Below are 140,347 nucleotides of genomic sequence, written 5' to 3'. Positions count from 1 at the left end.
AACTTCTAGAGATAAAAGTTACAATGTTTGAGCCCTAACCAGTGTGGCTCAGTTGGTTGGGCATCATGCCAACAAAGGGAAAGGTCACTGGTTCAATTCCTGGCTAGGGCACATGCCTGGGTTGCTGGTTCCATCCCCAGATGGGGTACGTCAGAGAGGCAACCGACTGATGTTTCTCTCTCTCACTCTCTCCCTCCCTTTTCTTCTCTCTAAAAATATAAATAAATACAATTTGTATTAAAAAGTTACAATGTTCGAGATAAAAAATATACTGGATGGAATTAATGGCGGTTTTGACATTGTAGAAGAAAAGATTTGTGAACTTGAAGACAGAGCAATAGAACCATCTGAAATAAAGCACTGAAAAAGCGCCGGAAACAAATGAAAAGAGCATCATTGAGCCACAGAATAACTTAACGCAGCCTAATCTCTGTGTGTTTGAAGTCCCTGAAGGAGAGAAGAGACAAAGGAACAGAAGGAAATTTGAAAAAGATTTCCAAATCTGATGAAATGCATTGTTGTGAGATTCTAACATAAGTAGAAACAAAATATACGACAACAATAGTGCAAGGACTAGAAAGGGCTAAGTGAAATTATACTTTGTAAAGTAGAGTAATATCATCTGAAGGCAGACTGTAGCAAGTTAGAGATGCGTACTATGAATGCTAAAGTAACTACTAAAATAGCACAATACATTGTTGTAACAAGGGGAGGAACAGAAACCAGATAGCCGTACTTAAACCCAATCATACTAATAGTCACATTAAATGTAAACGGTCCAACTACCCCAACAAAGAAGCAGAGATCTTAGTTTGAATCGAAAAGCAAGGCACAGCTCTATGCTGCCCCTAAGAAACTCACTTTAAATGTTAGGACCCAGATTAAAAGCAAAAAGGTGGAAAAAGATATACAGACATAGTTCATTTTATTGTGCTTTGCAGATAATGCAGGGGTTTTTTGTTTTGTTTTTTTACGAGTTGAAGATTTGTGGCAACCCTGCACGGAGCAGGCCTATCGGTGACAGCGGCTCATCTCATGCCTCCGTATCTGCTCCTGGTGAAGATGCTGTGAAAGCTGTTGAAATGGCCCCAGAGGATTTAGAATATGACATCAACCGAGTTGACAAAGCATCAGCGGGGTTTGAGGGGACCTGAGATTTCCACTTTCGAAAGAAGTTCTACTGTAGGCAAAACGCTATTGAACAGCACCACGTACCACAGAGAAATTATTCATGAAAGGAGGAATCAGTTCATAACGCAAACTTCATTGTCTTATTTTAAGAAGCTGCTATAGGCACCTGGCCTTGAGCATCCCCCACCCTGATCAGTCGGTAGCCATCCACATCAGGCCAGACCCTCCACCAGCAGAAGGATCACAGCTCGCTGAAGGCTCAGATGGTGATTAGCACTTTTTAGCAATAAGCTATTTTAAAGAAAGGTATGTACATTTTAAAAGACATACTCGTGTTACACACTTAATAGACTACAGTATAGTGTAAACCTACTTTTATATACACTGGGCAACCCAAATATTCATGTGGTTCATTTTATTGCGCTAGTCACTTTATTGCAGTGGTCAGGAACTAAACCACAATGTTTCCGAGACATGCTTGTGCCATGTTATAGCCAAGCAAAATAAAGTAGGTTTCAGAGTAAGGAATACTACCTGGGATAAGGTGAGTTATTTCGTAACACTGAAGGGGTCAGTTCATCAGGAGGACATAGCCATCCTAAACATTTCTGCACTTAACAACGTTGCTTTGAAATACATTTTTATGGGATGAGTGGTGTTAGGCCTAACACCACTTGTTAGGCCTAACACCATGTTGGAGGCCTAACCTCTAACCCTCTGACACCCTGATCTTAAACTTCTAGACTCCAGAACTACGTGGAAGTAAATAGCTGTAGTTTAAGCTATCCAGTCTATGCTCCTCTGTTTATGCAGCCCGAGCGAACTAATACATTCATGAAGCAAAAACTGCTAGAACTGCAAACAGAAATAGATGAATCTAGAATTATAGCAGGCGATTCCAACAAACTTTAATCAAAACTTGACAGAAAAAAAGGAAACACACATCGGTAAGAACATAGAGGATTTGAACAATATAATCAACTAACTTGACATAATAGGCACTTATATAATACTTCATCCAACATCAGCAGAATGTACACTCTTTTCAGCTTATATAGAACATTTACCAAGTTAGAGCATAGTCTGGGTTATGTAACAAGTGTTAATACATTTAAATGGGCCCTGGCTGGTGTGGGTCAGTGGAGACTGAGCACCAGCCTGTGAACCAAAGGATCGCTGGTTCAATTCCCAGTCAGGGCACATGCCTGGGTTGTGGGCCAGGTCCTCAGTGGGGGGGGTGTGAGAGGTAACCACACATTGGTGTTTCTCTCCCTCTCTCCCTTCTCCTCTCTCTAAAACCAACTAAATAATATCTTTAAAAATAAATTTCAATGGATTTGATTTCTATAAAGCATATTTTTGACAATAATAGGACAATAAAAGTCAATAACAGGAAGATCTCTGGAAAATCTTCAAAATCCGGATGCGGTTTCTAAATCTTAGTTAGAAACAAAGTAACATGTTTTTAAACAACCCATGGGATAAAAAATACATCACCAGGCAAGTTGAAAACAATTTTTAAAAACATTTAATTTATTTATTTTTTAGCGAGAGGGGAAGGGAAGGAGAAAGAGAGGGAGAGAAACATCCATCCATGTGTGGTTGCCTCCCATGTGTCCCCCACTGGGGACCTGGCCTGCAGCCCAGGCGTGTGCCCTGACTGGGAATTGAACCGACATGAAAACTATTTTAAATGGAATTAAAAGGATGATACAACATATTAACATGTGTAGGATTCTGCTAAAGTAGTATGGAGAGGGAAATTTACAGCACTAAATGCCTACATTAAACAAGAAAAAAAGACATTGATTAAAGGGCTCAGTTTCTTAAGAAACTAGAAAAAGGGGGAATTAAACCAAAGTAACCAGAAGAAAGGAAATAATAAAGATGAGAGCAAAGTTCAGTGAAATAGAGAAAAATATACAGGAAATTAATGAAACTAGAAGCTAGTGCATTGAGACAATCAGTAAAACCAAGAAACTTCTTTCCAGACTGATGGGGTGGGGGGGAAGAGAGAAGTCACAAATTATCAACACTAGGAATGATAGAGGTGACATCAGTAAGTCTAAATATACTACAGATTCTAAATATATCAAAAGAGTAATAAAGGAATAGAATGAGCAACTTTATGCCAATAACTTTAATAATTTCGATGAAATGGACTAATTTCTTGAAACATACAAACTACCAATGTTCACTCAAGAAGAAATAGATAACCTGAACAGTCCTATTGATATTAAATAAATTGAATTTGTAGTTTAAAACCTTTCCACAAAGAAAAGCCCAGGTTCAGATGGCTTTACTGAGAGATTCTTCCAAACATGTAAGGAAGACATAATATCAATTCTACACAGAAATTTTCATAAAATTGAAGAGGAGGAAATACTTGCAGATTCATCCTATGAAGCCATCAATGTTAATTAGACATTGTGGTCAAAAGGATAACACGCCCCAGGGATGGAATCAATGTAATTCTTCATATTAACAGACTGAGGAAGAAAAGCCACGTAGTATCTTAATAGAACAGAAAGACATTTTCACAAAGCCAATGCACTAAGAACAGCAGGGCGCTTCCTCAACTCAATAAAAGGCACTTATGAAAAAGCTACACTTCACAACCTGGGTTGTGAGCCAGGTCCCCAGTAGGAGGCGTGTGAGAAACAATCACACATTGATCTTTCTCTCCCTCCTTTTCTCCTTCCCTTCCCCCTCTCTAAAAATTCACAAATAAAATCTTAAAAAGAAATGTCGTACAAAGAGATTTGTACACAAATGTTCATTGCTGCTTTATTTATAATAGCTCAAACTAGAAATAACCCAAATGTTCCAAATCAACAGGTAAATGGATAAATACAATGCTGTACTACTTAGCAACAAAAGAATGAATAAACTATTTATATATGCGACAACATGGCTGAATCCCAAAATAATTTTGCTTAGTGAATGAAGACAGACTTAAAAAGAGGACGTATCATAGGATTCCACTCATATAAAACTCTAGAAAAGTAGTTTGTAGAGACAGCAGATCAGGGGCTTCCAGGGGACGGGGTGTGGGAGGAGGGAGGGAGGGAGGGAGGGAGAGTGGGAGAAATTAGAGTCTCAGAGAAACTCTTGGGGGCGATGTTCATTATCTCGATTGTGGTGATGATTACGCAGGTGTATCCACATGTCAAAAATTATCAAAAGTGTTCCTTTCAACATGTGCAGTTTTTTGTATGCCAATTCTACCTCAGTAAAGCTGTTAGGGAAAAACATCTCAGAAGGAAAGAGTGAGAAACAAGAGATAATAGTGAACAAAAAAAACCCCCGGCAAATGGGTTGGTGAATCTAGATAAGTGGTGGTTATTCACAGTGGTAATAATAATAATTACGGGATGGATGGAAAACATCTGACTTTGTACTGACTGGTGGAAAGGAGGTGAGGGTTTCACTCAACTCTAGATGTTAAATGTGCGTTGTGTATTCTTAATTTCCTTCACCTCGGCTTCCCGGTCAGCCTCAGTGATGGGCCAGTCAGCACAAAGATGTTCTCTGGGAGCTGTGACTTCTAGCTCAGAGATGGGGAGACTGAGTTGGACAAAACTGTTCTCACAACGAATCAGCACCAGCACCATCTGTGGAAACGTAACATGGCACTGTTTAAAAGCGACCTCCTGACCTTTAGGTCCCCCTGATTATGAAAAAAGGGCAGTGAGGGAAGAGCCCTGGCTTTGGGTCTGGAGGCCCGGGTTCCGGGGCCGGCTTCAGCCTTGGCTCAATGCACAACCTCAGCCGTGTTCCTCGCCCTCTCTGAGCCACCACCTCATCCGTCACCGCTGCCTCGTTAGACCAGCAGGCCCTCCCATCTCTGACAGCCCAGGGCTCGCTCCCAGGACCCAACAACTTCACTGTGGGCTAGCACAGCGGTTTCCAACTGGCACGCTGCAAGAATTTTTTAAACATGCAACACCTAACTATTTAGTCAGGGGCACTGACCTCTTTTCCCTTAGAGTGTCAAATAAAAAAAGACAACAGCAAAGACAACAATAGCTGTCTGGTGTGAATGAATCAAAATCAGACCTATATTTTTGTCAGATCAGCAAAAAAAAGTCTCTTTTTGTGTGTTGCAGAATTTTAGTAATTAGTTTATATGTGCTGTGGGATTAAAAAGGTTGAAAATCGCTGGGCTAGCAGATCCAACCTCGGTTCTCTGCACCCCCCCAAAGTCCCAGCCTGCTAGCATGACCTCCAGCGGGGTCACCCCGTAATCCCCACCACTGAGATCCACCGCTTGGGGAAACAAGACCTTCTGATTGCTTTCTTTCTTTCAAATGAAAATAGCATTATTGTTTTCATTATAAACATAGTATGAGCTCATTGCTGAAAACGTAAACCATAAGAGAAGTGTAAAAGAAAAAGTAAAATTCAAGTGCCATTCTATCATACAAAGGTCTTCACTGTTAAGATTTTGGCTACAGTCTTCCAGACAACACCCTACGCTCTTACACACATGCATACACACACACACACACGCCAACCCCTCACACACAACTTGTGCAAAGGAAATTGTAGTATTTTAACTGTGTCCCAGGCCAAGTTTTTTACTCAATGACATGTCATGGACATCTATGTAAAAATACATACCTTGTTATTTAAAGACAGTTTTATCGCATACTCACAAACTCACCATTGACACAACAGTATAAATGTAGTTGACGTGAACACTGGGCAGCCCTGACCACTGCTTTATTTTTTAATGGCCCCTATTTTCCCCTGTGGATAAATGAACCGTAAACACCGCTGCAGTGGACATCTCAAAACATACATCCTAGCCCTGGCTGGTGTAGCTCAGTGGATTGAGCGTGGGCCTGTGAACCAGACAATCACAGTTCGATTCCCAGTCAGGGCACGTGCCTGGGTTGCAGGCCAGTTCCCAGGAGGGGCCAGTTCCCAGCGGGGGATGCACAAAAGGCAACCATACATTGATGTCTCTCTCCCTCCCTCCTTCCCCTCTAAAGATAAATAAATAAATAAAATAAAAAAAAAACATACATCCTTTCACATTTCTAGGACAGCATTCCAGATGTGGAGTTTTGGGGTCAAGAATGTGAACGTTAACATGTTTTACAGATACTGCTTACTCTCCTCCAAAAAAGTCAGTACCAAACTTCACTTCTACCAACAATCTGAGGGCCTATTCTCAACACCGTTTCAAACAGAAAGCAGGGCCAATTTCTAATCTAATAGGTAAACATGTTATTGTCATTTCTTTGGTTGTTAGCGAGGTTGATCATCGGCTTATTGAGACGTTCTCTTTCATGACATGGCCTGTTTATATCCTTTGTTTATTTTCATGTTGGGTATGTTTGCTAGTGTCTTATTGCTTTTTAAGAGCTCTTTGTATATTAGGGATATAACCTCAGACCACCAGGTTTCTCAGGGTCTCTGGAGTTGGGCACCTGGTCCTCTGGACATCAGATTCCCAGGAGACTAGAGCAGTTCTGCCTCTGGTCAGTGGAGGGCAGCAGTGGGCAAGATTCGCTTTCAGGTACCACACTCAGACCCACTAGGCTCGGGACACACACACACACACCCATACACCTCCCACAAAGACCCGTACAGAGAGTTTCTCAGGGACCAGTTGCTTCCCCCCTCTTAGGGCTTCCCAGCACTGATTATTTCCTCATCGTCTCTAGAAAAATCTGTGAACAGTGAAGAGAACCAAGCTCTAAAGTCAGTCTGGATTTCAAAATCCAACTCTGTTACCTCCCAGCTACTGGCCGGCTGTACCCTTCATGACCGCCCTACCTCTCGGTTTTCTCGTCTGTAAAATGGGCCCGGTGAAACCCACCTTCACAGGGCGTGGTGAAGGGAAAGGGAACTGAGGAGGGTCCTAGACTGGCATGGTAGGTGCTCAGTGATCGTGAGCCCTGGACTGGGCACCCCTGGCACTGCCCACCCCCCACCACATGTGCTCACCTGTGAACAGAGAGAAGTACTGGCTCCCGCCATCACAGCTAGCTCGGCTCCTCTCCAGCCTGCCCTGTGTTTGATCAGTTCTGGGTCTAAGCAAGACCCTTTTGGGCAGGAGAGAGGGAGGGAGCTGATGAAGACCCACACCGGGGTGTGGGGAAAGACTTCTGGGCAGGAGGGACCAAGGACAGAGATGTAAAAAAGGCCAGTATCTGGTGACTAATGGGATGCACTGGACAGAGGGGTGGGGGGTTCTCAGGTGTTCTAGCTGAAGGACTGCCCGGACCACCAGGGAGGTGCAGTTTGGCCATGGAGGAGACAAGTTCTGTTTGCACTGAGCTGAGTTTGAGGGACATTTGGACCCTCCCAGCAGTGGGAAATCATGGTCCCAGCCTGCTCTCTCCCCTCCTCCCCTTTGCCAGCCCTGCAGTGCCTGGGTCCATCACTGTTCAGGGGTCAGAGCTGCTATAGACCTAATTCAGGCCAGGAGAGAGGGTTCCTTTCACTTCCTTGAATCTTTCTTGTTTCCTCTTCAATCTGCTCCCTTGCTCCCCAGCACCCCCTAGGTCCCAGGTCTGGAGAGAGGGACATGGGGAAGACCATTTCCCCCACACTAGGCCCCATTCTGTTCCTTTATACCAGGAGCAGGGCAGAGTACAAGGGGCCCCTGGCTTGGGAGGGGAAACCAGAAGAATGGGTTTCTGATAGGCATGAGGATGGCTTGGGAGCCAGATGGATCATTAGAGTGTGAGTAGGCAGAGAGGGCAAGGAGCAGGAAAGGGAGAGGGCTGGGCCAGGGCTCCAGGCTGTGGGCTTTGGAGGAAGGCGAGGCGGGCAGATAAAAGGGGTAAGGTCCTGGGATTCCACAATGTGTGTGTGTGTGTGCGGGGGTGGGGTGGGGTGGGGTGGGGTGCCTCTGAGTTTCCTTCAATCTCTAGCCTGGTTCCAGGGCGAAGGCAGGATTACAGATTTTTATTCCTTTGTTTGTAGTAATGATGAGGGCAATAATAGGTCTATATAGACTGCTTACTGTATGCCAGGCCTCCTGCTAAACCCTTTACAAGCATCACTTCATCTAAACCTCGCTTATGTTATCATGGATCTCTGTTTCATAGATGAGGTCACAAAAGTTCAGAGGTTAAGCCACTTGCCCCAGGTCACACTGAGAAGTCAGGGAGTCAGAGCAGAGCCTTCTGTTTGCCTCCAGAACCTAAGGACCCCCCCTCTTCGTTCTCCCTGCCCGCCACACCTGTGGTTGGACTGTGTCCTGCGCCCAGTAAGATAGGTGGTTTCCCCCAGGGGTCCCAGGCACACAGAGTCCTTGGAGCTGGAATCAAGATGAAGATGCGCAGAGGATGACAGGGGCATTCATTCATTCTCCATCAGGTTCCCCCGGCCACAGTTCCCCTGACACCAAAGGATTCTAAGCAGTTTTTCAAATAAAGATTTTATTTATTTATTTTCGGAGAGAGGGGAAGGGAGGGAGAAACCGAGGAAGAGAAACATTGATGTTCGAGAGAAGTATAGTTCCGTTGCCTCTCACACACAGCCTGCAATCTACGCATGTGCCCTGACTAGGAATCGAACCGGCAACCTTTCAGTTCGCAGGCTGGCACTCAATCCACTGAGCCACAGCAGCTGAGGCTAAGTACTCCTGTTTTAAACAAATTGTGGGCTTCATTCATTCAGGAAAGGAATGAAGCTGGTTCTTGCTCAGTGGGGAAATGCTGGGGCCCCACCAGATTGGCAGGGCCAGGGTCATTTGAGGGAGGGTGCCGGGGGCTGTTTAGAGTTCATTAAAGCTGTGCCGTTCTGTGATTCTGTAAGAAGGAACAGAGGGTGCTTGTATATGGGGTGGGGTGCTGGCTGTCAGCCCCTGCTGTGTGGAGGGGGAAGGCCTGGCGCTCCCCTCCTGTCCAGCCCCAGGTAGGCCCATGGGTGGTGGGCGTGGCTTCTGGAATCTTATCAGTCCCTCAGGAATGTATGTATCTTTAGCAAACCCCATTGCAGGCAGAGGAGTGGGGTACAGGCCGGGGCCCGTCCTGGCTGTGGGTGCGGACCCTGCAGAGGGCCCCACCAGGCAGGCTTGGGCCCAGGCCAGGCTTGGGGTGGGGCCCGGCCAAGGAAACTACACAATGATCCAAGGAGCTGCCCCAAGCTGCTTTCCTCTCCTCTGCCAGGCTCCACTCCTGCTTTACGCCTCCCCACCCATTTCTCCCAGAGCAAACCCAGCCTTTGGGATGGCCTCATTTATCAAAGCATAGCGTACCTGAACCACACCAGGCATTTCTCTTCAAGGTCTTATTGAACCCTCACAACGTATTTCTAATCACTAATTTCTAGATGAGGGAAAATAAATCTCTAGAGATTCAGCGACTTGTCCAAGGCCGCACAGCCACTAAATGTCAGAGCCTGGTAGAATCTAGGTGTCTGACTCCAAAGCCAATCGACTTCATTTCACTAAGCTAGGGGTTCAGAGGGAATGAGATCTGTCCAGTGTGTTCCTAGAAGGACAAACAGACAATCGCACACGGCATGCGACATGGGGCAGTAGGAGGCTGTGATGAGAGCACTGGCCGTGGGAGGGCTGCCTTTTCTCTTGCTGTAAATACTTTCCTTGGAGGGGAGGGCAGCCATCCGAATGCTCAAGTCCTCTCTCCCCGCCCCACATCTAATCCAGGGGTAAGCGCTGCCAATCCCGCCTCCGAAAGGTACCTCAGACCGGCCTTTCTTGATTCGCACTGCCACCCTGGTCCAGGCCATCATCATCTCTCACCCCATCGCTCTACGTCAATTCTTGCTCCCCCCAATACATATTTCCTCACAGAGAAGACAGAGTAATCTTTGAAAACCATCAGAGATCATGTCACTTCCTTGCATAAAAGTTTTCAGTAATTTCCCACTGCACTTGGAATGAAACCTACACTCTGTGCCACGGTTTCTAATATCCGACTCTCAACTATTTGTAATGTTGGTCTGTCTTCTTTCTTTCTTTTTAAAAAGATTTTATTTATTTACTTTTAGGGAGGGGAGGGGAGGGAGACAAATACCAATGTGTGGCTGCCTCTTGAGCGCCCCCTACCGGGGACCTGGCCTGCAACCCAGGTGTGTGCCTTGAATGGGAATCCAACCAGCGACCCTTTGGTTCACAGGCCGGCCCTCAATCCACTGAACCACACCAGCCAGGAAAGCCTGTATTCCGGGCTCATTTCTACCTCAGGGCACTTGCACTTACCGGAAGAATCTACATCTTCACATGGATGCTTGCTTCTCATCATTCGGGTTGGGTCTCAGGAGTTACCTCTCGCAGGGTCTTCCCTGAGCACCCCGACTAAAGCAGCATCCACTTGTCACTCCCACCCCATATTACTCTCTGTTCTGTCACTCTGTTCGTCTCTTTCATAGTGCCTTTCACAGTTTGCAATTTTGAGTGAGTCAGAATTAGGCTCGCCATCATAAACACTAAAGAAAAGCCAGCTTTGGGTCAGTTCAATCCCTGGTTGCATTAGGATGATCTGCCCGTACTACCTGTCAGAAGGCAAAGTACATCCTTTCTTAAGGAAGAGCACACAAGCCCGAGCTTCAACTTATCTCTACGTTTTTCACACACGATGCTAAAATTTAATAAAAAGTTACTAAACATACAAAAAGACATGAATTGACCCAAAAAATCAAAAGAAAAAGTACATCGCAAACAGAGACCCATGGGAGACCCAGCTGTTGGCATTACCAGGCTTTTCAATACAGTCATTCATACGCTCAACATACTAAAGAAAAGACAGAGAATTTCAACAGAACTGGGAACTATTAAATTATTAAAAATAAATTCTATAATTGAAAAATATGAAAATTGAAGTTAGAACTCAGTAGGTGAGTTTACAGCAGATGAGATGTAGCTGAACAGAAAATTAGTGGACTGGACACAGGCCAAAAGAAAACACCCAGACCAAAGTAAGAAAAAATTAAAGGACAAAAAAAAATACAGAAGAGAATGTATGAGACACAGTGAAATGTCTAAATTACGTGTAATTGAGTCTCAGAATGAGAGGAAAGCGAAAATAGGGCAGATGCAACATCCAAAGAGTTGATGGTTGAGAATTTCTAAAACCAACGCCATTGTCGTAGGAAATACGAAGCATTATGAAGCGGAGACAGAATGAATGCAAAGAAAACCGAATTCGGACACAGGGTAGCAAAAGCTTCTGAGAACCAGAGACAGAGAAACTATTAAAAGCATCCAGAGAAAAAAAGGCATATTATCGTCGATGAATAAGTAATGGGTGTGGCAGTGGACTCCTGCGCAGGCCCCACAGAAGCCAGAACACAGGGGCATGAATCTCAAATCGCTGGAAGAAAACGCTGCCGATCTCGAATGCTCCGTCTGGTAACACTTTCACCTCATCTTCTTCTCTCCCACTCACTCGTCTTGTTCCAGTCACGTCGTCGTCTTTGTCATTCCGTGTGCGTTTCAGGTCTTTCCGCACTGGCTGGGTCTTCTACCCGATCCAGTCTTCTTGTAGGTGTTCACACCCGTTGTTCTCATCCCTGTCAGTCTTGTCTCAAATGTTACCATCTCAGCAAAGTCCACCCTGAGCACCTTGTTTAAAACTGTAATCCAGCCCTGGCTGGTGTAGCTCAGTGGATTGAGCGCGGGCCTGCGAACCAGAGGATCGCAGTTCGATTCCCAGTCAGGGCACATGCCTGGGTTGCAGGCTGGTTCCCTGCAGGCCCACTCCCAGCAGGGGACGCACGAAAAGCAACCATACATGGTGTTTCTCTCCCTCTCTCCTTACCCTCTAAAGATAAATAAATAAATAAAATCTTAAAAAAAAATATTTAAAAAAAAAACAAACTGTAATCCCCTTACTCCCGATTCCTCTTCTCCGTACAATTATTATCTGTACATTATTATCAGCTGTAAATTTTCTCTGTACATTATTATCAACTGCTGGCAATTATACATTTTATTGATTATTTTTTGTTTCCCTTGATGTAAACATAAGCTGATAAATGTAACTGACTGATTTAAGATATACGTATTTAAAATAATTTCAGCTGTTTTTTAACAGGAAGGTTACAAGGGTATTTAGTATGCCAGGGTATCATACTTCTTTATCTTTGTTTTGATTTTTTCCCTGAGTAATTTATTGTAGGACCAACCTAGTCCTCTCGGGAAGTACATGGGAGAGAGAGGAGCCAATGTGTGTTTAAGTATGGAGGTTTTCGATTGTGTTTTACAGGAGACCCAACTGAGGTGGCTTCAGGAATAAGGGGATTTGTCATCTCACATAGGAAGTCATCCCGAGGCAAGGCTTCCCCAGCGTTAGCTCAATGCCGACATCAATTTGCTTTCCATTTTCACATTTCATCACACTTAGCTGTGCAGTTTCACAAGAAGACATGAAAATATCTTGCTAAAGCGGAATGTTTTCTTCTTTCGGGGCCAAGAAACTCATTTTCTGCAGTACACCCAGAGGCTCTCCTTCCTACCTCGTCGACCAGGCCTCTATCACTGTGCCGTTCCAAAGCCCTATGCAGGGAAGGACAGCAGATTCTTGCGACTGGTTCATAGTGATCATGATTCGTGTGCTGTGGTGGGAGGGGCCCAGACCCAGACTGCTTGATGCCTGACCCAAGTCAAGGTTCTGTTACTAAGAAAAGGCATGCTCTTGGGCGGGCAGTACTCAGCATCTCTTACACAGTGTTTCTCAGCTTTTCTTTTTAAAAGTCACTTACATTCTTGAGCTCACTGATCCTCATCTGTCCACAGGTATTTTACATCCTATTTTGCAGATGAAGCTCAGACACGTTGGGTGACTTGCTGAAGGTCAAAGAGCTAAGATCCTGTTTGGGATCCACCATCCTTGGGTATCCTGTCTATGGATCAGTGGTGGTTTAAAAAATCAGCCAGGAAAGCTGTACATGAATGTTCATAGCAATATTATGCATGAGAGTCAAAAGGTAGAGACAAGCCAAACAGCCCTCAACTAATAATGGGAAAACAAAATATGGCATATTCACACAATGAAATATTATGAGCCATATGAAGAAATGAAGTTCTGATTCATGCTTTAACTGGATGAACTTTGAAAACACTATTCTAAGTGAAAGAAGTCAGTCACAGAAGACCACATACATGATTCTAGTTGTATAAAATGTCCAGAAAAAGCAAGTCCACAGAAATGAGGAGTGGATTAGTGGTCGCCAGGGGCTGGGTGGAGGGGGTGGGGATATTGGGGACAGTAGTAACTGTAGGGTATAGGAGTTTTGTGGGGGAGTGCTTTAAATGTTCTAAAATTTATTGTGGTAGTAGGTTGTATGATTCTTTGTCTAGAACCACTGAATTATCTGCTTTAAATGGATCAGTTGTATGATATGTGCATTATATTTTAATAAAGTATCACTAAATATGGCTGCAAATTATTTTAAAAGTCCTCCTGTGGAAAGGTGGTATCTATGTCCGCTTTCATTGACGTAAGTGGGCTTGAGATTGCTTTGCCCAACAGAGTATAATGGAAGTGACACGTTACTTCTGGGACTGTGTCTTTTAGTAGCTTCTGTCCGGCTCTCTCTAGATGCTGGTTCTTGGGCCGTTCTCCCTCCGAACCCAACTGCCATGCTGCGAGGAGCCCAAATCACACGGAGAGGCCACGAATAACCCCTCCAGGGTTAATCCCAGTGGAGCCCAGTCTCCAGCCATCCCAAGGCCTGGAGCCAGATATGGGAGTGGAGAGCCCTTCCTATGGGTCCAGTCCCCAGCCACTGGAGTGTCCCCAGAGGACACCTCAGACATCACGGAGCAGAGGAGATGAACCATTCCCTTGGTGCCCTGTCCAAATTTCTGATCCCAGAATCTATTAGCTTAATAACAATGTTTTTACATACTACCAGTTGGGGTGGTTTGTTACACAGCAACAGATAACCAGGGAGCCGTCCTCTCTCTCCTGGCTTTTAGTTCTTCTCTCTATCTTCTGCCCATCTTGACACCTTCCCAGGTTCTCTCAAAAGCCCCTCCTCCAGGTTCCCCAGAGGTGCAAATGGTGCTCAGAACTGGGAGGGCAAAGGTCTTTCTCCCCCCCTCACCCTGTTCTTCTCTGGGGGTGTTTCCCTCACATTATACAAGGTTGGTCCGGAAAAAGTCCAACCATTGTTAATATAACAAGAACAATTTGCATGACATCGATAAAACCTCGGAAGCCAAGGATAGTGGATGGAAATGTGCATGGGTGAACAATGGTGAATTCACTGTACTAGTCAGTGGGAGCAGTCGATGCTGTTGAGTGAGCTTGTATACTGTGTGGCCACCCCATTCAAAATGACTGAGTGAGTAGAGCAATAGATATGCATCAAATTTCACATTAAGCTTGAATATTTCTCCATGGGAACCATTCGGATGATTCAGAAGTCTTTCGGGGACCATGCAATGGGTGCAGAACAGAGGACAGTGTGGCACAAATGCTTCAAAGGGGGTCAAGAACCTGTTGAAATTGATCCACATCTGGAAGACCCGTGACAAGCAGAACACCTGAGAATGTTGAACGTGTACGGGCTGCAATCAGCAATGATCAGCGACTGACGATGTGAGAACCAGGAGCTGACCTGGGAATTCCAAAAACGACTAGCTTTTCCCCAAACTAAAATCACCGTTGAAAGGGAAGAGATTTCAGACCGTCGAGGAGATTCAGGAAAATATGACGGAGCAGCCGATGGCAATTCCAACACATGACTGTGCAGAGTGTTTTGAACAGTTGAAGAGACACTGGGAGAACTGCGTGAGGTCCCAAGGTGAAGGGGACTGAAGCATCATTGTCCTATGTCCAATGTTCCTTGTACCTTCTTGGATAAATGCCTCTATTTTTCATAGTACACGGATGGATACTTTCTGGACAGACTTGTGTATAGTTGAGTAGCTTACCTGCAGGTTCAAATTTAATCCGTGTTTTAATCCGTGGAACACCTGCTTACACGGCCAGCGTCATCTGTCTCCTGGATTGTTGAAAGGGGAGAGGGCTCGGGTTTGTATAGATTTGCATCTCTTTTCCATAAATTCACTGGGACCTCAGTTACCCTCTGTCTCTGTCTGTTCCCCAGATCTCTTCCCCTGACCTTGGGAACCGATGGCCTGCCAGGCCCCTCCCTGTCCCTCTGTGATGTCCCGCAGCACGTCAAACACAGTGCGTCCATAAGCAAACCCATCGTCTTCCCTTCAAACCCACTCTTCCCTCTCTGCTGAAGGAAAAGCATCCTTCACAGCCCAGGCCTGAACCCCAGGCCTCGCCCTGTGGACTCGCCCTGCCTTTTCTGCACTCATTCCTGGACCTTCTCATCCAGTACACGGGCTGTAAATATCATCCGTACCTTGACGACTCCAGAATCTTTTCAATTACAGTGGACATTCCAATGTTATTTTATATTAGTTTCAAGTGTCAGCACAGCGGTTAGACAACAATTATATAATTTACAAAGTGACCCCCCAATGATTCCTGTACCCACCTGGTACCACACATAGTTCTTGTAGTATTGCTAACTGTATTCCCCTTGCTGTATTTTACATCCCTGTGACTATTTTGTTACTACTGATTCTTACTTCTTAATCCCTTTACTTTTTCACCCATCCCCCCAACCCCCTGTCACCTGGTAACCCTCAGTTTGTTCTCTGTGTCAGTGAGATGACTCTTAAATTTTTGTCTCCAACCCAGACCTCTCCTGTGAACTTCTTTCCAGTAAGTTGAACCATGAACTTGATGTCTCCACATGGGTGTCTAAAATGGATCTCAAACTTAATGTATCCAGCCCCAACTCCTGGTTTCCCTTCCACAAGTGTGGCTCTTGGTGAGTCTTCCCTTTCCCAGGAAATGCCAGACTCTTGGTGAGTCTTCCCTTTCCCAGGAAATTCCGTTCTCCCAGTTGTACAAGCCACACATTTGGGACTTCCCCTTGACTCCTTTTGATGCTGGGTCTATTCAAAGTACATTCAGAACCCAGCACTGCTCAGTGTGACTCTACCACGCTGGAAACCATTGCCATCGCTCTCTTGGATTGTTGGAAAGATGTCCTAACTGGTCCTCGGCTTCCAGTTTTGCCTATGTCTATTTGCTACACAGTGGCCTCAGTGATCCTCTTAAATGAAGGCCAAGCCCTGGCTGGTGTGGCTCAGTGGGTTGAGTGCTGGCCTGCAAACCGAAAATTCACCAGTTCAGTTCTTAGTCAGGGCACATGCCTGGGTGGTCGACCAGATCCCCAGCTGGGGGCGTGTGAGAGGAAGCCAATGGATGTTTCTCTCACATATGCATGTGTCTCTCCCTCTCTTTCTCCCTCCCTTCTCCCTCTAAAAAATAAAATTTAAAAAAATCTTTAAAATGAGGGTCAAGCCTGTCCCTCTTCTGCTTGAAACCCTTGCTGGCTTCCCATCTCCCTCAGAATAAGAGTCCGAGTACGGCAATGGCCGGCATGACTTGGCACTGTGCCCCTTGCCTCTCTAATTCTATCTCCTAAGGCTGTGTCCCCCCACCCCCGCTCCAGCCACCCTGGCTTCCTTGCTTGTTCACAAACACCCAAGATGTTTTTGTCACAAAGCCTTGGGGATTGCTCTTCCCTGTGCAAGAAATGGTTTTCTTCAAGATACACGCAGGGCTTCTTCTCCCCTTTCCTTCCGTCTCTGCTCAAACGTTTCTCGTGGAGAGCCCTCCGGATGCCGCCCTCCACTGGACGGCTGGCACTCTCTGTCCCCCTCACTTGACTTTGCTTTTCTCCATAACATGAACACCCAACTCTTCATGCATCAACTTGTTTATTGTCTCCCAGGTGAGTGGAAGCTCCATGAACTTGAGGATCTGCCTGTCTGGTGCAAGCCTAGCTCCCAGAACAGCTTCTAGAACATAGGAGGTGCTGTGATAGTCATCTGTGGAATGAAGAAATGGATCCCAACAGATCCCTCCCTCCGGTCCAATCAGTCACAAGTCATTTCTATTTTTACTTGTCCCTACTGCCTCCGTCACAGCCCTGAGTCAGCGCCCTGGCTCAGACCCCACCATCTCCCTCCTAGACTCGAGCAGTGGCCTGTTCCCAGTGTCCCTCCCTCTGCTCCTCATCTGTGGAGGCTCTTGCCACAGACATTGAAAACATCAATTTTGTTTGTTTTCCCCAGTATAGAAGTAATGCATGTTGCTAATGAAAAAGGGAAAAACACAGATCAGTGGTTAAAAAGGGTGTGAACTCTACCCATACTCCTGCCGTTTAGATGGAGATAAGCACTATTTACATTTTGAAGTGTTTTCCTGCCAGCTTTTCCCCCTGTGCACAAGCTGTTACGGTCATTGCATATAGATGTGCTACTGACTCTCCAGATTAATGCTCTCCTCTGAGAGAGAAGCCTATCATCGTAGCAGCTAATGTTTCAATTTACTGTGTAACTTAACACACATCATTGGACTTCTCTGGGCCTTTGTTTCCTCACCTGCAATACGGGGATGCTATTAATATCTGCCTGGCCAGCAGGCTGTAGGACTCAATCTGGAAGGTGAACGTGGTAAGTGCTCACAGTGTCAGAGGTCACTGTAATTGTTGCTGTTTCTGAGCGCTTACCCTGAACCAGGCACCATTCCCAACGCGCTCACGTCCTGGCCACCACCCTGCGAAGTAGGCGAGGTTAGAACTAAACACTGTAACCTAAACAGGCTTTAGCGGTTTCACGAAGGGAAGGGAAAGCAGCGCTAGCAGCGGCTCTCTGCAGCTCGCAGGAGTCCGATGCCCCCATCCTCTGAAGGATACAAAACATCAAAGACAGTAGCTGGTGTTCCCCCAAACACTTCACATCCGTTGGGCCCGGTGCTGAGCGTTTGCATGCGCAGGCATTCCTCCCACGGTGCCAGTTTTCATAACCTGAACTGTGCATAGCTTGATGGATCAATTAGGGAACACAATTTGCATCCTGCCGCTCGCTGATTGGTTAGACAGCACTGCAAGCTGGAAGCAGCCGGAAGCGGAGGCTGGGCTGCGGTGTGGCTGCTGGCTGGGTCTTGCTTTGTTTATCCTAACAATGGTTGCTTCTCGAGTTGTGTTACTGGTGGTGCTGGAGATGATAGAAATGGGCAGGCCCGCAGTCCCGAGGAAAATCTGGGTGTAATCAAACTCCAGGAATGCTCAGGGATGTTTGACATTCGTAGCTGTACACATACTGCTCTGACAAACACCTTTATTATCAAAACATCAGCAAGAAAAATGAGTTTACAATTGGGACACTGAACGTCTCTAAATGCAGCCCTGTTTTCACATTTGTTTTTATGATTAATTTCAAAACAACAACACACAATAATAACCTTTGTTAACCTTTATTGAGCTTACTGTGCGTAGGAGCTTTTGATACGCACGATCTATTTTCATCTTTACAGCAACTCTATTTGTTCCTGGCTCCATTTTATAGATGTGGAAACTGAGGCACAGAGCGCTGAGGCAGCTGCTGAGCGTTGCAGCGCTAGGAGGCAGAGCTGGGCTTCAAACGTCGACTGTCCGGCTGGAGCCAGAAGCCTTGAGAGCACTGTGGTGCGCTGCTGCGCTGCGGGTAGTGTGCCGTGTCCCAGTTCTTGCGTGACGGTCAGATGGGCCACTTTATCTCCTTTAGTTTTCCTGCTAATCCCAGAGACGCTTACCACGATTTTTACTGTTTCCCAAAGCAGACAGAAATGCCAAGCAAATTGCTTTTGAAAAGTCACGTAGGCAGCAAATGACTGAGTCTGGACTCAAAATGCCAAATGCCAAATCCAAAGGCCTTGACCTCCCTGCCTGGGTGAAGTCCCCATGCTATTTCCCCTTATAGCATCAGGTGCCCACCAGTCCACAACTGACCCCGGTTGTCATTTGACACATACCTTTGTGGTTATTGATTTTCTCCCCAACTATCAGGTAAGCTCTATGAGGTCAGGGTCCATGTTGGGTTTTGCTCATTGTTTGTCCCCCACAAAAGTGCCTGATTAATATTTGTGGATCGAATGAGTAAAGGATGGATTCTGTCAGAGAAACCGAGCTAGACCCAGGAGGCACAGGGGACATACTCCAGCTTCCTCAACCCCTTTAAGGTGATTCTCAAGTCTCTGGGCTTTGGGCTCAGCCATTCCTGACCTCCAGGGTCATAGAATGATCTCAGCCCCTGAGGCCACCAGCAGGTAGGAATAGAATTGCCTTTATTGTCTGAGCTTGAATTCAGGTCCTTGGAGTCACAGATAATGCTAATGGCCTAGACAAGTCCATTCCCCCTTCTTCCTTGCTGGGAAGACTTGTTTCATTTGGGCCCTGTCCCTTGGAGCCCGGCAATCAGGGGACAGGCCCATCCTCGGCCCTGGGACATGAATCATGATTGGCCTAAGCTAGTCATGGTAATTATATCCCCTTTGCCAGTATTGGTTTAGTGAAAGGTTTTTTTGTTTGTTTTGTTTTTAGATTTTATTTATTTTTTTTAGAGAGGGAGGGACAGAGAACAAGAGGGAGAGAAGTATCAGTGTGCAAGAGAAACATCCATGGGCTGCCTCAGGCACACTCCCCAACTGGGGACCTGGCATGTGCCCTGACTGGGAATCAAACCAGTGGTCCCTCAGTTCACAGGCTGGTGCTCGACCCACTGAGCCACACCAGCCAGGGCTTAGTGAAAGCTTCGTGATCCAATCCTGGTCAACAAGACCTGAGGGAAATCTGATGAAGAGTCTTCCAATTAAGGTTTTCTTCTTTTCAAGATGTATAAGAGGAAATGCCTTCTCCACTGAATATTGTTGAGTGCGTGGATGATGGCAGGCCCTGCTGCATCCATCTTGTGACCATGAGGTGAGCCATTGCCAACATGGGAAGAAAGCTGATGCCTCTCTGAAGACATCACTGAGCCACTGAATTTCCAAATTCTAGAACATATTGCCTCTGTTTGTAAGAAAATGAACTCCTTATGGCTTAAGCCACATTCAGTTGGAGTTTCTGTACCCTGTTGCTCTAAGCCTCTTGCTCGGCACACAGGGAGCCTCTGGCTCCCATAGCATTTGCCTAGCTGTTCCTCTGACTCTCCGCACTTTGGTTTCTCATTTTTTTGAAAGGGTGCTGGAAACTAACATTTGTGAGCTTCCTACTACAAGTGCATTGTCTCATTTCTTCCACTAAATAACGACAGGCATGTAAAGTAGGTTCTTTTTCTCCTAATTTACTGATAAGGAAACTGAAGTGCAGTTGGGTCAAGTAAAGAGACTTGTCCAGGGCCCCACATCTAGGCTCCCCCATGTCCACGGGATAAAACCCAAACTTCTAACCATGGCATTCAGTGCCCTTGGGTACCCTTGGTTCCTTCCACCTTCTTCAGCTTCAAGTCTCCCTCCTCAACACTCCCCACCGCACTCCAAGCTCTAGCCAGACAAAAACTTCCTTTAGTTCCCCTGCTCTGCCCTTTGTACGTGTTGCTCCCCCTGGCTGGGGCAGTCCATTTCCTCTCTGCCTGACTCTTTGCTCTCTGAAGCTTTTCCTCGCCACTCAAGCTGGCTTTGGCCCGCCCTTTCTCTGCATATCCGCAATGCCCAGGACCTCCCTCACCTGTCACCTCTTGCCTTTTAGTATGGAGTCCTGCCGGTGAGGTTCTGCAGGTTTAACAGGGAGCGTGGTGCAGGGATCAAAACCATGGTCCTGGCTCCAGACTTGGAGCGTCAGCGTCACCACCTCCCAGCTACGTGGCTACGGTGCACCCTTTCCTCTCTCTGTGCCCCAATTTCACTCCCCGTAAGATTGGGGCATCGAATAGCTTCTACCTTGCATGACTGTTGTGAGGGTTAAACGATCTCATTCAGGAAAAGCTCTTAGAGCGGTGCTTGGCACGTAGCAAATACTCAATTAATCTTGTCTATTTTTATTATCTCCGAAGTCGAAGCCCTCAGCATCTGCATTCGGCGAGTGTTTGTTAGACGGACTAACGGTGCAGCTGTGGTGGTTAATTTTGTGTTAACTTGACTGGGCCACCAGATGCCCAGATGACTAGTTAAACATTATTTCTGGGTGTGTCTGCAGGCCCTGCTGGGAAGAGAGGAGTAGATGAGGGTTTTAATCGTTGGGCTCAGTAAAGCACACTCGCCAGTCCAATGTGAGCATCACCTAGTCCTCAGAGGACGTGAATGGAGCCAAAGGGCGGATGCGGGGTGAATTCGCTCGGTGCCTGAACGCTTGAGCTAGAACTTCAGTCTCCAGCACTCAGACTGGGACAGACACCACCGGCTCTCCTGGATCTTGGATCTTTGGGCGTGGACTAGGATGACCCCATCAGCTTTCCTGGGTCTCCGGCAGATCGTGGAACGCATCAGCCCCCCCGAATCCCATAGAGAGTCTAATCGCTAGCTTATCTTTTATCTCATCTTGTCTTATCTTATGTAGTGGCTATGGGAGAACCCTGACTTATCCAGCAGTGGGACTCTGGTTCCCCACCACACAACCCCTCGGGTACTGAGGTGGCCTGAGGTTCAACATTGTTAAGGCTCTTGAATCAGACACACTTGGGCTCAAATCCTAGCTGTGTGACCTCATCCAAGTTACCTCCCCTCCTGTGCCCCCATTCGTCATCTGTACACCGAGGAAACCAGTCCCTACCAGGAAAGACTGTTGTGTCTACAAGAGATTCGTCTGGCACAGAGCCCAGCGTATAGCAGGGACTCAGATACCTTACGTTTCCTTATCCCCACCCCATGTCGTAATTTTTGCCAAGGGCCACATCTCAAGAAAGGATGTTAGAAAATTGGCTTCAGTCCACTTAAAATCTCAAAGGATAAAGTCGTGTTTGTGATTTAAAGACCCGCTCCCTACACTGTGCTGTCCAGGTCCCCCTCCACCCCCCCACTCCAGGGCCTTTGAACTTACCGGGCTTTGGCAGGAAATGGATTCCCCACAGCAGAGAAATCGGAAAGAGCAGACCCTCCCTGCTGCTTCCTACTGAGTGAAGGGACACAGGAGGAGCATTGAGGAGTGGAGGGGGCCCTGGGCCAGCACTGCTGCCTGGATACTGGTCCTGACTTGCCCACTGGCTCCCTGTCGGACCTTGACCAGGCCCTGTGCCTCTCAGGGCGCCATTGGCCCCATCTGTCCAATGGGGTTGGGCTCTGTGACCTCTGAGGTCCTTCTGGAGCAGGCATTCTGGGATGCAGGAAGTGGGACCCCTGGGCTGCCAGGAAGATCAAAGGGTAGCTTCCCAGAGGAGGCCTTGCAGCTGCCTGCCCTCCGGAGCAGCTCCGGGCTTCCTGCTCTGCACGGAGCCTCCTGTGCAGCTCTGGGAACAGTGGAGCCCCAGCCAAGGTCAGATGCTGGGCCTCCTCGTACCACCCCCTCCCCGCCCTAGTCCTGAGTCATAGGTTTGAGATACTTGACTCCGTTTTCCTCTGTTAGCCACCTGGGATGGAGGCCACCTGGGATGAAAGAGCACCATGCTGTGTATTCTTCAAGTTTAATTCACAGGAAATGACTATGCCTTAGGACACTGGGAAACTTCCCACTTGGCCCTTCCAAGGACCTCCCAGGATTCTGCATGGTTAATTGACTCTGTCTGAACTCATCATACAGCCTTTGCAGCTGGTGACACCTGCTTTGCCCGACCTCCCAACCTCTGGTTCTGTCTGCTTGGTCTCTCCTTGCTCTGCTCAATGCCATCTCTATACCTTTACAGGTGCTGTCTCCGCCCTCCCCTCCCCCATCCCTGGACTCACAGCCAGACCCAGGACTGGTACTTCCCTATGTCATCTCTCTTCTTTCTGGCAAAACCTGTGAGGGAGACATTATTGCCATCTTTGTTTTCCAGGGCGAGACACCAGACTCAGGAAGGTGAAAGGCCCAGTGGAAGGTGTCTGGGCAGCTCCAGGCTGCGCCCAGTCCGAGACCCCGCCTCCTTCCTTTCTTCACGTCCTGTGCTCTCTGCCCCTGCGCCCATTGGCTAGGACTCTTGGGTTTGCACAACACAGAAATCCAACTTGAAGACGCTTAAGCCCGAAAGGAAGTGAATGATTTATTAGAGGGGCATTAGGGTAGATTTTAGGGTGGGACTCAGCAGCCAAATCATGGTGGCTCAAGTGCCATCTTCCCACCTGTGCAGCCTACAGGACGCGAGGTCACCTGCCGGGGCCTCAGTGTCCTTACCTATAGAATGGAGCTTTGAATTACAATACCGCCCTCACGGGACTGTTGGGAAGGGTCAGTGAATTAGGACAACGACTGCAGTTTGAAAGGTATTTTATATTGTGACCAGTACACACATAACCTAAAACAAGTCCGTAAAAGAAAATTGGCTGTTATTGTGTGTGATGTACTCTGATGTTTTCTGTTGTCGTTTAGTCTAGTCCTAGTTTAGTCTAGTTTATTTTGTTCATTAAAATATATGGGTGCGGCCCTGGCCGGTGTGACTCAGCTGCGTCGTCTCATAAACTGCAAGGTCGCTGGTTGGATTTTCGGTCAGGGTACATGACTGGGTTTCGGGTCCAGTCCCTGGTCAGGGCATGTATGAAGCGCAACTGATCAATGTTTCTCTCTCACATTGGTGTTTCTCTCCTCCCTTCCCATTTTTTCTAAAATCAATAAGCATGTCCTTAGCTGAGGGTAAATATATGTATGTATATGAGTGTGTACACACACACATACACACAAGGTCTCTCCAGAAAAACTCCAGCCATTGTTAATATAGCAAGAATAGTTTGCACAACATTCATGTAACCTGGCAGCCAAGGACAGTGGACTGGAATGCACATACGTGAACAATGATGACTTCACTGTACCAGTCAGTGGGGGCAATAGATGCTGTTGAGTAAGATTGTGTGCTGTGTGGCTGTCACATTCAAAATGATGAGCAAGTAGAGCAACGAATCTGCATTAAATTTTACGTTAAACTTGAACATTTATCCATGGAAATTATTCTATGATTCAGAAGGCTGCAGTTATGGGCAACTGGTGATTGGCAGCTTCGTCACGACCATATGCCCACTCACACATCACATCTCATGCAGAGCTTTTTGGCAAAACATCAAGTCACCCAGGTGACTCAGCCCCTTTACAGCCCAGATTTGGCACCTTATGACTTCTGGCTTTTCCCAAAACTAAAATCACCTTTGAAAGGGAAGAGATTTCAGACCATCAGTGAGATTCAAGAAAATATGACAGGGCAATTGATGGCGATTGGGAGAACTGTGTGAGGTCCCAATGTGCCTACTTTGAAGGAGACTGGGGTGTCATTGTCCTATGTACAGTGTTTCTTGTATCTTCTATAATAAATGTTTCTATTTTTCCACTCTACGTGGCTGGACAGACAATGCACGTACGTGTGTGTGAACTTTGTAAGATAATTTTGTGACCCACTCCCCTGCCATAGTTTAAGGTTTGAGTTTAGAAGTTGTTAATGTCTGCCCTGGCTGGTATGGCTCAGTGGATTGAGCGCCAGCCTGAGAACCAATGGGTTGGTGGTTCGATTCCCAGCCAGGGCACACACCTGGGTTGCAGGACAGGTCCCTAGGAGTGGGCGCATGAGAGGCAACCACGCATTGATGCTCATCTCTCTCTCTCCCTCCCTTCCCCTCAAAAAATGAATAAACAAAATCTTAAAAAAATAAAAATTGTTGTCTATTAAGAGCTTAGCAAAGCACCTGGCACATAATGAGACCTCAGTGACTGGTAGCTGCCATCAGTGTTGTAGTTACTGACCCCAGACCACAGACCGGCCAAGTCTGGAGAAAAACGAGTGTGACCCCGGCAGGCACTTCGGTACAATCAGGGATCTCTTGCTGGCCTCCGCCTTCCACCCAGGCTTCTCTTTCCGCGTGCCAGCGTCTCTTCCTTATGCTGGGCTTTGCCTCTCGGTAGAAGCCATAGCAGCCTGCTGCTCCGAGGTGACGTCGGTACAGCTTTATGGTCCAAAAGGAAAAGAGCACTCTCCTCTCTCCCCTCCAGCTTCCCTGATAATCACAGCTAACGTTTATGGGGTGCTGGTGAGGACCAGACACTGTTCTACGTCTTCCCAGTTTTTCTCTCACACGCTTCTCATGATAACCTGGAGTCCGTGACAGAGACTGGCTGGATGCTCATCAGGTCCATTTCCTTTTCCTGGACCCACAAGCGAACTACATTTCCTAGACCCCATGCATCTGGGTGCGGCCATGTGACTAGTTCTTGCCAATGGAATGTAAGTAGAAGTGACCCATGGTCCAAGGCAGTTAGGAGTGAGTACTCCTCTCTCTTTCTTTGACTCGCCAGTTGGCAGAGGACAGGGCAGCCTTGAAACCATGTGTTAAAGATGGTGAAACCGCATGGTAGAATGAGTGTGGATCTCTGCACGGGCCCACAGAGCAGAGCTGACACCAGCTATGCTGCCCGCCTCTGACAGTCAGGAGTGGGGTGTGACCGCATAAGAAGTACCTTTGTTGTGCTGAGCCTCTGAGATATTAGGGCTGTTAGAGCAGCTAGCACTGCTCGGCACTGTTGGCACAAAATTACCTTTTGTCCATATTGTATAGATAAGGGAGCTGAGGCACCAAGATGTTAAATATTATACATTTTGTTCTGAAGCTAGCAGGTGATGAAGCCAGGGTTTTAATGGGGAAAGCCACGTAATAAGCCCACATTTTTCCTACTATTCTATGCTGGAGATCAGGGTCAGCAGACTCCAGCCTACCACAGGCCAAATCCAGCCAGGACCATTCTTTTATGCACTGTCTTTGGCTGCATTCACCTGCTAGGGTGGGGTTCAGTACAGGGGTGAGAGTTGTGAGAGAGATCTTATCTCCCTTTCCCCCAACGCTAAAAGGTTTACTGTCTAGCCTTTTATTTGTTTGTTTGTTTATACTCTCACCTGAGGATATGTTTATTGGTTTATGGACTTTAGAGAGAGAAGAAGAGAAGGAGGGGGAGGAGAGAGAGAGAGAGAGAGAGAGAGAGAGAAACATCGATTTTTTGTTCCGCCCTTTGATGCATTCATTGGTTGATTCTTGTATGTGCCCTGATGGGGGATTGAACCCAAAACCTTGGTGCACTGACTGGGATGATGCTAAGTATGTACTAAATATGCTATGTACTAACCAGCTGAGCTACTTGACCAGGGCTGAGTTTTAATTTTATCTTTAATTATTTATTTAGTACATATTTAATTATATATATACACACCCACCCACACACATGTGCTTCAAATTAGCATATTTATTTATACTTATTCTTTAATAAATGATGGGTTCAAGGTGAATATTTATTTGGAAAATTTCCAGTATTTCAGTTGGCCCTGGCATATGTGGACTCTAAAAAATGTTGTGTGTGTGTGTTTTTTTCCCCAGAATCAGTTAATTTCAGTTCTTAACTGTTAAAACTATTTTGGGTGCAATTTGTGCTTGTGTTTAAATAGTGGACTCAAAATAAGCAATAATAGCAGAGTGGTGGCAAAGAAAATTGAACTTGAGTGAGTTTAATTCTGACATTCTGTGTGACCACCTGGAGCTTCTCCCCCACGTGTGACATTTCTTGGAACTTCGGAAAAATGTAGTCATTCTTTGCAGGGTCGCTTTGCTGATGGGAAATGCTGCAGCGTGTGGCACAGTGAAGAGTCTCCCCCAGACAAAACCGTTGCTCCGCCCGAAGTGGCGCCTGATGACATCGGGACAATGTTTGAAACGCTCACCCCGACCTGTGAAGCGCTGTCTGGTCGAAAGGGGGATCCGGGCAGACTCTGCTGTCCGCTGCACGCGGCGGTTTTCCCGAGTTAATCTCTCATCAAGTGTGAAGTTTCAGGTGAGGTCAATCAGACACAAAGGCACTTGAACCAGCCGGAACCAGCCTCGATGCTGGAAGGAGTAAAACATCAAGCTTCCCAATTGCATCCTTGCAGGTTGGTGAAGAGAATCGTGGAGAAGATCATTGACTCGGCAACAGCACGGGAAGCGGGCGTTTACACAGGAAAAATAGGCACGTTCTGAAGGAAGGAGTGACTAACATTCTTCCTCCGCGGGAAGAAGTCAAAGTGAAACGTTGGAAGGCCAGGCCCCTTTCCTCCCAGAACTGGGCGCTCCTGAAAGACACTCGATCAAATAATGTCCATTTTCAGGCCTTTTGTCCGTTTTTGCAAAAGAAGAAAAATTTTGAAAGTTTTTTTTCTTAACCAAGTCTGTTAGAGATATCTGAGGAATTTGCTGGTGAAGATAATTTAGTGGAAAGTTTTCGAGTGGGGAGATGTTTGGATCAGTGTCAATCCCAGGGACACACAGCCAGGAGCAGCTTCCCGGACTTACCGTGAGAGGGGATTTCTGTGAGCCCCTTCCAGACCGGCCCCTGCATTGGCGACCTTTCTTTAACGGGGCGCCTATCTGTGGATTCATACGAAAGAGACTTTTCTAAATTAACATGAAGAAAAAGTGTTCTTTGATCAACTACTGAGTGAAGACTGATTTACAAATCTGGCTACATTTTCTACCGAGCAGGAACATATGAACAGAATAAATTCTGATGAAAGGCATGAGAAATCACAGCAGTGAAGGCACAAAAAACCAGAAAGTGTACAGTCGTGATGCGTTTCTCTGACACAGGCCGGTGTGTAGGTGCAGGATTTTTCTCTCGTCTTCTAAAACTACACTCATGTAAGGAAAAAATCATTCATCCATTATTTTTTCTTTGGGTGTCATATTTTTTAATATTGGATTTTCTCACAATTGTTATTGGCATTTCTGTGTTTCTTTTCTGGGCCATTATTATCATTCATATCATTTCATGATTATTTTTGAAAACTAATTTTGCCACATAGAAGAAAAAGTTTTAATTAGAAAAAAAGCTGGCCTTGGCTGGCATGGGTCAGTGGATTGAGTGCAGGCCCATGAACCAAAAGGTCAGCAGTTTGATTCCCAGTCAGGGCACAGGCCTGGGTTGTGGGCCAGGTCCCCAGTGGGGGTGTATTAGAGGCAGCCACACACTGATGTTTCTCTCCCTCTCTTTCTCCCTCTCTAAAGAAAAACAAGTCTGTTCCGGTATTGAACGCCCTAGGTAAGACATTGAGAAGGATGCAACCTTGGACAGCGTTCCTGCCAAAGGTGTGTAATCTGACTCCGAAATGAGGAAACCTCAGTCAAACAGAAATTGAAAGGCATTTTACAAAATAATTTGTCCGTGAATCCTCAAAAATGTCAAGGTCAAGAGAGACAAAGAAAGGCTCAGGAATCGTTTCAGATGAAAGAGACTAACGAGCTATGGCAATTAAATGCGATGTGCCATCCTGCGTTGGATCGTGGACTGGGGAAAATAGTTATAAAGGACATTATCGTTGAAACAACCGACCAAATTTGAACATGGGAAGTGCATTAGACAACAGAGTTGTATTAATATTAAATTTCCTACTTTTGGTAATTGTGTTATCGTTCTCTAATAGACGACTTACAAAATGTGCTCTGAAATATTTAGTGGAAGTTTACGTGTGTGTGTGAGAAGACATATGTATAGAGAGAGAAAATCAGAGTGAATGAAGCAAAATGTGAACAATTGGTGAGCCTGGGTAAAGAATACTTGAGAGTTTCTGGTGTTATTGTTGCAACTTCTCTGAAAATGTGAAAGTATTTCACAATGAAAATTTACACACAAAAAAACCCAAACCATAAAACTTCAAACAGGTTAAGATGGACCCAGTGGTATGTGGGGTCAAGGAGAGAGGGTGACACTGAGCCACCTGTTGTAGGGGACTAAAGAGAGAGAGAAGGAGACGGAAAGGGAAAGAGAGAAAATGAATATGAGAACATATTGATCCAACAAGAATAATTTGGGTCAAGAAAAGAAAACACGGAGGCTGTGGGTGGGTTTAATGTTGCATTCCTGAAGGCTAATCACGGGGAGGGTACAGCAAGCCACTGGGTTTGTGATTCTGGGGCGGGAGGGACAGGTCGGGGTGGGAGAATTAACCTTGAGTAAGTGAGGGAAGCAAGAATGGAAGAAATTACAGAAAGAAGAGAGAAGGATGAGCCATAGGGAGACCCAGATGTAAGAGCTGGGGAGGAAGGGAAGTCAGTAGAGGAAGGACCAGAGGCGAAAGGCGAGTTCAATGACAAGCAGCGTCACAGAAGTCAAGGGAGGTGACAATTTCAAGCAGGAGGAAGTGTCACTGGGGAAAAATGGCATGAAAGGTCGAAGAGGTTGGAGACACACTTTTAAAGCGGAATCCAGCAAGCTCGTAGTGATACACCCACCAACAGACCTATGAGACTCAGAAAAAGACAAAATCAGGACTGAGAATCATGGTCAGAATCCAGACTTCCCACTGGGGGTCGAAGCTGCAACCAGGCATGTACGCTAATCGGGGATCAAACCTGCAGTCTTTTGGTGTAACTGACAACACCCCAACCACCTGAGCCACCTGGCCAGGGCCCAAAGCTGCAAGTTTTTGGAAAATGACCAGGCAGGACGTGGAGGGAGGCGCCTGGGGCTGTACTGCATCTGAGCTGGGGGATCCTGCTCAGATTAGTATTCCCTTTTTTTCCTTCTTTTGCTTTATGTACTAATTTTATCCATTTGTTATAATAAGGAAAAAAGATATTCAAAATAATTATATGTAACTTTGCATATTACTAGATGAGTACATTTGGTAAACATGCCTTTGTAAAAATGCCTCCTCCCACCCCAATAGAAGGGAATACATCAAACTCTTAGTTATCGCTAAGTCATAGGCCCAAAGGACATTTTCCTCTGTTTTCTTAGACTTTTATGTATTCTTAAATGTTTCTATCATAAGCATGTATGACTTTTATAATAGAAAAAGTAAGTACACTTAAAAAAGAAGAAAGAAAAGAAAGATGAAAAAGGTGTCCATGCATTTGGAGGCTGGCAAAGACATTGCCAGTGAAAGAAAGAAGGACGGGATGCGGGAAGTAGGAATGTAGTTCCTGCGAAAAATTGCTGAAATTTCTAGAGCCCTTTCTGTTTTGCCAGATGCTTTTACAAACATTATCTCATTTCGCAGGGTTTGCAGGTTAGATGGGACCCAGAGTCATGAACTCCAACACTATAGCACAGGGGACACCTCCCTTGGGGGTCTCCCAGCTTCTGACAAGCCCCCTGCTGTGCCAGGAGGAGGGTAATCCAGGGAGCCCCTTCCAGTAAAAACCCTCTCTACAAGTCTTCACGACTGGCTCTGTAGTGGCTGCAACCCAGCTCATGTATTTGTGACAATAACCACTTAAGTGGCCAGAGTGCCTGGCAAGCAGCTCCTCCTCACACTAGTGCTATGAAGTGGGAAGTACGATTAAGTCATCTTCATGTTACAGATGAGAAAACCGTGCCACAGAAAGGTTAGGAGACTCACCCAACGTCGCACAGAGCTGGGATTCGAACTCAGCACTGGCCAGGGTGGCTCCACTGGTACTCTGCAGCCCCTGTGGGCTCTGAGCCTCAGTAAGGCCTGCCTCTAAGTGCCCCTGCCAGTGCCCCTAATCCTCCCAGCTCTTTGTGGTCAAGTTCACCTGATGGCGCAGTGGTAGTCCTGGAGCTGTCTCAGGTGTGTGTCTAGACACATCTGCAGGTATTTCCTCCCTCCCTGCAGCACGCAGGTTACCAAAAGAACAGAACGGGAGTTCTTTTTTATCTGGGTTATCACGTCATCTGTCCTCCGAGGCACTAACCACAGGAACACCTTAGGCAACCGAATCTATTCATTCGTTCCACAAATATTTATTGAGTGTCAGGAACTATCTTAGCCACCAGGCCTTATTCCTCTCCTTGCCTCAATTTCCCCATTCTGTCCCTGTGGGCACACAGTTCCTGGAAGAAGAGAACGGAACCAGATGTCATCTACGTGGGCTGCTTTAGGTTCTCAGGGCCTACAAAAGGCTATTATTATTTAATTACTGCAAATGGTAATTATAAGGGAAGGTAATTGCCCTTTCATTATGGCACTTCTGCCCTTTTCCTCTGGCAGTCCCCAGGGCCAGTCATAAAAGAGAGCTAGGCCCAGATCTGTTGTGACCCGCTGAGCACGGCGATCCTCCTCGTAAATAGTCACTGCCTTCACTTTCTGAAGGTGGTTTGTGGATGATAAACCCTTCCACACCCATGAACTCCTTAGATCCTGTAGGAAAAGGGGAATGGACACTCCCGGAGCACGGGCCAGATTCTGGGCACCGTGCTGAGCACTGTACCTTCTCCAGGTGAGACCATGCCCCTGAAAAGCCCAGCAAGTTGCCTTATAGTAAATGCTTGGTAAATGTGGTGTATACAATTGCCAATCCTGACTGACTGCCCCGTGAAATAATTACTACCCTCATTCTATAAGTGAGAAGACTGAGATGCCCTGAGGTTTTAAAACTACTGGGAGCCGGTATTTGAACCTTGCGCGTCTGATCTCAAAACGCTCATGCTTTTCACTTATGACTTGCCATCAGGTGCTATTATTGGCCCATTTCACAGTTGAAGAAATTGAGGCCTGGAGAAGCAGCACGACTGACCCTAGGTCACTGAGGCTATTTTGTAGAGTCAAGACCTGGATCCACACGTGCTGCCCTGCCTGTTTGGGGCTCTGACTTCGCGGCTGGCTCTGCTCTGCTCCCCTGTCCTTCCCTCTGCCACCTCCTTGCACCTCACAGCCCCCAGCTCACTGCTAATTGTAGAGACTCAGAAGACGACATAGTCTTGACCCTCTGGTTAGGCAAACGCTAAGCTAAATTGCAGAGCTGGGAGCCCCTGGATAAGGCTGGACTTGGCAACCAGCTGTCCCCGTCCAGGGAAGACATTGCTAATCAGTCCCAACAGTCTTTGTACTGAAAATCCAGATTCCTAGTTCTTTGAGATTTAAATAAAAACTGACTGGAGTGTCCTACTTCAAGTTTTGTAGAAATCTAATGATGTTCCAAAGACAACCAGTGACTTACAAAGTCCTGATCACTTCCAGCTCCAACTGTCCACTCCTGATGTACCTTTACTCTCTTCGGCCCATCTTTCCTCTCCACCCATTGCCAATACCAGCCTTCAGCATGCAGCTCCTTCTGCTGCAGGTTTAAGAAACAGAGCAGGGGTTGTACCACAGCAACGGAAAAGGCAGAAATATGCACAATATCATCCCGTTTTTACCTCCTACTGCCACCGTCCGCTGGCCACCGCCCTCCCCAAGCTCTCCCGTTGCACGGATGGGGCCCACATTTCAAGACAGTGCCCACATGTTTCATCTAGTTCATTTGCTGAGTCCCCTCACCTTCGAATATTCAATCCCCACCACTTTTTATCGGATGAGTGAATGAACAAATATGTACTGAGCGCACACTTTACAGTCAGATGTCAAATCGTGGGATTAGAAATCTGGATTCGGAATTACAGCTGGGGTGAGGGTGAAGCCAAGGAGAAGTCCGTGGAGCCGTGAGTCTAGCGCCCTGAGGACAATAGAAGGCCACTGCCCTCAGGGTGCGGTTATGAACCAGGACGGGCTGGGTGAATGCTCAGGAGGTGGCGGTGGGACGTGGCGGGTGTGCTCAGGTGGGGGAGCACGTGCCAAGAGGAGGGCACTGCAAAGGCCACGTAGCCAAGGAAAGCAGCGTGCCTTCCAGAACTCAGAGGAGGGCTGTGCAGCCGGAGCACAGCGGCCAAGGGGGCCAGCGGCCCCGGCCGAGGGTGGAGGATCTGGGCAGGAGCCAGACCATGCAGAGACTCGGGGCGCATGATCCCCATGATTTTATCACACAAAGCAGTTTAGGCCCCCATTTCCTGCTCAGCTCATGGACAACCTTGATACAGGGCAACCCATATCCCAAGCTCCATTAATCTCTGCTTTATGCTTGGTATTTACTGAGGAGGCAGTAGACGATTTTCCCTTCTCACCCCCACCCTCCAAAATGGAAAGGAGAGCAAAGACGGATTAGGTTTCACACTGATACGAATTGTGTCACCACCTTAAGAAGGCAGAGAGGCCAGTTTGGGATTTAAATGACACTTTTCCTCTGTCTTATAACTTGGACAATACAGACGAGAAGGTCTTGAGAAGGTGCTGTGGGGGCAAAACCTGGGCTGGCGTTCTCGGGGAAGATTCTCCAGGGGAGGGGAGGTGGGGGTGGGTTCCCGAAGTACAGGCACCCGTCCCTGCAGTGGCTGAGCCCATACGCGATCTTATTTAATACATGTCCTATGAAATAGGTATTGTGCTCTGTTTGCATAGGAGAAAACTGCCTGAAATCATTAGCCTGTAAGTTCAAACACAGCTCTACTGGACTCCTAAACCGAATCTACTAACTCTGAGCTCTAAGCCCTTCTGGAGAGAAACACAATGGGGAAAGGCGAAGAGGACACCTGGGCAGAGGATTCACATGCTCAGTCATTCTTCCTTGATTGGTCTCTTGATTATTTGTTAAATTCTGTCTCTTGGAACAGACTGGGGAGAGCTCCCTGATGTCTACTTGTCTTCCTCTCCCAGAGGAACACTGTACTTCCCAACTTCCCTTGCATTTGGGCAGGACCATGTGACTACTCTTGGCCAATGGGTAGTGAGGAGAAGTGGTGTGTGTCCCTTTCCAGCTGAAGCAGTGTCAAATCCATGCACACACGAGTCTCCAGTTTCTCTTCTCCTGCGTGATAATGAAGAAAAGTCACACGTTCCGGTGGGTGCAGCTCCTGAGCCTAAGTGTCTGGGTGACTGGAGCAGAGGACACAGGATAGGCGTGTGGCACAGCGAGATATAAACTCCTCTTGTGTTATGTCATGAGGTTTCAGAGTTCTTTGTTACTGCAGCATGGTCTGGCTTATCCTGACTATTTGTCTTAACTGAAGCTTCTGTCAGAGCAGAGCCTGCATCTTATCCACTGCCTCTCCAGAGCCTGAGATCCTAACTGCGACATAGAAGGAGGTGCTTAGTAAATACTTGTTGAATGAGTGGGGAAAAAAAGTCAAACAAAAACCCAGAACATATGTAACATAGTTCCTTCCTGAAGGAATTTACTATAATCCAAGGGACAAATACTTATAGATACAACAGAATATAATCAGGAGCTAAATTGTAAAAGTTAAAAAGAGGGAGGGAAACAGTGCTTTGGAGCAGTCATGGAGGGCTTCCTGGAAGAGAGTAAGGAAGATGTGAGGAGTTGGAGAGAGTGAGAATGGGCTTGCTGTCTGCCCCAGCATTTGTTCATCTATTCAGCACTTCTTAAAAAAAAAGATTTTATTTATTTATTTGTAGAGAGAGGGGAAGGGAGAGAGAAAAAGAGGGAGAGAAACATCAATGAGTTGCCTGTGGTAGACCCTCCCAATCACATGCCTGATTGGGGACTGAACCCGCAACCCAGACATGTGCCCTGACTGGGAATGGACCTGGTGACCTTCACTTTGAGGAATGAGGCCCAACCAACTGAGCCATGCTGGTCAGGGCCAAGCACTCATTCTAATGCGCATGCCTGCAGTGTGGTCAGAGGAAATCAGAGGGAAGTGCCTCTTTCCATGTGAGGACATGGATGGCTTTGCAGAGGAGGAGATGTTTAAGCTGAGCCTTAGTAAGTACAATAGGTGTTTGCCAGAGACAGGAGATGTAGCAAAAAGGCTAAGGATCCCCAGCAGAGGGAACAGCGTGAGCAGAGGCCTGGAGACGGAGTGTGTTCAGGGAAGGGGCAGCATCTGGTGTGGCTGGATTTGAGGAGAGGAGTCTGGGTGCCAGTGAGCTCAGTCACTGCATCTCTGGCTTCTTGCATCTCAGCCCACACCGACTCCATTCAGACCATATTGGAAGCGTCTTGGCTAGTGAGAGAAGACTGTTTAGAGGGCACCTAAGTGAAGATCTGAAAAATGCCTTGAAGGTTACCAGGAAGGGTGGGATGAAAGGACAAGGGAGGGTGTTCCGGGCAGAGGAAACCGCATGTTCAAAGACCTGAGAAGGGAGATGGCAAGGCCTGAGAAGGCGGCTCCCTCTGTCTGGCTGGAGCAGCTTTCCGGGTCGCTGGACAGGAGACTGGTGAGGCAGATGGGCCAGGTCGTGGGACCCTCCCCGCCTAACTCCGCTATTGAGGCCTCATCTTAGCAGTCACACAGCCTTCCGGAATCTGTCTCGTCTCCCTTTCTCCCTAAACTCTGGCGTCTTTGCACGTGCTCTTGGAAGTGCCTAGACTCACAATGATGACGACGACAGTAACAACACAATAACATCTGGTGGGCCCTTTACGATACATTTATTAGGTGCCACGTCAAGCATGATTTCAACGACTAATGATGACATCAACAATGACACAAATTGTTACACTTTTTGAAGGATTTTTTTTTCTTGTTGGAACTTATTTTTCTAAAACAGTTTTAGACTTACAAAAAAATTGAGAAGATATAACAGAGAGTTTCCACCCCCACAAGTTTTCCCTATTAGTAACACCTTTTGTTAGTATATATTGTTACAATATTTTACAGTTATTTACTAATGAATACTTTCACTAATACATTATGAACTGAATTCCACAGTTTATTAAGATTTTCTCGGTTTTTACCTCTTGTCTTTTTCCTGTCCCAGGACCCTATCTAGGACACCACATGACATTTGTTTTTGTGTCTTTAGGCTCCTCTGGGCACTGACGATTTCTCAAACGTTCCTTGTTTTTGATGAGCTTGACTGTTTTGAGGAGTCCTGCTGAGCTATCTTTAGGATGCTCCACTATTCAGGTTTGTCTGGTGTTTTTCTTATGACAAGGCTGGGGTTACAGGTTATTGGGAGAAAATCCACAGAGGTAAAGTGTCACTTTCGTCTCCTGTCAAACATACGTACTGTCAGCATGAGCTGTGGCTGTGGGTGTTGGCCGTGATCACCTGGCTGAGGTCATAGTTGTTTAGCGCTTCCACTGTGAAGTTACCTTTCCCCTCCTTTTTCATGCTGTGCACTTTGGATGTTGCAAGGCAAAGCGCTCACTTAAGGAGTGGAGATTTATGCTCCAACTCCTTGACTACCTACATAAGTGATTTTGAATTCTTCTGCATGAGAGATGGTCTCTTCTCTCTATTTCTTAATGTATTGTCTTACCGAACTTCCCAACAATGGGTTGACATTTATCACCCCTATTTTTCTGGAAACCAGAAGGCCCCGCCTTCTTTGGCGCCCCAGCTCACACCAGATCCAATTTCTGAAGACTCTCACCTCAGTGAGTTTGAAGACTCACTCTGAGAAAGAGTGGCCTCCTCTGTGTTCTCCCCGTGCTTTGCAGTTCCAACGACTTCATGCCATATATGAGTATTGTGCTCTGCTCTGTGCCAGGCACTGTGCTTGGGACTTGGGCTTGAAAACAAATAGTGTGTTTTCAAATGGTGACAAACTAATGGTGACTTTGAGTGTCCCATCCTCTAGCTGCTCACAGCCTTGGCATCTGTGCCCGACTGCAAGCGCCATGAGGACAGGCACTTGGTCCAACTTGTTCGCAGCTGTTCCCAGCCAAGGGCAGAGCACCTGACAGCAGGCCCCTCCACACTATGTATAGACTGGGAAATGCTTCCTGGAGGATGGCAAACCCGTGACTGCCATGCCCTCTCCCCGGGAATGGGTGTTCCCTGAGGGCAGGGCCAACCTTGATTCATGGTGGCCTAGAGGCTGAGTGGCAGTGAGTGTTAGAAGTCTGAGCTGGGGAAAGGACCTAAGGATTGGCCAACTCAGGTAGAAAGTGAAGTTTGGAAGCTAACACAGCCCGGGAGGCCGAATCCGGAGGACTTGGTGACTGATTGGCTGGGGAGGGTGAGGCGGGAGGAGGAGTCACACACAGATGGCTCTGAGGTCTGGAGCTGGGGACAGCCGGTGCTACCTCTGATAGATTCTGCCGAAGAGCCGCTGACTGACTCAGGCGACCCCATCCTTTGGGGGCTCAGGCCTAGAGCCAGGGAGGGACGAAGCCTGCGGAGGGAGGGGTGGCCTGTCCTGCCCAAACTTCTGACCCCCATCCCCATGTCCTCGCCTAAAAAAAATCTCAGCCTGGATTTTGAGCACGATCGATAGTTCTCAGGTGTGGGGGCCCATTCTGGGGGTCCTCTCCTGCCTGCGTCTGCGGAGACCCCCATGGGCAGCTTGGCCCCCAGCAGGTTTGCCCTGGTCAGGGCCATAGCCCGCCAGGCCCAGGTCCCCAGCACGCCATCACCGGGGAGCGGGCAGCGAGGCGGCAGCCCAGCCTGGGCGGGACAATGGCCGCGGCCGCCGGGGCCCCGGGAGCCCCCGCGCTGGGGAAGGGGCTGGCCTAGGGCCGGGCGTCGGTGCCCTCCCCGCGTGGCTCGGGCGGGCGGAGGGGGGCGAGGAGTTCCTTTGTGGCTCTGCCTCCGGCGCGGCGCGGACGGTGGGCGCCGCGCAACTTTGCGAGGCTGTGGCTGCGGCGGCGGCGGCGAGCGCGAGACGAGGCCCCGGGGCCCGAGCGGGGCCCCCAGCGCGCGGCCCGCCCCCGCCCCCTGCCCGGCCCCCTCCCTTCGCGCGCTGTAGCCCGCGCCCGGCGCTGCCCACTCGCGGGAGCCCCCGGGGCCGGAGGGGCTGCGCAGTCGGAGAGGCGGGGGCCCGACGCGGCCCCCCCGGAGCCGGGCGCCTGGCGCGGGGGCTCGCCGAGCGCACGGGGGGCCGCGCGGCGCTGCAGACCCAGCCTCCCGCCGCCGCCGCCGCCGCCGCCTCGGCGTTTGCAGAACCCAGAAGTGAACAGCAGGCGACCCGGAAGGTTTGCGCGCGGCTCCGCACCTAGCCGGAGCCCGGAGCCGGAGCCCCAGCCCGGCCCTGCTCGGGCCGCCGGGCGCGGGGCTGCGGCCGCGTCCCGGAGCCGCTGCCAGCACAGCCAGGTCCGTGCGGGCCCGGGGTGCGGGGGGAGCGGGCTCGGTGGCGGTGGGTGCCCGCCCGAGTGCCCGCCCGCGGGAAAGTTGCGCGGAGTTGCGGGCTAGGGTGCGGGCCCGGACGCGGGCGCTGTCAGCGCGGGCCGGGTGCTCCGAGGCCCGGGGCCGCCTGCGCCTGCGGCCGGGCCCGGAGCGGCAGCGTCGCGCGGGGTAGGAAGTGTCTCCGGCGGCGTGTCTGGGTCTGCTCCGAGTGTGTGTGTGTGCGCGCGTGTGTGTGTGTTTTCTTAAGCCGGGCTATTCAAACCTGCTGCAATTCTCCGGTAAACAATGATTCATGGGACTTAATGCAAATAAACGGATTGCAAACGGCGCGGTTCGCGCACTTTGCAGCCGGCCCGGTGGAGCGGCCAGTGCCGGATTTCTCCCTTTTTTTGCAGATCTGCAGAATATGGCGTCCCTGTCCTGTTTTAAAAATAAGCCAGGCTGCCATTTTTGTTTTTCTTTTGTCTGAAAATTTTAATAAAACTGTCTGAGAATGTGGGAGAGGCGGCTGGAAGCAGAGGGGGCACCCGAAGGGTTGGCTTTTTTTCCTTTTCTTTGGCGAGAGCCGCGAGCCTTTCGGGGAGGTGAGACACAATGCGATTGCACTTTAAAGAAAAAAAAGGAAGCCGCTGGGCGATTTGGGGGGTAGGGCTGGGAATTTAAAGTTAACTCCGAAAGTTTTCTTTTCTTCTTCCTTTTTTAAAGCTCTCTCTCTCTGTCTGTCTCTTTTTTTGGAAGGCTGTGAAATGCCGCGAAAGGATCTCGGGGTCCATTTCTCCCCCCCAGCCAGTCGCCTTTGCAGGAATTTTGGGAAAAAGTTAACTGCCGCTTTCCTCAGAGCTGCGGGAGGCATGTGCGGGGTTGGGGATGGGGGGTTGAGGGGACCAGGAAATGCCTTTTGGAAGAGGCTCTATGAAAATGGTATTGTAAGGAACTGTATTCTCAGATTTGGGGGAGAGGGCTGGCACTAGGGGCTCGAGTGGGCTCAGGGTTTCCAAGGGAGACTTCTGGCAGGAGGAAATAAACCTGCTCTCCCTCACCCTGTCCTCCAGCAGCGTGTGTGGGGAGTGGGCATGTTTCCTTCATGGGTGGCCCCCCCGCGGGGGGGGCAGCCCTGGGTACCAGAGTGGCTCAGGAAGCCCTCTGGCAAGTGTGCTTTGTTGGCAGTTGGAGACCCCCTTCCCCAACCTGGTGGGCCTCCTGGCTGCAGGAGGTGGCATCTGGTGGTAAATGCCCCCAGGGGCTCTTGGCTGGGTGCAAGCTGGAAGCCCCAGTGGGTCCTGTCTGAGAGGCTGTCTGGAGGGGGAGCTCCCCTGGTTTGTTAGTGGGGGTCATCTGAGACTCTCCCCTGCGTTGGCTCCTACCCCCTTCTGCCACTCCTGCCAGCACCCTGGAGGGCTCTTCTGTTGGAAGCAGTGGAGTTCCTGAGGTATCTCGCTAGACAGGTCAGGGCCTGCTGGCTCTGCAGGCTGCAGAGGGTCTGAAGGCTGGATCTGAAGTGGCTGGCGCTGTCCGAGGCACCCTGGCGGTTGGGCCAGGTCTCTCCTCTCTTGGGAAAGTGTCTCTCCTGGGAGGATCCTGTGCCCTTCTGGCTCCTGCCCTAGGAACTCCTGGGGGAGTGACGCCTCTTGTCTCACTCCTGGTCTGTGTCCCGGCGCCATGGGGCGGTGTGAGCTCCCTGAGAGCGGAGTCAGGGGTTGAAGGTTGGGGTACAGGGGTTCAGGGCTGTAGAACTTGGCATGCCTGAGCCAGAGGTACCAAAGCCAGGCATTTTTCAGATGAAGAAACTGAAGTCCAGAGAGGGGAAGTGACTTGCCCAAAGTCACATTGCCTCTGTTAGGGTAGCTGAATCAGGGACCCAGATGTTCATGCTCCCATTTCTGGGCTTTCTCCACTGTTCTCTGGCCGTGACCCCTGAGAGGGTCATTTTGGAAAGAGCTAGATTAGAATGGGACAGCATGTCTCCCTCCACCCCCTTCCCCCTCCACCATAATAATCCTTCCTAGGTGAATGGAACTTTACAGTTTGTACAGTGTAGTGCATGGTCGTTATCAGGCTTTCTCAGGAACTACGTTAGGATGAAATTGTCAAGGTGGGGATACTTAACCCCATCTTAAAATTTGGGAAACTGAGGTCTGGAGAGGTTGAGCAGTGGTGGAGGAAGGCTTAAACCCCAGCTTCCAGGCTTCTTGTCTGGGGGGCCTTTTCCTGGGTAGACTTTGGTGCTCATCAACAGGACTATTTCCTATCTTCCAGTTTTTGATCCCTTAACTTCTACTGACCCAGCAATTATAAAAATCTAGAGGCCCACCCCCTAAAGACTGTCAGAGCTGAAAAGGCCCTGGGAAGTCATCTGGGCTCAGAGAGGGGAAGCCACTGTTTCGAAGTCACTCAGCCATGCCAGGCCCGGCCGGGACCAGAGCCCTGGGCTTTTGTTTCCCTGCTTCTGTTAGACACGCAGGGACAATGAGCTGCTTTCCCACTACCGAGCTCCCCTGGGCTCGGGACAGCTGTGATTGCTGGTGGTGCTGGTGGGCACTGGAGTGGCCACCACGTGGAGACGCAAGTCTGTCCCAGGGGCTGAGGAATAGGCTGTCTGACTCCTTGAGGAATGGAGGCAAATGGCTGTCGGTGGAGGGGAAGCTGGTGTGTGGGTGAGGTGGGAACTGGGGCTGAAGATAGACTGGCTCCAGCCCTTCCCTGGGTGAGCACTTCTCTGCCCTGCCTCTCGGGAAAGTAAGACTTGTTCCTTCCTTCATTCATCTGCCATTCATTAGTTATTCATTTATTGGTCTGCTAGATCTTTTATTTTTATTCTTTATTCTTTCATTTATTCATTAGTTTATTGGTGAGTCATTTCAGTAGTCCACCCGTTGTCCATCTGTTTATCTCTCTGTTCATTCATCCATCCGTCTGTCCATCCATCCATCCAGTCCCCAGCATGCCTAGTGCAGGCTGGACAGCCATGTGAGATGGGAGTGCGGTCCTTTGGGCTCCAAAGCCAACAGGGAAAAGCGTGTAAGGCTGCAGCGCTGAGTAACACTAGCCAGGGCAGTGTTGACGAGTGTCTGCATGAGTCCCCAGGGAAGGTCTCAGAAAAGAGGAGGCTTAAAAATACCAGAGCAGTTCCACAGACCGCCACAGAGGTGGAGCGGGGGCCTGGGACCAAGTCCCATCTATGTGCTGAACTTTGCAGTTTGCACAGTGTGGTGTGTGGTTTGCATGACTCGGGGCACATTCTTCCCCTCTCTGAACCTCGGTTTCTTGGTACGTGAAATGGAGTATTCTCTGTGAGGCTCTCATGGGTGGTGGGAGAGATCTAACAAGAGCCTGCAAGGTCTCCCAGCCCTGGCCAGGCGTGTGGTAGGAAGTCAGAATACACCGACTGAATTATAAGGAGTGTCGATTGCTGGCCTAGGTTCTACCTTGATTTTGAAAACTCTTGGAGTGTTTTCAGAATGATCCAGATGATATCTGGGGACCCTGAAAGCCCTGCTCTGCCTTGTCATTCCACTGCTGAAACTTTTCTGATGGTTCCTAGGCATTCAAAACAAAAATCCAAAGTTGTACGAGGCCTGTCAAGTCTGGGCCTGCCCACCTCTCAAACTCAGCTCCCCTGACCACCCTTTCTCACCCCCCAGCCTCAGCACCTCCAGCCACACTGGCTCCTTTCTGTACCTCGAGTTTGCAAAGCCTGCTGGCAGGGCCTTTGCACATCCTCCACCTGAACGTTTGCGCGGCCAGCAAACCTTCTTGTTTTACAGGTCCCCACTCAAGTGTCACCTCCTCAGAGGGGCTTCCCTGACTGCCTGTTCTATAATAACTTCCCACGGCCACTCTTGGTCAGGTCACCCCTTTTTATGTTTCCTGTGGCTGTTAAATCAGTGTCTGAAACTTTCCCATTTATTCGTTCATTCGCACTGCTTGTCTGTCTGCTCTGTGGGAACGCGCTTCAGCCCCACGCAGGCAAGCGGGCGGGTGGTTCCAGCGCCGTGGGCCCGGGCCTGTCATGCAGGCGAGGCAGTGCCGGGGAGCCCAGGTGTGGCGGCTGCCTTGGCAGCGCCTGGGAGATGGAGTGACACCAAACTCTGTCCTGTCCTCCCCCGGGAGGCTACGGGCTGTTGTTAGGAAATAATGAGATGATTAAATCACAGGATCTAAGAATCCCAGTCTCTTCCAACCTCAGAATCTTAACGTCGAGAAGCTTTCCTCCTCAGAAACTCTGACACTTGGAGTGTTCGCACGCTCAGATCTGGGATTTAGAATCTTACAAAGGGGACTCTCGCTGCCTTGCTCTCACCGCGTGTCAGGTCCTGTCCTAATAGGCTTTATAAATGTTAATGGATGTAATCCTCATTGTCATTACCCTCATTTTGCAGATGAGGAAATCGAGGTGCAGATTGATTAGGTAACTTGCCAGAGCCCACAGAGCTGTCGGGGGGCCTGGTTGGGTTTGAACCGAGCATTCTGGGGCTCCTGCTCAGACTCGCACAGCTGTTGAGGAGAAGCCCAGCTTCACCAGCCCCTGCACACAGCTGAGTCCCCTTCCCACATCTTGGAGAGAAGCGCCAGAGTGGCAGGGGGCTCCTTTCTCACCAGGTTCCCCATTCTCCCCTGTCGGACAATTGTCATTGCCCGAAAGACTTCTTTTGTAAAGTGCGGGGTGATGAGAGGGTCATGGTTTCCACTGCTCTTATCCTCACGCTTTCGTGACTTTAGAAGCCTCTTTCTCCCCACTGGGTTGTGAGCTCCTGGAAGGCAGACAGCTTTGGTGCATGGTGTCGAGTATATGAATGAATGAATGAATGAGTGAATGAATGAGTGAATAGTGTGTACAAAGAGCGCATCCTGAGCTCCTGTCTCTGTAGCCCCATGCTGGGCACTTGTCCCAGGGCACTGGGCAGGCTTGGTGTGGTTAGGGAAAGAGGACAGTTACCGCTCCATGTAGCCCCAAGAAGGTCTGCACTGATGATGTTTACACCCCCACATCCTTGGAGAGCCATCTGATATCTAAAGTCACACAGTAATTGGAGAGAAGTGGACCTCATAGATTAGCCAGTCGAACCTCATTTTGTCCATTGTGGCAACAACAGTGGGAAGGGGGAGGAGTGAGCCTTGTCCAAGGACACTCTTATCTTGAGATGCTTGGCCCAGTGGGCTGTCTGCCCCCCGCTGGGTGCCAGCAGGCTGCCACAGTGTGTGCCTGAGGTTCAAAGGCAGGGACAGGCCTCTTCAGGGAAGCTCCCTCGGTGGCACCAGCCTCCTCACCTCCACAACCAGGGGGAGGGGGGGGAGACATGACACATTCCGGACACACAGGGCTGTCATGCAGACCTGTGTGTCCCCTCCCAGGAAATGACAAATAACTGCACACCTGCTGCTCCTCATGTACTTTTACATGCATGGTACATGTCATGTTTGTCTTCTGCACACATACTCGTATACATGTGTGTTTTTACATGTAGGTGTATCTTGCCTGCACATCCATTTACACTGTGAGGGTGTAGCCTCAAGTCCTGGTTTGTGCACATGATCCCTCCCCCATCAGGTCTGTGCCCACACCAGACCTGGATCTGCACGCAGGGAGGAGCCGGCTGCTCGTTTCCCTCTCCCACTGTCATTCAGCAGCGTTTCTTTCTTTCTTTTTTTTTACTAAAGATTTTATTTCTTTATCTTTAGAGGGGAAGGAGAGAGGGAGAGAAATATCAATGTATGGTTGCCTCTCGTGTGTCCCTTGCTGGGAACTGGCCTGCAACCCAGGAGGCAGGTGCCCTGACTGGGAATCGAACCGAGATACTCTGGTTTGCAGGCCCGCGCTCAATCCACTGAGCTACACCAGCCAGGACTTTCAGCAGCGTTCCTTGAGCATTTACTATATACCAGGCCACGTGCTATGTGCTGGGGGTAGAGGTGAGGAAGGTTGACGTAGCTCCTTCCCGGGTTGGGGAGTCAGACCTTGAACAGAAGAGCACATGGATGATGATGTGGTTTTAGATTTTGGCTGGGGAGGAACTGCTTTCCCATGATGGCAGCTTCCCCATAGCTTCATACTTGTCAGTGTACTGCAGTGTAGTGAGTGATGGTCACAGTGTACGTAGGGGAGAGGTGCTTCTGGGAGGAAGTGGTAGCAGAACGTGGCCAGGTTTCCAGCTGAGGGCATATAGGCAGAGGGAGCAGCTCCAGCAAAGGCCCTGGGGTGGGCAATCAGGCACAGGGAGGAGGGGGTGAGAGACCGGCGGGGGCAGGGAGGGCCTGGGCAGGCCGGGCCTGTAGTGGGTCTTCTCCTGCCTCTTTACCCCTCCCCTCGTGTCCACCCCAGGCACTCCCCACCCCGGTGTCTGGCCAGCCCAACCCTTCCTTTGCCGACTTGCCCTGCTGCTCAGGGCCTGCTGTCTGCCAGCCTCCACCCGGTGGTCCTGAGCCCTGTCCGACCCGCCCCACAGCCGCCTGCCCCTGAGAGTCTTAAGATTCAGCATGAGAACAGGCTGTCACCCTCCGCCCGGGTTCCCTGCCCACAACCCCGTCTAGAGAGTTCCTGGGGGTCCAGGCCGCAGCTGGGGTTCAGCAGTGGGCTATCCTGCTTTGAGTTAACCCCAGACTTGGCTCTCCCCACCCCCCAGCTGGGGTAACGGCTCTGCTCGGCCAGATTTCCAGGTGGGTCCTCAGAATGTGGGCGCCTTAGAGAACCTATAACAAAACAACCGCCGTGGCTAATCCGGCGTCCACAGTGGGGACCAGGCGGTCTTCTGAAGACTTTCACTCATTTAACCTTCACAAGCAACGCGGTGGAGATGCTGCTGTCACCCCCAGTTTGGAAACCAGGGCTTCCACCCCTACTGTCTTGTCCCTGAATCTGTACTGTTGACCCGTCAGTTGCCACACCGCCCCTCAGAGGACCCAGGAACCGGCGCTGTGATGTAGTTGAATCTGTTTTGTAGAGGAAGGAACGAAGGCACAGAAAGGAAATGGACTTGCTGAAGGTCGCACAGCCCCCCAAGCATGGCAGGGGGTTCCAGCACCCTTGACCCTCAGCAGCTGCATGGCCCTGGGCAGCTTCCACACTTCTCTGAGCTTGAGTCTTGCCCCCAAACAAGGAAGAAGTTACCACAGACGCCAGGGGGGTGGGAACTTTGGGGAATGCAAGGGGACTTCAGTTGAGAAGGGACACAGATGGGGGCTTTGTCATAAGTCACTAAGCTGTTTGTTTATGTTTCAGGCATCTTCCTGAACGTGTTATGTTTCTAAGAAGTCACAGCGTCCAGCTCACAGGGGCACTGGGAGGCGGAGGGAGAAATCCTTGTAAAGCATCTGGTAGCGCCTGACCTGGAAGAACTGGGCAGAGATGACTATTGTTGTTGTTGCCATTTCATGGCAGAAGGCGTTCCCTGTGGGGATGGGCGCTGGGGGTCCCCAGGAGAAATGGAGGTAGAGAAGGACATGTGTTTGAAGCTTGCAGAACGTTCTCTTAGCCTTGAGGGGGGTGTCATGACCCATTTCCTCAGTGAGGGCACTGAGGCTCCCAGCGAGGGTGAGGGTCACTGCGCTGGGTAGCTCTGGGTGGCTGGCAGTGGGATGGGAGAGGCAGCACCCTGTTCCCATGGACCCCAGAGCACAGCCCCCACCCCCCTCTGATCAGTCAAAATGGAAACAGCCCTTCCCAGCCCTGTAGGGCTTTGGAAACCCAAATTGGATCTAGGACCTTTGGGAGCCCGTTCCTCACAGGAAGCTCCCAGGAGCAAGCCTCTGTCTGAGGCTGGCCTGGGCCTTGGGGGCGGGGCTCAGCAGCTGGGGCTCAGGGCTCGGTGTCATGCAGTGGGCCCCATGCAGTGGGGCACGTGGAGGGCAGAGGGGTCGTGGGCGGAAACCTTGGAGCACAGGGGGCTTTCAAGGTGCTGAGAAAATCGCAAACCTCAGCTTGTCTCTGCCAGATCACCTCTTGATTGTCCCTTCCAGGGCATCATTCTGGCCCCGTAATGACCTCTTCATTGAAAACCTTGACCATGGCCTTCCCTGCTCAGGGACTGCCCATCCACCCCGCTCTCCCCAGCCTTCCATCCAAGCCCCTTAGCCTGGAGCTCTGGTCCTTCATCAACGGCCCCGGCCACCTTTCCCTCTTTTGCCTGCGAATTTCTGCACTAAACCCACAGCAGACCCCACGTGATGCCCTGTGCTTCCCTGCCTCTGGGCCTCTGCACATGCAGTTCCTTCCACCTGGCCGGCTCTCCCCTGGTGTCTCTTGACATCTCCCTTCCCCCTGTCGGAATACCACGCTCCCCGCTCCCAGCCCAGCCGTACCCCCAGCAGTAGCTTGTTGCCTCTCTGGCTCAGGGAGCGTGTTTGAGATCCCTTTGCATCCTAGCCAGGTCGCAGTGTTCCATGCCTTTGCCCCCGCTGCCCCTCTGCTCACTCTCCTGGCAAACTTATCAGTCTTCCAGGCCCGCAGGGACAGACCTCCTCCTCTCATTGATTCCCTCAGTGAAGGTGTATTAGGCATCTAGCGTGAACTAGGCACTTGAGCACCTACTCTGGGGCCAGCACTTGACTCTGGGCCTACGGCTGTGGCTCCATCCTTGTGGGCCAGGACTGGAGGGAGTATTTAGAGGCGTGATACCAAGGTGGGACGGGGAGGATGCAGGGTGCAGTGGGTGTGTATAACAGGGCGGCCCAATTCCTGTTGGGGAGAAGGTCAGAAAGTGACTTTTAAGGAAGAGCGAGGGAGCTGTGGGGCTGTGTCAGGACATGGAGTTGTAACCAAGAACCAGACCCAGGCTCCCCTGGAGAGCTCCCTGCTGTGTGGGGACCGGGCTGTCACGTAACCAGGCAATTCTAGGACAATGGGGTCAGCGCTTTGGTGGGGGAAGCCCAGGCAGCTGTGGGAGCTCAGGGGAAGAGCTGCATCCGTAGCCTTGGAGGGACAGCGACCAGGAAGGGTTCCCAAGGCAGTGACGCGTAGCAGACTTTTGGTGGTTGATGGGAACCTGGCAGGGTTTCAGCTGGGTGATGGCCGCTGAATGGAAGGGCACAGCCTGTGCAAAGGCACAGTGGCGTGAGAGCAACTAGTTTTGCAGGAACCTGCAGGTAGTGAGGCTGGAGAGGAAGGTACCTGTCGGGCTGCACATGGCCAGCAGGGCTTCCTGGGCAAAGGCCCCCTGGGTGTCATGCTGGGAGTTTGAACTGTGCCCCAAAGTGATGAAAACACAAGGATTTAAGCAGGAGAGTGACCTAGGCAGGCTTTCCTTTGTTTGGTCTGGTCCTCCTTCCTGAAGCCTCCAGATAAGAGGGGGACTCCCTGGTTGGGGTCTGGGTTGGGTGTGAGGCTCACTGTGGGACTTTGGGCAAGCCCCTGGCCTCTCTGAGCCCCTCTCTGCTCCTGGGTGAACCCGGAGGGCGTGAGGCCAGAGTCCGCATGGGGCTGCGGGTGGCTTGGGGTGGCTTTGCTTGGCCCAAAGCCTGCTGAACTTTTAGTTCTATTAAAAATAGCCCCTAAATCAAAGTCGCATAACCACCCTCTAGAAAAATCAGAGAAGCCTGAAATACCACCGCTATTAGCATTTTCATGTTTCCTTCCCCTCTTTTCTCTCAGCAGCTAGTTTTTATGTAGATGTCACTGCTCTTAACACAATTTAAAAAACTTCCCTTCCCCCACCCCTAACTAACATTGTGTCACAAGTATTTTCTAAATGACTGCAGGGCGGCTTTGATCCTTCTTTCTAACAGATCCAGTGTCCGGGCGGAAGGTGTGGGCTCTGGCACCCCACTTTCTAGGTCCAAATTAGACACAGGCTGCTTGACTTTGGGCAGGTTACCTAATCTCTCTGTGCCTTGGTTCCTTGTAGGGCTGGTATGAATATTAAATAAGTCGCCACCGTGCCAGTGAACATCGTCTGCCGTTTGTGACTGTAGACTGTGTCACTGTTGCACGTGATTTACGGGGCCATCCCCCTGTTGTTTAAAACTTTGAATGTTCCAGGTTCTTGCTCTTGTAAGAAACTACCAAAACGAACAGCTTTGTACCCAAAACTTTGTCTCCATTTGGGGTATTTTCTAGGGATAGATGGCCAAGAATGAGATCGGGAGGCCAGGGAATCTAAAAATTTTTAGAACTTAGGACATATTATTGCCAGATTGCTTTCAAGAAAGATCACTCCAATTTATACTCCCAGCAATAATGAGAATGCCAGTTTCACCCTAAGCCCACCAGCATTGGCATTATCATTTTCTTGTTTCTTTTTGCTGTTTTAACAAGTGGCATGGATTCATTTTCACTGTTTGGGAAGCAGAACCATTTTCTGTGGTTATTAGCTGTTAACACCATTTTTGGTCTTCTGGTCTTGATAGCACACGGCCCCTTCTCAGATCGGCCCCTTCTCAGATCGGCCCCTTCTCAGATCACTTAGGCAGATAGGGCTGAGATACAGGAAATAGGAAACAGTATAACGCCGGGGACAGCACAGTGCCAGGGGGAGTGGAAGGGACCCACAAGAGGGAGAAGGGACTTTCCTCTACCCAGGCCATGACACTTTCAGTTCCCTCCACCCAGACAATTCATTTATTCAGACGTTTATCAGACACTGTGTGGGGCTTAAAGGTACGTGACAGCGGTCCTTCTGCCCTCAGAGAACCTGCCCCGCAGCAGAGGCAGATGGGAAAATGGGTGGAAAACGGGGTGCTCGGTGTCTGATGATGGAACTGGAAGGCACGGAGGGAGCAGAGAGAAGAGGCCCCACAACACAGCCCCGAGGGGGAGGCGGAGGGTTCCAGAAGGCTTTCAGGAGGTCATGGCCTGTGAGCTGGGGCCTGAGGAGAGATGGGGAGGGCACAGGGCTCCAGGGGGAAGTGAGAAGGGAAAGGATGGGAGGACTCTGTCTGGTGGGGCAGGGGCGGCCAGAGAGGTCAGCAGGGGCCGAATATGTAAGGACTAAGAATCCTAAACTGCTCTGGAGGGAAGTAGGGAGCCAGGGAGGGTTCTAAGAGTGTTGTGGTCTGATTTGTGTTTTATATTTTAGAAATATCAGAGTGCCTACTGTAGGAGAATGGAATGGGGGGTGTGGGCAGAGGTGGGGAAACCTGTGAGGACACTCTTGCAATAGCCGAAGGGGGGCTGGACCAAGGTAGGAGAGGGAGTAGAGACACTCTTTCCCCACCTGGTGGAGTCCTGACCAGCTTCAAAGTGCGGATTGCATGTCACCTCTGTCAGGTAGCCCTTACTGACATTTACTACCATTTACCCAGGTCACGTGTGCCCGGAGGATCGGGCTGTATAGGACCCGGCGTGTAACTGTCGATTCCGTGTCCACCAGTAGCTCACCTCGACCTCTTGCCACTCCTCTTTGCCTCCAGACCCTCCATCTCTTCCTCCGCTCCCCCACCCCTTAATCACCCTCCCTTCCTTCCTTCGTCCTTCCCTCCTTCCTTCCTTCTCTCCCTCCCTCCCTCCCTTCTTTCTTTCAATTCTTAAAGAATGAATTTATTGTTTTCAACATAAAAGCAACCAAACAATATTACAGAAAATCTGGAAATCAGAGAAACAAAGGAAAAATCAGATCAGTTCCAGCCTCCTCCTGCAGCACTCCCAGCCTCTCTCTGGGCGTGGTTCCCCGCCGCTTGCTTTTTCTGACGCAGGTCTTTATTTTTGCCTCCTTGTAATCATAGTGTCCGGACAGTTTTGGGTTCTGCTCCCTCCCATTTGCTTTGCGGCCTCAGGGTCTAGGCAATTCTCATTTTTTAATGTCTGTGGGATGGGCTGGGGCTGGGGGTGAGAAATGAATTGCTTAACCACACCCCCGCTGCTCTGCAGTGGGCAGGGCTAGGCACATTTTACCCTGGGCTATCCAAGTCCTCTTTGTGTCTGTTTGTCTAGGCCTCAAACTTCCCAGGGGGGGGGGCGGGGACAGGGCCTGGCACCTGGTGCACCCCTTCCGCAGTGCCCCTCCCCGCAGCTCCCCCTTGTGGAGCTTTGCTAGGCTGGCCTCAGAGGCCACCCTCCTGGGACAGGGTGATAGACAGACTGGGTTTCAAATCCAGAGGGGCCCTGTGACCTCAGACAAGTTAATTAACCTCTCTGGGCCTCAGTTTTCTTATAATGGGTCCATTGCAGCCTTGAAATAATTGCTGCAAAGTGCCATGACACAGTCTCTGGCCCATTGTAAGTGCTCCAGAAAAGGCAGTTGACATTAATATGCTTTTTCATTCTGTAGAGTTTCTGATGCCGCCATGGGCTACATGCTGGAATGGCGGAGGTGAATGGGCACCGGCCCAACCTGGGGAGAGCTCGGAGTCTGGGGGGAAGCCACCCAGGGAAACAGATTATGGCACCAGGGTGTGACTGTCCCTGCAGTGCTGGGTGGCGCCCTAACTCCATCACTGGCTAGCTGTGTGACTTTGGGCAAGTTGTTCAACTTCTCTGAGCTGCCGTTTCCTCTTCTGTGTCATTGGGAAGATTCAGTGGCATGATGCATGTGACACACTCAGCACAGTGCCTGGCACATAATAGGCGTTGAAGTCGGTGGCTGCCATTTTATGGTCATTATTGTTATTGTTATTCTCGTATACAAGGTGCTGTTGGGAACACAGAGGAAGTGACTGGCTGGGGGTTCAGGGAAAGCTCCGTAGAAGAGGGAACACTTGAGCTGGGTCTTGAAGGATGAGTAGAAGTTCACCAAGTGGGAAAGGACACCCTAGGTAAGCAGCCTGTGATTGCAGGTTGAAATCTGTTGATGAGGGGTTTGTTCTTTGGGGGATTAAGCCATTGTGTTCGCCCCAGCCTCCCCGAGCACCCCTCGAGGCCTCCCTCTGGGCCTGCGCTGAGGGCCATGTGCACGCACCCACTTAACAGCACCCGCCTGTGGCTTTGTGTCCTGGTGGCTGTGGGTTCCTGCTCACGGGAGTGGCTGTGTGTGTCCCCATCTGTCCGTGTTTGGGGCTGCAAGTCCGTGTCTGTCCCGTGTGTCTCAGTTTGGTGCTGTCTGTCTGCATGCTCCTGTGGCCATGTTTGTCCGTGTTGCTCTCCAGAGGACCTCCCCGGCCGCCCTGTGGGTAGCAAGCTGCACACACTTCCTTGGCCTCCCGCTCAGCCAGGTGGCCAGGCCTCCTTGGTCACTGTCCTGCCTGGCCCAGGTTTGGCTCCAGCCCGTCCCCTCCTTTCCCCGGGGGGCCTCCTAATGGGTGTCCTCCCACTGCCTCCACCTCTGGCCTCTCTGGTTCTGTCTGCACTCAGCGGTCAGAGGGGCCCGTCTAAACCACGGATTCCGCCTCATCACCTACTGCTTCCGGCCTGGACTCCGGGCCTAGGATTCAGGAGTTGGCCTTCTGGGTTTGGGCCTGGCCGATGGCTCTGGCCTCGAGCCCTGTCTCCTTGTCCACACTGGAATGCTTTAGTCTCCCTCACGTGCCGTGCTGCTTCTCACCTCTGGGCCTTTGCTCAGGCTGTTGTTTCTGCCAGGAGTGCTCCCCACTCCTTTGCCTGGCTAACTCCCACTCATCCTTTAAGACCCAAAGCAGGCATCACCTCCCCTGGGAAGTCCTCCCTGATCCTCTCTTTCCACCCTGACTCTGGGCTGCTCATCCCTTAGTTGGGGGAGGAGAAGCAAGTGCCTTGCCCAAGATCATACAGCTGGTGAGTTGGAGCCAAAATTTGAACCCCGGTGCGTTGGGCCCCAAGCAGAGAAGGCTGTTCCATGGTCCAGGTGAGGTGATTGTAGCTAGGGCTTGTGGAAAGGAGAGGGGGTCCTGAGGACGCGGCTCTCCTTCACACGTGGTGGTCTGAACTGGGCGGGGAGGGAGGGGACGTGCTGTGGATCGATGTGTGTGCGTGGCAGGAGCATTGGGGCAGATGGGGTTGCCCACTTAGACCTGGGAGTGAATGGCCCATCTTAGGGGAAGACCGAGTTCAGCGGAGGCCTGCCGAGTCTGAGAGCCCGGGAGACAGCCAGAGGTATATATGTCCGGGAGGACGCTGCAAGGCTGGGCCTGGAGCTCCAGGGACAGGCCTGGGCTGCAGGCGGAACATTGGGGGTTGGCTGGTATTTAAAGTCCTAGGGGCAGATGGGCCACCCAAGTACTGAGGTCAGTGAGAGAAAAAGCTCCTGCCTTTCCCGCAGCAGCCCAGCGGGGGCGCTGTGGAAGAGACTGAGATGAGGACCCAGAGGTCACCACACACAGATCTTCCCAAAGGGCTCAGCTGGCAGGGAGGCCATGTAGGACTAGAAGGTGGCCTGTGGGCTTTGACCACAAGGAGGTCCTTGGGGGCACATAGTAGGTTTCATAGGCAAAAGTTATTTTTTTGCAGAAACTTGGGTCATTTCTCTCCTTCTTTCACTTAGCTTGGGATTCCTGGAGGGCAGGGCTTTTTGGCTTGCCTCAGGTTCCCCGAACCGGCCCCCCGTTTGGCCCGAGGGGTGTGCTTAGAGCAAGTGGATGTGTCGATGGACACCTGAAGCCATTGGGATGCTGCGTTCAGAGGCAGCTCTGGGAGGTGTTTCATTCATCTACCCATCCGACTTTTTCTCCCTTTTAGAGCAAAACCCCCAACCCCTGCCTCGTGCAAGGATCAGTGAGTGAAGCATGTCTCAGGACCCACAGCGCAGAGCCCAGGATTCTGTCTGGGGCTCAAAGCCCAGCCCACATGTCCTGCCTGATCACCAGTGTGTCTCCTCTGCCTGATCTGCCGTGGACGTTCAGGGCCAGCCCACCCATTCTCCTCGACCTCCCAGGGCCTTGGCACTATCCTCAGGCTTCTCCCTCTGACCTCCGTCCCCTTGGATTCATTGCTCCCCTGACCCAGCACACTGATGCCTTCTCATCCCCAGCATCCATCCCAACTCCTGAGCACAGCATTCAAGGCCTTGCCAGCTGGCCTGTGCCTCTCACCCCCTCACCACGCTCCAGCTCTCTGACGCTGGTGGTGGCTGCTCACTGCCCCAAACCTGCTGTGTACTGTCACACCTCCGTGCCTCTGCTCAGGCTGGTGCCTCTGCTGGGAACGCCCTCTGCCTCATCTGCCTGTCCTAAACACACATCTGACCAGTTTCTCCTGCTTGAAACCCTCCCTTGTGACAAGGTCTGAGCAACTTAGCTCGGCCCTGGCCACCTTCCCCCGACCCCCTTGCCACAGCCCCCCATGTTGTGCGGGTCCCAGGGTTGCCCAGGTGGACACCCACCTCTTGGGCCTTCTGGGGGGCTCACAGGAGATATTTCTGGTGCACACCTAGCAATGTGCCTGACACTCAGTAGGAGCTCAGCAAGTGTTACTTCTGCCCTGCCTCCACTGGCCTTCCCTGCATCTGACACACAGTAGGTACACACCAGGGCCAGGGTCACCGACTGAATCATTAAGTTTTTTCAGACAGGCCAGAGAAGAATGTGGACATTAGGCAGAGGCTTCCCCACTGCGGGCCGGCTTGCCCAACCAGGGGCAAGGTGTGGTCCCTGCCTGGTCAGGGGCCTGACCAATGGCAGAGAAGATGCCCTCTTGCAGCTGTGGGACCCTAGGCAAGCCACCCTCTTCCCCATACCTTTCTGACAGGAGTCGGGCTTTGGGAAGCCTGACCTTGGCATTGAATTGAAGAGGAGAAGGAGAAGAAGACAGCTTTCCTAGAACTAGCTGAGGAGCAGCTGGGTACAATGGGCAGAGTCGTGGACCAGGAATGTCTGACTGCGTTTACTGATGAGGAAAACTGACGCCCAGAGAGCCAACACCCCACATTGCAGCCCAGCGCTCCCTCCTGTTTTGCCGCCCGTGTGGCCTGGAGCAGAGTGCTTCCCTCCTAGTGCCCTAGTTTCTTCCTCTGTGAAATGGGACTGAAAATCCTCCACTTCCAGGGGCCCTGCTGAGAATGCCAGTGGGTACAGAAGAGCTTCCTAAACAGCCAGGGTCAGATAACTGTCTAGGATTGTCTTTAATGGTTGTTATTCTTCTATTTATTCATCCTGTCATGCGGCTTATGTTTTTGATAACCTCTGGGCCAGAACAGCTAAGGGACTGATGAGCTGCACTTGGGGACAGGCGGTGTAGGGTAGGAATCTCAGCTCTCTGCTTTCTTGCTGTGTGACCTTGACCAAGTCATTCCACCCCTTTGAACTTCAGTTTCCTCATTTGTAAAATGTAGAGAGTGAGAGCACTTGCCTTTCAGTGTCAGTGTGCCTGGCACAGGCAGGCACTTGGTGACTGGCAGCCTCCTCACTGTTATTACTGTTTTGAGGTCTTTCTGGGGAGGAAGTCCCGGGGACCTGGAGCAGGCAGGGAGAGCCCCAGGCGGGAAGTGCTTGTGTGGGCTCTGAGGGATGGGGGGAGGGAAGGGCAGCTTGGTGCCTGTGGGTGGGGGCAGCAGGAGGGCCACCAGAGGCAGGGGCTGCCCTGGCCACCCCAGAGGAAGATACCTGGATCCCCCGGCTGGCCAGGCTCAGACCCAAACCACCCCAGGCTGGAAGTGAGGGACAGGGGTTTTTGCATATAGGTATTATTTGCATGTGGATATTCGCCCCACAGAAGACTGGAGTTTGCAAAGCAAATTCCCTGGAGGAACCAACCTGCACAGATCTGGTTGCTAGGCTTGACTCTGGCACCCTAGCCCTGTGGTGCTGAGCAGCCTTCTTCCCTCTCTCCAAGCCTCAGTTTCTTCATCTAATACCGGGTTATAATACTGCCTGTTTCCTCTTCTCAAGTAAAGATCATAAGAGATAATTCATCTGAAAGGTCCTTGTTAGTGTGTTGGGATTAGATGACAACCTTATTGAAGGTTTTTCTCCTGAAGCCCTCTGTGTGCAAGTCCAGGAGGGGCTTCCCAGGCTGGGAAAAGAGGTTGAAGACACTTCATTGTGGCCTTGCCTACCAACAGAAACAAGTTCGTTTAAGCAGTAATATGAGTTAGGTACTTAATCATTTCTGCAAGAGAGAGAGAGAGAGATAAGAGAAATTGGATAGGAAGCGGGACAGGGGAATACCCCTGTCCAGCGTGTCCCTATAAGTCACTTTCTCTAGGGTCACCGGAAGCCTCAGACCCTCTGGAAAACTAAGACGGCTTTGAAGGCCTGTTCTTCCTACTTCCCTGGTTGAAAAGGCCTTCTAACTGCCCAGGCCTGCTGTGGGGACTGTGAGGCGAGGGCCACCAAACTGTCATGTACTCCTATGGAAGAGCCCCACACTGCCCTAGTCTCAGGGCCCCTCCGTCCCCTCCTGCGCAGTGTTCTGACACATTCTTGTAGGTGCAGTGTTGCTCGTGGCCATGCTTGTTTCTTTAAAGAGAACTTTCCAGAGGTATAATTTCTTGGGCCAAAGGCCAATAATCATTTGGGCCTTTGTAAGCCACTCTGCCAAGTTGCCTTTCAGAAAGACGGTGTCTGGTGACGCGGGGGTGTGTTCTGATGAGGCCGTCTGCACTAGAGGGGTCCTTGGTTACAAGGGCAGGGATTGGGGATGCGCAGTTGCCTCTGCTCTGTGGCCATTTACAAAGTCACCCTAGGACTCCTGTTTGGCTGTGGATTGGGGTGGGGGGCTTCTGTGGGGAATTCATGGGCCCATGGGGGTGGCTTTGCAACCTAATGCCCTTCTGGGGGATGGGGGATGGGGGTTGGGATTGGTCTGCCAGTTTGCGGTAGTGGTGCTGGGAGCACTCTGGTCTGGGTATGACCTTTGTCCTCTGGGCCCACTGAGGGAGAGGTGGATTCCAGACTTTTCGGCATGGAGCTGTCCTTCCCTGGTCCTGGTAGGAGGCCTGCTCTGCTGCTGGGTGACGGTTCCCCCAGGGGCAGGGATCCCAGACTCTGGCCTAGCTCCAGTGGGCACAGCTGAGGGCAGCTGGCCCCAGGCTGGTGGGGAGGGAGGGACCTGTTCCCTGAGACAGTCGCTCTTTCCTGCAGGATGGCTGAGCCTCGATTTAACAACCCCTACTTCTGGCCCCCTCCTCCCACCATGCCCAGCCAGGTAAGACTAGCATCAGTCATCCCTCCGGCCAGTCTCCCTCTCTTGTTGCTTTGCTTTGCCTGGGGTTTTTGGCCGCGGTCTGCAGGGCGAGGGGAGAGGGGCAGGGGCTTGCCGGTGGATTGGCAGCCAGGGACGGGGCCAGATGGTGCCCAAGCCCCGTCAGTCCCTCTCCTCTCCCGCCCACAGCTGGACAACCTGGTCCTGATTAACAAGATCAAGGAGCAGCTGATGGCGGAGAAGATCCGGCCGCCTCACCTGCCACCCACGTCGGCCTCGTCGCAGCAACCGCTGCTAGTGCCGCCGGCGCCGGCCGAGAGCAGCCAGGCGGTCATGTCGCTGCCCAAGCTGCAGCAGGTGCCAGGGCTGCACCCGCAGTCTGTGCCGCAGCCCGACGTGGCGCTGCACGCGCGGCCAGCCACCAGCACCGTCACAGGTACCGCGGGCCAAGCCTGGGTGGGCGGGGCGGAGACCTGCCCGGGGAGTGGCTAGGGTGGCCGGAGGCTTGGTGTGGGCGGAGCCGGTGGGGCCAGGCGGAGGTGGAGCTCCGGGCGGCGGGGTGTGTCCGACCAGCCACAGCCACCAGACTAACTCCGACCCGGTTCTGGGAGGGTCTACCCCACTAAATCGACAAGAGGAGGAGGAGCCCACCGGGGGCTCATCAGGGAAGCAAAGTCAGTTTAAAAAATTTAGGAATCGAGAACCCTGCCCAGACCTGAGACAGAGTGGAGAGGTTGTGGGGGGTGGAAATTTTATTGGAGGGGCAGATAGGGAATGGAGCAGCGGGCGGGAACAGCCTGTGCAAAGCGAGTCTGTGAGAGAAAGCCAGGGGAGTACCGTCTGGGGGAGGGGCCCTGGAAGATGGTGTGGATGACCCAGGCAGCTCCAGCGGAGCATGCTCACTTAGCATTCCTTTAATCGCTCCCAGCAGTCCTGGGAGGTGGGTACTGTTAGTGTTAGGTTGAGCAGTAGACCCATTTTTGATTTACAAAAACAGCAGTTTTGTGCATTCACTTAACATCTTTTCGACAGATGAAGAAACTGAGGCCCAGTTTCTTTCTTTCACAGTCAGGAAGAGGCAGAGGCAGGAAGTGTGGTCCCAGAGCCCGCGTGCTAACCTTTTTGCTTTACCCGGTTCTGCAGAGGCTAGAGAGGAAGCAGGCAGCAGACTGAAGGGCGCGGTGGGCCACTCCGTGTAGTCTGCATTTGCCCTCGGGCACCTGGGAGCCATGGAACGTTTTAAAGTAGGGGAGGGAAATGCTCAGATTTGGCTTAGAAAACCAAATGTGGTTGCAGATGGAAACTGGCTTGGTGGAAGACAGTCATGGAAGCAGAGAGAGATGCAGGAGAGCGCGGTGGCCTCCACAAGGCAGTGGGGACGGAGAGAAGTGGGCAGATCTGAGTTACATTGAGAAGGATGGACAGGGCCGGTTGCTGGATGGGGTGTAGGGGTGCGAGGAGGTGAGGTTGACCAGTGAGGTGGAGCCATAGGAGGAGGAGTTGGGGAGAGCTGGTCATAAGCTCAGTCTCCGACAGGGAGACATCCTGGCGCAGTGTTACAGGGATGGGGATGCCTGGTGGACAGGCTTTCTCCGGTGGCCGCTGCCGCTGCCGCTGGGTCTCTGTTCTTCCCTGGCTCACCCCTGCCACCAGCCAGGCACCCCCTGCCTCTCTTCCCTTTTCCCTCCTCCTGTCACAGACACCCAAGAATTATGGGGCCCTGTGAGCCTCCCCCAGGCCCCAGCCACACTCTGCACATTCCCTGTTGGTATGATTTTATTAAATCTATTTTTTCATTATAGAAGTAATATTAAAAAAGCAATATAAACATATTAAGGGAAATTTGGAAAACAGAGAAACTAAGAAAAAATATTACTCATAATCCCCCAGCTCCTAACCCAGCAGTTTACACAGCGCCATTGGTCTCTTTCCTTCCCTTTTCATCTTTTTGGTTTGCCTTTAATGTGCGCATGTGTTTTGCTGAGCTTGTGGCAGGGCTGTACCCACGACTTGAACTTGCTGTTCCTCCTTGCCTTCCTATCATAAACATAGTTCGTGCATTTTTTTGTTGTAAAGGTAATACGTAGTCATTATAGAAAGTTTAGAAATTGAAGCTGAGCTGAAAGGAGAAAAAGTCCTAGTCCTACTATTGTTGGCATTTTCATTGTTTCCTCTATAATTTATTTTATTTTATCCTTTAATCACAGATGTAAAAAGTGGATGAATTCACCAGGTAAAAAAATTCAAATAATATAAAAGCAAATAGACAAAAGCGTGAAAAATCTCCTTTTACCAGTAAATTCTCCCTCCCTGTAGAGCAACAAAATTCACACACGATTTACTTAGGTGTGTCTTCGCTCACATCCATTCTGTGCATTTACCCACATATGTGTTGTGTGCACACACATGAGTAGTTCGGGTGTGTGTTTTTGAAATAGGTGGGTTCGTACTATCTGTGGTTTCCTTTCTCGCCCGATGGCAGTTCAGCCTTCCGAGTCACCGAGTGCCATCTGTCTGGTGGCCGTGGCTGCCAGGCCCCCATCAGAGGGCGGGCCGCATCCCTTCACACAATCCTGCTGAAGACTGGCAGATTGCATTTAGCATGTCTGAGGCTGACCATGGTTTTTATGGAAGGTCCATTATATGTGTTTGTGTTCATGTGCAGATATTTCTTTACGGCGGTTTTTAAAGGTAGATTTGCTTGGTCAAAAATCGGGCACATTTAACCTTCCAAGGGCTACGGCCAAGCAGCCCTCCGTTCACGCTGATGAATGCACACTCACCAGCGTGTGTGACTCAAAACAGACCGTCATTTTCCGTGCACAGAAAAAGTTTAAAGAGCACAGTTTTCACCACATTGTAGAAACCACTTGAATCTTCTTGTCTTCTTAACCTGATACTCTAAATGTTTCTGGTCCCCTCATTCTTAAAAGAGTAACTTTTATGATAGAAGTTAAAAAGAAGTTTATTTTCAAATAGTTAGAAAATATAGTTAAACTAAAAATTTTTTTAATTGCTCCTAATTTTACCATCCATATCACATTTTGGTACATCTCTCCTCTTACTTTTCCTATGCATACATATGCCTTTGAAAAATATTTTTTACAAACATAACCTTCTTTTTCATGTGCAGTAAATGTTCAATAGAGGAAATTGATCAAAGTTTGTGACTCCTTCCCTCTCTGATGTTGCATATTTCAGTCACCTCTAGCTTTTACTATTGTAACTAACACAGTAGCGGATGTCTTTGTGCCTCAGGTTTCTTCTGTGGTTTGAATGATTTCTGAAGTGCCTGTTATCCAGCTCAGCTTAGCTCTTAGGTATCTAAGGCCTCTTACTCACACACACACAAGCTTTGATTTTGTCATGCCTGGGTGATAACATACAGTGGGAAGGGGAGGCTCCGAAAGGTGGGTACCTTGCCAAAGTCACACAGCCGGGCGGCCGGGGCTAAGCTGGCCCCCTGCTGCCGTCCCTCACCCCTGCACCCTCCACCCTGTCTTCGCAGGTCTGGGGCTCTCCTCCCGGACCCCGGCTGTGAGCACATCTGAGTCCAGCGCGGGCACGGGCACCAGCACCCCGTCCACACCCACCACCACCAGCCAGAGCCGCCTCATCGCCTCGTCCCCCACCCTCATCTCAGGGATCACCAGCCCCCCCCTCCTGGACTCCATCAAGACAATCCAGGGCCATGGCCTGCTTGGCCCCCCCAAGTCCGAGCGTGGCCGAAAAAAGATCAAGGCGGAGAACCCAGGGGGCCCGCCTGTCCTTGTAGTCCCCTACCCCATCCTGGCCTCAGGCGAGACTGCCAAGGAGGGCAAGACATACAGGTGGGGGTCTGGTGGGCTTCACACCTAGGGCTGCCCCCAGGAGCACAGAAATAGGGGTTGAAAAGAAGGGACCCAGGGGCTGAGGGTGGGGCTAAGGTCCAGGGGGTGGGGTCACCGGACAGGCTGCAACCACGTTCTTACAGAGGCAGTGTTCGGCTGGGGGCTATCTCTCCTCACTTCAAGCAGTGAGCTCAACCCTGAACATTAGAATCACCGGGGCAGAGTTCAAAAAATGCCAGTACCAGGGCCACACCTGAAAAGTCCTGATTTAATTTGCTGGGTGGTGGGGAGGGTCTTGTGGAAGGCCAGGTGTCAGTTTTTCTTGACCCCCCCCCCACCACCTGCCCCACTGATTCTGGGTGCAGCCCAGTTGAGCCCCTCCCCCAAAACTGTGGGGTGTGGCTCTGGGCAAACCTTCACCAGGAACAGGAGGCCTCTCTTTCCTGTGAGGGGTCAACCTGCTCCCCCTGCTGCTGGAAATGTGCCCCCAGGTGGAGGGGCTTTCTCCTCCAGGTTGCAGGTTGTCTAGGGCCTGAGCGTGCCCTGGGGACTCCTCACAGGAAAGCTCTGTCCCTGATGTGTGGTCTCGGATGCGTGGTCTCTGATGCAGAAGGTCCCCCCTGAGCTGTACAGGCAGGGGGTGCAGGGGTCTTCCCAGGTGTGAACCTGCCTCTTGCCCCACAGGTGTAAGGTCTGCCCGCTGACCTTTTTCACCAAGTCCGAGATGCAGATCCACTCCAAGTCGCACACAGAGGCCAAGCCCCACAAGTGCCCGCACTGCTCCAAGTCCTTTGCCAACGCCTCCTACCTGGCCCAGCACCTGCGCATCCACCTGGGCGTCAAGCCCTACCACTGCTCCTACTGTGATAAGTCCTTCCGACAGCTCTCCCACCTCCAGCAGCACACCAGGTGAGTGGCCTGCTCGGTGCTGACGTGCTGCAGCCTGTTCCAGCTCAGCACCTGTGCCCGTGCACAGACCTGCTACAAGGAGGGCCCGCAACCTTCTCTGGGTGCCCATGGCCCTCAGGGTCAAGACAAAATTTCTTTGCTTGGCATTCGAGGCCTTTTATGGTGTGGCCTTCGTGGACCTCGCTGACCTCAGCTCACACTCCTGCACCATCCTTCCCATTGCTTCTCAGTTGCAGGTCTTGGCTCATGCTATATCCTCTACCTGAACCCCTCCCTTCTTCTACCCTGTTTCCCTGGCCCTCTCCTATCCATCTCTCAGTCCAGCTTCCTCCAGGAAGTCCTCTGGGGCCTCCCTGAGCTGGTTCCACAGGCCCTGTGCCTTCCCACCACAGCAGTAGTAGGCTGTCTTGTACTTGCCTGGCTATTTGCCCACCATCCGTAATATGTTGGGGGTTCTTGCAGGCCAGGGCTCCGTCTCTTCCATTTCCACACCCAGGGTGTGCCACAAGCTTTTACACATTTGTCTAATATTTGTGGGATAAATGGAACTAGCTCTCATAAGGCCATTTAACAAATAATTACAAAGCCTCTTCTATAAACTAGATGTGGTTCTTGGTGCTAGAAATACAGCTGTGAGCAAAACAGACAAAATCCCTGCCTCCTGAGGGGGTTTACATTGCAGGCCAGTTTTGGAAGGGAGACTCAGAGATTAGAATGTGTTAAGGAGTGAAAAGTTTTTGCAGGGGAGTACAGACATCAAAAAGCCTGGCTTGCCAAATAAAAATACCATGGAAATTTAAAGAACCAAACCCAAGTTTACCAAGATCACGGTTCATAGCACTTTTCTCCCAGGCTGATGGTATCTATAAGCTTTGCTGTGTGTTCGCCAGTCTCAGCACAATGGAGGTCAGGGATAAAGTTATTATTGCCGCGGAGTTTGTGACTTACAGAAAGCGCCCAAGGTTTCCTCTGTTCTAGGGACAAATGCCAGACAGAGGGACCTCGTATTTTCTTTGTTTGGTTGTCATCATGTGTGCATGTGTCTCCGCCACCTCTGTGCGCCTTATCAGTCTGTTTCCCAGACTTGGGGGCAAGGTGTGTAGGTTGGACGGAGAGAGATGAGTGGCCAGACGGCCCCGAGTCGGCCGCTTTCCTCGCTCCCTCCTGTGTCCCCTGCTGCGGGTTTGACCCCGTGAGTTGTTTCAGCAATTTTCTGACTGTGGTCGTTACTTTGATTTTTTTTTAAGTTGGCCAGTTTTGTGTACATGGAGGTATATGTAATTAGGTGTTGGTTAAGCAAGTCTGCCGGTTGTGTTATTAAAATTAGAGCACATGAGCCCTGGCTGGTGTAGCTCAGTGGATTGAGCATGGGCGTGTGAACCAGACAATCTCCGTTCGAGTCCCAGTCAGGGCACATTCCTGGGTTGCAGGCCAGTTCCCGGCAGGGGCCAGTTCCCAGCAGGGGATGCATAAGAAGCAACCATACATTGATGTTTCTCTTCCTCTCTCCTTCCCTTCCCCTCTAAAGATAAATAAATAAAATATTTAAAAAAAATTAGAGCACATGATGCTAGGGTTTGAGAGTTAACTTCTGTCAGGGGACTCTGTAAAGCCCCTGGGGTCATAATTTTAATGTGTGTGTGTGTGTGTGTGTGTGTGTGTGTGTAAAACGTTCTCACTGTCTGAAGTCAGGAACCTAAACCATCCACTTCCCTCCTGTCAGGGCCGCCCCTGCAACCTGGAATAGTAGGGCGCTGCCTTTTTGGAGTGTCCCGAGGTCGCTGGTTTCCCGGGCTAGCAGGGATGACTCTACAACCCGAACACCTGCCCTCCACAGCCAGGGAGCAGGTGCAGCCCGGTTTCCTGGAGGCCTGGAGAGGCCCCCCACCCCGTAAAGTCCAGTCCTCATTTCTTCCTATCAGGCTTGTCATGCCCAATTACATGGAATGTGTCTTAAATGTGACATTTCTGGCATAGTCATGGTTACAAATTTGATTTACCCAGTTATATCCTATTAGGAAGGAGGACAGATTCTTATGGAACCTAATTCCAGAACCGGTAACGATCAGAAGAAGAGAAGGGTCTCAGTGAAGGCACGTGGACCGTTTTCTGGTCGTTGTTCTGAGTGGCATTGTAGACAGGGCCAGTTACCTGTGTGGTTTTCAGTAGAACCATCATTTTTAAATTTCCCTGGTTGTTCATTAGTGTCTATCTATATTAAATTTTTATAGGGTTTCCCCTCCAGAATTCTGAAGGGTTAGTTGGAATTCCATTTGAGGAATATTTTATTCCAGTGTGTACAATTACAGCCGCCTAAATTGAGGATTAGAGATAAATCAGGGAAAAAAGGGATGTTTCTCATATGCCCTTTAGAAAATAACATTAGAATTTAATCACTTCCATCCAATGCAAGGTCATAATTCCTGTTCCACTGATCTGGGGCCGTTAGTCTGCTTTGAAAAGTTGTTTTCTTCTGAACTCAAGACTCCTGGATCCCACCTTGCCCTGGAGCAGCGTCTGGTCGTGGAGATGGTGAGGCTCTCCTCGCTCGAAGACTCGATTTCAGACCCACAGCTCCAAGTGGAGGCCTTTAGGCAAGTGCTAGGGGGAAAGGCAGACCTGTGGCTAGTTAAAGGACTCTGGCCTATTTGTTATAATAACCAGCAATATCAGAACGGAGGAGAATGGAGTCCTCTATTAAGATATCACAGGTGCTTGGGTGGAGTAGCTCAGTGGGTTGAGCACCGAAGGGGCTTTGGTTTACAGAAGGGGCTGTGAACCAAAGGGTCACCAGTTTGATTCCCAGTCAGGGCACATGCCTGGGTTGTGGTCCAGGTCCCCCAGTAGGGGGCGCACGAGAGCCAACCACACATTGGTATTTCTCTCCCTTTCTTTCTCCTCTTCCCCTCTCTATAAAAATGAATAAATAAAGTCTTTAAAAATAATAAAATAAAGTTTACCTAAAATTAATACTTAGAAAAAAAGATGGAACAGGTGGTCAGTTTTTCAGGTTAAAAACATGGGCGGCAAGGACACCGATCCCCATCTTTAGGGTCTTTTCTTCTATCTCATAAACAGTCTGTTCTGATTGGCACTAATTGGTAAGTGTAGTTAAAGTTAGAAAAAAATGTTTTTAAGGTAACCTTTCTGTTGATACTTAGTGTGGAGGCCTCTGTATATGAGAAGTGGTTGGGTTTTTTCTCCATCTTAAAAAATATACAACTATATAAATATATTTATACTATAATAATTATATGGTGTATATGTATAATTATATTATGGTATAGGATTATATTATATGTGCTATTACTCTATTTAATATTTATATAAATTATATATAATTACACATTCATAAAATTAACTCAGAGGTTCAGCTCTCTCTTGCTTTGCCAACTTCCATGTGCGGGGAACGCCCTAGGATAGCCCTCACTCTAGTGTTCTGCTGATTGAAAATACGGAGACTTGAAGACACACCTGATTTCTTTGGATCGCCCCTCTTTTCATAAAGCGCAGGAGGAGCCCTCCAGTGTCGCCCCGCGGCCATCTGGACACGCCAGGAGTCTCTGGGCGTGAAAGACCCCTTGGCCGCGTTGCTGTTCTGGGTTTGAGGAAGGCGGCAGCGCAGAGTCGGCCGGGCAGGAAAGGGGTGTCAGTGCAGTGGGAGAGGCACACAGGAGTCAGCAGTGGTAGTTGCTAAGAATCCTCGTTTTTTCAGAAGTGGACTTTTGCTTACAAATGTTACTTGAGACCGCAACAAAGCAAGCAACAAGAAATGAACAGGCCCCGAAGGAGAGTATTTCATCAGAACGTTCCTTGACGGGCCATTGCTTTCCATTCCTCAGGGCACAACTCGTGTGTGTGTGTGTGTGTGTGTGTGTGTGTGTGTGAGAGAGTGAGAGAGAGAGAGAGAGATTTGAGGTGTTTTTTTAAAATCCTCACCTGAGGATATGCTTATGAATTTTAGAGGGAGAGGGAGGGAGAAGAAGTCGGGGAAGAGAGAGAGAGAGACATCCATGTGAGAAACTTCCGTCGGCTGCCTCCCGCATTTGCCCCAACTGGGGATCAAACCCCCAACCTTTCCGGTGTACGGGATGATGCTCCAGCAAGCTGAGCCACCCGGCCAGGGCTGATTTGAGTTCTTAATGGTGAAAAGCCAAACAAGCAACATGAAGGTTGTAACGACCTTTAGGGACAAATAATTAGTCACTAGGCAGTAGCACATATAATTAAACCGGTGTGTCCTCACCCGGTGACAAAGGCTGGGGACTCAAATGCCCACTAGTCCCCGAATCCTTTGAACAAATAAAGCCAAATGTAAAGAAGCGACCAGATTTCAGGTTCCCTGTTTTCTGCCATTCCTGTTTTTCCCCCCTTGATAGAGAACCTAATAACCCCGGGCATCTAATCAAACCCATCTTCCCAATGTTATTGCTGATCGTGAGGGGAATAGGAGAAGAAGGTTGTGTCCAAAGCCAAGCCAGCCCTGGTCCCGCAATGGAAGTGCAGTTAGAACAGGTGGAGAAGCCTCTCTCTGCTTGTTGAGAAAGATGCGCTTGGGAGCACTCGCGGGCTGATGCGGTTTAGTGACACTGGGGACACGGACACATCTTGGTGGGACCTCCCTCTGTAAGAAAAGCATAGGTATAGACTGTTGCAGAAGGCCTGTCTGGGGGGGGGGGGGGTTCAGTTCAGCAAATGAGAACTACCATGTGCATTTAAAGAGACAGTAAACGATTTTGTAGCAAGTCTGTTCAGGGTAAAAATCCATATGGCAGGGGTCTCCGGCACTTAGCAGCTTGTACGATCAGATATCCCCGTGCAGTCAGTGGGCAGGGAGAACATTAGGTACCGAGGAGACTTTGTGTTTTACTTTGGATGCACTCATGCTGTGCAGAGTGACTCTCAGTTTATTTGTTCAGGCTGCACAGGTTTGTGTCTTTCCCCCTTTTCCCGGCCGTGTGATGTTTTGTGCTTGTGTAGCGGTAGTTTGTGAGGGGGGCAGCTGTCGCTTTATTGTCCCAAGTCCGACGGTGGTAACAGTCACAGCGTCACCACAGTCACAGGGTGGGACAAAGGTAGGTTTGCAGTTGTGAGTGCGCACGGCAGTTTANCAGCCCTGGTCCCGCAATGGAAGTGCAGTTAGAACAGGTGGAGAAGCCTCTCTCTGCTTGTTGAGAAAGATGCGCTTGGGAGCACTCGCGGGCTGATGCGGTTTAGTGACACTGGGGACACGGACACATCTTGGTGGGACCTCCCTCTGTAAGAAAAGCATAGGTATAGACTGTTGCAGAAGGCCTGTCTGGGGGGGGGGGGGGTTCAGTTCAGCAAATGAGAACTACCATGTGCATTTAAAGAGACAGTAAACGATTTTGTAGCAAGTCTGTTCAGGGTAAAAATCCATATGGCAGGGGTCTCCAGCACTTAGCAGCTTGTACGATCAGATATCCCTGTGCAGTCAGTGGGCAGGGAGAACATTAGGTACCGAGGAGACTTTGTGTTTTACTTTGGATGTACTCATGCTGTGCAGAGTGACTCTCAGTTTATTTGTTCAGGCTGCACATGTTTGTGTCTTTCTCCCTTTTCCCGGCCGTGTGATGTTTTGTGCTTGTGTAGCGGTAGTTTGTGAGGGGGGCAGCTGTCGCTTTGTTGTCCCAAGTCCGACGGTGGTAACAGTCACAACGTCACCACAGTCACGGGGGGACAAAGGTAGGTTTGCAGTTGTGAGTGCGCACGGCAGTTTATTCTTGCATTATTATGTATTATTCTATTATTTTCATACCAATAATAGACATAGCTCATTCTCGCATTATCATGTACTAATCATTGTACTACATTCCACGTGAACAACCGTAAACCCACTTTTGCCCCCCCATTCCTCACCCCCATAGTCCTCGTCAGAAAGCCCCTCTGGGCCTGGCTCGGTGCAGGTGTTCACGCACAAGGTGCCCGTAACGCCCCGGCACAGTGTGAGTTTGTGTTTCCTGGTAAGACATCACGGCTCTGAGAAGTGCCACGGACAGGGAAGGTTGATGAATTCATCAGGTGATGAATGAAGGGCTGAGGAAGGTTAACTTTCACTGTTGCCGCCGCTGTTTCGGTTACAAATCACGACAGGGCTGAAGCCGTCCCAAATAGTGTGCCATGTATTACCTGGGAAGTAAAATATACGTGAAAACGAATGAGTTTAATAATAACTTAATAACTGTATTTAAACATTGAACAATTTGCCTTTTGTTGTTTGCCTTCCATAAAAATGGACATGTTGAAAACGAGCACTACAAAAGTATTTTACGAACACCCTTTATATAAGTATTCTTCCAGTCTTCCTGGTCCTAGTCATCATCCCTGTTTCGAGACGAGGAAGCTCAGGGAGGCGGAGTCACTGGCCAAAGGTCACCCAGCTAAGAGGAGATTCGCGCCCAGCCCAGAGCTCCGAGGAGCAGCCCAGTCCTTGGAGGGAAGAAGGGGTAGGGATGTCGGGCTGTGGAAGCAGCTCAGGTGGGGGCGGACACACCAGGCACGAGCAGAGCGAGTTTTGCAACCCAGGATGGGGCTGGGGCGGTGGGGCCGCAAGGGAAGTCGAGGGGCACCCATTTCAGCTCCGCTTTGCCACGACACCTGTGACTGGAGTTGGCGCTGAGCTCTCCATCACCACAGGTGAGAGAGAGCCAGTGCCGGGCACTCCTTTAGTGGGCAGGTGCCCTACAAAGAGAGGGTCTGGCATTGGAATCGAAGGTTTGGCCCTGACTTGAAACTCAGGGACTGAAGAACTTTGGGGCCAGTTATGAGTGAGAACAGGCAGCCTGGTCCTTCATTTGCCCAACAGTTGGATGAAGCTCCTTCTGAGCCAGCCCAGTGCTGGGTGCCACGCACAGGGACAGATCAGCGGTCGGAGGCAGGCTCTGTCCCAGAGAACTTCCACCACAACCTGAGGGGCTGGTGGATGTGGAAGCTCCCACGAGGGGGAAGTACGTGGTAGAGGTTGGGGAGGATCAGCTGGGTCGGATATTGAAGGGCCCATAGCCCTCCCTAGTAAGAGAAGGGAAGGGTGTTCCTGGCAGGGGGAATAGCATGAGCACAGGCTCAGAGGTTTGCTGGGGAGTGTGTCCGCCCTTGTGGGGTTGTTGGTAAGATACCCCCCTGGGGAGAGCAGGGGCAGAGGGAGAGGCTTCAGAAACTGAGGCCTTGAATGCTGGAGCAGGGGGTTGGTCTGTCCTGGAAAGAGGAGAGAGAGCAGAGGAAGGCAGGCAGGGACGTGACGAGGTCAGATCCCTGTGCCGCTGCTTTGTGGCAGTCAGAGGGGACGGGGAGAGGCTGGGGATCCGGGCAGGAGGCCCTACGGCAGGGGTGTCAAACTCATTGTCACCGGGGGCCTCTTCAGCCTCGTGGTTGCCTTCAAAAGGGCTGAATGTAACTTTAGGACTGTATCAATGTAACTACTCCTTAACAGTTAAGTGAGAGCTCGGCACTGCCGCCAGGTAGAAACCAGGTGCCGGGCCAGATAAAACCAGGTGGAGGGCCGGATTCGGGCTTGGGCCTTGGGTTTGCCACCTGTGCCGTATGGGGACTTTCCTGGTCAAGAGGTTCTTGGTTGGGTCCCCAGAGGACCATCGATTAGTTGGTCAATAAACACCTGTGAAATACACCTGAGGAATGGGTGTTGAATACAGTGAGCATATTACTCTTGTCAGTGACTGACTTCAGAGAAAGAACTGATTTCCCTTCATTCAGTCAGTGACTATGTGAGGTCTGTCCAGAAGAAGTCCGGCCATTGTTACTGTAATGAGAACAGTTTGCACGGCATCCTGGCAGCCAAGGAGAGTGGACTGGAATGCGCATGTGTGAACAATGTCGACTTCACTGTAGTAGTCCATGGGGGCGGTAGATGCCATGGAGTGAGCATGTGTACTGTGTGGCTGTTGCATTCAAAGTGACTGAGTGAACAGAGCAATGGATCTGCGTCAGATCTTGTGTTGAGCTTGAACATTCCTCCGTGGAAACTATTCGATGATTCAGAAGGCTTTCAGGGACGATACAGTGAGTGCAGCAAATACAAGTGTGGCACAAATGCTTCAGATGCTCGAGAATTGTTGAAGTGACCCACGTTCTGGAAGGCCTGTGACAAGAACACCTGAGAATGTCGAACACGTATGGGCTGCAATCAGTAAAGATCGGCAGCCGACAGTGTGGGAACTAGGAGCTGGTCTGGGGATTCCAAAACGACCGTGTCCGAGATTTTGAAGCAGGATGTTGGCATGACACGTGTCATGGCAAAATTCGTTCTGCGGCTTCTGCCACCAGAGCAGAAGGAACATCGTGCTGCAGGTGCCAATGACTTGATTCAAACCGATACCAGTGAATGAGGTTTCCTCCAGATGGTCATAACCGGAGATGAATCTGGCAACCAAGGCCCAGTCGTCTCGATGGAAGTCACCTGGTTCTCCACACCAAAGAAGGGGTGGCAGAGTCGCAGCAAGATCAAGACCATGTGAACTGTGTTTCCTGATTGGGGAGGCGTTGTCCATCTTGACTCTGCCCTCCAGACCCACAGTTAATAAGGAGCACTGCCTCCGTGACCTTCATCAGCTGAGAGGTGCAACGTGACAAAAACGGCCACAGCTTTGGGCAGCTGGCTATTGGCAGCTTCATTACGACAACGTGCCTGTCCACGCATTGTGTTCCGTGCAGAGTTTTTTTGCACAACATCAGGTCACCCAGGTGACTCAGTCCCCCTACAGCCCAGATGTGGCACCTTGCGACTTCTGGCTTTTCCCCAAACTAAAGTCACCTTTGAAAGGGAAGAGGTTTCAGACCATCAATGAGATTCAGGGAAATACAACAGGGCAGCTGATGGTGAGTCCAACAAAAGACTTTGCAGAGTGTTTTAAACAGTGGAGGAGATGCTGGGAGAGCTGTGTGAGGTCCGTAGGTGCCTGGTGTGAAGGGACTGAGGTGTCAGTGTCCTACGTACAGTGTTTCTTGTGTCTGGTATCTTTTTCAAGAAAGGTCTTATGTGCACAGCGCATGGCCGGATACTTTCTGGACAGGCTGCGTCTGGTGCCTGCTCTCTGCTGAGCCTCTGCCAGGCCCTGGAGTGGGGGGTGGCAAAGGGGACTCTTGCTCTCAGGAGGCAACCAAGAAGTCAGGGACTGGAAAGGGACAGCACAGAGGGGTGGGCTGTGGGGCCGGGCTGGTTGGGGGGGTCGGGGAGGGCTGCCCCGAATAAAGCGCTTTTATACTGAGAACAGGAGTATGGGTGTTAGCAGGTATTAGCTGAGGGAACAGTGTTTGTGGAAGAGGGAACAGCCTGGGTAAAGCACTGGAGGTAGGGAGGAAGTTTGAATGCAAGCGAAGCCTGTGGGGCTGAAGCCTCGGGGCAAGGGAGAGGCAGGACTCGGGTAGGGACTGTGGGGTTTAAAGCAAAGCCAGCCCCTGTCCCCCAGTTCCCTCTGCCACCGGACCGCTAGCTGGGGGACTCGCACAGCCCTGGAGCGGAGTGAGGGCAGGGTGAAATGGCGGGGACCCTGGCATCAGGCGGAGCCAGTCCAGATGACCCTTAAGGTCCTTCCATGGTAGAGACCGAGTGCAGTAAGTAGCCTGGGTTAATGTCCCCAAACATGTGACACCCGGCAGTGTGTGGGCAGAATAGGGGTTTGCAGAACCGGGCCAGCCCAGCTCCACTTGGCCTCACACCTGACACCGGGCTGTCGCTGCCTTTCGGGTCCCAGTCTAATCGAGAGGACCAGAGGGGCAGCATCCCCTGCTGAGGATGCAGCCAGGACATAGGGGCGGCCAGCAGCGGCATCAGTGAGACAGGGATGCCAGGTGAGAAGTTCTCTGACCAGGATGTAGGCGCTTAGGAGCAGGGGGCTGAGGCCAGACCTCACAGCAAAGGGCCTTGAGTGACCAAGGAGTTAGGACTCCACTGGTGCTGGTAGTGGGCAGTCTGTGTCATGGGCTGATTGAAGGCAGAGAAGGTCCCTTATTCAAGCCCATCCAGCACGGGGTCTGGCCAGAGGGGCCTCAGTTTGTTTGATGAGTGTTGATGGGCAGAGCAAACCCAGGCAGCAAGGTGGGCTGGGAATTAGGGGAAGGAGCCAACAGCCCGCAACCCGAGCTGGATTCTCCTTCCACCTAAAGCTCATCTGCAAAGTAGGCAAACGAGGTTCAGGCTCAGCATCATTTCACTCCCCGCCTGGCTGGCACAGAGGTTTTGCGAGAACAGATGATTAAAGACAAATCCAGGGTGTTATGAGAAGGCTCGAGTGTGGAGAGCAGGGAGGGCCTCTCATCTGTGAGTGCCGGGCCCTTGATCCCCATGGGCGGACGCACCTCATCCCATCCACCTCCATGCTCACCTGGCTGAACTTGAACTGAAAACACAGCCATCGGCCTTCAAGTCACTGCTCCAAAGTCAGCTTCTTGATGAGGCTCACCCTAGCTACCGTATTTTAAATGCCCCCTCCACCCCCCAGCACTCACGGTCCCCTCGCCTCGTTCTCACTGCACTTCTTTCCTCCCACATGTGACTTACGTTGTGCTGATTTTTCCACAAGGCAATGGGTTTGTCTGTTTTGTTCACGGAGACATTCCAAGTACATAGCATGGTGCCTGCCACTCAGGTACCTGATGGTAAATGAATGGATAATATTAGTACAAGTGTTAATTGAGTGCTCACTTGTGCCAGATACCTGGCTAAGCCCTTATATGTGTTGTCCAATCCATCTTCACGAGGCCCGGTGAGGGAGGGGCTATATTTTATATCAGATGAGGAAACTGAGACTCAGTGATTTGCCCAAGGTCACCCAGCTAGTAAGTAGTGGAGCCAGGACAAGAACCCAGAAATGGGGGGGACAGAAGGGACTCACGGGAAGGACACAGAGGGGCCAAGCTTCAGGGCCACCCTCTCCTGCATTCTCAGTAGCTGGGGTGACCACATAGCCATATAGACATGTGCCTGATGGGAGAGGTACCAGGAAAGAGAAATTGGGGGCCAACCAGAGGGAGATGGCTTCTTTTTCTGGGGGAAAGAGGCCAGTGGGCAGGGAAGGTCCTGGCAAAGCTGTGAGTCTCTGCCTGTTTCAGTGGGTGGTCTGCAGGTGGGTCTTTAAGAAGAGGGCAGACTGCAGTCGAAGCAAGCTCTCTGTGCTTAGCTGGAGGTCTGGGCCAGGCCTCTGAGTGGGTGCTGGCCAAAGGTTGGGTCAGCAGGGACCCTGGGGAGCAGGGGGGCTTTAGTCACAGACCGGACTTGAGAGGTGAGAGAAAAAGAGAGGGGGTGGCCTTTGGAGGGTCCACTTCTCACCTGGGGCTCACCTGGGGAGAGTATGCAGTGGAGCCTGGGAGGCTTGGGGGGCCAGAGGTGTGGTGCAGGACAGCCAGGGTTGGGGGGCTGGAGCTGGCCTAGGGGTGTGTGTCAGGGACCCCACCTCACTGGGCTGCCTGTTGCAGAATCCACACAGGAGACAGACCCTACAAGTGCCCGCATCCTGGCTGTGAAAAGGCTTTCACTCAGCTCTCCAACCTCCAGGTGAGTGGCCGCCTGCTTCCGGCCCAGCAGCTGCAACAGCTGCCTTCACGAAAAGTGAGCATATGGAGTGGGTAGGGCTGGGGGCAGGTGCTGGCCCCTGACTCCCTCCTATGCCTCTGCAGTCTCACCAGCGTCAGCACAACAAGGACAAGCCCTACAAATGCCCCAACTGCTACCGCGCCTACTCGGACTCCGCCTCCCTGCAGATCCACCTGTCCGCCCACGCCATCAAGCACGCCAAGGCCTACTGCTGCAGCATGTGCGGGCGGGCCTACACCTCGGTGAGTGCCTCTCCCCGGCCCTCAGCTTCCGCCGCCACCGCCTTCTCCTCGGATCCCTACTGAGTCCATTTTCCAGACAAGAAAACTGAGGCCCTGAGAGGGGAAGTGACTCCTTAAGATCACAATGAGCGCTGGAGCCAGGGCTGCTGCTTCCCGGTTCTCTTCTAGGCCGCCCCCGGCCAAGCTCTGAGCCCCCTGGCGGCCTTTGGGGTTCGGAGGCGTGGCCCCCTCTGGGCCCCGGAGGCTCCAGGCGGTGGAGAAGGGCTCAGTACCCTGCTTTCCCGAGTTGGGCCCGGAGAAAGGCCTTCCTCCTCTGGGGAAGCTGCAGCTCCCCTCATGGCCACAAGGTGGCACAGTGACTTTGCCCAGAGCCACCCTCAGGTCTCAGGAAAGGTCTCAACGGTGCTAGAAAGGTCATTGCATCCAGCCCCTGTCCCTGGGTTTGACTTTCTCTAAACAAGGGCCTTTCAGAACTCAGGAGAGGGAGTCCACGTGCGTCACCCGTGTGTGTGCTTCTGCCTAATCAAATATTCTGGGTAACAGACCCCGAGTGCACCCAGATAGAGATCACTGAGCCTGTTTCCTCATCTGTCCGCGGAGGAGGCGGCAGTTCTTAACTCACAGGGCTGCTGGCTGGCAGAGTTGACCCACCCAGTGTTTACCGAATGCTGTGCCAGCACTCTGGAGGGCCAACCAGACAGAGATCCTCGGCCTCCAGGAAGGTTGGAGGCATAGTAAACAAGTAGCCACGCAAGTAAATATGTAAAGGCAAACTGTGGTAATTGCTCCAGGCAGGGCTTCCCAGCCTTGGCCCATGTCTGCGTGTGGGCAGGTGCCAGTTCCCCGGGGAGCTGTCCTGTGCTTTATAGCACCGATTTTGACCTCTGCCCACTAGCAGTCCCCTCCCCAAGTTGTGACAGTCAGGATGCTTCCAGACTTTGACAGATGTCTGGGGGAGCAAAGTCGCCCCTGATGGAGAACCACTGCTATGAAGGAAAATGGGTTTTGAAAGACAGCAGCCGGGAGGACACAGCGGAGCTGGGAAAGAGGGATGGATCCCGGTAGGCTGTCTGAGGAAGTGACATTTAGACGAAGCCTTGAGGGACAGTGGGCCAGGTGAGGAAGAGGAGGAAGGGAGAAACATTTTCATGCAGGGGAACAGCAAGTGCAAACCCCTGAGGTAGAACCAACTTGGTGTCTTCCAGGAACTGAAAGAAAATTAGGCCCCATGGGGGCTGTGGGGCCTGTGAGCAGGGATGGGAGGCCGTTGGGAGGGGACTGTCTGGGAGGGTATTTTTGAGTGGTCACTGTGGCTGGAGGGGGTACAAGGATTGCAGGCACGGTTCCCAGCAGAGCCCAGGTGAGCTGCCAGCCAGGGCTGCAGTTTGCTGAGTGCTGAGTACATAGCGTTCACCCTTCCCTGGAGTTTAAAAGGCAGAGGAGAGTTGAGAGGCCACAAGGACAGAACCCGCAGAAACCAGGGCCCCAAGGATCTATGTGGGGGCCCCAGAAACTGAGGAGCCCTGGCCACCTGACCTTCAGTCAGGTCCAGCTACAATCTCTTGACTGCCCTCCACACCCCTACGCTTAGAGGAGGAGCCGTGGCACTCACACCTGTGGTGTCCTGAGGGGATCTCTCTGAAGTTGGAGGGCAAAGCTGGTCAGCACTCGCTGGCCTGGGGCCCCCACCCTGAACTGGGCCTGAATAGACCAGATAGAACACGAAGTTACCTTAAAAAACATTTTAATGCATTGGTTTTGAAACCACTTTAATACGTAAAAGAAACATTTCAGAACAGTGAACCCTCATGTTCCCGTCAGTCCCCAGAACCACCCATCAATCCTGCTTCATCCCTGTTTCTGTTTTCTGAAGTAAAACCAGCAAAATATTGTTTTATCTTAAAATTTTCACATAGTGTGTCTAAATGTAAGTCCTCTTTAAACCATATGCGCGATACTTTTATAATAGAATAAAATAATTCACTCGAAGTCCTTAATGTCATCAAACAACCCGGTCGGCATTCACATTTCGTTTGTCCCATGAATGCCGTAATTCTATTTACGTAGACTTTCAGTAGTTAATCAAGATCTAAATAAGATTTCTGCGCCGCACCGGGTCAGTGCATCTTTTAATCTGTGGGCGCCCCCCCCCCGCCTTCTTTTTCCTGTGCAATTTATTCATGAAGACTAGTTCTGTAGTGTGGACTTTGCTGATTGCTTCCCTCTGATGCCATTTGATAGCATGTGGCCACCACATTTGAGGGCTTCCTCTGCCGGATTCTGAGCACATTGAGGCATGAGGCCAACAAGTGGCAGGTGGGAACCAGAGCACCACCCTGCACCCTAGTGTGAGGGCCCGTGGGCCTGCAGGTGAGCCTTGGGTCACCTTGCCCACCCATTCTTGGGTGCCTCAGGTCAGATTTAGCAGAGCCTGTGGGGGGCGCTAAAAGGATCAAGCTGAGCATGCCCAGTTTATGCTTCCAAAGTCACCAATCAGATGAGGCCCCACTTCTCTCCCAGGGAGGACAGAATGTGGGGGTACAGAGTCTGGGGTCCCTCAACTCTTACTGCATACTAAGAGCTTTATCCACATCACCCTAGCACTGCTTCGAGATTGTTTCTGTCCCATTCCTGCTTGCAGAGGAGGAAGCTGAGGCTTGGAGGGGTGAGATGACTTGTCCAGAACTAGGCTCAAATCCAGGCCTGCTGCTCCACCTTCACTGGGAGCACCAGCCAGCCAGTAAATGGCAGCTGGCCTGGCCCTGCGGAGGGTGGGCATGGCTGAGGGGCGATCCTGACCTGCTGGCTCGACAGCCAACACGCCATGGGCTCAGACCCTGATCAGTGAGCCAGCCCCCAGGCCTGCCATGCAGCATCCCTAGAACCCACGTAGATAGATAGATGCCCATCTGTCCCCCACAGCTGTGGTCCCTCACTTAGCTGGCCCACCTGCCAAGGAGCCCTCCAGTGGCCACTTGGGGGAACTGCAGCCTCTTCTGCCTCGCTTGCCGCCTTCTGTTAGTTTTACGTTCTGAATCTCACCCGCGCCCACAGGAGACCTACCTGATGAAGCACATGTCCAAACACACGGTGGTGGAGCATCTGGTGAGCCATCACTCGCCCCAGAGGACGGAGTCCCCCGGCATCCCGGTGCGAATTTCCCTCATCTGAGCCGACCCAGGCACCGCCCTGCCCACTGGCAGACACAGACCCAGGCAGCACCAGGCCCCGCCCCCCTCCAGGGCCCTCCAGGAACAGCCGAGCTCTCTCATGACCTTCCTGACCTTCCAGAAAGCCTGGGCCGCAGAAGCCCTGCCCGGTCTAGCTCCGGGGGTGGCCAGGCCAACTGCAAGATTCTGGACTGTTTGGTGGCATCCAAAGACAATCTCAGAGCACTTTGAACCTCTCTATTGGGTTTTCTTTTCCTCCCCCACCCTTCACTTGCTTCACTGTTTTATTATTTTTTTTAGTTTGTTTTGGAAATAACAAAAAAGATATTTATTGGCCAAGAAGTTGGTGCTGCTAAGACCGAGAAATGAAAAGAGTCGGACAGATGGACACAGAGAACCAGAGGGCAGCGTGGGAACTTCTCTTGCCATGGCCTTAGTCTGGAGGGAAGGCTTGGGCCTGGGTTTCTGGACTGCAAAGGGGACCCCTACTGGGAGGGGCAGGAGGCAGCTAGAGTGAGCCACTCACCCTGGGTGCCCAGCTGGAGGCCTGAGCTGCACCCTGGGCAACACTGACCAGAGGGAGGCAGCAGCTACCCAGGCTTCAGGAGGCGAAACGAGAGAGGGACTGCCCGGAGATCCGAAGGACCAAAGGGTGCAGCATTGGGCTGGGCTGGGCGCCGGCCCAGGGAAATGGGGTGGGGGTGGGCTGGGTAAGACCTGGCCCCCTGCTGCCCTTCAGACCACCCCAGTCTACCTCGGTGCTGGCCAGGAAACCTATTGCCTACCTCTCCTGCTGTCCCAGACTGTGGGCCAGGGGATGGGGAGGGAGTGGGTCTGGGACTAGGACCCCCCTCCGTAATTCCCTCCAGATGGGGCACTTCCCAGGGAGGGGTTATTTGTCTTCCCTGCCATGGAGGGGGGACCCCCCCCCCCCGCCAGCCCAGGCCCTAGGCCCCTGGGCAGGGCAGGGATCCTCAGAAAGGAGGGTCCCCAGGAGCAGCCCCTGCCCTCAGCCCCCCCAGACACACCCCAATCTGAAAGCCATGCGTGTCCGTGTATATAGGAACCATGTACAGAGCCCGGAGAAGCCCCCTCCCTCCCCCGGGAAAAAAGAAAAAAGAAAACTAGACAGAAACTCATCTATATATTCTGTATCTGGAGTTCCGTTTTGAATATTAACTGTGTTATTTTTATACACTTTTTAAGCCTTAACTCACCATTGATTTACCAGTTTAACGTTTCCTGGGGTTTCTTTTCCCACGGGGTTCTCTGCCCCCACCCCCACCCCTTTGTTTGACTTGCGTCGTCTGATACTCAGTATTGTAGCTTTTGTCCGCATGTTACTACCCTGTAAATACGCTGTTATACATACTGTCAACACCCTTTGCTTTTTCTGCGGGACCTGCAGGCCACCGTATTTAGAACTAGTTACCTTATTAAAAAAGAGAAAACAGTCTGTTGGCTTCTCAGTCTGCATCTGGGTGGCAGGGAGTGAGTGCAGGCGCCCCTCAATGCTTCAGGAAAGAAGGTTGCATTATATTTAAGAAAAGGGGTGGGGAGTAAAAAAAAAATCAAATGTGGGGGAAAACACTAAAGGGGGCAAGACACAAAGGAATTCCAAACCCTCTGCTCTTTGTATTTCTCTGTTGTGAAGAATAAACTGTACCTGCACCCGGGTGGCGGTGGTCTGTGGTGTGCTCTGTGTGAGGGCAGCGCTGGGGGGCGCCTTTCCACTGCTCCTGTCCCCTCCCCCGCCCCCAGACTCAGGCAGGAAGGGGAAGGGCAGCTCCCTGTGGGCTGGTCTCACTCCAGCTGCCCAGCTGAGTGCCTGGGGTCCTCCCAGCCCCCTATGAAGTGGGCAGCAAACCAAGAGAGGTATTTCGCTGAAGATCGTGATGCAGTTAAGGGACATACATTTAGCCCAGGTCTGCCTGATTCGGAAGCCTTTTCAGACACGTGGGCTCCACCAGGGAGGATCAGTGCCCCCTCTCCCGGAAGGGCAGCTGCATCCAGTTGCCCCGCCCCTCTTTGGGGGACCATCATGGATGCCCTGACTTGTGGAAGCTATTCCTGTGATTGAGGGACCAAGAAGTCCCCTTCGCATGTGTTTACCCCACTGAGGTCAATGTTTTGATTGCTTAGGAGAGAGATGCAGGCAGAAATTAATTCACTCAAAGTTTATCAAGGTTGACCCCGTGCGGGGCAGTATGGGAGGGGTAGAGTGACTTAGTCATGAGTCACTATGGGTTCACCGTTGGGAACTCCTCCCAGCCTTCGAAGTCCTTATGTGTGGGAGACTCTGTGGGAGACTCGTGGCTACGAGGTGTAGAAAGCTCAATGCAAATGAGGATTTATTGGCTTAATGACATTGCAGGGTCAGGTCAGCTTCAGGGCTCAATGCCTTGCACCGCCACTTGGCTTTGTCCCCAGTCAGCTTCACCCTCCTACGGCTTCTGTGGAGTCCGCAGCTCCAGCCTCAAGGCCCCCAGGTTCCCAGCAGTCAAGCCTCTGTCTCTCCCAGAAGTCCCAGCAAAAGCCCACTCGGGTCTTTCTGGTTTGCACGGGGTTAGGCACCATCCCTGAAGCTGTCACTGTGACCAGAAGGTCCGTGATCGGCTTGGGCCTAGTGCCCGTGCTCTGCGCCTGGAACAGAAGGTGAAACCCGCATCTGAAGACCATCTCCCCGGAGGACACCAGGATGTGTTACTGTTGGAAGGGGCCATGGATGAGCAGCCAAGAACACGTCTGAAGGACTCTCACCTTTCTCTCTGAAACTGACCTCCCACAGCCTGTGTGGTAAGGGGGGTGGGCTCTGGCCATCTTCCGTCACGTGGCTCTATCCCAGGCACAACTGATGGGCCAGGGGTGGCCACCTGACTCAGCAATTTGATTCCTGGACCAGTGGCCCCGGTGGTGCCTGTGGTGTGTACAGTGAAGTTCTCACTTAACATCGTGCTAGGTTCTGTGACTTTAAGTGAAACAACCACTTTGACTAGAGACTAACCGACAGAAAAACAAGTTTAGCTCACACTGCATTCTCATCAGCATTGCATGGCAGTGACATGGGCCGAAGCATCACTCAAAGACCTGCTGTGCTGGCAGCAGTGGCCTGGGGAGTGGGCTGTGCACGCCTCTTCTGAACTCTGCACTCGGTGAGAGCTGGAGACCCACCATGGTGGGATTCACATGCTGGCGTAAATCCCTGCACATTGGGGCTCTTCCTCAGAGCCAGTGGCTATAAACATTTACCAGCACACCCCTGGCGGACTCTTCAATCAGTTCCTCCATTCCATGAATTAAGAACGAGTCAGGAGACGGTGGGCACCTGCACGGGCAAACCCTGTGGACTAGGGGTTGGGTGGCTGTGTGGGGCCAGACGTGGGAAGGAGGACGCAGCAGGCAGAGCGCAACAGTGATGGCCAGAGGACACCAAGATTCAGTGGCACCTTGACTCCCAGCTTTCAGTCTCTTACCTTCTGGCCAGGTTTAATTTCCTGCTTGTTCTCACATCAGTGAATTGGGTTGCTGGTGGTGTAACCTTGGGCAGGTACTTAATCCTTCTGTGCTGATTTTCTCATGCTTAAAATGGGGGATATAATAGTCACCGGTTTACAGGGAGGATGTGAGGATTAAATGCATGGATACATGTCTAATGCTCAGGACTGTGCGGAGAACTTAGAGTAAGTACCCAGTAAATGCAGCTGTGACTCCATGGACCTGCTGGAGAAGGGGCAGGCTGGGAGAGGGAGAAGAAACGTCGTTTCCTGGAGCACCACAGCCCCTGCAGGCGGGGTACCCGGCACCCCCATTCGTGTGTGAGGAAACAGACCCTGCAAAGGTGGGGGACCTGCCCATAGGCACACACAGTCAGGAGGGCAGCCAATTCCCATCCAGGGAATGCTCATGCGCATGCTCAAGACCTGCGCATGCTCAAGTCTCTAGTGCGCTAGGGTCCAGTGTGTGACCCTTAGGGGACGTCCTAGGGTAAGATGAGGCCATAGTCCCAGGGGAAGGGAGGTGCCAGATCACAGTCATCACACAGTGACCTGTTCTTGGGCACACTTGGCTTGTTCTCATCTCCAATCCAGAGGTCAAAAGGCTTCTGGGTTTTGCTTCTCTAGTTTAGGTAGGAGGCACTAGGGAAACTTGCAGCGATGCTGAGCGGGGAGATAGATTTTGCTTCACATTGTTGGAACTTGCTTGTAAAAATGACTAGATTGTAAACCTCATCAGGATGGGTGTCCAGCCAGCACGGCTGTCCGACCTGGGTAGAGCGGAGGCTCTGAAAACGCACGTCTGCGAGAACTGCACACACAGACTCGGGAGACCCGGCGTGAGCTCCCACCCAGCCCTGGTCGTGCTGTTTCCAACTGTCAGACAGGGGCTGGGGGGCTCCCAGCAGGTACAGTTCCCAACTGTCAGACAGGGGCTGGGGGCTCCCAGCAGGTACCTTTCCTGTCTCCTCGGCTCTGAGACCACCTTTCCTGGAGGACCTGCTGGCTTCATGCTCCTGCTGGGGGCCTGTATTTTCACCTGTTGAGGATGAGGAGTCTGGGCAGGAGCCATGGACGAGAAAAGTTCTCTCCTAGATACTGTGGCCAGACAGATCCATGAACCCCAGCACAAGGAAATGCCGTTTTTGTGGACTTTGACTCTCCAGAGAAAAGGGCCACAGGGACATGTTTGGAACAATTATTTTATTATAATGCCAACAGAAGAACTCCTGGCCTATAGAAAAGTCTTATAAGGGTATATCTGAGCCCAATTTTAAAGACATGCCTGAAAGCAAAATCTCAGAGGATTGAGAAAATACTCTGAAGAAAGGCAGTTTTTCGGTTCCTTTTATGCATTTAGAATCAAAGGGGGAAAACGTAAGGAGGGTGCATGCAATCCATTGGTGGGAGATTAGGGAGGTGGGAGGAAGCAAGGTGAGGAAATCTCCAGGACTGGATAAAAAGCAAAGTGGGGAAACCCAGAATTGTACACCGGTGGGCGCAGGAGAGTTAGTACTGAGCGTGGACAGCACAGGGAGATGGTGTGCCGGGAATAAGGAGACACAGGGGGCTTCTGGTGCCGCCCTGTGCTCGGTGCCTGCGGCTGTACCTTTGAGGGGAACAGAAATCAAAAGCGCCCTGACATCACAAAGGTACGTTGCCCTAGATACGTAAGAGCAGTGGACAGGGCTCACTGGAGGTGAAGACTGACTTTGCTAAAGAAGCTATAGGCCTGGAATGTGGCTGCCCACCAGGGACTTCCCGGTTAGGAATTTATGTGGCTTCTGAGCTTGTCAGGCCTGCCACGTGCCCGCTGCTTATTGCACAGCCCCTTTTCATTCACAATCATATTACTCAAATATGGACAAGCTATGCTTGAGGGTGGGGGAGGTGACAGTCAAGGCTACTGGTGTTTCTCCCTCTGTGGCTGATGCCCCCAGGCAGTTTTACTGGGTCTGAGCGGCTAACCTCGCAGACTCCTGTAGGTTCTGTGGCTTCAGGCAGTTACGTTCCCTTTCTGTGCCTCAGTCTCCTCCTGACAAGGGGGGAGGGTGTAGTTGCCAAAATGTCTCCTCAGGAGGCATCCCCTGAAGTCAGGAAGGTCAGAGGTGAATGGTCTGTCTGTCCCAGTCCGGTAGAAAATGAGGAAAAGGAGATCCTACCAGTGAGAAGCTCCCTGCCTGAGAGGTTTTTTTTTCTTTTCCTTTTTTGTAGTGCCTGATTTAAGCTTTGATTGCCAACGAATCCACTTCAAAGAGCGTTATCTCCAATAAATACATTGCCAGCCTCCTGACTACAGAGAACCAGGCCACCCCCCACCCCCCACTGAGGACCCTTTGTCTGAATGATCTTGGTTGATTACAGTAACTAGACACCTTTGGCCACCTGTTTTTTCTCTTCCTGAGCTTCACATTTCTGCTCTCATATTTTGAATTCACCAAAAGAGTCCACGAAACCCTAGAACCCTGGCTTGGGTCCCAGTAAAAGCGGAAGCCCGGGCTCTCCCTCTCCCCTTAGACCTTGCAGTGTGGCCCCAGGTGTGCTGTGTAATTTCTGGGTCCTGTAAGTAATGAACCTTTATTCTCTTCAGCGTCCTGATGGGTTTTTGCTGAAGGGCATCTTGCAATCACGAAAGAACCACACGCGCAGGTCCGACCACTACCTTGCTCAGAGGCTGGGACCAGCACAAAACACTGAAAGGCCAGGGCGGCCTCCTTCCACACGCAGGAGGTGGCAGAGCAGTTTCTGTCCTGTCTCTCCTTGTCCTCCAGAGTGCCACGCTGCTTCCAGAAGGATCCCCGATGGCTTCAGGGTCTATCCTTGCTGCTCTGCCCACAGGGTTTGCCCGTGCAGGTGCCCACATCCTCCCAGGGCCCAAAGTGTCCATCCTGCAGGTGGGGCGAGGCTTGGCCCTGGTTCCTAGTCGCGCACCAGAGCGTACTCCTTGGGCGCCCAGAGCAGGCGCGGGCGGTGGATCTCGGCCCGCCGGCCTATTTCCAGGCTCCAGCAGAACTCAGGCGAGAGCACCTTCGCGGGCTTGTGCAGCCAGAAGTACTTGTTGAGGTGGCTCTCGTCGTGCCAGCGCGCCTCCAGGCCGCGCGCGCGGTCCCGCTCCTGGGCGCGCGCGCAGTGCGCCGTCATCCCGCGCACCGCCTCCACGGTGCCCCCAAACAAGGCGCCGTGGTAGTAGAAGTCGCCCTCGCCCGACGCCAGTGCGGCGGCCGAGCGCTCGTCGCGCTCGTAGGGCAGTATTGGCCGCGGCCAGCGGTAGTGCCAGGCGTGTAACTGCGCCACCGAGTCGGCCAGCGCCTCGGGCCCGAAGGCGCCGCTGAAGTACTGGTCCACGTCCATGCAGAACACGAAGTCCGCCTCGCGGCCCAGCCGGCCGCCCAGCGCCGCGTGCAGCGTGCGCATGCGCTCCATCGACACGTCCTGCCAGCGCCGCTCTCGGGACACGCGCTCCACGCGCAGCTGGCGGCCCGGGCCCAGTGACAGGCGGGGCACCGCGGCCGGGCGCTCAGTGAACACGTAGTAGACCACACGCTGGCCCACCATGAAGTGCCGCTCGGCCGTCTCCAGGAAGCGCTCCAGGTACTTCTCCAGGTACCTGCGGGGTGGGGCAGACCGGGAGTCACCCTGGCCGGGGCGCCTAGAGGGTAGGGGCGGCCCTCTGCAGCCCCTTCGCTCCCTCTGGTCTCCCCTCCCCGATTCGGACTTCCTGCTCCTCCTCATTCCAGTCCCTCGGTTCTAGTAATCCTGCAATCCTCCAGTCCCCGGAGCTCTTGCAAACTCCAATCCCAGAATCATGCAAGCAGATTAAAGATGACTGCAAAGGGTTTGCCACCCCTGCCCTCACGGGCCCTCTCGTCCGTCCCTGGAACTCGAGTTCTCCCAAGGAAGTGGTGCTGTGCTGGCCCTGGAAGGGCTGGCAGCGTTAGTCTCTTTGTCTCTTTAGGGCTCTGGGCCTTTGCTTATGTAAACCCCAGAATTTGGATGTGGCAGCGGTGTGAGGAAGCCCAAATTAGCCGTGGGGAGAGGCCGTGTGGGGAGAGGTGCTCCTCCGGTCTTTAGCAGTGGGCTGTCCCCGTGGAGACGCAGACAATGGGGAGTAGTGAGGAGCACTTCTGTGGAGCCCCGCTGGAATTCCTGGCACACAAAATCATGAGCTATGAGGCTAATATATTGTTGCTTTAAGTCCCCGAGGTTGTGGTCGTTCCTTACATAGATACCCAGAAAGTTTGTACTATCAGAAACTTTGTATTAACAGACTTTGGCATCCCAGGGCTCTGAAAGGAGAGTGATAATGCCTAATATCTCTGAACATGCGTCATGTGGTAGACAGTGTTCTAAGTCAGTGTGCATTGTTGCATTTAGTCCTCACCGTTTGTTATTATCTCTGTTTTTTCAGAGGAAACAGCAATGAAGAGCTGTAGTAACCGGGGAGCTGCTGCAAGTGTGCACCCAATTGGTGAGTCACAGAGCTTTGATCTGAACTCAGACTGGCCTTGGAGCTTGAACTTTCTCCTGTACTTACTCTGTTCCTGGTAGATGTGTGAGGGATTGGAACCAGAGACCTTGGAAGCCTCAGCATCCCAGGGTGTTATACTCACAAAATCTCAGAGTTCAGGATCTCAAGGCCCTGGAATTTCGGGAGGACCCCTAGGATTGGTGCAGAACACCCGACTTAGTATCGAGAACAGAAGTGGGGGCACCAGGGTGCTGGGAGAGGCCAGTAGTGCTGCCCACCTGGCCCATGGGTCAGCCCTTGGTCCTATTTGCCCCCCTGCCCCTTTGGGGGCCCTCCTGGCTTTCTGTCCCTTCTGGAGTATGGGGGTAGGAGCTGAAGGAACTCTGGGGTACCTGATGACAGAATTCTTTCCCACAATTTCGATATCTCTTCCTGGATGCAGAACTCTGTATTCCCAAAGCAGTCTCTTCCGTTATTACAGACTTTTCCTTAAACTGCCCTGAACTCTACCTCTGTGCACCGTGTTTAGGGCCACAGGATCTGATCGCCACTCTGAGCCAGGAGTCCCCTTTGCATCTGGAAAGTGGACATCTGGCTCAGACAGCCCTGCTATCCCCAGTGGGGATGACAGTGCCCCTGGGATTTCTTCTCCACTAGCTCTCCAGCTCCTCTTCCATGTCTGGGGCCCCCCAGTCCTCGATCGGCCTCGTCTCCTACAGCGATTCTGTTCTCCGCCCGCCTCGGTCACCTGCCCCCACGTCTGCTCCCTTGGCCTGGTCACCATCACCAATCTGCCCCACTCTGGGCGCCCCCTACCCTCCAGCCCACTTCGGTGATGCCCTCCCCAGCAGTCCTTCCCCACTGAGTGCTCAGGTCTGGATCCCTTTCTCAGCGTCCCCTCCTGTCTTCGCCTCCTGCCCAGCTCAGATCCACTGCCTTGCAGAAACCCTCAGCTCCCAGCCCCTTTTCCTCCATCAGTCTTGTTGGCAAGCCTCCCCGCTCCCCTTACTTTGTGCCCGCATCTAGCCACTGACCTCCAGTGGGCACTTTCTGCAGGCAGGCCCTTTCCTCTATTCACCCAGTTGCCCCCTGGTCTCACCATCCTCACCTGAAAGACGTCATCATTTTCTCACCACAGACCTGATGCTTCCAGATGGACCACCAGCCCCTGGGCAGGGTTTTCCTAGGACATGGTTCTGAGCCCCTGGCTGCCTGTGCTGGGGGGTGGGGGGTGTGGTAGCTCCACAGTGTTGGTGTCCAGGAAGGACAGAAAGGAGAAGGGTGGTCCTGTTCTCACCCTGGGACCAGGGTGCTGTCTTTGCCTTCCGAATCACCTTGGGACCCTTTGGCACAGGGAACAGGGCGCCGCACCACCTGTACCACATGTACGCCCTCCCATGCCCTGCTGGGACAGCAATGCCCCCCTCCTGAGGCCTTACCTGCCCACGGCGAAGACAGTCAGCCCAATGGTGAGGTTCTGCTGTATAGCCTCTTGCTGGGCCATGTCTGGATCGAAAGTGCCATCCCAAATAATGGGGGCCCCCCAGGAGGTGCAGGTCAGGACTTCCGGCCGGGCCCTAGCCAGGGCAGGGATGAGAGATAGGTCCATCCATCCACCCGCCTGGTGAAACTCACTGCTATCTCCCCATGCTGGGCCCTAGGGACCCCCAGGTGGGGCATACCCTGTTCCTAGCCCAGAACTAATACACAGGGTGGAGAGATGTGTGACCTGCTGGGCTGCTGGGTAGACCACCTGGCTTTGCCAGGGTGGGGGCTGTGAGAAGGGCAGCGACTAGAGCAATACACTGTAGGGAATATGGGTGACCTTGGAGTGGGAGGGACAGTATCTCCTTACCAGAGACGCAGGAGACCCGAGAAGTTGTCCCTCAGCAGGGACATTCTGGACAAATGGCAGGTGCCCATGGGGATGAAGGTTTCCAGATACCTGCTGGGCAGGGCCAGTGGTGAGGGGCATGCCAGCCTGCTCAGGAGCCCTGTCGCTCTGCTTCTTACAAGGAGGGAGAGCCCACGGAACATGTGGGGGCTGGGATAGCCACCACCCTCCATCCCTCAGGGAAGCACTTGGAAAGATCCCCTTTAATCCTGCTCCCCAGGCCCAGCCTGGAGTGCTGGGGGAGGGGCTGTACCTGACTGCAGTGAACCCGTACAGGAGCAGCCCTGAGAAGCCAACTGCCAGTAGGATCAGCCGCCAGAAGATTCTCTTCCAGGCCCTGGGGGGTGGGGAAGGGCATCAGCAACATATACTTTATACCTATGTTTATATTGATATACACACAGATATCTGCACACATGAGAAATTATTTGTGCAATTTAATGTTCCGTTTTACTTTTTTTTGCAATTTAACATATTATCTTCACGTGGTTCGGAGACACAAGGATACGTGCAGGGCAGGGTCTTTCCTGTTTCTCTGCACCTCTGTGCAGAGGCAGCCGGTGTCACCAGCTGCCTGTGTGTCCTCCCAGACAGTCTGTGCACCGACAGGCAATATGGCAAATACAGTAGCGGATGCTCTCCCCACCCCACCCCTCCCCCTTTCTTTTTCTCTCCTTGCCCTGCAATGGTCTTTACCTCCCCCTCCCCCGATGATAGCCTCATAGACATGCCATTTTGCACCTTGCATTTTCCATCGACTGTTATGTCTTTGGGGTTATTCCATCTGAGTACTTAAAGCATGTCCTTACCCTTTTTTACAGTGATTGGCAATAGCGTAGTTTACCTGACCAGGTCCCTTCTGATGAGTATTTAGGTGCATATCCTTTGCTTTTCCCAGTAGTGCTGAGGGGCATGGGCCTGGGCAGGTTTGGGGTCAGTCACATCAGGTGTGGGGTGCTCACTCGGGGAAGGGGCTGGGGCTGACTTGGATGAGAGAAGAGTGTGGGAGGGGCGGCAGGGCGGTCTGTGGCTTGGTGGCTGGAAGGTGACAGCTGTCTGGGACCTAAGGATGAGTTGCTGGGCCGCAAGGAGGGCAGCTGTGGTCGGGGACCGTATGTCTGTCTGTCACGGCTCTGGTCACCAAGCTGGATTCTTCCAGCAGAGCTCAGCAGCCCCGTTCCTGGCTCAGGGGAGGTGGACTCTGGGATTGGTTGATGGCTGGTTGGTATCCAGGAAGAGCCCCAAAAGTTGAGAATCTTAGTAAGTTCCTTTTGGGGGTCTCATCTAGCTCTCCCCATCCCTGCTGTGCACCCCTGTCTCTGGAGAGGCTGGGCCCATGTGGTGAGAAGCATGGACACTGGGGCCAGGCCTTTGGGTTCGAATTCCAGTTCCCCCACTTATTAGCTGTCTGGGCACAGGCAGGGTTTTGGACCTCTGCCCTTTCATGTCCTCATCGGTAAAATGCAGCTATCAAGAACACCTACCTCAGAGGGCTGTCATGTCATTGAGTTATTATGCACTAAGTGATTCGAACAAGGCCACACATAGAAATGGCTCAGTAAACGATCATTCTCCCTGAACAGAGAGTTAATGATAATCTTATTATTCCCTCCCTGCCCCTTCTGTCCCTCCGGCCCCCACAGGAACCCCGTCTGCCCGTCCTTCGCCAGGACCATCCTGTGCTTCCACTTATCCCCCAAAGAGCCCCTCAGAACCTCTCACGAAATGCCAACCTGCCTCAACAGTTTCCACGTCACACGACCAGGCAAATCCTCAAAGAAGTGCATTTAGCAATCACACATGGAAAAACATCCACCCTCCCGAGTAATCAAAGACATACAAATTAGAACGAGGTGGCGTGTTTTGCCTATAAAATGAGCACATTTTAACAAGGAACGGGACTGGCCACACTGCAGGAGTGCGGTGAGACAGGGTCTCTCACGCCAGCCCGTGGGGTGCGACGTGCCGCTGCCGTTCTTTGGACAGCTGCCTGGCTCTGAGAATCGAAGCTTTCAGTGTCCCTCCCTTTTAATCCAACGACTTCCACTCTGGGAATCTGTGCAGAGGAGAGTATCTTCAGTGTGGAAGAGGTTTATGCATCCAGGCTTCCACCAGTTTCTGTTCGCTCATGCACTCCACCACATTTATGGGGTACAGGCCCACAATCAAGTGCTGTGCTAGGTCCAGGTGTCAGAGGGGAGTCAGACACGGGCCTGTCTTCAGGGAGTGGCGTGAGGAAGGGGGGTGGTCGAGGAGGGGGATGGGTCAGCAGCAGACAGGCTAATGGAAGGAACACTGCACAGTGAAGGCTGTGATGGATATAAATACGAGATGCTGTGAGGGCAGATTGGAGAGTGTCACCTGCACCCTGGCAGGTGGGAAGTCAGGGAAGCTTCCTGGAGGAGGTGACCTCTAAGCTAGGGCCTGAGGGATTAGAAGGAATGGAGGCCCATGAAAAGGAAACAGGAATGTGCAAAAGTGACCAAACGTCTTCCTTGAGGTCCATGCTCCCCCATCAGACTTCCCTCCGGGAAGGGCGCTGGGGGCCTAATCATGGCCCCGGGCCTCTGATGGCTGATCTGGGCCTCACTCGTACAGCAACAGAGGACACCTGGGGGCATCGGTGCCCCCTGATCTCTCCACTTGGATATCTTGCAAGCATCTCAAACTTAGCCAGAGGGGGACTCTCGATTTCCCTCAGAAACCTGCCCCCCACTCTGGTCCCCTGCATCCTGGGAAGGGCCATCGCAGTGACGTGCCCCATTTCTCACACCGAAGGCCCGGGAGCTGTGGTTCCTCCTGCCTCTCACGCCCCACGTGCAGTCCACCGGCAAGCCCTGTGGACGCGCCCGCAAACACTGGTGGCCCGTCCGCGTGACCTCACCCCTCTCATCGCGCTCCAGGTCGCTGTCTGGAGACCCTTCATAGCACCCCTTCCAACCTCCCTGCTTCTGCTCTCGCCCCTGACACTCCATTCTCCAGTGACTTCTCACTGCTGTTAGAAGGAAACCTGGGGTCTGGGCTGCGAAGCTCCCTCCATCTGGCTCCTGCCGTGTCTCTCGTGCTCCCCGCTGTGCTGCCTGCTGTGTGCCCCACTGTGCTCCCCGCTTTGCTGCCCCAGCCTCCTTGCTCACCTTTGCATGGCTTGCCCTTTTCGTCATTTGCAACTCAGCTCTGGGCGCCCTTTCTCACCCCGTGGCTTCTCTCCACTAGCGACTCTGAAGTCTGTGTGTGCGGGCACAGCCCCTTGCTGAGCATGCGACTTGGGCATCGTGTGTCCTGGAACACTGTGGGTGTCCTGCAGACACCTCAGACTCAGGGCTTCTCAGACTGCATGTTACATTTCCCTCCATGTCTTCTTCCTTCTGCATTCTCCATTACTGGTCCCGTTACTCAAGTGGGACCCATTCCCTCCCCTTATAGCCATTCAGTCACCAAGCTCCATTGCATTTGCCTCCTCCTTAGAGCCCTGAGCTCCCTCCTGTTCACCACACTGAGCTCTCCCTGCCTCATCATTTCTCATCCAGGTAGATTCCTGCAGCTGTCCTCCCGGTCTGCATCCTGTGAAGCGTCCTGGACTTGCTTTGACTTTGTGGCCTCTCACCTCCACATCTTTGCCCAGATTGCTCTTTTCCTGTTGGCCACCACCAAGCTCCCGATCACTCGCCAACACCCAGCTTCGCCCGCCCTTCAGACTCCTTCCCTGACCTTCCCGGCCAGCACCTGCTCTCCCCAGAGCCCCTCCTGTGCAGACCTCTACTCTAGCACTCGCCAGACTGGCCTGTGACTGGCTGCCCCGCTAGGCCATGTGCTTTCTGTTTTATTAGACTTTGGATTCTCGGTGCCGAATCTGCAGCCTGCCTCACAGTTTGGTGGTATTAATAATTATTTGTTCAGTAAAGTAATGAGGTAATCAGTGGGTTCTTTTTCTTCATTCTCTTTCCTCAACTGACAGTTTCACCTTTGCACTTAAAACTCCACTTTCTTGGCCGAGAGTTTTACGTTCCTCTCCCGTGGAAGTCTGACCACGACCCCTTGAAGAAGATGCTGTGGTTCCCTCCACCTTATGAAGGAGGGAACTGTGGCTCAGAAAGGTTAATCCGTTGCTCAGGGTCACACAGCGACCGTGTTTCGCCGTGTAGTGCGCACCCGCGCTTTTGTGTGCATTATGCACGGAATTATCACACCCATGGTACGTAATCATTATACCCTTGCATAATGTGCATCCTTGTTTTTCCTTAAAAAATTTGGGCAAAACAGTGCGCGTTATACACAGCAAAATATGGTATTAAGTGTGGGAGCTGAGGGTTGAACTCAGATCCAACTCCCAAGCCAGAGCATTGGCATCTGGGGCTCCCGATGACCTGGCCTCACCTCCCTTGAAGCTCGTCTTCCAAGGGTCCTGTTGTTATTCCCCTACAGGCGTGGCTCCTCCCAAGGCGCCGGTGTTCTCTGCAGGTTAGTGTCTCTCCTGCAAAAGCCTCTCTCCCTCCTCACTCCCCAGCTTCACCCTGGGCTCCTGGAGGTCTGGCCGCACCAGGGCCTCCCCGGCTCCCTCCCAGAAGCACAGCTGCCCGGGAGGGAAGTCCATCTGTGCTGCTGGGCAGGAAAAGGGTGGAGCAGACTTCTCTCTGCTCTCACCGCTGTCAGGACCCTGCCAATCAGGGTAGGACAAGCCGATGCTTATCATGGGCACTGGACCTCCACCAGGGCAGCCAGGCAGAGCTGGCCCTAGTGGGCTCACACTGTCAGGTCCGGGAGGGCTTTGAGACCCAAGCCTGCGGCAGGCACCAGCCAACTCCCACTGCATTTTCCATGCCCTGGGCTGGGAGCCCTTAGTGAATAAGGCCCCTGCCCGATCCGTCCTTCCTCGTTCTTTTCTCAGGTATTTTCAAAAGGACTCCCCTTCACCCCCTTTCCCTGTTCCCTCCTTCCTTTCAAGAAGGCATTAAGGGTCAGTCATCAGTTCTTAAATGGGAACAAATTTCCAATCCTGGACAGTCACTCCCAGGGGAGTATAGAGACCTCTCAGTAATGGTGGGGGGTGCGGCCCCAAGGTCTTGTTCTCTGGCTCATCAAGGGGCTCAGAGTTAAAGGAACAAGATGATTTAGCCAGGACCTCACAGGATGCAGGGTCTCCCCGATCTTCCCCTGCCATCCCTGCCCTTCAGCCATGTTGCTTCTCAGAGTCACCTTCTCCCAGGACCGCCTTGGTGACCCTGCCCAGCTTCCCCACCACATCGGCTGTGTCCCCACTCACCTGGGTCCCTCTTTGAGAGCCATGTTGAGAGGCCAGCGGGACAGCCTTCCAAGAGCTCTCTCAGCTCAGAGCCGGAAACAACCTGTTCCTGGTGACCAGGACAAAGCAGTCACAGGCCACCTGGAACCACACCTACGGGAGCCGGCAGGGATGACCTGCCTTTAGTGGGACTTGCTTAGGAGTGGCACCTGCTGGAGAAAGCTGGCCCCAGGGTGGGGTGGGGGCTGGGAACCCCCTTGGGGCCAATCACCTGGAGGAGAGTGGACCTGAGGGAGGCCGGCTCTGACTGGCAGAGGCTCGGTGCTGGTTTGCTCTGACTCCCCTTTCCTTCTGGTCTGGGCAGGGCAAGACCTACAGGCCAGGCTACCCAGGGAACCCTGTTCTGGGTGGAGTTCTGGACAGGGCCCCAGGGCGTGGCCCTGGGGCCACAGTCGGCCTTCCGACTGTGATCTCGGACAGCTCACCCTGGGGAGTCCTTTACCCCCCTCAGGAAAACGGGGTGTAGTCACCCAGGCAAATGTCAGAGCCGCATGAGAGAGTGGTGCGGCGTTGGTCTGGAACGTGGACGCTGGGCAGGGTGTTCTGAGTGTAGGTTTCGATCCATCCGCGGGCCGTGCAATCAGTTTCATGGATCGTGACCAAGGTTTAGAAAGGAAGAATGGGAAGAAAACTGAAAAGACAGTATCCAAATATATTGTACAAAGAGGTAGGCTTTGTTTCGTGAAATTTTTATTTCGGTTATACATATTGAAGTATGTGTATGAGGGTTGGAAACATTTTGTTAAACTCTGGATCCTGATCAAAAAAAGGCCTGAAAAATTCTGTGTGATGTGTAAACAGGAGCAAATAGATATTTACAAATGCACCCTTCAGACTTACGCTAGGTCGGGGCCTGTCCCCTGAAGTAAGGGAGCAGTGCCAGTGTTTACCCAGTTAAATCAGTTCCGCACCATGGCCGCCTTCGGGAGGCCTGGGCCTCTCCTCCTCCACCATCCACAGCAACACCTCAGGTGGGGCCTGGCTCTCGCCGTCTCGCAGGAAGGGGAAAGCCGAGGTCCAGAGTGTCTTCTGCACTTGGCCCCCACAAGGTTCCTTACCTCTCCCCCTTCACCCTCCGCCCAGGGGCCTGTGTAGGTCCCGGTCCCGCTGGCCATTCCGTCTCCTGGAAAAACCAGACCTTCCAGTCCTGGCTCCACCCCTCTGGGTCGTCAGCTGCAGGCACACCTGGGGGACACGGCGGGTTTGGGGGACTGATCACGGCAGTAAAGCAGGCATCTCTCGAAAGAGAGTCACGTGCGTTTTTTTGTTTCTCAGTGTGTAGAAGTCACGTTTACACTATACTGTAGCTTAGTGAGTGTGCAATACCATTATGCCTAAAATGACCTAATGCTTCAGTTTGACAATACTGCTAAAAACGCTGTCACCTGAGCCTTCAGCGAGCTGTGATCTCTCTGCTGGTGGAGGGTCTGGCCCCACGTGGATGGCTGATCAGGGTGGCGGCTTCTTAAAATCGGACACTGAGCTGACTGACTCCATCGACTGACTTTTCCCTTCACACCAGTTTCTCTCCAGCAAGTAAGGCTGTTGGGTAGCATTTGAAACTCACAGAACAACTTTCAACCCAGTTTATGTCATATTCTAAACCCTTTGTGGTCATATCAGCAACTTCCACAGTACCCGCCCCACGAATGGACACAGAGACCGCAAGCGAGCAAATGCTGTTGGAAAAATGCTTGCCGGAAGCACGGTTGCCACCAACCTTTAATTTGTAAAAAGTACAGTATCTGAGAACTGCAATAAAGCAGTTTGTTTCTCCTCCCCATTCCAGGTATTTGTTACATTTTAAGAGGCTTTCTGGAAAGTCCTTATCAAGATGTGGGATTGGCTCTTTCTGTGGCTTGTCTCCCAGGGCCACCACCCCAGCTCTTAGATTCTGATTCAATGGGTTGAAGCATGGGCCTAACACCTGTGTGTTAAACAAGTGGAAACACTGTCTTAAGGAAAATCCTAGAGAAGGCAAGGAGCAGGAGGCCAAGCTGCTCTCCTCTTCCTTTCCCCTGGGATAGACTGATAGACGCAGGGAGATTTTAAGCTCTGTGCAGGCAGGCACAGCGGCATCTTGCTCCCCACCAAGGCCTTGTTTCCAGCACAAGGCCCAGTTCACAGAGGCACAGTCAACAGAAGCCACTGTTGGCCACACACACCTGTCCCACCCACTCACCTCTGGCTGGTCTGCACCCCAGCTTCCTACAGCTGCCTTTGCATGAGCTGCCCGGGGCCAGAACGCCCTTTCCCTCTCGTGGTGTGGCTTCAGTGTTACCTCTTCAGGGACAATGTTCCCTTTTCTAATAATTTGCTAGTCTAGCATCCAAAAATGTGCAGAAAAGTGCTGAGTGAACCAAAGCCGTTCCAGGGGCCATTCCGGACCCTGAGCAGCACCAACCAAAGGTGTCTGCCAGGGGCAAGAACCTGGATTCTGCCTCGAGGTTCAGCTGTTCTGGGCCCGGGAGTGTCTCGTCTCCCCGGTGGGAATGGTGGGAAGGGCGCCTCTGAGCTGAAGGGGCTCTGGGCCCTCCACTGCAGAGACACCCATGTGAGGAACAGACGCAGAACCTGCTGCTGCTGTAAGAGCTGGGACCCGCAGAGCCCTCGAGCGGCCTGGCCCCAGCGGAGTGCGGGAGATACACTGCCCCAAGCCAGGAGCCCAGCCCTCTCCTGATGGGTGAAAAGGAGTCATCTGGGACCCATACCTGCAGGGACAGGCATCCCCCCGGAAGAAAAGCACAGAAGGAACAGATTTTACAGATTTATTTTTAAAAAACAAAAACAAAAGGTTAAAAAAAGTCCTTCATTTCCAACCCTGCCTGGGGTGTGAGTGGGGAATAGAACAAGCTGAGGAAGGCGGCCACCCTCTTCGGGGGAGAGGCCCACTCTCCACCCCCCAGAAGCCTAGAGAGGACCAGAGGACAGGCAGGGCAAGTCAGAGGCAGGCCCTCGCCCTTCCTGCCCCGCCTCCTCGGCAGGTAGCTGTAATTGCTGCAGACAAGTTCGAGAGGCCAAGGGTAGGAGTGGGAGGCCAAAGGCTGCCTTCTTCAGGTCGGCGGGCTCTCCAGCTCCAGCTCATCTCTCCTGTCCAAGGCTCTCTGGGCCTCACCACTGGGGCTCCCAGGGCAGATGGACAGGAGGCTTAGCCTGAACCAGCCCCCGCACCGGCAGCTTCCTTAATGTTGTTTGTGACACAGCAGGGCAGTCAGGGGGACTTCACAGTGTGGGGAAGGGGCTTTGGAGACATTGTGACCAGTCTGGAAAGGAACAGCTAACTGTCGTCGCTGTCTGATCTCGCCTCCCTGCGCTGGGGCGGCCCTCCTCTCCTATTCCCCATCCTGAGGCTGAGTGGAGTCCAGGACAAAGCACTAAGTGGCTGCTACAAAACACCTGGAGATGCCAGAGGGCGGCTCTGGGCCTGTCAGTCCAGGCTCCCACACAGTCACACAGTCACACACACAGCGTTTAAGGCGTCTGTGCCAGCAGGCATGGCAAACTGGGCCCAGCTTCTCTCTCTCCACCTGCAGGGGGCTTGGGGGAAAATACCTGGCTGCTTCAGAAACAAGCCGAAGGGGGAGAAGCTGGCAGCAGGAAGGTGAGCCGGGTCTGGAGAGACAAGTGGAAGGCAAGGGCTTTCAAAGCCTCTATCCAGGCTTGACGGCTCTCCTTGGAAGTAACCCAACTCAGGTTGGGGAGCCCTGACCATATACCCCCTGGAAAATGGGGGACAGAGAGGGGAAGAGAGTGGGGCTAGAGTATTGGGACTTTGGAAGAAGCCAGTGCTGTCCTTATTTACAAGCATAAAGCCCCATCGTCTGCACCACCTACCTCTCTGCCCCTCCCACAGAAAGAAAGGCCCCTGAGAGCCATTGGGAGGTGGCAACACCTCCTCACCAGCCACGCCCCACAGGGAGAGCCCCTGCCCTCCAGCGGCCCGTGCCTGGGCCCCTTAGGAATGTCAGTCTGGCTCTGTCCAGCTGGGAGGAGGCGTCCTGGGCCGGAACCCCGGCTGCCCTGGCCAGCCCTAGGAGTCCTTGAGCATGTTGATGCGAGCGTAGATCTTGAGGGCGGGCCCCAGTTTGATGTTCATGGCGCTCATCAGGTGGTCTTCCTTGAGCAGCAGCAGAGCCTGGCCGTCAATCTCCTGGGCACGGAACTCCTCGGCTATCTCCTGGCAGCCTGCCGGGACACCACCAAAGACAGGAGAGCTACCGTTGTGCTACCTTGGCAGTCACTGCACTGCACACATGTTGGTTCACTTAATCTTCACGACCACCCCCTACGACTTGTGGCTTGGTGACTTGTCCAACACAGCGGGACTGCGGGATGGACCCCAGATACCCTAGCCTCCTCATTCACGCATGGAGTTGTTCAGAGCCCCCTCCCCTCCATGAACTGGCTGACCTGGGAGCAGTAAGGTGTTTTGGAGGTGACCGCATGTGACTGTGAGGCTAGATCAGGAAGGGCACAGCAGCTTCCACCTTCTTTTATTCTGGAGGAAGCCAGCTACTGCGTGGGGAGGACACTCGAGCACTGCTCTGGGGGGGACCCGTGTGGAGAGGGGCTCAGGCCTCCTACGCACGGCCAGCCCCCCCGTGCCACGTGAGCGAGGCACCAAGGAGTGCTCCAGCTCCAAACATCCACACGGGCTCTGGCTGACACCGTCACTGGGATCTCATGAGAGACCCTACCCAGCACCGCCCCGCTAAGCCAGTCCCCGTTCCCGACCCACAGGAACCTTCAGATAGTTACTGTTTTAAGTCATTAAGTTTCAGGGTGACTTGCTTGACAATAAAGATCACCGATGCGGATTTGGGTCCCCAGAAGAGGGCTGCTGCCATAATGAAACCCTAAGAGTGTGGTGTGGCCCCGGAGCACCCTGGGTGGGAGCTGGAAGGCCCATGAGGACAGCGTGAGTTGAGCGCCTAAGGTGCTCTGTCTGACGGCCTCTCAGAAACTCGCCAGCCTTTGTTGGAGGTAACGTGTAAGCGTTGCATACCTACTGACCTGAGTGCTCTAGCTAATGCTTTTAGCAGCACATTGACCGGTGCTGCCTGGCTTCTTACTGCTGCTTCTGACAAAAGGAGAGGGGAGGGGTGAAGTATAGGAAAACTGCTAAACACAGAGGAGCCAGGGTTTGCTGGCTCTGAGAGTCCCTAGCCTCTCTTGATGGCAAATGATGCTCACGTTGAGAAATGGTCTCTAGGCAAGGGTCAAATCCTGGGTGTGGTCACGGAAACACTGCCCACAGATGGAACTGAGGGCACGACTCAGATCTCCTGTTCAGACCCCAGGAAGGCGCTGCTCCAAGAACTGTTTGATCAGAAGGCACTCTAGGGGTTTGAGGGATGCACCCACAGGTCCTCTCTGGTCAGCAGCAGGGCTCCCCTGACTGGGATGGGCACTGTCCCTCAGCTGCAGAAGCCCGCGGAGAGAAAGGTTTCTCTTGAAGACATCTGTGAATCCTGTTTTAGTCTAATGAAGTGAACCCCCGACAAGATACATGGGAAGCCCACGAAGGTTTTAAGAGAATCGTACTAGCAGAAGTGCTGTTTGCTTGAACTCAAGGGGTCAGAGGTAACACGACCTGAAAAGCAGCAGGAAGCAGGCTGAGTGCACTGCTCAACTGCAGACTCAGGTCGGCTTTCACAGGACAGGAAGAGTGACCCAGGGCTGGGACCAAGAGCCACTCACAGGCTGAGAGTCCTGACCAAGGAAATGCCACCACGCGCCCTGCTGGGTTTCAGAACTGCTGTGGCTTGGTGGCTGCTGTGTCCTCCCTGTTGCTTCCCTTTGTGAACAGGCACATCTTCAGTGGTTATCCTGTCCCTGTCCCACCCACCATGCCTTGGAATTCATGGACGGAAGAAGCTAACCTGAGAGCAGTTTGTTCTCAGGTCTTCAAACTGAGGAATCGTGTACTTGAGGGATCGGACCCAAGCAGGCTCACCTGTGCCTGGACCCGAGTTAGAAGACGGAATCTGGGTTTCCAATGGCCACTGCAATGGGAGGAGACTCGAGAGGAGCTGGTGGGGCTGTGAGTAGGTCTGCACGAGGCAGGCTCTGGAGTCGCCGGGGCCGGAGGTGGACTACCTAAGCAGCCTCCCAACAGCTCCTAGTGACCCTCGCTTCCCTTTCATGCCCTTGTGAGTTCCCTCATAAAGTGCACAGGGTTGGCCTGGGTGACCAGTAAGATGCCGTGCAAGTGACAGCACTGTACGTGACAGCTGAGCCTAGCTCCCAAAGGACACAGTGGCTTCTAGCCTGCTCTCCTGCACCAACACCTGTGGCAAACACCGGCTTGAGAAGGTCCATGCGTGACAGCCCTGAAGGGGCCCATGTGCAGACCTGGGGGCCTCTCGCCAATGGCTGTGCTCTGGCTGAGCATCGTGTGAGTGAGCCGCTGTGGAAGAGGGTCCCAAGCCCCAGTCAAGCCTTTAGATGACCCTAGCCTTGGCCAACACGTTAATCAGACTCTCATAAGGGACCCTGTGGCAGAACTGCCCAGCTATGCCACTCACAAATTCCTTACAGTTACCCACGGTGACTGTGTGGTAACAAACCGGGGTGCAGCAACAGGTAAGGCACTGGGCTAACTGGCAGAGCCAGGGTGTGGCTGAACTGCCTGACACAGACGTCTGTGCTTGTGACCACTGCACCCCACTCCATCTTCGAGTGTCAGGCTCCTGGCTGCCATCAGTACCTGGACTGGCCAGTGGCCAGGTGAAGAGTAGCAGAAAAAACAGCAGAGCGCTTCGACGTTCCACTAAAGCACCCATGACTGAGGCCCTGGAGTCCAGCCCTGGAACCCTGGCCTCCGCCACACCGCACACAGCATTCCCGGCTGCACCATGTGCTTGCGTGGCCACACGCCTCAAACTGCTCCCCGATGCGGTCACTTCCCCTGTCAGGGGCCTCCTCGCCCACTGTCAGTTTAAATTTCCTCATTACTGAAGTTCCTGACAGATTTCCTACACTCCCACTCGACTGCCCTCCCAACTTGCCGCAGGAGACACCAGGCTAATCACATCATCGCCTCTGCGTTTTGCACACACCACTTACTGTACCAGTAAAACACCCTGAGGTATAGCTATAAAAGGTTATTTACAGTTCATGTTCTGTGCTGGTACGTGAGCTCTTACAGGCAGAACCTCATCTTACTCATCTCTGCACCCCTGTTCCTGAACCTGCGTCATTAACTGAACTGCCTAATCTTTCCTGGGGCGGGGGGGAAGCAGGTCTCCCACTTCCTCTCTCCCCTTGCTGCTCCAGGCAGGCATGGGGCTTCCCAGGGCCTTACCTGGCAGAGAGCGGATGAATTCGTAGACATCTTCTACGTTCCACTTGGTGGGCTCGCTTGGCAGGAAGTGGTGTCCCATGCCCACCAGGTCCCGCATGTGCATGTCGGGAAGCTCTAGGTCCCGCTGGCCTTGTCGCCGGCGGGAGGTAGACGAGCTGGCTGAGATGGGTGACAGGGGTTCCTCGTAGCTTGAGTTATCTGAGCAGCGGCTGGAGTCTTCCTGGCTGTGCGTGAGCTGCAAGGCAGCAGTAACTGAAAGGGGTACTGCGCCTGTGGGCTGGGAGCAGAGAGGAGGTCGTCCTCAGGATGGGGGAGTTCACGTCTCCAGCACAGAGACGCGCAAAGGCAGGTGTGTCTGCCTTCCTCTCTCCACTCAGTCTACACTCCCACCTGTCTTTGAATCCAGAAAGCCTCTCCTGTCCCCTCCCCTCTGAGCCGAAGCAGAGCTGGCCCCTCCCGATGCTGCAGCACGCACCACACTTCAGGGCCATCATCTGACTGCGTGCCTGTGCCCCCAAGCTGTGGGGTTTCAACCCGGGGCTCTGTGGGCCTTGGGGGGCAGTCAGTGAGCCACCTCGAACGGCATGCAAAATTTCTCACATATGTACATTTTGGACATGCCTCTCATCAGATTCTTAAGGAAGTTTATGACCCAGTAATAACAAGAAGCAAATACGCCTCAGGTTCTGGAGCAGCACACTAGGCTGTGAGGTCCTCCAGGGCACCGAGAGCCTTGGTGCCTAACCGAGCTCCTGGCATGGGGCTGGCACTAAAAAAATAGTTAATGAATAAACACCCATGTTCCTGGTAGAGACCTTCAAGAAGTCAGTGCTCTCAAGTGCAAGGAGGCAATGTGGTTGGTGGGGAAAGGGTAAAGCAGACGCTGCCTTCTCCCCTAGCCCTCTGTGCAAAAGAGGAGGTAACCGGAAGAGCCAGGCAGGGGAGAGCCTACTTCCACGGCCCCAGAAGTCACAGACGGAGGCAAACTGGAAGGGGAAGGGTAACGGTGGGGCAAGGTCACTAAGTTACCTCATAAGCATCCATGGGTCTAAATGAAGGGACACGAGGAAGGCTGGACCTGGTAGACTGTGAGAAACAGGAAATGACAGCACGCTGACGTCAGCAGGGGACAAGGACTGTGGGTGTCTCAGGTCGTGGTGAGAAGGGGAGTTGGCGGGGCCTCGGGAGGATGGAGCTCCAGGCTCTGCCAGCTCTCTCACCTGCTTCTTGGTGTCCTTGGTAAGTGTCGGCAGACTGGCTTTGCTGGCCCGGCGGCGGTTGTGGGTTGTGGTCCCTGCCTTTTGCAGCTTGCTCCGGTCCGAGTGGAAAAGCCCCACTCGTTTGGTGCACCCCACATTGTACCTGCCAGAGTCAAGGTGGGACGAAAGAAGTCAGAGCCGCTGTACAGTGGGCCTTGGGCAGAGGAAGAGCAGCCACACCAGCTGTCGGTGCTTCCACTCCGACCCTGAACCCCTCACCTGACACGATGACCTGGATCGTGGGGAGAGCTCACTGCCCACGCACCCTACTACAAACACTGCCTGGGCCGAGACGCTACTGTCTATGGTCCTGCGGGAGAGGAGCTTGGCAGAGCCTCACAAAGGTGCCCTCATGACCTCCAGCCCTGCCTGAGGGGAGGGGGGTGGAGGACAGCCTTACTCTGGTTGGCCCTCAGAGCTCAGGTGCCTGGGGGCGCTCAGGGCGTCCAGGTCCGATGAATCTATACCCCAAGCTCCATGACTCCAGGCGCAATTGCTTATCCTCTGTGCCTCGGTTCCCAAATGGGCATCAAGACAACAGGGATCCCTGCCTCAGAGTTGCTGGGAAGGTCAGATGACACAATGTACACCGATGGCCGCGCACCTGGCTGGCTCTCAGTACAACGTGCTGGTTTTACTGTGACTGTTAGCCTTGCAAGCTGGGCAAAGGCTCCTGAGGGGAACAGCTGCCGCCAGTGCGGTGCTCTGGGCAAAGCTGCTGGTGGAAGGTGCACCCTACGGTGTGGGCAGGAAAAGAGGCTGGGTGCCGGGGGCCCAGGAGGGCTGGCCAAGCTAAAGCCCAGCCTCCTTTCCTCGACTCTGTGCTGCTGTCTCCCTGCTCTGCTCCTGGGAGTTAAATGACATGATGCTGCTTCCAGGCAGGTCGAGGAAACAGCTGGGTAAGCCACAGCCAGGGCCTCCACTATTACTGCAGGGAGGTGGGCCGCAGGAGCAGGGTACAAAGGGGCAATCCTGAGGAAATGGAAGGGGCTAGGCCCAGCACTGCAGTGTGGGGGGCTGAGGCCACTCACCTTTTTGCACAAGCCATGGAACAGAAGCGCTTGGAACGCTTGAACTTGTAGGCAAAATCCACCCGGCCACAGAGCTCACACTTGAGTTTGAGGGGAGTACCCTCCTCTTTGGGTTCTGAGAAGCACAAAACGTGGAGAATGAGCAGTCCCCCAGGACTGATCGCAAGGCCTCCTGCTGCCCCCCTCCCCCTCATGCCCCCACAGTGGGACACAGCAGCAGTCTAGCTCGAAAACGCCAACCCCCCCCCCCCATCACTGGTTTGGGAATGGCCGTTTCCCTCCCTGGAAAGTACCCTAAGGTGTCTGATGCCACCTCTGGGACACCTGGCATTTTTTGCTTTCCCTTTAAACAAACAAAGAAAATTTATCCTCATCTGAGGGCTTTAAAAAAATTGCCTTTAGAGGGAGAGGCTGAGGGAGGGAGGGAAAGAGAGGCAGAGGGACATATACAGAGAGAGAGAGACAGACAGACAGACAGACAGTCAGACAGACACTGACTGGTTGCCTTCTTGTATGCAGCCCAACCGGGAATCAAACTCATCACCATTTGGTTCATGGGATGACGCTCCAACTGAGCTACACCAGCCAGGGTATGTTTTTTTCTTTGAAGTGCTATGAGTCGGAGGCGCCCACAAATGAAGATGTGTTCACACCCCTTCTCCTCCTGGGAGAGGGCAGGCAGCTCGGAGGGGATGCACTGGATGCTGCCACAGCTGGTCTGGAATTCTACTCCCCTTGATCTAACTGGCTGCTGACCTTGGTGACAGGACCCAGGAGTTCTGTAACCTACGCAGGCCCCTCCTTCCATTCAGTCAGTGGCTCGTGTGGCAAGTGCAGTCCTCACCTGGCCACCACTGAGCCTCAGCGCAGGCTGCTGCGGCAGTGAAGGAGGGGCGAAACTCGCCTGGCACTGCTCCTGCAGCCCTGCTACTCGCCAGTGACTCACACAGGAAGAGCTGCTCTTGGGGCCCTGTGGTTGGCTGCCAGAGAGGCAGGGGACACACAGTTCCCCAAGGGCAGGGACTTCTATCCCTGCTACCTGGGGAGAGGGGCTGGGAGGGCACTGGGGGAAATGGTAAGTTGACAAGTTTACCCACTCCCGGGGCTCAGGGTTCCTCCACAGACACCAAGCAAGTGCGCAGGGCCTGCCCTTGCAGATGCTCCTACGTCCTGTTTGGCCAAACCAGAGGCCTTGGCGTTCAGGGGCTGAGAGGCTTACCTTGCAGATAGGGCTCCTCCATCTCGGAGTCAGTGGTGGTGGTATGATCCTGCTGTGGCAGTTTCTCAGGCAAGAACCCCTGTGCATACTTCTTCTTCAGATTCCCCACCAGCAGGGACGAGCGTCCCACCTAGAGGACATGGTGACATGGAGGCCACAAGGGTTAGGGGGGGAGATGCTTCCTTGCTATCCAGCCTCATCAAAATCACATATATAAAGCGTGCCAGCCCGACATCATCGCCCAACTACGCCCTGCTCAAGGCCCATTTTGCTGTTAGCTCATGAGGCCAGACACCAGTGGACACCGAATACAGGGATGGCTTCAACCCAGGAAATAATGGACAGCTCAGGAGGCTGGGAAAATATCTACTCTTCCAAGTATCTCGGGGCAGAGATGAAGGCTGAGCGCAGGCTCCCACACTGCCAGAGCAGGCTCTCAGACCCAGGGCTCTCACAGTCACTGGGCGGGAGCATGGCCGAGGCTGCGTTTGTGAGTGTATGGGTGAGGCCGGGAGACTCAGCAACCAATTTTAGATTTCTTACTCTTCCCTAGCTTGCCACAACCCCACACAAGCCAGCGCTGCACGCAGCCATGGGAGAGAGCAGAAAAAACGGACTGGGCCACAGAGCAAATGCCGTCTGGCTGTAAGGGTCCCAGGCTGGCCAAGTCGTTCCTGCCCTCATTGCCTCTGCTCAGGGAGCTCCGTGGCCAGATCGCTGGAGTGAGGCAGATGTAGGACAGGTTGTTACTGCCGCTACACCTACACTGCGGGTCAGCTGTTCCTGGTGTTTCTCCAGGAGGCCAAGGGGAAGACCGGGCCTCATGAGGGAAGGGATGTGACAGGCCTAGAGCGACTCACAGCTTGGGGGCTCCAGGGGGGTTACTTTGCCACAGGCCTTGCACACCCTCCAGAGGGAAAGAGGACAAGAACCTGCGTGTCTTTTGGCATTTCAGAAGGGCCAGTCACCCAACTCAGTTAATCAAGCTTAAGAGTCTTCTGCTGACTATTCAAATTACTCATGGCTCCGAAGAATGAGCATAAGGCAGATGGCACCCCAGGAGGATCGTATGTCTCCAACAGTCAGATCATTCTATCACAAGAGGGCCTCTGTGCACCTGGCCCCAGGCCCCTCCCACCCACACAGCAGTACCACCTGTGCTCACCAGGCCACAGGAGCAGAATTGGCTCTGGCTGCTTTGTTCCAATAAGCCATTTTCTTGATCCTTTCGTATTTCCCTTTGGTCTTATGTTTTAGTTGGAGACACCTGACTGTGCCCTTTCTGAGGTGCCCCTCACTCTCATTCACTCCCCTTTCAAGGCTCCGTCCCCAGGCTACAACCCTATTCTCTTCATTTCAGATGTATGTTAAGAATTCTCTTCTTTTGTTCTTTAACTGGCCAAAATTTTGCCATTCAGAGGCTTTGGTATTCCAAACCGAACAGGGTCTCATTTCCCAAAGTCCACCAAACACCAGAAGGTGAACTCCCTCTTAGCCAAGTGGGGGTCACATGCCACCAGGGGGGACACAGCTGAGTCTGTGTGTGGAAACTTCTAAACAAGGGGTTTTGCCAATTACTCCTGATCACCGACCCCTCGTGGGCCTTAGGAAGGTAACCCTAGGAAGAAAATGGCTCTGACATTCCTTTGGGGGAAAATTAGCAGGGAAAGAACAACTTTTTCACATTTTTGGAAATTTTACATGGAAATGTAAAATATTCTAATACACATCCGAAATATACTTTAAAAAAAAACAAGAAAGAAAGAAAAGAAAGAAAAAAGAGGGGAAAAGAAGTAGTCCGTACCGGGAAAGGCTCCGCCCCCTCCTGGATCACAAACCCTTCGATAACATGCGTCAGGATTTGGGGTTTCACAATGGCCTGTGGTGGTTTATTCTCACCATTCTGGGGGGCAGTGCCGGCGATGCTGGAGGCAGGATTTCCGTTCCCTGAGGTCATGCCGGGGCTGCTGAGGTCGGTCAGTGCATGAACAATGCCCTGCCCTGTCTCTGTACAAAGAAAGTAGGAAACACAAGCAGGGAGGTCAGGCCCAGGCCCAGGCCAGGAGGAGAGTAGGGCTCAGCGTGCACCTGGCATTTTCCGAGGAGCCAAATGGCAATGCAAACCTCGCAGCCTCCGCCCTCAGCTACCTATTTAACAGGAATGCAGCGTCAAGGGACACACCACCAGGTGTGACTCGAATTAGTTGTACAGTGCAACTAATCTAATCAGCTAGCCCTGTTTTTTAAATTTCCCAACTGTGTTAGGAACTTGGTCAATACTAATATGGACAAGTGACATTCAGTTCAAGGGAGAAAATGTATTCAAGCTGACACCTGAAACCAGGGGGAAAGGCTGAACCAGGGAGAGGGCTAGGGGTGATAACGGAGTTTGGGGAGAGAGGGTAAGTGAAACTTCCATGAGGTTCCTCCGAAAAGGATTAAAGTGTCCTGTGAAATGTCAAAGTACTAAGTCTCAGAAATCGATGTGAAAGGAATGGGGGGGCTGAGCCCCAAGTCAGCACAGCAGCGCAGACCTGGCTGTTCAGAGAGTGCCTATTTGGGGTCACTGCATTGAGACACGCACGCATTCCATTCCCCTCCAAGGAGGCCACCAGGCAGAGCTGCAGCTATGCTTGCTGTTTCTGCTGCCCCGTGCTCACCTCAGTCCAGCCTCTCGCCATTCTCAGCTCCATGTCCAGCCTGGTGCTCAGCCAGCCAGACTCCTCCCTCTCCCCCCTGTGGACCACTAGGCTTTCTCTGAAAGACCTAACGGCACCCTGAAAGTGTGACGAGGCAGAACCACCCCACAATGGGCCTCCTCTTCTCCAGGGCCAACAGCACATCTTAGCAGCCATCCCTCGGGAGTTGTTTCGGAGGTGCAAGACTTTGTCACCTCCCTTCTGAACCCCCCGCCCTCGGGGCCATTCTCTACCACCACTGCTGCCCAGGAGCTGAAGTTGCTTTCCTCCGGAACTGCCTAAAAAAGTGGGGGTGTGGTGGGGAGAGAAGAAGCCATTTCTTTTTTGCAATGGCTATTAACATCGGGTGTAACCCAGTGTGTTTGTGTCTGTTACACATTTTAAAAATGATTTCAGTGCATTTATTAGGCAGACAATTTTTGCACAAAACTTTGTATGAAGATGCTCTTATTTAAGGTTAAAGATCCAAAATCCCACCACAGGAATTCATGGTGTCTAATTATGCAGCATGGAGAAATCACAATACTCATTTTAGGAAAGGTTTGTAACGACTCATTTTACTGACCAGCACTGCTAATGCTCAGTGAGTCAGGGAAAAGCTTTTGTAACGAACAGGAGCAGCAGTGCTACGGCACCTGCCTCCTGTACACAGGCCTCCACAGCCCAACTGTGTCCGCTTCACAAAGGCCAGGAGTCAGTCGGCGGGCGGAACCGATGAGACGTACACAGTTATTCTTGGTGCTGAGAATCATGCCAGCAAGTCGGAAAAGCCCCTTAAGTGTTTACAGCTTTGGCTTTTTTGTAAAGATAGAAAAATTTCCCTCTTTTGGAATCTTTCTAAATTGTAAGGGTGTTTGGAAACTGAAAAAAAAAATCTTTCCTTAACAAACCAGGAGTGACTAGGTGGTCAGAGTTAATTACATAATCTATCAAGTTGCCTTTCTCTGCCTTTAAGTTTTAAATATGGCAGTCTGCATCGACATAATTACATTTTCTCTGCTTTGAAATGTTCTAAAAATTCAAATTAAATATATAGTTTATTTAAAGTAATGAATAAATGTTAAATAGGAAGCTTATGATGCAAGTTAAAAGTTTATTTTTAGATAATGGCTTTTTCTTTCTAATTGGAGCGTAGAAAAGTACTCCCTGGTTACTCTAATGAGCTACAGATCAGAGTTTAGAAAGTCTGGTCCAGCCCCTCACCAATGCTTGAACCTGCTCTGTGATACCCCCACCCAGTGGTTTTCTGGCATTTGTTTACCTTTGGTGACAAAGGAACTCACTGCCTCTGAAGTAGTTTGTTCCCCACCTTGGGCAGTTCAGTGAAAAAGTTCTTCCTGACAATGAGCCCAAAATCTATCTTCTGTTAATTTCTGCCCACTCACCCTGGCTCTGTTCCTTCACACCACACAGAACAAGACTAGTCACATTTGTGCAACAGGCAAAAACACAAGCTTACACCTATCTCAGAATCCGCGTTCTATCACTAAAGTGAATTAGTGGCCAATCCTCACTGTTCTCTGAGCCTCGGTTTCACCGGCTGTAAAATAAAGACGACACGACTCACCTGACGGTGTCGCTGTGCGTGCGACACTGTAACGGAGACAGTGAGCAGCGATGCAGAGCTAGCACACTAGGCAACGCTCAGGTGTCACGAAGAACGTCATTCACGTCCCCAGAATCTCTCTCCCCGCCAGGCCAAACTCCCTCTGCTCTTTCAACTGTTTCTTACACGGAAAGGATTCCAATTCATCACCATCCGAGGTCTTCTTTGCCCGTGTCTTTTACAATCCACCCAGTCAGCGCTAACGTGGTGATCAAGTGTGTTTACCTAAGAGGTCAGGCTGGTAAGGCTTCTGTTTTTGTAGACAGGTGCAGGGGAATGAGTGACCTTGCTATAGTTTATAATTCCTTTATGGAACTAATCCATTCTTCCCCGAATTCTGGGATCACTCCCACCTCCTGCTCTTTGCACCAATGCTCGTCACTGAACAGCCTCTGATCCCTCGCCTCCTTTCACAGGATCCCCGTCCCTGCTCAACCCCTCTCCTGTCCCTTTCATCCCTTCCCTCCAGTCTCTCAGACGTGTGCCTACTAATGTACACTGTCAGGCGGGAAGCCACCTTTGAGGTCAGAGTCTTCCCACATGCCAAATACGTCAGTGAACAGACAGGTTCACCAGCTCAGGCCAGAGTCGACGAACGGATACACGCTTTCACCCTCACATTAGGAACTGTCATTCCATCATGACTGGAGCAGGTTACAGGGGAGACTGGGCCCAAAGGACCAAAGAGAGCGTTTTTTTGACCTACGAAAGTTTTCCAATACTGTGTTTCACATTCATCTTGTAGCAAATGCCTCATCATCTGCTTTAGTAACAAAGGCGTTTGGGCTATTTCTGGAATGACCAAACACAGTCTCACCCCTGCCAGGTTCAGCATACTGCGATTAATTTAATCTCTTTCCCTGTGCTCCCAGACTGCTCTGCGGCTGGGTTGGAGGAAAGCACTTAACAGGGAAACTTGCAGAAACCTGCCCTGCTGGCCTGGAGGCCAGATGAAAGAGACAGAGCAATACTCTTTCTTTTGGGATTCTTCCTTTTTCAATTCTCTTGACCAGTCCTAGGCTAGAAAGGATGCCTTGGATTCCCAGGGGTCTCAAATGCCTTTATTCAGAGTCTGGCACTTGAAATCTGAAAGGTGAAGGCCAGGACACCATGAATTGGAGACGGCAGGAGGGCAGCAAAGCCAGGCTTCAGTGATGGTAGTGCTGGGGAAGGTAGAATCTAGCCTTATAATTGAAGCTGACCACAAAGGGCCAAGTATTCGGAGCAGAATGAAGAGAACAGTATGTTCTGGGGGAATCATTACATAATGTATGTCTCATCCTCTAGGATGCTTCTCAGTTCTGGTCTCATTCAGAGGCTCTGGCAGAAACTGCCCTGTGGGGCACAATAAAACAGGGCAGGGCTGTGGCTTCGCCACGTCTACAGCTCAGGGGCTAACCCAGCGTCCAATACATGACAGATTTGTACTGTCTGTGAAGCTGGAACACATGGAACCCATGATCTCAGTCTGTGCTGCTGCGGTAAAGCATTCAGGTCTCCCTGGTCTCAAAACAAGCAACTTGCCAGCGGCTGGGATTTGATTGCTTTCTGAGGCTATAATGACTGGAGAGCTGCTAGGCTGCTGCCTGTCTGTAAGAGTGGCATTTCTGGGTACATGGCTATGAAGAAGCGTAAGAGATTCCCTGGCCCATTTCTTCCTGTTAAGGCAGGGAAACATTTACACCAACTCTAGGCACTTGGAAAGGATGACCTCTAGGAGCCAAGGCCAGGAGATGCCTACAAAAATGGCCAGGCCTGCAGGATCCACAGGCAGGTGTCCGGGGAGGCTGAGCTCTCCTGTCCTGGGAAGACAGAGCTCATGCCAGCCCCGGCTATGCAAAACCCGGACCACTTCCGAACCAGTTCTGATGTTTTGCACATGCACAGTACGGCAAAGACCACCAGTTACTCCGGAACACATTTAGTACTAGTATTTACTGCTACTAAGTGAACGGCCAGATAGCCTGGCTGCTCATTCTATTTGCCTTGAAGACCTGACTTCAGAGGAAATGGGGGCCAAGCAGAACTTCTCCTTCCACCCCCTCGGCATGGCCTACGCTTATTCCTATTTTCTCTAGACCTGAGGAGAGGCTGTATTTTAACCTATGAGACTTCTAACTACCCTTGCTTTGCTATAGCAGGAGTAAGCTACAGCTAATGGACTTAAAGGATCTAGGAAGTAGAGTGGGCGGTAATGTGGGCCATGTGCCTGCAGCAAATTCTGCTGGGTAAATGGGAAAGCGAGGCTCCCTGAATCACACAGAGCCTTCCCTCCAGGCCCCTCCCTGGCTCTGAAGCCCTGCTCACCGTGCCTCAGCTTAGCAGGCCAGACATGTGCCCAGGGTGGGGGATAGCAGGACCCCTAAAGGACCACTTGTTTGAGGGAGAGCCTGAGCAAAGTGACCCCCAGGGAAACCACACCCAGAAAGTGGAGAGCAGCTGATGTAGACTGTACCAGGCTGGGCGGTGAGCGGAACCCCAGGGCAAGAGGCTCAGGGCTGGCAGCACAGTCCGCACGGAAATGTCTGTGAGCCGCCCTTTGGAGCTCGGTTATGTCCGGGCCACTAAAGAAATCGAACCCACTCTGAAAGTGAGCGAGGCAAGCTATTTCACAAGCACCAATTGGTTGGCACTTCTCCCCCATCCCCACCCTCTAGGGGGAGGGTATGAAAATGAAGTGGGGGGCCAATACTAGTTAAAGGTGGGGAGCAGGAGGAGGGGGAAGAGGGAGAAAGTGGGAAGGGAGGGAGGAGTGGGGGCTCTATCCTGGCAGAGTCTATCAATTAAAGAGATGGATTTGGTTAGCACACTTCTTTAAAATGCAAATTACACCTGTGGTCACTCACACCTTACTGTGAATCACTCAGATAAGCTGGTAGCTTTCTTCTCAGTTCAGAGACAGGGTTCAGTGGGAGGGCTGGGGTGGGGAGTAATCATTTTGGACCCTGGGTGCTAGATCCCCAATGATGAGAGTTAGAAGGGCCTCAATGTAGCATCTTAATTTTCCAGATGAGGAAAAGTGTGCACAGTTCACTGTGCATTTTAGAAACAAGGCAAGAGTAGATGCAGTTCATTCGAAAGGCAGTTATCTTCTAAAACACAGAAAAGGAGCTCTTGGTGGGAAAAAACTGCAGGCCCCTTCCCACCCTCAGGGGCGCCCTGAGTGCCAGAAGGCAGGAGGAGCCAAGGCCAAATGTTCATGACTTTTCCAATTCTGCTGTCAGCCAAGGAAGCCGTCCTTGCCTCGAGGACACACAGCAAGCTCCCCACGCACAGATGCCATCACCGTCCTGCTCCTCCAGGCACCTTCTCCAGCTCTGCAAACAGCAGCAGCCTGATCTGAGTGCCTCTCCGAGAGGGGAAGTAACGGCTGGGATAGGAGGCTCCCTCTGGGGCACTTCACTGAGCAAAGGCTGGGCTATCCAGTCACGGAGCCAGCCAGCATTATGAGAAGAAGGTAGCCCTGGACCTGCCCTCAATGTCACTGCAAGATGGCCTTGATGAATGTGGGTTAAGAGGATTGGACAGCAGACCTGCTTCTCGGATCTTAAGCATCTGGCTGAGCGACTCTGGTTAAGGCATCTGTTGGGGAGGGCTCCTCCTCTGCACTGGAAGCCATTACCATACAGCTGACTTTCATGCCGTCTCTTAGGACACGGGCAAAGGGAGCAGCCCTACTGACTCACCCACGATCCCCAGCTAAAGTGTACATAAGCCGAATTGTAAACAGCTGAATGTTTTCCAAGCTGCCACCCCCAGCTACGAAGGAAGGAATCAATGGAGCGAACAGCCACCCTGCCCCAGGCGGTTCAGGACTGAGGGAAGGGGGGTGGGGGGTGGGGGGGCGGTGGTTTCCCAACAGCTGCAGGAGCACAGGCGGGCCCTGCAACTCCACAACCAGATCTGGCTCAGCAGCAGCATCTGCAGGGCCACGGGGTGACCAACAGGACAGGCCACCAGGAATACCAGCTAACTCGGACTGCAGGCAGTCAGGGAGAGTTTTCAAATTCTGCTGTCAGTTCTACTTAAGTGGGGATGGTCCTGTGGGGAGGTGGAGGGCCCCACATACTCAGTGTCAGTGCTCTGGCAGACGCTGCGATTCCACAGGAAAATGCCTGCAACCAACAGGAGAGGCATCCCCACTGCTGGCGATGAAAGGCAGAGTGGAAAGAGCATGGGCTCTGGGTCAGACCTGGATTCATTTTCTGGTTCCATCTTGGATCACCCGTGCCAATGCGGATTGCACTGCCCATCTTGCAAGATTATGTAGTAAAGGAAATCTTGGGCAGGGACTGCATTTAGAAGCAACGCCACATAGGCAGTTAAGACTTTGGGATCAGAAAGACTCTAGGCTTAAATCCTACAGTTTGTAATCCTGAGCCAGTTACTCTAGGCCTCAGTTTTCTCATCTGTAAAATGGGGTACTAGTCCCTGTCTCACATGGCTTCAATGAGGATTAAGATAATGCAGGCACAACACAGTGGGAACTAGCCTGACTTGGACACAGGGTTAATTAACATCACTGAGATCTGAGAGATCAGGAAATCAGTCCCTTATAGCTGAAGATAAAATCATGGAAGATGAATTTATAAAATCTTCCCAAAAGAAGATGTTATAAATAACTGTTATAACAGTTTACCAAAAGAAATCTAGAAATGCTTAGTAAATTCCTTAATTACTTTCAGAATGACAACATGGAGAGGCATGATACCTCATTTATCTATCTGATCACCACCCTGAGGATCACTAAAATTCTTCCATAAATGGCGGTGGAGTGGCCGCGGAGGGAGACACTGAGTCCCGGCTGTCTGTCTAGGTAGTGGGCTGGGTGATACTTACCTTGTCAATCAACCCTCCTGATAACGTCTGCTCTCCCAGAACACTGCCTCCCCACCACCTTCCTGTAACAACTGTGTAAACTTTCCGTGACCCTACTTCGCTACCAATCAACTGATAGAAAGATTAATACTGATTACTGGAGTCCTAGAAATGTGGACTTAATTCATCTTAGAAATACTTGATTCCCATTAATTTTGTATTAATTTGAGGTGTCATTTGCTTGTTTAAAAATGTCTTAATATAACTGGTGAGGGTTTAGACCACATATGGATGACTTCGAATATGCTAAAGATATCACTAGTTAGGGATAATTATACAGTATTTGAGACATAATGGCCCTGCAACTAAAGCTTTAAAAATAGCTCAAAGAAGTCATGGGCTCTCATTTTCCTGCTAACAGTCTCAATATTCAGTATCACGCCTGGTTCCCCTAATACACTGGAGAAGAACTGGTTATGATACAGTATCTAAAATACATACTTTTTTGAGAGACGATATAATAACTTTCACTGCAAAGAAGCAGATCATTCAAGAAACAGGTATTCGCTTTAAATAAAGTCATTATACATTATAGCAAACCGGGGCTCTTTTCCACACCTGGACCCGGCCTGGGTGTTAAAGTGGCCGAGGGTGTTTAACAGCGGGCATTTCTGCAGGGGATGCAGGGAGAGCATTCTCTTGGTTTGAACTTGTCGGAACTAAAAAAAAATCATCTGGATTTCAAAGAATAAGAAAGCACATTCTTTTTCACTAACTATAAATAATTTGGAAGGGGATGAAAAAAATATTAAGTTTACTATGCTGGCCTAGATGGTCTTACGATTAATCACAGAGCAACAGTTTGTTATATTATATTATGTAAATTAATGCTGTGTTCCTTAACTACACTTTTTATCTTTAAAACCTAACCACTGTTACTTCCATAACTATTGATTAACTATATTGATGAGGGGAAAGTGTCCAGGATCTGTAAGACTGCTGTTTTGGATTAACAAATGATTGATTATTTGCCTAACAATTCTCAAAATGTCAGAAGGTTGAATTAAAGATTTGCTTCTGAGTATTTTTACATATCAAATCAGTGATCTAATGTAGCTCAAATCAAAAATTTTAATATAATGTAATTCAAATTGAAATTTTAAAATAAGTCAGTGGTTAAAATGAAACCTGTGCCTATTTTTTTAACAAAAGATTTTACTTATTTTTAGAGAGAGAGGAAGAAGAAAGGGAGGGAAACCGTTGCCTCTCACACACCCTCAGCTGGGGACCTGGCCCACAACCCAGGCATGTGCCCTGACTGGTATTCGAACTGGCGACCTTTCAGTCCACAGGCTGACATTCAGTCCACTGAGCCACACCACCCAGGGCCTGCACCTATTTAAGTTGTGAATAAGCAGTTATCTTAAACAGGCACACTTTAAAATTTCACAGAAAACACAGTCTTTTCAACTGGTGACTCACAGTGTAGTTTAAACCATTCCATAAAAACATTTAAAGCATCAATCTACACATGTTCAGACCTCTCCCTTGAGGGGCAGTCTGGCTTTGGCATCACCACCAAACGCGTTGCTAAATCTCTGTGGAGAAAGTCATTTCTGTTACTGGCACAAAGGACTCATCAGAGTTGATTGCATAAGGTAGCCAGTCCTCATCCTGCTTTTCCATGGGGGTGGAAAACACAAAAGCATCTCGCTACAACCACTTTTGTAAGATTCCTCCTGACCACAGACAATCATCTTCCTCTTCCAGTTGCAAAACGGCCTAAAAAGAATAAAAGCGAACTATCATTTATGAAGACTCACTTCCCTTCTCTCATTTTAGATGTATATTTCCAGAACAGAATCTTTTTGTGGGCGAGACCAGATCTGTCTGGAGATTAAGTGCTGTTGAACAGCTGGGAGAAACCTTAATATAAACTTGGACTGAAATGAAGGGGGAAGAAACCCCTTAGTAAACAGCATATCAACACAGAACAGTATTACCAGAACTGGAACCACCATCCTATTCTCTAGTTTTTTTAATTTTAGTTTTATTTTGACTTACTGCTCCATGCTATCTATAAATAAAGGGCTTTCATAGGAAGTGGTTACCGAATGCCTAGCATGAGGTCCACAGACCAAAGAATAGCAAAGACTAGGAAGAGTCTAAGGCAGTCAAGTTATCCTCTGTATACATTTGCAAAAGAGGGGAAAAGGCATGTATGAACTCACAGGTAGAAGTTCTTGATTCTGAGACAGTAACTGTTTTGTTTTTTCTTAAGTAAGAAAACCTAGGGAAGGGACAAGCTATGTGACAGCTTGCAATACTGGAGGTAAAAGTTTAATTTTATGAGACAACTTATCTATTTATTCCTTTTAGTCTATTCTCTCTCCCTCTGAAAAATCAGAACTGAGGGATCCAAAGTGTCCGAGACAGGAAATGAGTAAGGCAGGAAAAAGGATGTGGTCTGAAAAAGTGGATTCTGGGGCTGCGCCAGAGCAAGGAACAGGCACAGGGTCACAGATGGGGGAAGGGGGCTTGGTGGCAGGAAGAGATGTCCTGGGCTCAACTGGCTCAAACCAGAAAGCTAGTGGCAGAGGACGTATGTCTGGAGAAGCATTACAGACACCTTTTTAAAAGTTTATCCGCCACTGAAATGCAGAGAAAAGATGGCTGAAGTGACCTACAGCCAAGAGAATTATTATGGGGACAGAAGGAAGAAGACTCGAGTTTCCTTTCCTCTTTACTTTAAGGAAAGTGGAAACAATATATTACATATTGCGTGCCCTTGACAAGGTAAGTTAGAAATTAAGCCAGGACCTGGAAGAGAAGTGGAAAGGGCTGGGAGGTGATTACATGATGAAACACCAATATTTATTAAAACAGCTTAAAAAATAGAGGGCGAGAACAGGAGACTGCTCATGAAAATGCAGCTGGACAACTGAGCAACCAATTCAAGAACAGAAAAGTGGACTAAGAAAACTGCCTACTTTCTCAAGATTAAGGCTGGAGAAAAAAGGCATCTGTTTTCCCAGTGTGTATGGAAACAGATCTTGGGTGGGCTGAGGGGCAGAGCTCAGATGATGGGAGCGCCTGTGAAGGGCAGGTGCCAAAAGAGCACCACTGCCCATCTGCTGGACCCTCCGTGAAACAAGCCAGCCCTTGTGAATGAGCCAAACCAGAAGCTGTGGTTCCCGCCTTGCAGGGGCTGGAACTTAGGTACAGAAACAGTGGAAGACACAGTTTATCAGCTGATTCAAAAGTGTGGATATTTCCAAATACAGATCCAGATGTTTGGGGGCTGTGTGGGGAAATCACTTTTCTATCTTCCACAGTGCCCAGGACAGCGCTTTCTTTCTATGAAGCAGAAGCCTCATAGAGGTGGATTAAATCTAACTGAATGAAACCAAAACTACTTAGCTGTGCAGGTGTCTTAAGGGAGGCTCAAGACAGAATCTCTTATCACCAGTACAATAAGTTACTTTCTATTCTAGTCAAACTGATATAAACCCTACATCCCTTGTGACCTAAACCTAAGCCGTATTCAGTGGGCACTGCCACAGGTCTGCTGCCCTGTACTGGTACAAAAAGATGGGGAGGGCGGGGCAGAAATGAGGGAGTAACAAGGAATTTTCTTGCCTCATTACTCTTATTTCAGACTCACCTAGAAATCCTGGCAGTTCCGACTTTTGGTTGACTCAGAAGGGGAAGAAAACTCCCAGGTGAATGATAATTGGATTACCCAGTTATGCCCCAGAGCCAAATGGCTGGAAAAGGCCCGGACAACAGGGTAGACACAGCTAAAGAGACTATTTTCCAAATGAAAAATTGAGACACATAGGCTAATAGACAATAGGTGGAATATTTTAAATTGAGGCTGTCCTAGAAAAATCGAGGACATATGGTGGATTTAGGTCGGTAGCTTCTGTGACTGCAAGGGACCCTCTGGGCCCAATATGCTAATAGGAGAGGATTAAAAATCTAGGGTGGGAGATATTAAGGGGAAAGCTGATTCGTAAAGCAGGAGAAGGAATAAGTGTGTAGACAGCACAGAGAGAAGGTAAACGTTCTCAGTATGGAATAGGAAGGAAAGGAAAGTTGATCAGAAGAACTAAAAGTGTGTTGGTTATGCTATGAAATCTGTTCAGGTATCAAAAGCAGGTGGGGGAGGGATGGTGAGGGTATCACTGGAACAGACTGATACGAGTTCAGACTGTAGCTTCACCATTAGTTTGCAACCTGACCTTGGGAAAATATTCCTCTGTGCACTTAAACAGAAAAATCTCACAAATCCCGATTTTCGTGTAAAGGATCACCACACATTACTATACCTTCATTTGGCATGGGAAAGAGAAAACGCTCTTCTAAAAATGGAAGAGAGGACAGACACAGAACAGCTTGTCCCTTTCCATCCAATTAAAAACCTCGGGAGACGGAACTAGATTAAAAACAAAACTCTACAGCGAAGCCTCGGCCCCTGCAAGATACAAGTCCCCTATCGATGGAGTACAGCTGGTGCCAGCAGCCTTGCCCCTTAAACGGACCATTCATCCCCGGATAAATCGCCGTCCCGCGGGGGTGGGGGTGTGCGGGGACTAGTAAGGACAGGGACACACGGAAGCGTCTGGCACGCCAAGGTTGACACTGAAGCTTCCAGGGGAGTGAGGGATAGGCAGGGTCCCAGACGAGGTAGGGAGTAGCAAGACACCGCCCAAGCGCCGAGAGGGCGAGAGTCGCTGGCTGGCACGGCCTGGCAACCGAGTAGGCCCGAGCCCGGAGTGGCACCGGAGGGCGGTGCCTGGTTTCCAGCGCGACAAGCGCGGGCTGAGTACCCTTTCTGGCAAGAACCCCTCCCCCGCACGGGCACTGACCTGTCCAGGGCCCGGCTGGGCCTGGCCGGGCGGGGCCTACGCAGCCCCTCGGCCGGGCGCCGCCTCGCACAGGGTCCCGGGCCTGGGCGGGCCGCCTCCTTTCCGCCGGGAGCCTCCGAGCCGGGGCCCGGGGCTGCCGCGGCGCATCCGACCGCACCGGCCTGGCCGGCGTCAACAAAGGGCGGCGGGGGCGCGAGGCCGGGGCGGGGGCGCGAGCGGCGGCCGAATTGCGCGCGCGCGCGCGGCGGGCGCTCGAGTACCGCTGCTGCCGCCGCGGAGACAATGCGGCGCGTCCCGGCAGGGCTCCCGCGGCTGCCTCTGCCGGGGGCGGGGTGAGGCGCGGGGCGGGGCCTGGGCTGCAGGGGCGGGGACTCTGGGAGGCGGGGCGCCAGCGCGGAAGCTGGGCCGCGCGCTTCCTTTGTGCGATCGCCAGGGCCCCGCCCCGAGGCCTCCGGAAGAGAAGGCGGGGCCTGAGGCGGCTTAGGGACGCAGGGTTTCGGCTTGAGGCCAGCGCAACGCGGTAGGGACCTCCGCCTTAGACGGGTCAAAATTCCCCACAAGCGTAGCGGGGACTGGGACTCCCGCCTCGACCAATGCGGCGGCAATAATAACAACTACCAGTAATTGCGTGTTTAATGTATGTCAAGCGGTACATGCACGCACTCGCAGTGTTCACAATAACCCTGCCAAGTGGTCATTATCCTCCCCACTGGGAACTGAGGATCAGAGAGGTTAAGTAATGATCAAAGTGATCCAGCTACACCTCCATAAACGGGGATAATGCCTACTCTTAGACTTACCGTGAAGGTTAACTGAGGACGTTTAAATAAATTGCCAGCACTGCCTGGCACGCAGTTGTAGCCCAATATATGTTAACCTCTTTTCCTAAACCGCACCAGTCTAAACTGACTGTCGTGGTGGAGTACATTCATTCAATAGATATGCTAGGAGCTGTGGGGGATACAAAAGACATACTTGACTCACAAATCTTACCCCCAGCTCTGTCCTGAGTAGATAACACGAGTCTCTCCACAATTGACTTGTCTATTCCCAACATTTTCCCATTCTTGCTTTTTTTAGTATTCATATTCTCCCTCTTTTCCCTTCAGGTCTCCCTCATCCCTTTTTCTCTGTTTGCATGTTTTACATTTATTTTTGTCCCTGATTGTTTATTTCACTCCCTTTCTCTTTTCCCCATTCCCTTTCTTTCCCTCCAGTATTTTTCAAAATTTCAAAGCCTTCCTTTATTAATACTCATAGTTCCTCTCCCTTTCTCTATTCCCCACACATGCCCACACTTTCCTGACTCCCTACCTTTACCTCCTCTGCTCCCTCCCGGAATGCCCTTTCCCCAACTCTGCACACCCAGGTCCTGCCTACCCTTCAAGGTCTAGACTCATGAACAGTGGTGGACAAACTTCTTCTGCAAGGGGCCAGAGAGTAAATATTTTAGACTTTGAAGACCACACTGTCTCTGCTGCAACTGCTCTGCTGTTGTAGCAGGAGAAAGCAAACACAGACTTGTCTGTGAATCCATGCGGTTGTGTTCCAATAAAACTTTATTTATGGACACTGAAGTTTGGATTTCATGTAATTTTAATGTATCAGAGTACTACTATTCTTTTTATTCTTAAATATCTTAAAATGTAAAAAACATCACTATCCTGTAGGCTGTACAAAAACTGGCGATGTGGCAGATTTGGCCCCTGGGGGGTCGTTTGCCGACCCCTGCTCTGCAATCCAACTTGTATTCTGCACCTGGCAGTAACTTTTCCCTCTTATAGCACTTACTTATAAGCCTTCTATGGCATTTATCACATTTTACTTTGTATTGTGTGTATTTTTTCCTGTGCATTTCTCACCTTTCCCAGCAGACCTCAAGCTCCTTGAAGGTAGGGTACAGACTTTTTTCTCTGTGTCTTAACGTCCCATCCCACAGGGCCTTGCACAGAGCAGGCATTCAAATGCACACAGACTGGATGTGCAGTTAAATGTCGGGTGGCTGACAATGGTTTCCACTGTAAGCAAAGCTTACTTCTCTCATTAGGCAGTACCTCTGAAGCAGGGTGCTTATTATGTGTATATTATCTTGATTAGATTACAGAAAGAGATTGTGGGGGGCTTAATAGACAAGACGGAGAAAGGTAGGCAAATGTCAGTTCATTTAGGGGTTGCTGGCGAACAAAGACTCGAATAAAGAATGTTGATTATCACCAACCTTCAGACAGGGCATGTGTCCTCAGTTAGATCCTATGCAGTATTTCTATCAGCAAATTGGTTAAAGACAAAGCAAACACGCCGCATGATTTACACACAGTAAAGTGAAGCAGAGGCGTCAGTACAACAAGTAGACTTCAGATATGAAACTCTCCTGCTCCACCACATATTCCTTCTGTGCCTCATTTTTTAATCTTTAAAATGGGGGTGATAAAAGTTTCTGCCTCAGAGGGTTACTGTCAGGATTAAACGAGGAAATACACGTGAAGCCCAGCAGAGAGGGCCAGTAAATGTTAGCTATTAACTCTCACCATTTTCTTGTTAGGCTGGAACTAGGGGCTAAGTTCACAAGGTAACATTTAACACACGTAATTAACCCTATTTTGGCTCAAAATATCAGTGGCACGAATTTGAGACTGGGGAGACCTGGAATGATAGTGGTCCATGTAAAGAGAAACCCCAAAAACAAAAACGGGGGGAAAAAACCAAACCCCAGACCCAGACCTCTGGAATTCAGATGGCACAGCACTCTGTGCCCCAACAGTGTCATCCCCCTGGGCGGAGCAGCTAATGCGGGGCCACACGTGCAATGTCCTGATGAAGGGCAGTCAGGGGTCACATTTGGAGCCAGTCTCGATGCTGCCCTTTCACGGCCGTGCGACCTAGAGCCTCTCAGGCTTTTCGTTTCCTCCTCTGAATAATGGGGACAATGCATCTCCTTCTTGGGGCTGTGCTTGTGGGAAAGGAAAACTCAGAACAGTACTTGGCACAGAGGAGGTGCCTCCCTACTGCCCTGTGCAGATGGAGGAAGCAGTCCTGCCCCTTGAAGGGCTTACACAGTGAGGTCCAGGTGCCAACCTATGGTGGCTAGTGGCTTTTTACATTTGGAATTAAAGTGGTTAATTTTGGGGATTACACTTCAAGAGAATTAATGAAAAGGTGGAAAGTGCCTAGGCTAGGATGACCAGAATGGTGGGGAATGGGAGGTCTTGACATGTGGTAGGTAAAAAAGAAAAGAAGTGTCAGATATTTAGCCTGGAGATTTCCTCTCTCTCTGTCTCTCTCTGTCTCTCTCTCTCTTAATGGGAGGAAGAGGAAAGAGAATGATAACTGCCTGCAAAGGCTGTAGAAAGATGGACCCTGTTACAGTTTACAAGACAGAATCCCAGCCAGTGGTGGAAGTTCCGGGGAACAGATTTGGGCTTCATTTGAAGAGGGACTTTCTGATCATTGGAGCAATTCCACAGTGGAATGGGCTGTTTTTTTAAAAAAAACATGATGAACCCCTTATTTTGCAAGTGTGCCAAGAGAATGATGATCTCTTTTGTCTTTTAAGTTTTCTAATGTTCTTTCTCCAATTCTTTTGCTTTCCTTTTCCTTGGCCCCATCCTGCATTCATTGTAGGAATTTATAACCTTTATTCCCTACTTTTTCCTAAAGTATTCTTCTTCTCATTTCTCCTCCAGTTTCCAAACTGTTTTCCGTTGGCTCTCCTCACCCCCACCCCAGTGCACAGGCCAATGGCTGGATACATCTCCCTGAGTTGTAGGCAGCAAATGGCTCAGAATGTCGCTGAGATCTGGGCCGACGTTGCTGTGCAACTGGCAGAGAGGGGAAGGCAGGCAAACGGATTGCTGCAAAAGCAGAGCTACTGCTGTGCCTCTCCCATCAGGGTGGAGGGACCCAGCAGAGCCTCCCGAAGCCCAGGCCATGGAAAAGTCCACCTGTCACTGGGCATTCGCAGGCAGGCAGATGGGGATCCCAGAGCTGAGCACTGTTCCTTCGAAGATGTTTTCTGTGAGCTGAACTCATTCTGAATCCCCTTCAAGCTCCCCCTAGGCATTTATTTCTCTTATCTTTGAGCTACACAGACATCTTGTCCTACTCCCAATTTCAAGAACTCCCCGTCATTCCAAGTGAAGCAGAGAACTGAGATAGCCGGATACCTGCCTGAATTCTCACACGGGCAGCGGATTTGCAGACATGTCTGACGGCAGTGACATGCGGGCCCCAAAGTGGGCATCTAGAGTTTTCAACTCCCCTTTTACTTCTCTATCCTCTTACCCTTATACTTTCTGGGTCCCCTTTCATTATAGCCTTGGTTCACTTTTCTCTTTCTGGACCCCCTACCCCCAGTTTTCACCTACCCAGCTTCCTCGGGTAGGCGTATTCTTGCCTCCTTGGGCTTGTGATAATTTCCCTTCCGTCAGTTACTGATGCCCAGGGTAATGTGCCAGGAGGTGACAAGGAAGGCCAATGCTCTCCACGCCCCCAAGGGCCCAACTGCACTTCATACCGTGAGCTGGGGACTGCCGGATGTTGGGGCTCTTGGGCACAGGCAGGCCACCAGGCATGGCAGTGACGATGGCTTGCTGATGTGGTGATGGGCCAGACCGGGTCTCAGGCACACTCTTCTCCCCAGGCACCACTTCCTTCCAGTCATCGGGGGTGCACTGCGGAGGCTGTTAGGGGACAGGACAGAGATGATCTTCCCATGAATTGCTTTTACATGCTGGACATTTCCCCTGTTTCTGTGGAGCTTGGGAAGAAGGCAAGGACATTAAGATTTAGCCAGCCCCAAATGAGAGAGGCCCCTTTTCTTTCTTGAAATACCCAAAGGACTTCACCATGCAGCCCACCCAGAAATGCACCCAGACGGGGACTGTGGGATTACCTTAGCTGCATACTCACCCCACCCCAAGCCTTGGCAACGTCTCACTCACCGCTGGTGAAGCCGGCTGTAACTGTAAGATGACAGCTGAGGCGTGCTGGAACCTGCGTTGAGGGGTGTGGGACAGGCCCTCAGGATATCCATTGTGAGGCCCAGCGTCAGGCGTGGGAGGGTGACAATGCTGAGTGCTGCCAGGCTTGTGCAGGTTGGCAGCAGAGCACTGGAGAGGTAGGGTGGGTGTGACCGGGCCTAGAGGCGCAGCGTGGCCTTCGGGGCTGGGCTGCAGGGCCACGCTCGGAGGGACTGAGGCGAGCTGGGGGTGGGACTGGGCTTGGAGCGCGGGCCGTGACTGCTGGGGCTGCTGCTGCAGCGGTTGTGGCTGCTGCTGCTGCTGCTGGATCACAAAGTGGGGCTGCAGGTGCTTTGACGGCGGCTGCGGGAGGAGCTGGTGTGGCGGCAGTTGGGTGTAGGCTGAAGGGGAGACACCAGGGTAGGTGGCGTGGCTTGACCTTGTCTTCTGCCATGTCCCCCCGCCGTGTCTCCGCCCACACCCACCTAAAGGTGGATTCCCAAACTCTGTCTCTTGCTCTCACCTACAGCCGGGCTTGGTCCTTGCCATGGCCCGCTTTCTCTCTCTGTTCTTGCTTTTGTTCTATGCTGAAACCCTGGACCTTGGGTCGTTCCTCAAAGCCCAAAGCAAAACTCACCTGCTCTGTGAAGGCTTTGATCACTCCAGCTGTTCAGAGAAACGCTGGGTTCTCTAGTGTGCCATGTCCTCTCTCTCCTCCATGCCCTTCCCTTGTGTTTTCCCACCGCTTCAATACATGCAGCCTCCCATTGCCCAGCCCTGCTCTGTCGGGCTAGTTCTTATCCACCCTTCCAGCTCTGCTCAGGCTGGCCTCCTCCAGGAAGTGCCAGTGGTCCTTAGACTGAGGCTGGAGGTGGACCAGGGCTCGACTACCAGGTCCTTCTGTTACATATTATGGGACTGTGAGATGGGGGGAAAACCGTGTGAATGAGAGAAAATGACGACATGCACACAGTACAGAGCCTGGGACACAGTCCTGTTCAGTCATTTCTAGCTGTAATTAAAATGAGTGGGTTCTGAAAGTGTCTTGGGCTTACTACCTCTGAGACAATAAGGTATATTACAGTGAGCTCTAGCTGTGGCTCTAGCAGTGAGTTCTTCCCTTCCAGATCATGAACCCCTCGGAGTTGAAACTATCATGTATCTCTTTACCCAGAACCTTGCTTAGTGCCTGGCATTAGATGGGTGCTAAGCAAACTGATTGTACTGGAGGGGAGTTTGCGCATTGCCATCTGCTGCTAGCCTTTCCCTCATTTTAACCAGGCTGACTCTTTAAGATGAGGGTTCTACTTTTTAGGAATCCCTTCAGTGTCCAGCTCATGCCTCGTACACAGTAGGATCGCAGGAAACTCAGCTCAGATATCGGTTGTCCTCACATTGCTCACTCTCGATCTGGTGGCTTCCGGGCCAGCCTAGCATGAGGGCGGCTCCGCCAAATCTGCCCCACCTAGAAGTGGCCCTGCGCAGACTGCAGTGGGAGAGCCAGCAGAGATGGGCGGGGCCATGCCAGCATGGGGGGGGGGCACAGCTGGATTCTCACAAATAGAGTTTTACAACCAAAGGCTCCCAGCCAATGAGGATGAAGGCAAAGCCTGGGTCCCGAGAGAACACGTAAAAGGATCCTGCGATGCTTACAGGTGCAAAGGAAGCAGATTTCAATCTGAGTTTCCATCTGAGTTAGGGCAGGTACCTTCCTTCTTGAATTTTGTCCATTTACATGCAAGTTTCCAACTACCTCATCACAGCCCAGCATGGAACTCCAAGCAGAACACCAGTAGGAATGGAAAAGAGAGAAGAAGAAAGTGATTCTAGGTGACCGACTGTTGGAGGCAGAAAGGAGGGAATAGGGATGCCCAGAAGGTTGCAGTGGGGATGACAGTCAGGGACAAAAGAGGGAGACTCCATGGTGAGTGTGTTGGGTTCGAGGTGATGGTAGAACATCCGAGTGGAAGTTGCCAGCAGGCATTTGGTGATTCTAAGTTGCCCAGACTCAGCCTTGTCTCCTAATTCCACCCTGAATAGCACAAAACATAACCATCAGGGAGAGACTGTTAATCAGGCAAATGTCACAGTCAGCAATGTTTAAGGTGACTGACTGGTGATAAGGCGCCTGAGATATTGTGGATGTGCCCTGTTAAGCTCTGGAAGCCAAAAAGATTGGAAGAACAATGCTTAGGCTCAATGAAGACTCAAGGACACCTCTTCCCTTATTACAAAACCATACAGTCCTGGGCTGGGGACAGAGTCAGTCCAGGTGCTGTCCCTCAGAGGTGAGCCAGAGACGGTGCAGGTCAGAGAAGCTGAGAGGACCGGCGGCCTGGCACGGCCCTTTCCTCCTCGGGGCTTCAGTTTTTATCTGTGGAACGGGAGGCTTGGTGATCACATATGTCTCTTGCAGTTTTACAATTTGATGGGGGTGGCTACCAAAGGAAAATAGTTGAAAATTCAGGATTTGTAAGGCAAAAAAAAAGTTAGAAAGAAAAAGGCTCTAGCTCTATTCTAGAGCATATACAGTACAGTGAGGGGCAGCGCACTTTTGTTTACCAGGATTGGGGAAGGCGGCTGCTGGCCTCCTGGCCCTCGGTCCCTGGGCCTCCCCTCCTCTCCCCCTCTCCCCCACCCCCTGCTGCTCATGGAGAGCCAAAGGCAGTTGTCTCAGAACAAATGATGCTAGTATATGCCAAGGCTGTAAACAAAGCTCACCAGAGCTTAGATAAGTTCATAGTTCAAAGATCCCAAGCTATTTTGGGTGAAGTATACATCCTTAACATTTGACGTTGGTTAAAAAGCAAATGCTACAAATTAACTCCAACATTATCCTGGGTCAAAAATCCTTAGATGCAAAGCTGTGCAATAACTTTCTAATGGTTCTTCCTGCCTCTGGTTTCTTCTCTCTACAGTCCACCTTACAGATGATGGCAAATTAACCTTCCTCGTGCACAGAGCTGATCCCTGATGAGAAGCTATCCGGGATTCCCATTGGTCTACAGCTGTCTAAAGCCCCTACCGTTTAAGATCTCTTTACAACACAAACTAACCTTTCAATTTTTATCATTTCTTTGATCCAAGCCATCTCTACTGCTCACTGTCCCCTGTATGGAGTTTATGTCTTGCCTCATACTGTCTAGAGTGCCACAAATCAAGTCCTTGTCATTCTTTCCCTGCCTTTGCAGACAACAGGACTCTTCCCTTTCTCTGAGCTGCTGCTCAGGGTCTCGCAGCTTTGCAATGCCCTCAGAGACACAGTACTCCCAGTCATGTGGGCTCTAGGGTCAGGACGCTGGGACTGGATCCTAGTTCGGCCACCACCGCCCAGCAGTGGGATGCTGGCAAGTCACGAGGCCTCTGTGTGCCTCTGTGTCATCACCTTTAAAATGATAACACCTGTCTCCAGTCATTTCCCTTTCTCCCTTAGTCAGCAGACTTAATGGGATTCATTTGTTTCCTTCAAAGCACCTTGAATTTAGTAGATGCTCAATTAGTATTGTTGAATGTATGAATGAATGAATGACAAACAGGGTGGGGCCCCAGCTTGTCTGTCCCACAAAGCTTGTCCTCTCCAGAGTCAGAACGCGGGTGAATGGGTGTCACCCTACAGACCATTTCAGTTTTCTCAGCGTCCTGGTTTACTGAAGACCTTCCTTCTGTCCAACCTCTGCTCACTGCTTTCCCGCCTGACCTCCAGCCCACCCTAACAGCTCTGCCCCTTGTCCGTAAACATCACATCCCCTGGTACCTCTTTGGCTTCGGTTTCAGTGCTTCCATTTTCCAGAGTGCCCTCCTTCTGCTTCCCTGACCTAGGGCATCAGCTTCTTTGGCCTCACCTCAGCTCCTGCTTTCTTCCTCTTTGCCTTAACCCTCAATTGTGAGTTTCCCCTCAGAATTCCTGAGTGCTTTTTAAATTCACTTTGTGATTTAATGTGTACCATCTTGTGTATGTATTTCACTGATTCTTAAAGATATAGTCTTGTCTCCCCCACCTCCCTTTTCACCGTCTTTTGAACTGGGCGCGTACACAGTTGGCAGTGTTGGTTTAATCGGCCGTGCTTTTCTTTCTTGGAATTAAAAAAACAATGGTGTATCTTACAATCAGTGGTGTCTTAGATTAAATTAGACAGAAATACTTTCTTCTGCGTGTTTATTCCCTATCCATCCAACCAGCCTGTGTGGTTTTTCAGTCAAAGATGACTTATGGTTCTTTTTTTTAAAAAAAAATTAAAGTGGCTTTAATTCAGCTGGAAGGTTTTTATGTTCCTTTTCTTTCCCACACTGTCCAACACAACACTCTGCAAGTTTGTAGGTGCTTTGCAAATGTTAGCTGCTGATCACGGTAAGACCCATGGATTCTCCTCTCGCCCCTCTCCCACTAGCTCAGTCTGCGGTGGTGAAGGGATGCATTTCCCACTGAAGCCATGATTCTTGAGGGGCCTCACCCCCCTCTCCCCTACAGCTACAGAGGGGCATATCTGTGTATGAAATTAACGCACAGAAATGTCTCTGGACCGTCTTCCTTTCCCCCCCAAGGTCCAATACTTTCTCCCCTGGACCCGTTTTAGCTCCTTACCCCTGTTGCTGAAAAGTTCATCACTCCGCAGGATCAAAGCGTTGGTCCCACAGGACCTGAGCCACAGCTTTGGAAGGCAGTCACCAGCCTCTCCTGCTATGGAGTCAGGCAGGGACAGGCCTGGGGCCTGTATGAATTAGGGCCCAGCTGAAAGGAGAGACTCCAGGGAATGAATGGTCTGGGGCTCTAACCTTGAACAGCCGCCTTCGAATCTGAAGGGGCCAATTCACTGTTCCCAAACTGCTGGTTCTTAGCAACAAGAGGATTAAGGTCCTGCAGGCAGGAGGGCTGGCTGTGAGGGATTGCTGACACGCCCCTTCACCGCACCCACTGTCAGTTTATCAATACTGGATCTCCACTGGTCTCAATCCAAGTGGGCAGGAAACAGCGCCCTGTCCCAGAAATGCTGGGACTCTGGTGCCAGAGTATATGGGAGCTGGAAGCATCCCAGTCAGTGACTGACGAGAGTTTGGAGCTACCAGAAGGAGTATCGCGAGAGGAATGGCATTCCTCTCGCAGGAATGTTACCACCTCCTACTTGTTACGACCCACTATGGCTCCGGGTTTAGAGAATGAAGTGATACTTTTAACCACTCATTCACTCAACAAACATTAATAAGCACCCACTACAGGCCAAGTGCCATGTTCGGTGCTGACTAAAACGTGGTCCCTAGAATAGATAACAGTTTAGAAAAAGAAACAGCTGGTACACAGATTCTCTCCGCATAACTCGGTGAACGTTGTGATAGAAGATAAGCACGGAGTGCTGAGAACACAGACAAGGGCGTTCGGCTTGGGAGGGAGAGCAGAGAAGTCTGCCCAGATGACGTGTTTAGCGCCATCAGAGTCAGGAAGGTGACAAAAGGAACGTCATGTGGGGAGACTGGGAGGGGTAAGTTACCACGGTGCACTCTGGAACCTGGAGGGCATCCTGGCAGCTGGATCAAGGGTGTCTAAAGGAGAAAAGCTACAAGAAGAGGCAATTTTAGGTTAAATCTAACTGATGCTGGCACCCTCAGAGGGCTGCTCATCTGCAAAGATGTCTCACGCCATCAGGCCTCAGGGAGGGACTGAGATGGAGGCCGCCTTGAGAAGTCAGAATCTAATACACGTAGACACAGGAGCTCCTTTTGGAAAAACTGAAAGCCGTGGCCACATGCATTTCTGGGATGCAGTCCCTCCAGGCTGAGGGTTGGGAGGGATCCGAGAGCAGAAGTAGAGTGAGGAGAAATCTCTCTGTAAGAGGAAAGTGGGCTACGAAAACGGGGTTTCCACCTGCAGGGGCTCTCCGTGGTGGTCTGCCTACACACTTAGGTCTCCAGGGCTGCTCTGCGGCCACCTGGCAAAACTACCAAACACCCGCTGTGAGCAGGATTCCTTATCAGGCGGCCTGGAGCATTAAAGAAGAAGCTACCCCAACCTCGGCAGAGGGATGCTAGGCGGTGCAGCAGAAGTGGCTAGAGGCATGGGTTTCAGAGTTGGTGGGATCTGCTTTGAATCTTGGTTCTGCCACCTGTAGGCTGTGCAGCCTTAGACAAAACACTTAACCTCTCTGAATGTTAATTTCCTCTCTGAACACTGCCAATGGTGATGTCAAAAAGTTGCTAGAATCAAATGGAATATGGTGTTTAAGCCACAAAGAGGTTTATTGCCTTTGTTTATACCTAGTAGATGGTCACTAAATGGTAGCTATTCTTAAAATATTGCTATTTGTATGGTGCTTTGAGCTCCTGAAAGCATTTTTATCATTTGAGTTCCATATATTCCTTACAATAAGCCTCTGAGGCAAACAGGCAGTGTTCCCATTTTGCATGTGAAAACCGAGAGTGGGTTCCTCGTGACTTCCGCGACTCCGTCACTGCAGGGAAGACCAGCTGCGTTTGATGGATGAGGCGTGTCACCCTGCCCGTGACAAACGCTAAAAAAATGCTGCCGGGTGAACGAACAATACACGTCAATAAGCACAAATGGAAAGAGCAAGCCCTGGAGGATTATTTGGAGGCTGTTGAGAACTTTAGAGGTAATCCTGGCAGGATGAACAATGAAAGGGGAGTATTAGGCCAGAAGGTAATCGGTAAAAGGTGTGTGACTGGTGGAATAAGTCATCAAAGAGCAGGAATTGGGAGGAAGAGGCTGAAGATCCGCAGGAGGGAGCCAGGGGCCACGAGATGGGATCTGTGGGCCACATGGGCAGCATCGTGAAGGGCTGCCCGGGGCCAGGTGGTTTATCAGAAGGTATTACGTGCTCTTGGTTGAGCCCCTCCTCTAGACTGGGCACTGCAGCTGATCAAGTAGGAAAGAAAGACACAGCGAGGGGTTTCTAACCAAGGAAGACTGTGTCTGAGGATGATGAGTCCAGCAGCTGTGGACAGACTGTCCCAGCAGTCAGCGAAGCCTGTCATGAGCACGCTCTGTGAGGCTCGCTCTGCAGGCCGGGTCATCCATCTGTACAGTCGGCAGGAAACGTGATCATCTTTGTTTTATAAATGAAGAAACGGATGCTCACAGAGGTTGAGTAACTTGATGATGGCCATAAAACTAGCAAGCGATAAAGCTGGGGGCTGAAACCAGCTCTAAGTCCAAAGCTTGTGCTTTTCCCCTTGGAACACTCTCCCCGACGCTGAAGGAAAACTAGGTCCAAACACGTCTGAGCCTGTGAGCCTGGGGCACAGACATTCCTCATGAGTGTGGGCCTCAGTCAGGAACTAGCAAAGGGGACCTGTGCATAGAGGGAGACTTCTGGGTTTTTGCTTTTGTTTCGTTTACGAATTGTTCGGCTTTTAGACATGTGTATTCAGGTGGGGTGGTATCCAAGTGAGGACATCCTGTCAATGCTGGCAGTCTGTGGGGCGAGAGGGTGAGGGTGGGGAGGATGCCTGCTGGGAAAAGCCATCTGCGGACAGGTGGCTGGACTTTGAAATGTAAGACAGAACAAGCTCCTCGGGAGGCTAAGTAAGTGGTGGAATAAAACATAAGGGGCCCCGGAAACAAGGTCTTTTGGGGGGTCCCACGGCCAATGGCAGTGGGGCAGGGGCAGGGAAGGAGGAGCAGGTCCTGCCTACATGAGCAGATGGTCACAGGCACACAGGGCCCCTCTGGGTGGGGGACTTCCTGGGGACCACGGAGATAATCCTCCTTCTGTTCAGTTCTGAAAAGTACTCATTTGTCAAGGTGCAACTCAAGTTTCCACAACCCCTGTTGGAATTTAAACATGCTCCTCTCTGTAACTCCCATATGGTTAGCATTATGTTCGGCACATAATAGATGCTAAGTGAATATTTGTGGAGCTGAACTGAACAATTAAGAAGAGAAAAACTATCTGGGGACGACAGTTACTCTTTCTGAGCCACAGCTTCTTCATTTGTGAGATGACACGATCATTGTTAGGGTTCAACGATATGTATATAGGTAAGGCATTTAGTACAGTACCTGGAGTATGATTGTTCTTTAACTATAATTGCTCTTATAGGCTGGCAGCAACCATGGAAGTGATACACATAAAAGGAGCCTAGGAGTGAAGGAATATGCTCAACAGTTCCCTGGTCCTTTGTGCATCAGTCTCTCTGTCTGTCTGCCTGTCTGTCTTGGCACCAGTGGTGAGGGATGTTATTAAGCAAAATGTAAAACTCCACTGAATATATCCACTAAAATATCCTGTGGAATTTTGATTCCAGCTAGACAACAGGCCCACCTGCAGGTTTTGGTTCCTTTAAATTGGATTTTCTAAGTAAAAATGTGTGTACTCCACAGTTTGGCAGCTGGTTTGGGAGGGAAATATGGTACCCAGGATCCCTGGAATCAGCAAGCATCCCATTGTCTGTCCTATCACAGAGAGAAATCACTACCCCCCGACACAAAACCCTCTCTGTGGTAAAAACAAAGCCGCTGTGTGGCAGGCCTTTCCGACAGAGAATTCTCTCTCCTCCAGGAGACCTGAGGAGGGATGAAGGGACAGAACAAAGCCCTGGCATCTGCGGCACAATTGTGTGTAAAGGGCCCAGGATTTTCAAAGACCAGACAGTTGCCTTTTGTTGCAGTATCTCCCCCCTGGTCAGCGACTTTCTCCTCACCTTTGGGCCTAAGTGTGAGCCCAAGGCCTCTATCTACTAGAATGAGGACTCCAGGAACCAAACCTCCTACGGGAGCTCTGGCCCGCTCCCTTAGGACTGGGCTTCCCTGGAGGCCAGGCCCACGGGACCTTGCTGCCTGCCTCTCTCCTGCCCGCCCTAGTTCAGTCCTCTTGTCATTGAGAAGCCCAACCTCTTAGGCTCTCCGCCCCTTACTCCCCTCCCCCACCCGCCAACCCACCCCTTTTCAGGGCTTAAGGGACCTTTTCTATTTGCAGAGCCTAAAGAGGCCCGTTGCCAAGGTGACAGGAGCAGGAACAGCAGGGAGCTTGCCATGGGGGAGGGGCTTTGCCCCCAAACAGCTGTCAGTGGGAGCAGTCCCAGCTGGGACTAGCGTTTGCCTGCTCTGGGAGGAAACAGCCCCCAGGACAACACATGCCCTCTGCTGCGCTCCCCCCACGCCCCCGCCCCCCACGACAAGTCTCCACCGGTTACTTTCCCTGGGGGCAGCCAGCCAGCCAGCCAGCTCAAAAAATGCTCCAACAGCCGACAAAAAATGCTCTGTGCTCTCTGCCCCCACACCCACGTGTGCACGCATGCTCTGATCACCCCATTCACAGTGGGTTGGCTGGGCAGGAGGCCAGGAGGTACCTCGGCCCGGGGAACTGTGCAGCCCAGGGCAGGTGCTGCGCCAGGCAGCCCCACTCCCCCCTCAGGTCAGAAGGGTTATTTCAGTCTTTTTGTTGTTCCCCAGGCCCCCAGAGGATCTGCAGCATCCTAAACCTCCCCGCTGTCATCCATTTGGGAGGCGGGGGTGGGGGAGTGGAACCATAGTGCTTACAGAGAGGAAGGGGTGGGAGAAGAAAGAATGGGAAGGACAGTGGGAGGCAGGAACAATGCAAAGCCTACTGATTTCTGTCTCTGGTGAGAGGGTCTTTGTGGTCTGCAGCTCACAGCTGCTCCATAGAAAGTTCTGCGGAACCACTGGTCCCCGTGCTGCGTATCGCCACATGCTGTCAATCCCAGGCCACACTGGGGCCCTAGACCTCAGCCTGTAACTCGCCTGCGTTCACCCTGACCAGGCTCAAGAGAAAAGAGCCTCCCACTAGACTCTGTAAACCCCAGAACAGTCTTAGAGCCACCAGGCTCTGTGAGCTTCAGGTCAGACAGAAGAAAGGCCTAGGAAGCCCCACGTTACTTGTAAGAAAGAACGAGGGAGGTAAATGTGGCTTGTGATTAAGAACCAGGATCTGACTCAGCCAGACAGGGGACTGGTTCCCAGTTCTGCTCCAGGGTTGGTACACTGAATGAGTGCGTGGAAGAAATGCCAACTTGGGGCTCCTGCTCTAGTCCAAGCTGCCATCAACTCACTGTAAGAAGCCCAGTCTTTACCCTTCTGAGCCTCAGTTTCTTTCTCCATAAAAGGAAGAGACTGGGCTAATCTCTGGAGCGAGCAGAGCTAGGAGAAACACGCGGGGCCACAGGGCGGCGAGGCCTCGACAGGCTTAGCAGCGGCCACTGGACGGCAAAGACTTTGGCCTTGAAACCTCAAAAGGGCGAATAAAGGACTTGAATTCAGATTCTTCCCAGCTTACTGTCATAATGTGTGACTTGTGCTTCCTTCTGTCTTGAGTACTTGGTGCACTTGGCCTGCTGGATAAACTGCTTGTGCTTTGAGGGCCATGTACCATTGCATCGGAGGGATCTCGTCTCTGACCCATCCTGCCCGGAGCTGAGGTGACCACCTGTGCTCTGTGCCCACCTGTCCTGTACTTATTCCTATGACAGAATTTATGACATTGAATGGTTTGCTCATAGATCTGGCTCCCTCCCTTGGACTGCACACTCCTTTAGGTATGGAATTATATTCTCACCATTTTGGTTAATTAGTAACAAGCATACCGTAGTTTCTCAAGAAAACAACAGACTGGATAGTAACATGGCCTGGATGAGGACAGAGGGTCAGCGGCTGGTCAGGGATGTGACCGGGGTGAGTCTGCCTTTAACGCAAAGCCACGTGGTCCACCACTCTTACTCATTTCTCTGCTATGATAGTGCGGTCTTGTTCTCTGGACCCAGAAGTCAGGTTTCTAGGGCTCTTGGCAGATTTTTCTCACTAAAGATGGCCAGTAGGAGGCAGCACTGGGAGAATCTCAGCAGGCAAAGGAGTCTGGCCCCAGGGAAGACTGATTCGTGCCACCTTCAGAGAACTTGCCTCACAGTAACCTGCTGGATTATTATTTTTTTTTAAAGCCTGCTACATTAATTCTCAAGTGTGACCCTCACTGGCAGTCTTTCTTGGCTCTTGTCGCCAAGGGCAGGCAGTGCCTTGGTGTCCCTGCAGCACATGGAGCTCACGTGCCTTTTAGCATACTCATCACCCGCGTCTGTCCCTCCAAAATGCACTCTCTTGGCTAGCAGGGCCCCCATCTTATTTATCACTTCGGACCCAGAACTGGCAATGTAACTGGAAAACATTAGTCAACAAATGTCTCTGGAATGCTGAGAAAACGAACCTCCCACTTCCTCATCTCCCTGTGTGGTCCTTACACGCATCTGGCTAGCCGGGTCCTTTTTGCTGATTCTCAGAGAATTGCAAAATAGCCCCAGTGCCAAGCTCCACTCACTCAAGGTTAAGAGCTATGATTGCATACTCTGAGGTTCCCCATTGTGTTCACTGTGAAGAAGGACTCCTTTATTCCAGCTGATGTGCCTTCCTTCTTTAAAGCTGGGTTAGAAGCATGAACCAGAATCGGGAGCCAATGAACATCTTCCAAAGGTTGGAAGAGTGGAGAGAGAGACACTTGGCTGGTATCTTAGCATGTCCATGGGGAAAGGGGAAATTGAAAGTCTTCCCTGACCCATAGTCCTCCGGAGTTTTCTGGGATAGGGTCCTCCTTCCTCCTGGGGCCCTTACCTGGTGTGATGAGGGGATGGGCAGCCACAGCGGGCACCATCCGGCTGAGCCCAGCTCGGCTCTCCAAGCTCCCTGGCACACTGCTGTTGCCATCTCCTTTCTTGAGTGGCTCCGTCACACTGTCAGTGAGGCCGGACTTGGCACCTGCGGGGGAACCCTGAGCAGTATTTCTGCCCTGTGACGGGGTGGGCAGAGGCTGGCCGCCGCCTGGCGTGGGCTTCAGGGCCAAGCTGGGCAGGACAGGTTGAGTCGGGGCAGGGCCCGAAGCCGCTGTTGCTGGTGTCTGCTGTGTTCGGAGGGTCAGGTTCTGTACCTGGAAGAGAGGGGTCTATAGGAGTCCAGAGAATGTGGGTAGGAGCAATGCCGACACCCAACTAAGATGGGGAAGGAGTGAGGAATGGAGCCAGCGATGGCTGAATAGGACAGTTGGTTATAAAAACAGAGAGAGCGAGCGAGCGAGCGAGCGAGAACGAGTCAGGGGCTGAAAGAGAAACCAGGAGTAGAGGTTCACAGAGGACAAGAAAGAGTGCTAGGGACTGGATCCATCAGCAGCAGAAACGGAATTCTGCGAGGGGAAGACCGCCCAGGCTGGGGCAGGCCTGGGCACGCAGGCCCCGCTCTCTCCTTCAGTTAATCCCCGTCTCCTAAACTATGAGGATGGGATGCACACCACTTAGGAAGAATCCCCAGATACAGCAGGGCATGGGGCTTGCCACACTAGATAAGGCCAGGGAAAAACTGAAGGGCCTGCAAGGCCCCCAGGCAAAGGATTATCCTGAGTAAGGGCCTGCTCATTCAACCCGGTCCCTGGTGCCCTCTGCTGGACACACAGAGGCTGTGCCAGACTCCCATCTGAGAAACAATCTTGCCACTTTATGTGGTCCCCATTCTGCAACTGGGGGTGGGGGAGAGGGGTGTGGGGGGTTCCTCATCCCCGCTGCCCACAGAACCTTTACAGCCACAGTGGAATCTGTATGCTCCCAACAGAAGGTAGGGACCCTGGGCTCATCTTTGCTCCCCCTTCCATGCCATTTCCCTGATTCCTAGAGGGGCCAGCTTGTGTAATCCAAGTGGGAGTTTCCACTTAAAATGCAACAACAGCCCTGGCTGGTGTGGCTGAGTGGGCTGAGCAAAGGCTTGCAAACCGAAGAGCCACAGGTTCAATTCCCAGTCAGAATACATGCCTGGGTTGTCCTTGGGGGCCAGGTCCCCAGTAGGGGGAGTGGGAGAGGCAACCACACATTGATGTTTCTTTCCCTCTCTTTCTCCCCCTCTGCCTAAAATAAATAAATAAAATCTTTTTAAAAAAGCAACAACAGCAGCAGAAGTACACTGGGGAGGGACAGTGTAAGGTACAAAGGTAGCAAAGGCCACCTGCCCATCACTGGCGATCACACTCGCCTCAGCATGCTGCTCTCTGGCTCCTGACCTCTGTTGTGGGAAGAGAGTCAGGCGCGGGTGAGGCCTTCCCAACGGGGAGTGAAGGAGCAAGCCTGGGAGCAGTGGGCTGTCCTATCTCCCACCGGCTTCCCTAGAAGGTCCCAGCCTTGCCAAAGGTTCAAAGCTCCACCAGGGCGTGGGCCCATACCCAGTATCAGTACCCCTCTATGGGGGTGCCCACCCCCCTGCCCTCCCACAAGCATGGAATCCTCACCTGGGCAGGGGTAGGGGGCCGGGCGGGGGAGCCAGTGCCGAGCTCAGGCTGCACAGTAGCGACGGTGGCCGTGGGCGTGAAGATGAGCTGAGGGGACAAAGGAACAGTGCCGCCTAGGCTCCTAGCTACCTGCACCAGGTTACCTGGCTGGGCCTGGAATCACAGGAAACGAGGCGCCTTTTACCTGCCCAATGTGGGCTCAGCCACGGGGCAGACCAGTTTAGCCAGGGAACAGATACGGGGACAGAGGGAGGCAAGAAAGGGAAGGAGTCCAGGGGGATCCCCTGAAAATCTCAAGAGGCTTGTAGCATCAGGACCCAGGCTGGGCAGAGAAGGGGTGATGAGGGAGAGCCCCTCTGGGGCTGTTCCCAGGTCAGCTGTACTGCAGAAGCCTCTGTGAGGAGCTCGTCCTAGAGGGGACGGCACTCGCAGGACATCCTAGAGTCACTGTCTCTGCTGTGTCCCTGGGGAGCAGGGATCCTGGGCTGAGACGGATGCCCTAGGACCTCTGTGTAGGTCCAACCCACTTCGGACTCCAGGCTGGGGTCAGAACAGGGCTCAGCTGAGGAAGGGATAACTCAGTCATTGTTCAGTTGTGCTTAGGGGTGGGTGGGTGTGCACGTGTGCACAGACAACAGTGGCAGAGGAAGCAGAATGCCTAGCGCTTCGCTCGTGTCTGCATCTCCTTCCATGGAGTGCAGGCTATGTGACCCCGTGAGTCTAGTTTGGCGTCGGGTGGACATGCTGGCTTTCCCCAGAACCCTGTGAGCGGGTGCTCTGCTTGGGGAGGGAGGCAGACAGGCCCCAGGCCTCCAGCCGGGGTAGTGGAACAGGGCACAGCAATGGATAAACTGACGGCAAAGGTGGGTACGGGCAGTGTCCCAGTGTGGCTGTGTGGCTGGCTCCTAGAGAAATGGAAGTCTGTTCCATGCTGTGTGTCTAAGCTGGTGCCTGGGACTGCAGCTGCACCTCAAACAACGAACTCAGAATCAGGAACAGAAGTGCAGGGGCAAGACCGGAAGAGAGCAAAGGGAGGGGTAGGACCGGTCTGTCTTCAGGACAGCGTGTCAAGGAGCACAGGGGAGAAATCTTCGGAAAGGGAGATGTGAGGCTGGGCTGAGCCCAGGGTAGTGCCATGAGACGCCACTGCCTCCTAGGGGCATGCTGCTATTTTCCCAGGAGATTCTTCTAAATCTTAGGAACCTCTAAAAGTTCTTAAGGACCTCTGCAACCCTTGGGGACAGGCGTAAAGAAGAGATTTTAAGTATGCACGTCCGGGGCTGACGCCATCCTGAGTACAGCCCAAACAAGCCCACCTGATTAACAACTGATAGGGAGACCCTGATAAGAGCGGGGCCCAGCTGGGAGGGCAGCAGAGGCAGCAGCACATCCTGAAGCTGCCACTTTCACCAGCGGAGCTGGATGCCCCGTGAGCACTAGCAAGGGCCGTCACCACAAGGGCACACGGGTGCTTGTGTGCTTGCCCGTCCCACGTGGTGGAGTGACACACGCCATTTGGGCCCGGGCTCCTGCATTTTGTAGTCTAATCAATTTTAGGAAGTGTTTTCTGGTAAGAAGAGGACAATTCTGTTTCACTCCAGGAGGGGAAGGAAAGGAGGCGGCACGGGAACTTCACTTCAGCTTGTTCTTGCTCCATTGAGCCTATACCAAAGCTCCCACTCGGCCTTCGGGCCCCCTTCTTTATTCCACCCTCATCTCTTGCCAAGTGTCCCCCAGTGCTTCTTCCCGTCCCTTTTCTAACTCCCACCCTTTTCTAATCCCCCAGCTCTTGAATTTTCTGCTGGTTTCCCCTGGCCCACCCGAGCCGTGGCCCGGGCTGGGAACTCACCATCTGCGCCCTCAGATACATCTGTGCTTGGCTGGCTGTCAGGGCCGGAGAGGAGGTGTTGCCCAAGAGCACAGCCTGCTGGGCGATGCCCGAGGCTGTTGCTGAGTTGACACTCTGAGCCCGGTTGATGAACTGGGCGGCCGCTGGGGAGGCTGCCAGGTTGATCTGGGGAGAGAGACACGCGCCGCCGTAGGAAACGGGGCTCTTTTGGTTAACTCCATGCCCCGCATCCATTTCTTCCTCTCCCCCCCTTCTGTCCCTTGGTGGATTCAGCCTCCTTTAGAACCATCTCTGGTCCATGGGCCCTGGATCCTCCCCGGCACAGCCCCATCTCTGGCCCCCAGGGACAGCTGCAGGGGGGACCCAATGGTGAGAGAACTGAGCTATGAGCAGAGAGCCTTGACATGGGACAGATGACAGGGAGTTATTAAAGTAAGCTTTAGGAAGCGGCACGTACTTTTTTTCTGGCCAGTAACAGATTCTGCCTGGCCAAGGATTCACCACCACTGGGTGTTGGGCAAGGAAGGAGGAGCTGGTCCGAGCGGTGGGGTCTGCCCACTGCTCCCCACCCTACTCACCGAGGACGACTGGGCTGGGGCCTGTGCAGACACGCCGCTGCCGGAAGTGCTCCCCTGTCTGTTGGCCACCAGGCTGGCCTAGGAAAGAACAGTTCTAATCACCTGAGTCCTAGGTCTCCCCCAGTCACACTCCAGGCTCTCAGCTCTCATGGAAGTGTTTTGGGCAGTGGTGAGGGGTCAGACCCCTATCCTGCCTCATCTGTGTGACCTTAAACAAGTGCCCCAGTTTCCTTTTCTATAAAGTGGGGAGAGTGACAGAGTCTACCTTGTAGGATTGTGTGAGGCAAAGCACCAACATGTAAGCACTCAGATTGTCAGCTGTGGTTGTTAGCAAGGTTGCCAGCCCTCTGGGTGCCCCGCTGCTCCCCACTCTGTCATGTCTGGGCCCCGATGTGTAGAGTGGCACACGCTCTCTGGGCTGCCAGCCTACCCTCTCCCGTGGCCGGTGTCTTGTCACCCTCAGGTGTCAGCGGAGAGGCCTTCCCTGGCCGCCTAACGTGAGGCCTTCCTTGTCAGTCACCCGCAGCGGTCTGCTCTTTCACAGAGCTTATCACAGCTGAGATGCTTATGTGCGTTGTCTCCTTCTGTCTGGGTTTCTGTTTACTGGCTGTCTCCCCGCCGTAAGCTCCGAGAACACAGGGTCCACAGTCCACTTAGGGCCTGACATGCACTTTAGCATACAGTAGACAAGTAAAAACTTTTGTTGAAAAAAGGAATGAAGGAAGAGTTTTTCTCAGCCACTAATGGCAGACAGGCAAGCATAGTGGGCATTGGTCTTCTCTTGTGGGCCTCCTTGACCCTCGCCCGGTCCCTGTGGTGCGGTGACATGGTGAGGAAGGCCTCCAGTCCTCCTCCTCGGGCTGGGAGCTCCGGCCTCTGCCCTCAAGTGATGCATGACCTTGGGCCAGGTGCTTGGCCTCCCAGCACCTCTTTCCTCCTCTGTCAGAGGGTGCTGACCACAACCGCACCTACATCTGTGAGCGTCCGGGGAGAGAGGGCACAGAGCACGTGTGCGGGGCCCGCTTCCTCTCTTGTTTCTGCAGCCAGCACGCCCCTTGTTCCTACCTGCTGCACAGCCGCCAGGCTCTGGAGCTGGGCGCTGCTGAGGTGCTGCTGCTGCAGTGCTGCCGTCTGCAGCATGAGGTGCTGCTGCTGCGCGGCGTACATCTGCTGCAGGTACTGGGCCGCCGTGCTGGGCTGCCTGTGCAGGGCCTGCTGGATCACCTGTAAGGGCGGGGGCGGGGCAGACAGCGGTCTCCACAGGTGTGTACTCGCCTCTGAAGACCCACCCCTTCTGCATCAACCCAATCTCTCCCCAGCTGCTCAGAGAAGGACACCAGGTCTGCGACCGCCACAACCAATCACCTCTCAGGAAGGAGGGGAAGCCGGCTCTCCCTTGTCTCGCCTGCATCCCTGTGGCACACACGCTTCCCGGGACAGTCTGCCCTGTGTCAGCCGCCCCCCTTGCCTCCAAGGCAGCCCACCACTGCTCTGACTCACTCTCAGGGCGGTGGGGAGACTGAAGGAGATAGAAGTCCTCTGAGCCTCCAGTGACACTGTGTCCCATGCCAGTGACACTCCCCTGCCCTGCCATTCTTCAGCCTCAGATCAGGGTGACTGGAACACGGGGAAGATGATGACAGAGGGAACCAAAGCTCAACAAGGCAGAGAGAAGGAAAGGGGTACGGAGGGAGGCCTACTGTAGCCCAGGCCACACACCAGCCAACTAAAACTTAGCCAAGGGTGACACCTTCCCCTGGGGCCTCCAGGGCAGACCTGGGCCACTTCCCAGCGTCTCCTGTACCAGCCCCTTTGAAGAAGGCCCCCTGGGGCTTGTAGAGCAGGCCAGTGCCACAGGGGTGATGCGTTTCTCTCATATTCTTTCCATTTCTCTCTCTATTGCTCTCTCTTTTGAGCCACCAATTGCTATTCCCTGGCCTTACTGCCATTCTCACTTTCCTGATGGGACTGGAGGAGCCACAGTCTCGATGACAAAAGACTGCTCTTGGTTCCTGCTCTTCACTCTGACCCCTCCAGGAAAAGGAATGCTTCCCCCCAGCCCTGAGGCCTCTGTCTTTTCTCATGAGCCCCAGAGACATTTCTCTCCTCACCTGGTCACCCTCCCACCATCTCTTCCCAACTCGGTGAGCCCTGGCCAGGCCTTGGCCCACCTCCTGCCCTTAGCTCTGCTGAATCCCTGGCCACTGGGCCTCTCCCAATCCTGGTGCTGCCCCCCAGCAAGGCAGCGTCCAGTCCGAATCTCTCCAGCTTAGTGTGGCTTCTAGGGCTAGTGGCCTAGGACCAAACAACCAGTGGCCTCAGGTTTGGGGTGCTGCAAAAACAGGCTGACTCAAGTCTGCCTGGGCTCTGGGATCCCCCAAAAACCCCCACCCCACCCCAGAGCTTCCACACCCTTCCTTCTGAGTAGCCTCCCGTCCAAAGGGCCCAGTGTATATGAGCTCAGTTCTTTTTATTCCTCTTCTCTCCAGCATCCGGTGTCCTTATTCCCTTTACCTAAACCTCTTTATTTTCCTCAACTCCAAAAAGTGCCTCCCAGCAGTCCCGATGGTGGTCAGAGAGATACTGCAACTCCTCCTCACTAGAGGGTCTAAGGGAGCTGAGGGTGGGGAAGTAGCTTCGACCCGGAGCACCGCTGGGGGCCATGCCATCTGCCAGAGCAGATGCCCCACATCTCTGTCACCCGAGTTGTGCTGAGGGAAAGAAGGAGGGCACATCCTCATGGTAGCTGCTAGAGACGAGAGCTAAAACCCTGTGTGCAGTGGCAGAGGCTGGGTGGGGGAGGAGCAGCAAAGATGGGTGCAGAAAACCTGGTGTTGAGTGTGAGGCAGAGCTAACTGGGAGGGCAAGATCCCCGAGTATCTGACGCTGCTCTCCTTAACTGGACTTTCCAGGCCCTCTCACTGTCTGCTGTGGCGCCTCCTCCGTCCCCTAGTCTGGAGGAGGAGCCCACTTGTCTAGAACATCCAGGCTGTAACAGCGAAGGTACTTCGAGCAAACACTTCATGGATGTGGTCTCTCGCTTCTGCCTGTTTTGTCCAGGGATTGAAGAGACATTGTACTGATTAAGAACACAGGTTCTGGAGTCGGGGGAGAATCAGGTTCAGCATTTTTGTCTTCACCTGAATGACTGGATCAAGTTTCTGCCTTCTCTGAGGTTCCACTTTCTGAACTATAGACTTGCACCTAATAATAACCGTTCTCACAGCTGGAGAAAGCAAGTGAGTAAAATGCTTCGTGCAGTGCTGGGCATATAGCAGGTGGCCATACACGGTGGCAACTGTATTTTAGAACAGTGTGTCACCACCTGGACAGCCTTGGATTTGACACTTTGCAAACTGCTGCTTCGGAGAAGAAGGTAAAAAGTTGCAGAGACAGATTGTTTTGGGGTACATTTTTGGTCCTCCGTCCTTCAGGAATTAGTATTTGTTACAGGGAAATGGTTTTTTAGATAATGGGCTCAGCTCGTGGCTGAGCGCCTTGCAGTCATTTTCTTCTGGCTGTGACGTCTGGGTGTCTGTTCCTTATGCTCTCACAGACCGATCCACCCCAGGATGCCCTCTGGGATCTGAATCAGCAGGTAAGAAAGGCATTCCTGGGTCTGCTAGGGATTCCCCCCCTTCCCTAACTTCCTCGACTGGACCCGTCTGGCTTCACTTTTCCTCCGACTGCGCACAGATGCCGCACGCTGGCTGTCCCACCAGGCCACGCGGACACGTCCTCTTGGCTAGCCCTGGAGGTGATCAAGCAATTCAGTCCGAGATCAGCTGGAATCTCACCTGCACGGTCTGACGGTCAGGAATGCCACTGTACACAGAAATCTGGGGCCCAGTGGGGCGTCCACTTCCTCCACTGCTGCTACTGACCCCGCCGGCACTGCTGGGAACGCTGGCACTGCTGGACGTATGGGGGACTGGCAGCTCATTCTCCATGGCCTGTAGGATGGCAGAGTCAGGGCGTTCAGATGGCAGAACGGCAGGCAGGTGCTAGGAGGAAAAAGGCAGAAGGGAAACGTTACAGCACTTCCCAGAGCAGGCACACATACGCATGGGCTTCCCATCAGCCTGGGTCGGGGGAACTACTCCTGAACTGAGGTCCCGAGACACACCTGTCAGCAGGGCCAGGTGGGTTCACCTGGTGGGATCTGCAGTGAGGTCCACCTGATTCTAAAGTCTATGACCTATTCATTCATTCATTCATTTCCTGGAACGGTGCTTCTGGGAGTGATCTTAGGGATCGTCTCTCACTGCATCCACCCCTTTCTCCTTGGGATGG

At 51.8% G+C, this 140,347-nt stretch overlaps 3 protein-coding genes across 7 annotated transcripts; 1 reads left to right on the top strand and 2 right to left on the bottom strand.

The window, feature by feature from the left end:
• The first annotated feature begins 37,466 nt into the window (after positions 1–37,466).
• Positions 37,467–77,161, top strand: ZNF362 (zinc finger protein 362). Of its 4 annotated transcripts, none has more exons than XM_037061508.1 (10): positions 37,467–37,818; positions 50,407–50,532; positions 55,708–55,771; positions 55,958–56,204; positions 57,468–57,536; positions 59,277–59,598; positions 60,283–60,507; positions 71,956–72,034; positions 72,157–72,315; positions 74,557–75,356. In XM_037061508.1, the coding sequence occupies exons 2-10, from the start codon at positions 50,495–50,497 to the stop codon at positions 74,665–74,667; spliced, it is 1,314 nt and encodes a 437-aa protein (XP_036917403.1). In that variant the 5' UTR covers positions 37,467–37,818; positions 50,407–50,494; the 3' UTR covers positions 74,668–75,356. The 4 variants fall into 4 exon arrangements, with proteins under 4 accessions (XP_036917403.1, XP_036917402.1, XP_036917404.1 ...); XM_037061507.1 differs by lacking the exon at positions 74,557–75,356 and adding an exon at positions 75,370–77,161 and having other exon boundaries at positions 37,474–37,818; XM_037061509.1 differs by lacking the exons at positions 50,407–50,532; positions 74,557–75,356 and adding an exon at positions 75,370–77,161 and having other exon boundaries at positions 37,476–37,818.
• A 3,007-nt stretch (positions 77,162–80,168) lies between these two features.
• A3GALT2 (alpha 1,3-galactosyltransferase 2) lies at positions 80,169–90,862 on the bottom strand. Its single transcript, XM_037061504.1, has 5 exons — positions 90,602–90,862; positions 85,595–85,678; positions 85,303–85,392; positions 84,887–85,024; positions 80,169–82,586 (listed from the first exon to the last, which is right to left on the bottom strand). The coding sequence occupies exons 1-5, from the start codon at positions 90,622–90,624 to the stop codon at positions 81,899–81,901; spliced, it is 1,023 nt and encodes a 340-aa protein (XP_036917399.1). The 5' UTR covers positions 90,625–90,862; the 3' UTR covers positions 80,169–81,898.
• Positions 90,863–93,393: 2,531 nt separating this feature from the next.
• Positions 93,394–140,058, bottom strand: PHC2 (polyhomeotic homolog 2). Of its 2 annotated transcripts, XM_037061501.1 has the most exons (15): positions 139,852–140,058; positions 137,120–137,278; positions 136,055–136,132; positions 135,477–135,641; positions 133,628–133,714; positions 131,974–132,286; positions 120,390–120,808; positions 119,963–120,128; positions 103,260–103,462; positions 101,456–101,585; positions 100,237–100,351; positions 99,167–99,308; positions 98,976–99,032; positions 97,947–98,223; positions 93,394–94,825 (listed from the first exon to the last, which is right to left on the bottom strand). In XM_037061501.1, the coding sequence occupies exons 1-15, from the start codon at positions 140,002–140,004 to the stop codon at positions 94,671–94,673; spliced, it is 2,619 nt and encodes an 872-aa protein (XP_036917396.1). In that variant the 5' UTR covers positions 140,005–140,058; the 3' UTR covers positions 93,394–94,670. The 2 variants fall into 2 exon arrangements, with proteins under 2 accessions (XP_036917396.1, XP_036917398.1); XM_037061503.1 differs by lacking the exon at positions 98,976–99,032.
• Between the last annotated feature and the right edge of the window lie 289 nt (positions 140,059–140,347).

This window comes from Sturnira hondurensis, unplaced genomic scaffold (genome assembly GCF_014824575.4).
Source record: "Sturnira hondurensis isolate 20B ecotype Veracruz unplaced genomic scaffold, ASM1482457v3 Scaffold0013381, whole genome shotgun sequence".
NCBI classification, from domain to species: Eukaryota; Metazoa; Chordata; class Mammalia; order Chiroptera; family Phyllostomidae; genus Sturnira; species Sturnira hondurensis.
The sequence above is the reverse complement of the archived record's forward strand: the minus strand, read 5'-3'. Positions and strand labels throughout refer to the sequence as shown.

Excerpts from the sequence above, each read along its gene's own strand:
- A3GALT2 (XM_037061504.1), bottom strand. The coding sequence starts at position 90,624 with ATGGCTCTCAAAGAGGGACCCAG. Across the intron at positions 85,025-85,302 it reads TCGGGTCTCCTGCGTCTCTG|GGCCCGGCCGGAAGTCCTGA; the intron begins GTAAGGAGATAC and ends TGCCCTGGCTAG. Across the intron at positions 82,587-84,886 it reads ACTGTCTTCGCCGTGGGCAG|GTACCTGGAGAAGTACCTGG; the intron begins GTAAGGCCTCAG and ends CCCACCCCGCAG.
- ZNF362 (XM_037061507.1), top strand. The coding sequence starts at position 50,495 with ATGAGTAGAAGTTCACCAAGTGGGAAAGGACACCCTAG. Across the intron at positions 55,772-55,957 it reads CTCCCACCATGCCCAGCCAG|CTGGACAACCTGGTCCTGAT; the intron begins GTAAGACTAGCA and ends TCCCGCCCACAG. Across the intron at positions 59,599-60,282 it reads AAGGAGGGCAAGACATACAG|GTGTAAGGTCTGCCCGCTGA; the intron begins GTGGGGGTCTGG and ends CTTGCCCCACAG.
- PHC2 (XM_037061501.1), bottom strand. The coding sequence starts at position 140,004 with ATGGAGAATGAGCTGCCAGTCCCCCATACGTCCAGCAGTGCCAGCGTT. Across the intron at positions 135,642-136,054 it reads CCCCAGCCCAGTCGTCCTCG|ATCAACCTGGCAGCCTCCCC; the intron begins GTGAGTAGGGTG and ends CTCTCTCCCCAG. Across the intron at positions 103,463-119,962 it reads CCGGCAGTCCCCAGCTCACG|AGACAGGGCAGGGCATTGTT; the intron begins GTATGAAGTGCA and ends TTCTTTGTACAG.